The sequence below is a fragment of the Hyaena hyaena genome, unplaced genomic scaffold, assembly GCF_003009895.1.
Source record: "Hyaena hyaena isolate Hyena2069 unplaced genomic scaffold, ASM300989v1 scaffold_40, whole genome shotgun sequence".
Classification (NCBI taxonomy): Eukaryota; Metazoa; Chordata; class Mammalia; order Carnivora; family Hyaenidae; genus Hyaena; species Hyaena hyaena.
The window spans coordinates 4,703,557-4,847,735 of NW_024080672.1; the positions used below are offsets into that span (position 1 = coordinate 4,703,557).

Genomic DNA, 144,179 nt, shown 5'->3' on the forward strand with positions numbered 1-144,179 from the left:
TCAAACTTTTGGCTCTTTCTGCATGAGAAAGATCCTGGCCCATTCTTCCCATCTCGGTGGTTCATAGGATAAACTGCCCAACAGAGCCAGGCTGAGTGAGGTCCTTGACTTTTTTTTTTCCCCTTCATTTTGCACACCAAAGTTTGCAGATTGCTCCAAGCCCTTTCTACCTCCAGAATGTGGCTCTGACAAATCAAATGTTAGCTTTTAGGTTCATCTTTCTTCCTTTGGTACTAAAAAAAAAAAAACTTGACTTGGACATCAGGATTGAGCGATAATGTCTTTGTTTTATGCATACTGTCTCTCCCTACTGTAACAGCAGCTGCCAGTCAGTCACTAAGTTCCCACAAGCAACCAGGAACGCAAGACATGAAAAGTGTGGCAGTCAGTAATTCAGAAATCGCATTCTGCTGCACTGACCGCAGTCACACAAAGCCCCTGTAGGTCACCGTGTGTGAGCATGTGAGTAGCTGTAGTCTGATTTTCATTCTCAGTTATGTTGATAATCTTGCAGCCTTCTCAGACTCGAGAAGAATGTGTGGGCGTCACTTGAACTGGAACGCAGATGAATGAAGTGTTGATTCATTCATTTAGCATGTATTTATTGAATATTTGATAGATGTAAGACACTGCATGAGACCCTGCAGGTACACTGATGGAGAAAAGAGAATTTCTGCCCTTAAGGAGCTTATCTTTTTAGCAAAAGCTGGTGATCGGGCGTGGCCTAGCAAATATATAAATAACACGGGTTTGTGAAACCTGGTTCTTGAATAAGCATTTGTTGCTCTGTCTTTCCAGGAGTACAGTTATTAAAGTCACTGGAAAATGCTCTGACTGTGCATCTGTTGACAGTTTTATGCCCGTGCCAGACCCTGGTACGTGTCCATACTGCTGAAAGAGGTGACAACAGATGAAAGCTCTACACACACTAGGAGTGCAGCGGACACAGCCAGACAGATGAGTTAGTGCCGTCCTGTTTTTCAGAGGCCTGTTCTCGCAGTAAGAGTGGTGATACATTTATTCTTCATCAGATTTTTTTTTCACAGCTTTTTGAAGTATAACTTACATACAACAAAAACATTCACTGTAAGTGTACAGTCTGATGAGCTTGGATACAGATGTACCCCTGTGCTGTCACCACAGCCAAGATAGAGAACATTCCCATCACCCCGCAGAAGGTACCATAACCCCCTTTACACCCGTCCATCTTCATTGATCTGTTTGTATCACTGTAGATTAGATGCAAACCTTCGGTATGTACTTGATTTGTGTAAGGCTTGTTTTCCTCAGCATATCTGTGAGCAGCATCAGCATTACTGCTTGAGTCGGTTCTTTTTTATTGCTGAGTACTCTTCCATTGTATGAATATACTACAGCTTGTTATCCACCAACCCATTGGTGGACTCTTGGGCTATTTCTAGTTTGGGCTGTTATGAATAAAGTGACTGTGAACACTGATCTGTAAATCTTGATGTAAACATATGATTTCATTGATCTTGAATAAATGTCTAGGAGTGGAATAATGGACTCACATGGTAAATACTGTTTCCGTTTCTAAGATACTGCCAAACTGTTTTCCAAAGTGGCTGGACCATCTTACGCTCCCGCAAACACTGTGTGGTGTTTTCCCCTACCTTATTGTCGACACTTGATATTGTCAGTATATTGAATTTTGGCCATTCTGGTGGGTATATAGTGGTATCTCCTGATTTAATTTGAATGTACCTAACCACTAATAATATTAACATGTTAACATCTTTTATACACACACACACACACATATGGTGAAAGGTCTAATCAAATCTTTATCCCATTACTTTTAACAGCTTGAATTGAGGTATAATTTACATACCACAGAATCTGATCATTTAATGTGTTCTGTCTGAGGTTCATCCATGTTTAGCATGTGTTAGTAATTCTTTTTTTTTTTTTAAGTTTTTATTTAAATTCCAGTTAGCTAACATGCGGTGTAACAGTAGTTTTGGGTGTACAATGTAGTGATTCAACACTTCCCTACATCCCCTGCTGCACAATCACCACAAATGTTCTCCTTAATCCCCATCACCTATTTCACCCATCCACCCACCCACCTCCCTCCTGGTAACCATCAGTTTGTTCTCAATAGTTAAGAGTTGTTTCTTGGTTTGCCCCCGCCTCTCTCTTTTTTCCCCTTTGCTCTTTTTGTTGTTGCTGCTGTTTCTTAAATTCCACATATGAGTGAAATCATTTGGTATTTGTCTTTTTCTGACCAACTTATTTCATTTGGCATTACACTCTCTAGCTCTGTCCATGTCATTGCATATGGTGTGTTAGTGATTCTTATTTTTGCGAACAGTATTCTGTTGTATGGATATACCAAATTTGTTCATTCACCAGTTGATGGAAATTTGGATTGTTTTCACTCTTGGCTACTATGAATGATGCTACTGTGAACATTGACCTTCAGGTCTTTGTGCGGACATATGTTTTTCATTTGTCTTGGGTAAGTAGCTACAAGTAGGATTGTTAGGTTCTATGCATGCATCCGTACATACCTTCCCATCCTTCCCTCCCCAGATCACTGTGTTAAATTTCCCCAGTTCTGCTCATCTGTCCCTTGCTGGAACCAGTATCTTAACCTCTGGCTAGCTACCATGTTGGCCTTCCCCAGCTGCCACTGGCATTGATGTTTCCAGCAATACCCCTGAACGTGAGTTTTTCCCACATTTTGCTCCAGATCCGTTGAGCCCCCTCCAGCAAGGAGGCTGCAGGTCCTCACAGCCTGCTCCGCTCCAGTGGAACAAAAACGCCCCAGAACTTGGGAGGCTGTGGGGGAGATTCTGTGTGGGACAGAAGGGCGGGGAAACTGCTGTGGGCTAAAATGCCAGCTTCCCACTGTTTTTACTAAGGATCGCTAGGTCTTCATTCCTGGAATAAACATTTCTCAGTTTGTTGCATGCCTTTGGTCATTTTTCAAAGTTCTAAAATCATTGTTTCAACAGTTTTGTCAATTTCTTTCATTGCTTTTTGAGGAGAAAATGTACCATACTCCTTACCCAATTATTCCTGAAGTCTCATGGGCTCCACATTTTTAAATTGGATCGTGTGTCATCTTACTACTGAGTTGTATGCTCTGCATACAAATACCTTCAGTCTGTGGCTTGCCTTTTCATTTTCTTAACAGTGTCTTTAGAAAGAGCAAAAGTTTTAAATTTTGCTGAAGTCTAGTGTATTTTTTGTTTTCCTGTTCATGCTTTTAGTCCTGTTTAAGAGGTTTTCTCTGTCGCTCTTACATTTAGATCTGTGATACAACTCGGGTTAATTTTTGTATATATCATGTGAAGTTACATATTGATGTTGGTGTTTATCCATATGACTCTCTAGTTTGTTCCCAGTTGTTTTAATGACCATTGAATTAACTTGGTATCTTTGTTGAAAATCAGAAAGTTTTGTATGTGAAAATCAAATAGTTTTGTATCTATTTCTGGGCTCATTTTTGTTCCATTGACATATATTACACTATCTTGATTACTATATATTTATAAAAGTTTTGAAAGCGTTTTCAGTTTTGAAAGAAATTTTTTCTGGGCTTAGAATTCTAGATCATCAATTTTTTTGTTTTTATTTTCATTTAGTACTTTAAAAACACTGTCCCATTGTCTTCTATCATACAATAGCTTCAGGCAAGAAGTTTGCCATCATTCTTTGTAAAAAAATTTTTATTTAAAAAGGAAAAAAAAAAATTTTTTTGAGAGCATGAGCAGGGGAGGGGCAGAAGAAGAGGGAGAGCAAGAATCTTAAGAAAGCTTTGCACTTGGTATGGAGTTTAATGTGGGGCTCAGTCTCATGACCTGAGCCAAAATTAATAGCTGGTAGCTTAACCGACTGAGCCACCCAGGCGCCCCTATAAAAAATTTTTCTTTCTTATTTTTTATTTTTTGGAAGTTTATTTTGAGAGCGGGACTGAGAGAGTAGGGGAAGGCAGGGTGAGAGGGAGAGAGAAAACCTCAAACAGGCTCCACACTGTCAGCATAGAGCCCACTGTGGGACTCAGACCCACAAACCATGAGATCATGACCTGAGCTGAAATCAAGAGTCACTTAACCAACTGAGCCACCGAGGAGCCCTCCTCGCCCCGTGTAAAAACTTTTTAGTTGAGACCATTTACATACTATAGAATCCACCATTTTCAAGTGGACATATCCATGTTTTTAGAATATTCGCAAGGTTGTACAATCACCACTATCTAATTTTAGAACGTATACAGCAGTCCAAAAAGAAACTCAGGCCCATCAGTAGTCATGCTCCATTCTTCCCTCCTACCTCCCACCTTGTTCTTGATTATCACTAATCTAATCTGTCTCTCTTTGGATCTGCCTATTCTGGACACTTCATTAAATGGAATCATACAACACATGTCCTGTTGTGTCTTGTTTCTTTCATTTCGTGTAATATTCTCAGGGTTCGTCCATGCTGTAATCCGTATCAGCACTTAATTTTTTAGGTAGCTGAATAATAGTGTATGGATGTATCACATTTTCTTGATGGACACTTGGGTTATTTCCACCTCTTGGCTATCCTGGATCATGCTGCTCTGAGCATTTATTTGTGCACATGTCTTTTTGTGAACATGTCTTCAGTTACCTTGGGTTTGTACCCAGCAGAAGAATTGCTGGGTCATATGTATGGCAACTTTGCGTGCAACTTCGTGGAAACTGCCGAACTTTTCTCAAAGTGGCTTCATCGTTTTACATTCCCACCACAAATATGTAAAGGTTTTAATTTCTCCACATCCTCACTGGCACTTGGTATTGTCCATCTTTTTTAACATAGCTAGCCTAGTGGCTCTGAAGTGATAGCTCACGGCTTTGGTTTGCATTTCCATGGTTCATGATGTTCTGTGTCTTTTCATGTGTTTATTGGCCATTGGATCTTCTTTGGAGAAATGTCTGTTCAGATTCTTTCCCCACTTTAAAATCGTCTTTTTATTGTTGAGGTTTCTTTTGTTTAAATTTTTTAATATTTATTTTCTGAGAGAGAGAGACAGCATGAGTAGGGGAGGGTCAGAGAGAGAGAGGGAGACACAGAATCTGAAACAGGCTCCAGGCTCTGAGCTGTCAGCACAGAGCCCGACGCAGGGCTCGAACCCACGAACCACGAGATCACAACCTGAGCTGAAGTCGGACGCTTAACCGACTGAGTCACCCAGGCGCCCCAATATTGTTGAGTTTTAAGAATTTTTTTTAACATGTTCTCGATTCTAGACTTTTGTCAGATAGGATTTGCAAAAATTTTCTTCCATTCTGTGCATTGTCTTTTCACTTTTTTTCATAGTGACCTTTGCAAGCGCGAAAGTTTTTAATTTTGATGGAAGTCAGGTTTCTCTAAGTTTTTGTCTTTGGCTGCTCATGCTTTTAGATGACATCTAAAAAACCATTGCCTAAACCAAAGTTACAAAGATTTACACTGATGTTTTCTTCTAAGAGTTTTATAATTTTAGCCCTTACATTAGGTCTTCAATCCATTTGGAATTAATTTTTGTGTATGATATGAGATGTGACAGTCCAACTTCATTCTTTTACATGTGGATGTCCAGTTGATCCGACACCATTTGTTGAAAAGACTGTTATTCATCACCCCATTGAACTATCTTGCCTCCCTCGTGGAAATTCAGTTGAAGATAAATGTGTGGACTTATTTCACAACCCTTAATTTTATTCCACTGATCTATGTCCATCCTTATGCCAGTACCAAACTATAATCTTGATTAACTGTGTACTTGTAGTATGTTTTAGAATGGCGAAGTGTTTTTGGCTTAGAAGTGGAAGTTTTTCATGTCACTTAAACTAAGGATTAGGTAATACCAGTTTATAAAATATTAGATAGCATTACATTTTTGCAGATAACTAAATGAAGATGTCATACAAATGATAGGAAAGATCTCAACTGGGCATTTCCCCCCTTTTTAGAGTTGACCATAGTCTTGACCTGTTAGATCTTCACAAATACTCACTGCCCTTTCCCTTGTGTGGCAGGGTGAAAGAAACCTCAAAGCATATTGATGATTGCTGGTAAGTATGTGAATTGTTAGCTGACTGCCCAGTTAGTATAGCTTTCTAAAATCCTCTGGGACAGTTCCAAAAGCAAATATGTAAGTACTTACACAAAGGAAAAGTAATATTACTTCAAATCCCATCATATATAGATAATCACCATTAGTTTTTGGTGACTATACTTCCACTTATCAATCTGTGTAAACCTAATTTAGCACATGTTATGTCACACCAAACAGGCCATCTTTTGGGCGCATTCAACAGTATATCACAAAAAACTTTGTCATTAAGTATAAATATTCATAGTTTTGATGATAGCATCATAGTACCATTGAATTATTGATTTCATTTACATTTTCACTGTTAAAATTTTAAGCTGTTCCTATGTTACACTCTTCACAGGACACAGGAGTTCAAGTTTCTCTGTACTTTGAGCAAAACTGAATTTTATCACTGTTTCTCCATTTTTGCTATTCTGATAAGCACAAAATCAGTTTTCATTATATTTCTTTCATTATGACTGTAGTTGAACATCTTTTCATTTGTGTACTGGCCATTTGTATTTCCTTGCCAGTTATTTGTGACTATTGCTGGTGGTCTTGGGGTTTTTTTTCCTTAGTGGTTTAAGATATTTTTAAGTGTAAGACTATTAGTTTTTAATATACATTACAAATGTGTTTATTAGCTTCTCATTTCACTTTGAATCTAATGGTGGTGTTTTTTCTTACGGTTTTTCATTTTACTTTCTTCTGTTGAACATTTTTACCTTTATAAAAATTAGTCACATTTATCAATTTTTTGCTTTTATGCTTTAAAAAGTTTCTTTCTTTATTTTGAGAAAGAGAGAGAATTGCAAGTAGGCTCCACACTGTCAGTGCAGAGCCCAATGGAGGACTTGAACCCACAAACCATGAGATTGTGACCTGAGCCAAAATCAGACATTTAGCCAAATATAAGAGGGTGCCCCCTTTTATGTTTTTTACTTTAGTGGTCATGTTTAAAAGGGTGTTACCCATCTACCCTCCCCAGCTTGTGCTCTGTCTCTCTCTCAAAAATAAATAAACATTAAAAAATAAGGGGGGGGGGTGTGCGGGCCACCTGGGTGGCTCAGTGGGTTAAGTGTCTGAATTTGGCTCAGGTCATGATCTTGTGGTTCGTGAGTTTGAGCTCCATGTTGGGCTCTGTGCTGACAGTTTGGAGCCTGGGCCTGCTTCAGATGCTGTCTCCCTCTCTCTCTGCCTCTCCCCTACTCATGCTTTGTCTCTCTCTCTCTCCCCCCTCTCAAAAATAAACATTAAAAAAAATTTTTTTAATAAAAGGGTTTTACCCATCTTAAGTTTATATAATTAGTTGTTTTCTCCTCATACTTTTATATATAATTTCCTTTTTAAATATATTTGAATATTTAATACATCTATTAAAATGCAACTTTAAGAAATGATAAAACTTTTTGTTTGGCACAATATATTTGAGTAATAAGTGTCTTATTAGGTGGATTTTTGCGTTATTTTTGGAAAAGCACCTACTTAAGCTTTTAAAGTCCCACTGTGCCAGTCAATGCTGGGATACAAATTAATGGTGAGCTAACAGTTTTTTATTTATAATACTTATGCTCTTCTCAATATTCTGATCTTTGCATAAATATCACTTCCTCAGTTAGGCTGTCTCTGATTACCCTGTCCTCAGAAAGTACAACCCCTGATCACTCCACCTAATGAAGACCACACTCCCCGTGCCAGTTTAATTTTCTTCATAGCCCTTAATACTGTCTGATCTCATCGTGTTTTGTTTGCTTCCTGTCTCTTCCGTTGGAATGTGGATTCCATAAAAGCAGAGATCTTTTCTATTTTGTTCATCGCTATATCCCCAGAACCTAGAACTGATTCTGGTGCACAGTAGCCACCCCATAAATATTTGACAGTGACAGTGATTTAAAGTATTTCCTTGTAATCTTTTGGTGTGTCAACTTTTATTGAAATATTATGTGAAAGAGGAGCGCCTGGGTGGCTCAGTCAGTTAAGTATCTGATTTCAACTCAGGTCAGGATCTCACAGTTTGTGGGTTCAAGCCCCACATCGGGCTCTGTGCTGACAGATCAGAGCATGGAGCCTGCTTCAGATTCTGTGTCTCCTTCTCCCTCTGCCCCTCTCCTGCTTGTGCTCTGTCTCAAAAATAAAGAAATGGGGCGCCTGGGTGGCCTAGTCAGTTAAGCGTCAGATTTTCTCAGGTCATGATCTCACAGTTCCTGGGTTTGAGCCCCACATCGGGCTCTGTGCTGACAGCTCAGAGCCTGGAGCCTGCTTCAGATTCTGTGTCTCCCTCTTTCTCTGCCCCTCCCCTGCTCTTGCTCTGTCTCAAAAATAAACATTAAAAAATTCTTAAAAATGTTAAAAAATGTGTGAAAGCTATTCACCAGCATCTCTAAAATTAGAAATCACAAGGCGATAGAGGAATGTAATTCATATAAAATTAAACTGCAGTCATCTAATGCTGGGGCCATAGCATGACCACACCTAATGATGATACAAATAAAATGAGTAAGCGATTCACTTCAGACTTTTGACTGTTCTTTTTTCAGGGTTTCGTGTTATGACGTTATGCTAGTAAAAGTGAGAACTGGTATTTTGGAGCATTCACTGAGTGCCAGCCATTGTGCTGAGCACAATTACCTCATTTAACCCTTATAACAACCCTGTCAGGAAGGTATTTTCATCCTTACCTTCATAGATGAGGACACTTGAGGAGGTTAAGTGATTTGCCCACGAGCAAACCAGCGGGAGGTGACTGAACTTGAAATTGTGAGTATGAATATCAGGATTCCTGACTCCAGAAATTTGAGAGTGGACCCGCAGAAGTTGGTAGAGAAGTCGGAAAGACCAAGCTCACCGATCTGCCCTTGCCCCCATATTCCCTATTTTCCTTACCCTGCTTTTTCTTTTTTTAGAACACCTGTGTGACAAATTTTATGTTTGTTTATTGTCGCTCTTTCTCCTCCAAAAATATAAGTGCTGCGAAGTCAGATTAGTCCGTTAGTTTTGTTCACTGTTGCGTCCATGGGTCTACAATGCTACCTGGCATATAGTGGACTCTCAATAGGCTAAATAATAAAACTAATCTACTGGAAGTGTGACAAGGAAGCAAACCTGGTGTAAGGGCTAGTAGCTTCTTACACTGGAGTTTATGAACCAAGAAGCAGAGAGATGAGGATGTTCATTGGAGAGACAGAGGTCATGACTATCAGAAGACTGTTGAGTTTTAGGACTTCTTCTAAGGAGTAGGTTTGGGAGGGAGTAGAGTCAGGTGCATGGGGCAGTGGAGAGGCTTTTTTTTCTTGTAAAGAGGCTTTGGTAAGAGTTGAACTTTTACTATATACAGCAGTTACTTAAATAATAAAAGCATTTTTTGGACTTCAGTTTCTGGTGATGACTGACTAAAAATTATAATAAAATGTTGGATTTAAGAAAGAATGAAGAAATGAAAAAATAGGAACTGCCAGGTCGGCTTTTGGATGAAACCAAGGAGGAAGACAAAACCCTGCAACCACAAAGCTACAACAGTCTTGAGTTGTAAAAACGGCTGTCTTACTGCTCTGGGAGCAGGTAGGAAGAGAAATAGAAAAAGCAATTGCCCCGGGAGGTTTGTGCAAATGTGCTTTCCTGAAGTTTAGCTCCTCAAGTACTGGATGGACCCCAAGATTCTCTGAATCTGAACTTGACCGAAGCACAAGATCTCTGGAAGAAGGCTCATCCCAAGCCGTTGCTTTTCCAAGGTTAATATCCAGCAAGCAATAAAGATTATTGCAAGTTAGGCAAACAACCTGACTATGCACGAGAATCAGCGGAAAGCAGATTGCATAGACCAGTTATTGTAGTTGTCATTTTTTAAAAGTTTAATGAGATACAATTTACATAAAGTTCACACTTGTTAAGTGTGCAGTTGTATGAGTTTTGGTAAAGGTGTGTTCTCACATACCCATCAGCACGAGGTATAAAACTTTATCACTGCCCCCAAAAAGTTCCCTGTGCTCTCCAGGCCCCTGGCAACTACTGGTCTGTTTTCTTTGCTAGAGTTTTGTGTTTTAAACAATGGCCTGTAACTGAAATCACATGTGATATGTAGATTTTGAGCTCACTTCTCTCACTTAGCATCATCATTCGAGGTTGATTCATGCTGTTGTATGTATCCGTAGTTTGGTCCTTTTAACTGGTGAGTAGTAATCCATTGTATGAATGTACATGTTCATCCATTTACAAGGTGAAGGAGATTTGAGTTTCCAATTTTTACTGATGACAAATAAAGCTGCTGTTCCCTTTCACCAAAAGGTTTTCGTGTGTGAACAGACTTCATTTCTCTTGGGTGTATTTCTAGGAGCGGAATTGCTGGGTTGTATGATAATCATAGGTTCACTTTGTAAGAAACTACCAATTAGTTTTTCAAAGCGGCAATACCATTTTGCATTCCCACCACAATGTGTAGGAATTCCAGGTGGTTCACAGCCTCACCAGAACTCTCTATTGTTAGGGGGGTTGATTGTTGTTATGTTTTTGCTTTGCCTTTTTTTGTTTTGTTTTTGTTGTTACTGGATGTATGGTTTATCTCATTGGTTTTTTTTAAATTTCCATTTCCCTGATGGCAAATGATGTTGAGTATTTTCATATTATTTGTTATATATATGTCATGTTTAAAAGCGAAGTGGTAAACTCTTACAGTTTTTTTAAACTTTTTTTAAATTACTGAATCTTGAGAATTGTTTTTTCAGTGCTTTATTTTTTGAGAGAGAGGGACACACACACACAGTGGGAGTGGGGGAGGCTCAGAGAGAGAGGAAGACATGGAATCCAAAACTGGCTCTAGACTCTGAGCTGTCAACATAGAGCGCGATGTGAGGCTTGAACCCATGAACCATGAGATCATGACCTGGGCCAAAGTTGGACACTCAACCGCCTGAGCCACCCAGGTGCCCCTCTGTATAAATTTTAGAATCAGCCTGTCAATTACTACCAAAACTCTTACTGGGATTGTCACTGGGATTCCACTGAATCTGTAGGTCAGTTGTTACAGTCTTAATAGTATTGACTCTTCTAGTAACTGAACACAGTATCTCTCTCCATTTAGTTCAGTTTTTCAAGATGCTCTTCAGTAATTTATAGTTTTCCACATATAGATCTTGCATATAATTTGATAGATTTGTACCTGCATGTTTCACAGTTTTTAGTGTTACTAAAAATGTTACTGTTCTCCACTTGTTTACTGCTATTATACAAAAATATTTTTTGTACATTGACTTTCTTTGCATCCTGTGATCTTAAACTCGCTCTAGTGGCTTTTTAATAGATTCTTTATTGTTTTATGTATACACGATCCTACTGTCCACAAAGAGAAATCATTTCTTCCTTTCTAAATTGTGTGTCTTTTATTTACTTCCTGTTTCTTTATTGTTTGCCCCTCTCTCCCTCCCTCCCCCTTTCTCTCCTTTTCTCATAATTACTGTGTTGCCTGGGGTCTCCAGTATGATTTGAATGGAAGCCCTAAAAGCTGAGAACCTTGCTTGTTCTTGAACAAGGGAAAGCATTCAGCCTCTCACTTTCAGGTTTGTTGTAAATGCCCTTTATAATATTGAGGAAGTTGCCTTCTGTTCCTGTTTGCCAAAAAGATTTATCACAAATGGATACTGAATCTTATCAGATGCTTTTTATCTACTGAAATGGTCATGGAGGTTTTTCTAATCTACTGATATAATGAATTTCATTGACTTCTTTTTTTAAACATTGTGTAAATGTTTTATTTTTGAGAGAGCGAAAGAGAACATGAGCAGGGGAGGGGCGGGGGGGGGGGAACGGGACAGAGGATCCAAAGTGGGCTCTGTGCTGAGAGCAGACCCCAACATGGGGCTTGAACTCATGAACCATGAGGTCATGACCTGAGCTGAAGTTGGATGCTTAACCAACTGAGCCATCCAGGTGCCCCAAATTTCATTGACTTTTAATGTTGGGCCCCACTTTTATATGTTTCAGGGTTCAACTTGCTAATATTTAGTTACGGATTCATTTCCTCTATGTCCATGAGAGAGACTCATCTGTAGTTTTATTGCAGGATCTTTGGTTTTGTTACCAGAGTAATGGAGGGCTCATTAAAAGAGTTGGGAAGTATTTCTTCCTCTTTTATTTTCTGAGAAGGAGTTTGTGTAAAAGGCTATAAATATTCCTCTATGCCCTCCTTTAGCTGTATCCAACAAATACACATTGGTTGAAAAGAATGGTGAAAACGAGATTGGCTTAAAACAAAGATGAGGGGAAACTTAACTGGGAGTGTAAAGAAACTTGATCACATTAGATAAATAAGATTTATCACATTAGGGGCAACTGCTTGTCCCTTGAGGCAGGCAGGCAGATTCTTCCAAATCAAGCTGGAGAGTCTGAGGAGAACAACCAAGCATCGCCCCAAGGACAGCCCCAGAGTTTGTTCCCACTTCTAATGAGCTTGTAAGGCCTGGACTATAATGGTTTCTGCAGAAATATTTTGTTGAGGGCCGCCTGGGTGGCTCAGTTGGTTAAGCATCCGACTTTGGCTCCGGTCATGATCTCACGGTTTGTGGGTTCGAGCCCCGCATCGTGCTCTGTGCTGATAGCTAGCTGAGAGCCTGGAGCTTGTCTTCAGATTTTGTATCTCCCACTTTCTCTGACCCTCCCCTGTTCATGCTGTCTCTCTCTCTCAGAAATAAATAAAACATTAAAAAAAAAATTTTTTTTAAGTATCTTGTTGACTTGAAGTTGGGTTCCCATTTTTAAAAGACTGGAAGCTGCGGTTAATAAATAGGAAGTATCAGAAGGGACCTGAGGTGTATACAAAGCAAGAATTGTTCAAATTTTTTTTTTTTTTTTTTTTTTTCCTGTGTTTTCATGTCAGGGCTGAGAATAATCGGGAAGTCCGTTAGGTTTAAAGTAGTGGCTATGGACAGAAATCCACAAGAGTTTTGGCTTTTCTTATCAAAAGCAAGAATTGTTCAAATTTTTTTTTTTTTTTTTTTTTGTCCCCTGAGTTCAGGTCAGGGCTGAGAATAATCGGGAAGTCCGTTAGGTTTAAAGTAGTGGCTATGGACAGAAATCCACAAGAGTTTTGGCTTTTCTTATGTCACAAGGAAGATGGGAGAATGAAAGTACAGCAGTGAGATCGCGTAAAAGCATCTGTGAAACCATTAGGTGATTGCTAGAGGGCACCAAAGTACAGTAGTAGGATTTGCAGTAAAGCAAAAAAAAAAAAAAAAAAAGGCTGAGCTCTCAGAATATTCATCTTGTTTTGCCACGCTGGGTGGAAGTTGTCTGCTTTGGGTCATCATCTCTTGGACCTGAAGGTCTTGAGTTAGCAGACCTCATCTGAAGATCATCTGCTCCTAGAGGATTTTTAGGATTCAAGAGCTCCAGATCTTCTGGAACGGCCTATTTCATCAAAATTTGAAGGTACTTTTTCTCTGATAGTACATCACTTTTAAAAATTTCTCTTAGGATACTTCAGTTTTTGTTCTAGCCTGTGTTTGGAAAACTAAAAAGAACTCTCATAGTAGTTTCAAGTGAGTTAAAATCTGAAGTACCAAACAAATCCAGTTCATTCTAGTTTTCTTCCTTTTATAAGATGAAGAGGCAAATCACTGGTTACCTTGTGGCAATCCCAGGATAGCCAAAGAACATTTGGTTTTAAAAGACATATTGGAAGTTTTATTCTCAAATTGGGGAAGGCAAAATAAAGAAGAGTTGACCAGGAAACAAAATATAAACCTAATTAAGAAGTATCTAAATGCAGGAAAAAATTTTTTCTTTCAAGTTTTAATTTAAATTCCAGCTAGTTAACGTACAGTGTAATAATGGTTTCAGGTGTAGAATTTAATGAGTCACCACTTAGTTACAACACCCAGTGCTCATCATAAGTGCACTCCTTAATCCCCTTTGCCTATTTCACCCACCCCCCTGCCCACCTCCCTCCAGTAACCATCAGTCTGTTGTCTATAGTTAAAAGTCTGTTTCTTGGTTTGCTTTTCTCCCACTGTGTTCATTTGTTTCTTAAATTCCACATGAGTGAAATCATATGGCATTTGTCTTTCTTTGACTTATTTTGCTTAGAATAATACTTTCTAGTTCCATCTACGTCATTGCAAATGGCAAGATTTCATTCTTTTTGATGGCTGAGTAATACTCCATTATATATATTGTGTGTGTGTGTGTGTATACACACATGCACACTCCTTTATATACATGTTTTATATATATATAGTATATATATTAGAATAATACTCCATTATATACATATATATGTATATATGTGTATATATATGTATACTTAATACACATACATACACCACATCTCCATTCATCAGTTGATGGACACTTGGGCCCTTTCCACAGTTGGGCTGTTGTTGATAATGTTGCCATAAACGTCGGGGTGCATGTATCCCATTGAATACTTTTTTTGTAACATTTGGGTACATCCCTAAATAGTGCAATTGCTGGATTGTAGGATAGTTCTGTTTTTAACTTTTTGAGGAACCTCCATACTGTTTCCATAGTGGCTACAGCAGTTTAAATGCAGGACATTTTTATAAGATGATAATGTAAAAGCAGCAGTAAGTGATGATAATTACAGGAATTTTCATCTTTTTCAACAATAAGGAACTTTGTGTTATAATTTATGAGTATTCCACAAGTATAGTATCTCAGTGTGTTTAATTTTTTTTTTAATGTTTATATTTTGGGAGAGAGAGAGAGAGCACAAACGGGTTGGGGGGAGGGCAGAGGGAAAGGAAGACACAGAACCCAAAGCAGGCTCCAGGCTCCGAGCTTCAGCACAGAGCCTGACACGGGGCTCGAACCCACAAGTGGTGAGATCGTGACCTGAACCAAAGTCAGACACTTAACCAACTGAGGCACCCAGGCACCCCTCTCACCAGTGTATTTAAAAAGAAACTCTAGGGTGTGGGCCTTGTTAGGCTAAGGGAACCTTTGGGATTTGAAGGCTACAGTTCAAATCCCTTTATAATCTCCTTTATCATCACTCAAAGGATTCTAGTTCTTTTTGGCTAGAATGGGATAGTTTTCCAGAGAACTTTTCTTTTTACGTTATCAAGTTTCTGCATCTCCTGGACCCACCAAAAGAAGCACTGCTGGATAGTGGTCAAGAAGGTTTGGAGTATATGGGCCAAGACAGGATTTGGGAAGTGCTTAACAATGGCACAAGGACCTGAATGTGACTCAGATCAGAAGTCCACCTAGCAGGAAATACCAGAGATCTCTTCGTATGGAGGTTGCAATTTTAAGGGACTTCAAACATGGATAGTTCTGAAGATGGAAGAGGAGGGAAGAGAAAAAGGAAATAAACAGGTGAGTGTGGAACAGGATTTTGGATGAAGACACAAGTGAAGCAGATTTAATATTTTTCTCATCTTATTGGTTTAGGTAAAGAGTTTTAGGGAACATATGAATCTGGATTATAGCTCTATCAATTTCTTAACCATATTTTAAAATAATTTTATCCTCACACGGAATGACAAAAAATAATACCAAGCACTCCTGAGTACCTTTACACAACATTCCCCAGGTGCCTCCATGGAGGTATCTTGTATAAGCATATTTTGTTATCAAAACCAAGAAATTGGCATTAGTACAATACTTTTAACAATAGACCTTATTTGAATATTTGTATAGTTTTATGAAATTTTATCACATATGCACTTTTTTAAAGTTTTTTTTAACATTTTTATTTTTTTGAGAGAGACAGAGTGTATGCAGGGGTGGGGCAAAGAGGAGGAGACACAGAATCTGAAACAGACTTCAGACACTGAGCTGTCAGCAGAGTCTGATGTGGGGCTCAAACCCACAAATGCAGTATCATGACCTGAGCTGAAGCCAGACGCTCAACTGACTGAGCCCGTGAAGATTTTTTTTTTAACGTTTATTTGGAAAGAGAGTGCAAGCATGCACAAGTTTGGGAGGGGCAGAGAAAGAGGGAAAGAGATAATCCCAAGCAGGCTCTGTGCTGTCAGGGTAGAGGCCGACATGGGACTCAATTCAACAAACTCTGAGATCATGACCTAAGCTGAAATCAAGAGTCAGACACTTAACTGACTAGACCACCCAGGCATCCTGTAATTTTTTCATTTTTAAGTAATTTCTATACCCAGTGTGGGGCTCTCACACAACCCTGAGATCAAGAGTCCCACATTTCACTGACTAAGCCAGCCAGGTGCCCCCATTCACATATAGAGATTCTGGTAACTACAACAATCAGGTACAGAACTTTTCTATCACCACAAAGAAACTCTCTCATGCTAACCTTTTATAATCTCCATATTTCTAACCACTGGCAACCACTGTGGCATCCACTGATCTATTCTTCATCTGAAGAGTTTTGTCATTTCAAGAATGTTACAGAAATGGAGTTATAAAGTATATAACATTTTGAAATTGGCTTTTTTTACTCAGCATGATGGCCATGAGATCCCTTCATGTATCAATAGTTTGTTGCATGTATCATGTTCCTTTTCATTGCTGAGTAGTATTCCATTGCATGGGTGTACCATAGTATATCCATTCAATTTTTATAGGACATTGTGATTGTTTCCACTTTTCAGCTATACAAATAGAGCTACCACTATAAATAGTAATATATAGATTTTTTATGTGGCTGTGTGTTTTCAGTTTTCTAGGATAAATAACCCAGGAGTATCATTGCTAAGTCTTATGGTAAGTCTATGTTTAACTTAATAAGGAACTGCCAAATTCCTCTTCAGAATAGCTGTACCATTTTATATTCCTACCAACAATGTATGAGAGATCTAATTGCTCTATATCCTCACCAGCAGTTCATTTTGTGGAATTTTGTTTAATGCTGTTCTAGTAGGTGTATAGTGGTATATTATCATGGCTTCGATTTGCATTTTTCCAGTGGGTAATGATGTTGAATATCTTTTCATATGCTTATATATACCATTAAATGTTATTTATCATTTAAATATCATCTTTAGTGAAATGTCTAAGTCTTTTGCACATTTTCTAATTGAATTTTTTGGGTCTTTTTACTGTTGCATTTAGAGAGTTCTTTATATATCCTAAATATAGATCCCTTATCAGAATTTTGCATTTCAGATATTTCTCCCAGTCTGTCTTTCTCTTAACAGGGTCTTTCTCTGAGCAAAAGGATTTCATTTTGATAAAGTCCAATTTAATGGTATTTTCTTTTATGGATCATGATTTTGGAGTCATGTCTAAGAATTCTACATAACTCCTAAGATTCTCTCCTATGTTGTCTTCTGACAGATTTATGGTTTCATTTTACATGTAGATTAATGATCTTTTGGGGGTTAATTTTTATATCAGGTATGAGATCTAAGTCAAAGTTCATGATTATGCCTAGAAATGTACAGTTATTCTAACACTATTTGTTGAAAAAACCATCCTTTCTCCTTTGAATTGCTTTTGCCTTTTTTGTCCATGAGTTGGCTGTGTTGTGTGAGTTATTTCTGGCATGATTTTCCATTGGTTTGTGTAGGCTACACACACGGCCACGTTGTCGTGATTACTGTAGCGATATAGTAACTGTTTGAAAATTAGGTAGTGTGATTCTACCAACTTTTCTTTTTCTTCCTTTTTGCTTTATTTTCTGTTTATTTCCCTAAAAATTGAGAAACTGTTTCTCTAGATCTACAAAAAATAAAAAATTAAAAAAAAAAATAAAAATGCTGAGATTTCATAAAAACTGCAACAAACCTATATAATTCAGTTTGGGGAAAACTGGTAACGTTAGTATGTTGAATCAGTTTTTCAGTACATAAACACAGTAAGTTTCTCTAGGTCTTTTAAAAATGTTTGTATCAAAAATAAAGTTTTTATCACAGTTTTGTAGTTTTCTCCACACAGATCCTGCACATGTTTTGTTACATTTAGACTGCAGTATTTGTCTTTTGGGGGGGGCAATTATAAGTGGTTTTGTGTTTTTATTTTCAGTTTTGACATGTTCATTGCTGATATAAGAAATACAATCGATTTTTGTATGTGAATCTTGTACTTGCAACCCTGCAAAACTCAATTATAAGTGTTTCCTTTTCTTCCGTTTCCTAAAAGAAATGGTGTAAAATTGCTGTTATTTATTCTTTTAATATTTGGTACAATTCAGCAGCAAAACCATCTGGCCTAGAAGTATCTTTATCAAAAAGTTTTTTTTTTCATATTTTTTATTTATTTCTAGGAGAGAGAGAGAGCGTGAGCAGGGGAGGGTCAGAGAGAGAGGGAGTCACAGACTGAACAGGCTCCAGGCTCTGAGCTGGCAGCCAGCACAGAGCCCGACGCGGGGCTCAAACCCATGAACCGCGAGATCATGACCTAGGCGAAAGTCGGACACTTAACCGACTAAGCCACCCAGGCGCCCCTCAAAAAGTTTTAAATTGTTGATTCAATTTCTTAAGTGGTTTTGAGACTATTCAGTGTATCTATTTTTGGGGGGTAAGTTTGTTTTTGTTTTTTCCTTGGAAGGGAGGAGGTTTATTTTACACCGAGAGCTCAGAGGAGATCATTCTTCAGAGGTCTGAGCCTCTGAAGTTTTGATAGTTTGTTGCTTTTGAGGAATTGGTCAGTTTCATCTAAGTTGTTGAATGTATATGTATACAGTTGTTTGTAGCAAGTATTCCCTTATTACCCTTTTACTGTCTACTGGGTCTGTAATGTCTGCTGATACCTCCTTTTTCATTCTTGGTGTTGGTAATTTGTCTGGTCTCTTGTAGACAAAACTGCTTTTTTATCCATTGTGCCCATCTCTTTTATTTCATGTGTATAAACTGTTTACGTTTAATGTAATTATTGGAATGTTAGGATTTAAGTCTATTTTATTTCTCTGTTTCTTCCTTCTGTTCTTCATTGGTCTTTCCCTGAAGACTTTTTAGTATTCCATTTAGATTGATGTATAGTGTTGATAAGTCTATTTCTTTGTATAATTTTGTTAGCGGTTACTGTATGTTTGCATCTGTAACTTATCACAGTCCAGCAGTATCAATTCTATGCCACTTCGGATAGAATGTAGAAGCATACCATTGGATAGTTGGGATTTTGTTTCCTTTTTGTGCTGAGGTACCTGTCAAATGAACAATTTGCCCATGTCAGATTTCCCCAAAGTGACCACTGCAATATCTAATTGTTCTTGTTGCAGTTGTGCAACTTAGAAAGTTATATGCAGGATTTAGCAACATAACAGTATATCACGAAGGAAAAATTGTTTGGTCCAAAGCTGAATGCAGACTTAGACTAAAAATACCTCGTGAGGATCATTGCACTAATGTTTGTGCAGCTACATGCTTCCAACAATCTGGCCAAGAACCAGCCAACTGAGAACTCATTTAAAAACAAAACAAACACAGCTCTAGGAAGATAAAACTAAAAAGAGTAATTCTTTTTTTATTTTTTTTAATTTAAATTTTATTTAACATACAGCCGATAGTGGTTTGGTTTCAGGAGTACAACTGAGTACATTTACATACAACACCCAGTGCTCATCACAAGTGCCCTACTTAATACCCACTACCCATGTAGCCCATCCCCCACCCACCTCCCTCCATCAGCCCTCAGTTTGTTCTCTCTGTTTAAGAGTCTCTTGTGGTTTGTTTCTCCTCCCTCCTCACCCCATATGTTCCTCTGTTTTTCTTCCTTAAATTCCACATATGAATGAAATCATATGGTATTTTGTCGTTTTCTGATTGACTTATTTCACTTAGCATAACATTCTAGCTCCATCCATGTCATTGCAAATCGCAAGATTTCTTATTTATTTATTTATTCATTCATTCATTCATTGTCAAGTTAGCTAACATACAGTATATGGTATGCTTTTGGCTTCAGGAGTAGATTCCCATGATTAATTCTTCTTGATGGCTTTGTCATATCCCATTGTGTATATATACACCACATCTTTAGTATCCATCAGTCAGTGGACATCTGGGCTCTCTCTGTAGTTTGGCTCTTGTTGGTAATGCTGCTTTAAACATTGGGGTGCATGTGCCCTTCTGAATCTGTATTTTTGTATCCTTTGGTTAAATACCTAATAGTGCAATTGCTAGATCATAGGGTAGTTCTATTCTTAGTTTTTTGAGAAACCAACATCCTGTTTTCCAGAGTGGCTGCACCAATTTGCATTCCCACCAACAGTGCAAGATGGTTCCCCATTTTCCACGTCCTTGCCAATACCTGTTGTTTCTTGTGTTATTAATTTTAGCCATTCTGACAAATGTGAGGTGGTATCTCATCATGGTTTTGATTTGCATTTCCCTGATGATTAGTGATGTTGAGGATATTTTCACATATCTGTTAGCCATCTGGATGTCTTCTTTGGAAAAGTGTCTATTCATGTCTTCTGCCCATTTCTTAACTGGGTAATTTGTATTTTAGGTGTTGACTTTGAAGAACTCTGCATAGATTTTGGATACTAATCCTTTATGAGATATGTCATTTGCAGATGTCTTCTCCCATTAGGTAGGCTACTTTTTAGTTTGGTTGATTGTTTCCTTTGCTGTACAGAAGCTTTTTATCTTGATGAAATCCCAGTAGTTCATGTTTGCTTTTGTTTTCCTTGCCTTCGGAGACGTGTTTAGTAAGAAATTGATCCAGCAGAGGTGAAAGAGGTTGCTGCCTTTGTTCTCCTCTAGGATTTTGATGGTTTCCTGTCTCACATTTAAGTCTTTCCCAACACCATTTGTTGAAGAGAATTTTTTCTATTGGCTATTCTTTCCTGCTTTGTTGACAATTAGTTGACTATATAGTTGTGGATCCATTTCTGGGTTTTCTATTCTCTTACATTGATCTGTGTCTGTTTTTGTGCCAGTACCATACTGTCTAGATGACTACAGCTTTATAATATAGCTTGAAATCTGGAATCGTGATGCCTCCAGTTTTGCTTCTCTTTCAAGATTGTTTTGGCTATTCAGGGTCTTTTGTAGCTCTTTACAAATTTTAGGATTGTTTGTTCTAGCTCTGTGAAAAATGCCGGTGGTATTTTGATTGGAATTACATTAAGTGTGCAGATTGCTTTGGATAGTATAGACATTTTAGCAATGTTTGTTCTTCCAACCCACGGACATGGAATACTTTTCATTTCTTTGTGTCATCTTCAGTTTCTTTTATGAGTGTTATATAGTTTTCAGAGTATTAGATCTTTTACCTCTTAGGTTAATTCCTGGGTATCTTACTGCTTTTGGTGCAATTGCAAATGGAATCGATTCCTTGATTTCTTTTTCTCCTGCTTCATCATTGGTGTATAGAAATGCAACAGATTTCTGCATGTTGATTTTATATGCTGCAAATTTATTGAATTCATGGATCAGTTCTAGCAATTTTTTGGTAGAGTCTTTTGGGTTTTCTACATAGAGTATCATGTTGTCTGCAAATAGTGACAGTTTGACATCTTCCTTGACGATTGGATGCCTTTTATTTCACTTTGTTGTCTGATTGCTGAGGCTAAGACTTACAGCACTGTGTTAAATAGTAATGGGGAGAGTGTACATCCTTGGTTTGTTCCTGACTGTAGTGGAAAGGCTCTCAGTGTTTCTCCATTGAGGATGAAATTAGCTGTGGGTCTTTTGTATATGGCCTTTATGATGTTGAGGTATGTTCCATCCATACCTACTTCGTTGAGGGTTTTTATCAAGAATGGACACATCTATTGAGAGGATCGTATGGTTCTTATCCCTTCTTTTATTAATGTGGTGTATCACATTGATTGATTTGTGAATATTGAACCAGCCCTACAGCCCAGGAATAAATCCCATTTGATCATGGTGAATAATTCTTTTAATGTAATAAAGAATAATTCTTAAAATATCGCAAAAGGTGATTGTTGTGGGTTGAAATGTTTCTCCAAAATGTTATGTTGAAGTCCAAACCCCAGGTACCTGAGAATGTGACATTATTTGGAAATAGGATCAAGTTAAGATGAGGTCATATTGGATCATGGTGGGCCCTAAATCCAAAGATTGGTATCTTAGGAGAGGGACGTCTAGAGAAGCAGAGACCACAACGAGGGAAGTAGGCCATGTAATGACAGCAGCAGAGATTCAGCACTGCTGGGACAAGCCAAGGAGCACCAAGGACCAAAGCAACCACCAGAAGCTAGGAAGGATTTTCCCCTACAGACTTCAAAGTGGGCATGGCCTGCTCCCACCTTAATTTAAGACTTGACTTCAGAATTGTGAGAGAATCAGAATCTATTGTTTTAAGCGACCTAGTTTGTGGTAATTTGTTATGGCAGCTCTAGCAAACTAATAGTGACACAAGGCAAAGTCTATTCCAAAGACACAGGGCTGATGAGATGAGATGTTCTGAATGCATTAGCCATCAGGACCAGCCTTACTGACAGTTTATCTGGTGTGTGTCCCTCACTATAAGCGTTTCTCTTATAGACGAGTGACAGTTACAACAGACAACCAGACAGATAATAGGAATGCTGAGTTAAATGCTGAGCAGCAAAATTTCACCAACGAACAGTACAAACTGATCAGAATTCAAAAGCCCTAGGAACGAAATATAGACCAACCAGTGAGGGGCTCAACGGATTATTTGGAGTTCATACTCAGCTGCTGTTTTCTTGGAAAGAGTAGCCTTGAGAATATGGAGATTCAAGGAGTTCGAGGTATGACTACCATTTCCAGGTCAAGGGTCACAGTTTGGGTTGGAGACGGTCAAAGCCAGATCTCTGGAGCCTCCACTTCTGTCAAAGCTCCCCAGCCAGAGACCACCCTGTACACAAGGGAGGTCCAACAAGGTGGGGTTTCTTGGGCTAGCCGAGGAACCAAGGGGTGTCCCTGCAGGAAAACTGGACAGGCTTGTAGGTTTGGCCTTGTCCTAGGAGATTCAAAGAAGGGCTGACGGAAGTGGAGGCTGGTAGTGATTTGGGTACAGCTGGGACTGTTTGATTGTGCACCTTGGTAATTTTATCTAAGAGGCAATATATTTATTTTTTTTTTTAAATATTTTTTATTTATTTCTAGGAGAGAGAGAGAGAGAGACAGCATGAGCAGGGGAGGGTCAGAGAGAGAGGGAGACACAGACTCTGAAACAGCCTCCAGGCCCTGAGCTGGCAGTCAGCACAGAGCCCGACGCGGAGCTCGAACCCACGAACTGCGAGATCATGACCTAAGCGAAAGTCGGACGCTTAACTGACTAAGCCACCCAGGTGCCCCGAGGCAATATATTTAAAGCCCAGCTACAGTCCTCGCTGCCAAAACCCAGTGTGAGGGGTATACTTGTACTTGCAGGGGCAGTGTTTCCGTAGCTCCTTCGGTTCAGATGTGCTCACACAAGTGGTTGCGTTCTGTCTTGGTTCATTATGGTCACAGAGCCGCTGTCCCTGATCATTGTTTATATGTGGGTGGGAATGGTACAGTCTTTCTATTAGCTGCCAAGGCCATTTTTCACTTTCGAAGGGCCTAGCCTGGAGAGAGCAGATAGCACTTCCTCCTACATTCCCTTAGTTAAAATGCAATCATGTGGCCACATGAAATGCACAAGAGGCTGGAATGTAGACCTGAGCTGTGTGCTCAGAAAGAAATGTGAATTAAGTTTGCTAATTACCTAGCAGTACTCTTTGCTGTGGGTTTTTCATTGGTGTCCCTTTTACGTCATTCTTTGCCTTTGTCCCCATTCCCACTCCCACAGACCTACACTCTCGTATATTTAACATGTGCCCTTCTGATTTACCCACTATAGATTAATTTTATGAATCTCTGAAAAATCTATATGATTGCTTTGAATATGTTTTTAAATGTATATAAATGTTTGTTGTCTATATATCATTCTGATTATTCATTTTTTCAGTATGTTTTTGAAATATATTTATGCTGACACCTGTAAATCTAATTCATCCCTCCTGATTGCTTCAAAATACTCCACTTATTCATATTCATTCAACATTTTATTCCATTTTAATAATTTTTTTTTTTTTTTTGAGAGTGAGACAGAGAGAGAGAGAGCATGAGCAGGGGAGAGGCAGACGCAGAATCTGAAGCAGGCTCCAGGCTCTGAGCTGTCAGCACGGAGCCCCATGTGGGGTTTGAACTCACGAACTGTGAGATCATGACCTGAGCTGAAGTCGGATACTTAACCAACAGAGCCACCCAGGTGCCCCCATTTTATTCTGTCATGTACAAAAGACAAAAACATTTTACTAATTTAATAATGTCATATCTACTCTTTTTTTAATATTTAAAATAATTTTTAATGCTTTTTATTTTTTTGAGAGAGAGACAGAGTGCAAGCAGGGGAGGACAGAGAGAGAGAGAGGGAGACACAGAATCCAAAGCAGCCTCCAGGCTCTGAGCTGTCAGCACGGAGCCCAACACGGGGCTCAAACTGACAAACTTTGAGATCATGACCTGAGCCGAAGTCGGATGCTGACTGAGCTACCCAGGTGCCCCTAATAATGTCATACTTATTCTTTGTTTTATTCTCAAGTTTGCAATTTGAGCTGGGATTGCAGGGACAGCTCATCTCTGTTCCATGCGTTATCAGCTGGAGCTGGCAATGACTCAATGGGTTGGGGTCTAAATTAGCTGAAGGCTCCATCTCTCACACGTAGTGCTCAATGTTGGCTGTTGGTTGGGGCCTCAGCTGGGGTTGTTTGCCGTGTAGCTGCATGACTTCCTCATAGTGCAGTGGCTCCATTCCGAGAACAGTTGTCCCAAGAGGACAACGCAGAAGTGCATGACTTTCTTATCACCTTGTCTTGAAGTCACATGGAGTCACTTCCATTGTACCCTGTTGGTTGAGGGGGACACGGGGCCTTCCCAGGTTCACATGGAGAAGACATAGACCCCACCACCCAATGAAAGGAACATCAGTGTTACATGGTTGAAAAGAAACCAAACAAACATGTGGGAATGTGAGATGGAGTATGTTGTGGTATCTATCTTTGGAAAGGACAGTCTGCCACATTTGTGAAAATACAAAATCTGATTTGGATACAGCAACATGACTTGAATATCAAGACCCATTAGCAAAGAGTTTTAGTTATGAGTTATATTCCAGTATGCTCTTTCTTTTTGGACAGAGTATTAGATTGTAGTCAATAACTGCTTGCTTCCTATATTTTTAGACTTTTGTTCTAAGATCATCAGTATCTTTCCCCTCAGTCCTTATTTTTTATGTGATCAATATAATGAGATCAACCAATTCATAGGACATGATTATGAAGAATGTAATACAGAGAAATTGATTTATTTTTCTTTAAAAAAAATACATCCTGTAGTGAAATGATGGCAATCATCTCTTTTTTTTAAATGTTTATTTCAGAGAGAGAGAGACAGGATGAGCAGGGGAGGGTCAGAGAGAGAGGGAGACACAGAATCTGAAACAGGCTCCAGGCTCTGAGCTGTCAGCACAGAGCCCGATGTGGGGCTCGAACTCACGAACTGTGAGATCATGACCTGAGCCGAAGTCGGATGCCTAACTGACTGAGCCACCCAGGTGCCCCGATGGCAATCATCTCTTGGGACTGATGTGCAAAGAAGAGAATACTCATTGCCTATCACATGGTTATTTGGGGGGAAAAATTTTTATTACACTTGATCTTAGCCAAAAGGCCGAGAAGCAATGGGGGGAAATTTTTTTAGAAAAGTAGTAGTTAGTTCTCATACTCTTTCTCTCTCTCTTTCTCCCCTCCTTCCTTCCTTCCTTCCTTCCTTCCTTCCTTCCTTCCTTCCTTCCTTCCTTCCTTCCTTCCTTCCTTCCTTCCTCCCCTTCTCCTTCCCCTTCCTCTTCCCCTTCCCTTCCTTTTTCCTTCCTTTCTCTCTTTTTCTCTTTCTTTTCTGTGGCTGCCCAGAGAATCTCTTATGTACTGGATATTCTGATTAGCCTGATTAGATACCCTTAATGCACATGTGATTATCCTGAGTTTATGGTCTCCATCACTAGAAAATAGGTCTGTAATTTTGTAGCTCTTATGCTTTTTTCCTCTGATCTGTTCTCTCCTGAGACTCTATGAAATATGATGGTGCTTAAGGAAAACACTGCCAAAATCACTCTACCTTTCTTAAGGAGATACAGTGTGAGGGTAGTGGTGAAATGTTCTAGCAATCAGCAAGGCCAAGAAAAGGTTGTAGTTGAATTCATCCAACCCTGTGCTGATTTCTGTATATCTCTTGAGCCATTTCTCTCAATCCAGAAAAACCACAGGCAAACAGATGACAGTGGTGATCATAGCAGCATTTCCCTTTGGGCTCATAGAGTTCTCACCAATGCAGAAAATCACTGCTTAAGAAATGGGATGTATGGTGGGCCAGTCAAGTCCATCCCTCCTCCTCCTTGATTCTCTAGGTCAAGATGAGATCAGTCTTGGGCTTTTGTTTTACTTTGTTTGTTTGATGGAAATGTCTAAATGTATACAAAAGTAGAACAGTATAGTGCACTCCCATGTACCCATCCCCTAACTTTAGCAATTACCAACTCATGGCCTGTAGGACACTCTTTAAAAATATAACCACAATAATATTATCCTACATTTGAAAATTAGCATTTCTGGAGGCTGTTGAAACATGCAAAGGTTTGCCATTGGAGAGGATGAAGCAAAGATACATGTAAGTGGCATATAGCATGACAAAGGAAAAGAGCTCCAATCACTGAGGTCTTGGGGGAGGCTCCAGTTTGGCAGGTCTCCCTTTGATGTGAAGAGCTACACCCTGTCGTTCTATCCTATAAATCCCCTTCTTCTCCTCCTCTGCCTCCTCCCCCTCCCTCCTCCTCTTCTTCTTCTTCTTTCTTTTGATAACATTGGTTTGAGTTAAACTTCCGTGACTACACTTGGACATGTCATGACTAACATTACTGCTCTCTAGATAGCTTGGTGTCACTCCTCTCCATGTTCTTTGATTTCTCGCACCACTCAACTTTAGCAATAATAATGCTAACTGCTACCATTTATTGAATGCCTACCATGTGCCAGACCCTCTTACCAAGTACTTAAACTTTAATCCTTATAACAACCCAGCGAAAACAATTATTTCCCTGTGTTGTTGATGAAGAAAAGAAGATTTACATTAATTAGGATATCTGTGCTCACGCTACAACAGTTAGTAAGCACGGAACCAAAATCCTGCTCAGATCTCTAACCCTCAGCCTATGTTCTCACTGTGCCGTGCTGGACCTGACAGACATGCTTTTTATTTTCAAAAAAGCTAATCTAAGTCTCTAGTATTAAACCATGAGATCATCAAACTGTCACCTCGCCTTCCTAGGCACCTAACTAGACTCCTTTATTGCATTTAGGGTTGGCCATGTGATTGTGTTCTACCTTTGAAATGTGAATAGAAGAGACGTGGCCTGTTTCATGACTGGGCCCATAAAACTTCCCGTTGGCTGCCCTTGTGCTGTCTCTGCTTCTGCCATCTGGTTACACTGCTGAGGGTAACCTTGGCAACCACATGATGGCAAAAACTGACAGCCTAGGTCCCTGAGTGACTGTATGCAACAGAGCCTTATACCACCAATCTGAAATGTTTATATGAATGATAAATTCCTACTGTATTTAAGCCATTGTATATTTAGGGGTCATTTCTTTTTTTTTTATTATTTTTTTAATGTTTGTTTATTTTTGAGAAGAGAGAGAGACAGAGTGTGAGTGGAAGAGGGAGAGAGAGAAAGGGAGACACAGAATCTGAAGCAGGCTCCAGTCTCTGAGCTGTCAGCACAGAGCCTGATGCAGGGCTTGAACTCCTCAACCACAAGATCGTGACCTGAGCTGAGGTCGAATGCTCAACCAACTGAGCCACCCAGGCACCCCTAGGGGTCATTTCTTAACAACAACTAGACTTCCTTAATTTTTATGTACTGTTTCAGTTATTCAGTATTTATCTGTGAGAGAGAGGGAGGGAGAGATGGACGGATGGACGGATGGATGGATGGATGGATGGGTGGGTGGATGGATGGATGGATGGATGGGATTTCTCAGCTCTGCTTGAGACACTGCAGAGATCAAGCCCTTTCAAAAGAGCCAAATGTGTTCTGGAATTACTCTGGGCTCGTGAAGGAGATGAATGAGCTGGATGCTGATGGGAGAGGTAGGCACCCTGGGGTGAGCAGAGGCTTGATTCTGTTTCCAAAGGGGAACCCTGGACATGTGCGGGTCCAGGAGAGATTGTGAAGGGAGGGGAGGGGCTGTGAGGGTTGGGGAATTAGGAAGTGAGAAAGGGAAGTGGGACAACAGCAAAGGCAGAGCCTCAGGCTCTGTCCAAAGGCCTGGTGGCAGTCATGGAAATTCAGTTCTGAAGCTGCTGGTGCCAGAATGCTTCAGATAGGAATGGCCCCTGTTAGGACAGACTGTTCCCCTTTTACCAATAGCATTTTTTTTTTTTAAACAAACGCAAGCAATGTTTTTGCACAATGATTAACATTGTTCTAGGACAGATAAAAAGGCAATAAGAAAGAATGAGAATGTTGTAACTACTAACATTTCTTGAATTGAATTGGCAGATAAATAATGTGTATAAAGGCAATTGGTATTTAGGGTGGTGGTGGGGTTCTTGGAGAGGGCAAGGGTAACAAGAATCATCTAGGGTTTGACGGGACCCAGCGTTCTCACCCAGGAGGATGTCACCCCTAAGAGGGTGAAAATTGGTTCATGGAACAAGAAGAACTTGGCTATTCAGTGGCTTGTGGCCCTCCAGAGGGCCATAAAGAAAAACAGATCTGTGGTGTTAGAATTTCATGGTGGGAAGGGGGATTAGGAAAAAACTGTCTAGAGGTGCCTGGATGGCTCAGTCAGTTAAGCGTCCAACTTCGGCTCAGGTCATGATCTCATGGTTCGTGGGTTCAAGCCCCGCATCAGGCTCTGTGCTGATAGCTCAGAGCCTGGAGACTGTCTTCAAATTCTGTATCTCCCTCTCTCTTTGACCCTCCCCTGCTCACACTATCTCTCTCTGACTCTCAAAAATAAATAAAAAACATTTTAAAAATTAAAAAAAAAAAAAGGAAAAAACTGACTAAAAAGTCTCCTTAAAGGGTGATGATGAAAAAAAGGTTGAGGAACAGTGATGATTCAAATGGAAGAATTTTGTTGACCATCCCTGGGTCCTCCTGGGAAAATGAATTAGAAATAACTGCATTATCTTGACGGAAGGAAAAAGACCTTACACATTGCCTGGGACTATGGGAAATATAAAATAAAATCCACTGGGAGATATAGAGGCAGCAATGAGCAGTTGGGCCACCCCCACAGCTGCTCAGTGCCCAGGATGCTGGGCTGAGGGCGTGAGACACACCGGGTCAATTCCCAGACAAGCTGTGATAGAGGACAAGGCAGTGTGCATGTCAGGATTCGGGAGTTAACCCGCCCGCCTCCACCCTCCTGATTTGTTTTATTCCCTGTCCTCTACCCCTTTCCCTGTTTTCACAAGATTCCCAACCTTCGTTTCTCCTACAGGCTGGGGAGTCAGTAGCAATGTTAATGAGTGAAAGAAAAGAATGCTAGAAACAGAGCCACACCCTGACATCAAAGAAATGAACTTCAGCCATATGATTGTCATGTGGAAGGCTTGGAAATACACTCTAACATCTGCGAAATCAAATCAAAATGCAGACAGGCTTTTGGCCTCCCTAATCCATGTTTCCGGATATGACATGGGTATGCAGTTTCTTAACAAAATAAAAATGAAAGGCCATGTCAAGTCTAGGGAATGGCTCTTACCCCACAGGCATTCGGCCTTGGAAATGGCTTCTGGCTCTAGGCTGCTTAAAAGTCTAGAGTTTGCTATCCATCTGAAAATGGCGATGTTGTTTTAGGGGGCGCTCTGAAGGAGAGGAAGGAGGGCCCAGCACAGGCTACTCTTGTCTTGCCTCATCCCTGGTGCTCTTTAAGGCAGTGCTGGAAGGAAAAGGTTCTGATCAACCAATAAGAGTTACCACTCCCGGAGCCCTTACATGTCAGGTGGTTTTAAGGCTTTACATATATTAATTTACTCCTTTAATCAAACAACCCTGTGAGGGGAGTACTATTATTATTACAATGGGAAACTCAAGCACAGAAAAGTTAAGTTACTTAGCCAAGGCCACACAACTATTATTAGCACTGAGGTTTGAACCGAAATCCTCAGCACCCAGAAACTTGTAGGACTGCTCTTTACTGAGCCCTGGGGCCAACTCTCTACTTACCAATAATGCCTTTGAACCCAAGAGTGAATGAGCTTACGCTGAAATTGCTTCTAACATTATGTACTTGGTGTGGAGTCTTACAGAAAGGACAGTGTATCAGTCAGCAGGCCCGTGGCACAGTGGAACCCTTGGCGGCACTGGCATAATGGATTACTTGCTTACTGGACACATCTGCCCTCTTGTGATGAAAATTATTCTACTAGGATCTTCCCCAGGTCTCTGGAATGCACCTGCTTACGTCCTCTGGTCTAGTTCCATGGTGGAAGAATGGAGGATGGGGAGCCAGTGAGAAGCTGTTGGCTCAGTAGAGTCAGACTCCTGTATCACCCAGTCTTCTCCAAAATGTTCCTAGCTTATGACTCTCAGACAGTGAGGCTTATAAACGTGACTCCAGAGTCCTGTAACTTTTAGCATCAGGGATAAGGGGGAAAGGCTAGGCTTCCTGGAGAATCCCAGGGACACTAGTGAGACCCCATCTGTGTCCTTAGGGAGAGAGTGTATTTTGTTTAAGTTGCCCTAGTGGATTAGAACCAGATTTACAAGACTTGGAGAAAGATGGTTAATTGCAGAATGAAATGAACTGAAGGTCACAAACTATCAGAACAGAGAGAAAACAAAAGCAGACAGGCCTGTGTTCTAGTCTGGGCTCTACCTGTAGTACACTGTGTGACCTTGGGCAAGTTGCTTTGTTCCGACACCAGTTTCCTCAGTGGTAGAGTGAGGGGATGGAACTACATGAGCTCAAAATCTCAGGTGTTGCCAGATGTGGCTTTCTACATTCGCCAAAATCCCCTTTCCTGATGGGCTCCCCATCACACACACATTTTTATGCACATTGTGATTAGGAAGACAAAGATCTACACCCATAGTCACGGTTCTCAATTTTCCTCATTCATGGAGTAACTCCTACTTCGTTGGGTTGTTGGGAAGAAGTTCTTTTCCATTTGATGCAGTGTTAGTGGGTCCCATCAGACTAGGTTTGCTTGGGCAAGGCAAGGACACGTATACACATCTGCATATTGTTTTAAGTAAGGAAAACTGGTTTTGAAGATACTGATTCCTACACTGATGAATTATTATCTTGCACAGTACCCATTTCAAACAGATGCTGATTTAGGGATTATTCATTCTCCCTGAAGTTGTGGCAATTACCAGTGCCAGCCTGTAGCTCTAATCTGTAGGGCAGAGCAGTGCCCAGACTGTCTAGGGTGAGGGTCCAGGACGGGGTCAGAGGAGACCTTTACTGGCTTCACATTACATTACAGATTATGTTCAGCAACTTGCACCTGCTTCCAAACCATTTAGTATACTCCTAGACTTTATGGACTAACACAGGTTAAAAAAGAAAATTTCATAGCAAAGATCTTTTGACTTGATAATCCTACTCCAAAGGAATAACCCTAAAGAATTTTCTACGTCCACAGAAACATCCTATGAAATAATCACCACCACAGCCCATCTGGAAGACTGGGTCTCTAACATTTGGAACATAATTAAGCAAATTCTCTAGCCAACAGAATTCAAATGATAATGATGAAGCCTATGTAACAATGTGGGAAAATGTTTGCTTGAAAGAAGCCACAAACGTCGAGTGTGGTCATAACCATGTAATTTTCCAAAAGGAAATTCCGACACATGCTACAGCATGGGTGAACCTGAGGACATCATGCTAAGTGAAATGAGCCAGTTACACAAAAAGAAATGCTGTGTGACTACTCATGTGAGGTATTTATGTATATTTGACTGCCATACAAACAATGGGGGGAAAATGTCACGACGTAGGTAAAACAGGAAGATGGCATGCAAAAATGAACTGGTACTACTGTGTTATGCATAAGCATGATCTTTAAAATTTCCTTTAATGTAGCAATGCTACTGCTTTTATAACAAAAAGTACAGAAAAAAAATTAGGGAAAAAATTTTTGAGAGCTTTGGATAGTTGTTATTTGACCCCCAAATAACCCAAGTAGTCATGGGAAAATTTTGTTTAACATCCTCGCACTTACTTTACAATTTACTATTGTTTTAAAAAATTTTTACTACAGATCACTGGGGACCCATAACCTTTCCAGTGCTTAATGCCTCTAAAAGTTTTAGGCCAGTCTGGGGTGCAATTCAGTTTTAAGGCTGAGAGACTTGTGCTGGGATGGCCCCTGGGACCCCGCAGCTCTGTTGGAAGCACATCTGTGTGGTCACAGGAGCCCCGACCTCCTCACCAGCTAATTCCATTTTCACTAAAATTCTTCTCTGTGGACTTGGGATAATGATCATAGTTTTGCCTTTCAACTCCAGGGTAAGAGGTATTTTCCTCCTGTACGTGCGCAACTAGATACTAGAAATAGCCATGTGGTGCACCTGGACGTGGACCAAAATATCCGTGAGCCAAATGCTTCCAGTTCGGGAACAGAAGGGGACACCTGGCCAAGACTCGTGGGCCCGGCTTTGTGTGGCAGTGTGGGCTCCTGCTCCGGTCTCCACTGTGTGAGGAAGGCCTGGATGTTCCTCCCGCTGTTCGGTGAGTGACACTTAAATGGTAGAGCTGTTTGGTGATAATGATGAAAACTAACGGCCATGCTTTTCATGGACAGAGCTAGACTTTTCCAAGAAGCTTGAGGTGGACTATTTTTGGACCTGACTTTGAGAACGTCCAGGCCCATATTTGACCTTGTTGGAAAGTTCCCTAAGCCAAAGGGTCCAGAAGAGAACCACATAGGTGTTCCATCAGTAGCTGAAATGAGCAACGTTGGTTTTATGGTAACTGGCGTTTACTGAGTGGGGGACCCTGCACCAGACGTTACTGTGCTTCTTACCACACATCAGCACGTCTGGTCCTCACAACCACCCTGGGAGCGAGTACTCTAGGATTCCCATTTTCCAAAAAGCAAACAGATTCTGATAAGTGCTGGCCCAAAGCCCTCAAATGGCTTTTTTTTTTTTTTTTTTTTTTTAGAAGTTCCAAATCAGCACACACATGCTATAAATGCAGGTCTGAAACGGGAACAGTCGTTTCTGTCCCTAAACCAATCAAAATGTCCTGTGGGAAGAAATGGTCCAATCCGAAGTTTATGGATTTTTTTTTCAATTTTCAATGGTCTGCTTCTTGATTAGGAAAATTCTCTACTTCTCGTACAGAAACTCACCAGTGAGTAATAGAGAACCTTTCCAGCAAATTAGGAGACTGAAAAATAGAAAATCCTTCATTCACCATCTAGAAGACCAGAAGAATTTCCAAATAGAATTGAAGCCAACACTACATAAATTCTAATTTCCTTGGAGGCAGCAGTTTTAATTTTGATAATCCCTAAAAGTAGTACTATTGGGTACTTTGTGAGTAAACTTTAGACTCTCTAAAGTTTAGTTTTAGTAGTTTAATGAAACCTGAATCTGTATATTTCTTTTACTCAGAAAGTCTGAAGTCTCTGCACCCTCGGCCATCAGCTCACCACGCTCGTTCCATATCTGTTGCCCAAATTTCTGGTAGAGAGAGTTGCTGCTTCACGGGGTGACTATTAGGTGAGTACTCAGATCTGGGGTGAGAGCAGAGGTGGGTAGGAGCCACCAAAGCAGTGCCTTAGGGGGACAGCCACCATGTGGCTGAATGGCTGTATAGGATTTTCAGAGCCAACTTCTTAAATTGTACAGGGGCTGCTGTACAAAGCCAGAGTGGGCCACTGAGAACTCAAAGGTGCTGTTGGAAGGCCCTCTCATCCCTTCCCCTCTCCTGTTTGATCCTTATCAGCTTGGTGCCCCTTGCCACAGTGGATGACAGGTCCACCTGGGTCTCCCACTCAGCAGTGAACAGCCACAGAAGGGAGTGGATGTGGAACTTGGCCCGCCAGGGCCTACTGTGGCACAGGAGTGAGGGCCCAGGGGCCAAATCCTGGCCTCAGCCACTCCTGACCAGGTCTGTTCCTCCAAGAAACCAGCTGTGTGGATTCAGAGGTCAGATAGAGGGAAAGGCCTTGGTTGTGTCCTTGGCTTTTTTTGGTCCCTGGGTAGGTGGAGAGGCCTGTGAAGGACCATACTGATGACTGCTCTGGCCTCCCTCCCTCCCCGCCTCCCCAGGCTCTTCCCAGCACCACACCCCAGGGCCCCACCCCCAGTAGTGTCTCTGAAGGGAGTCAGGCAGGCCTCCAGGCTGAATCCGTTCTAAAAACCCCAGACTCGGCAATTAGAAATAGCGTTTTCAGTATTTTATTAACAAATAAGTTGGCAAAAGAACAAGTTATCTGGTAATATCAACTCCTCCCCCCCCCCCCCCCCCCCCCCCCCCCCCCCCCCCATTTAACATGCAGCTGCCATCATGGTGTCTAATCGGCACATGGCCGCCATGATGGTCGGTGTCTGACCTGTTCTGCTAGCTGGGTTCTCAGCAGCCCCCTCAGCCTTCATCCAGTTCAGTTATCCCCCAACGACTCCCGGGCTGGGAGAGAACTCCCCTCCTCAAGACAGGGAGAGAGAGACAGAAGCTTCTGTGTGAGTGCCAGGGCCACAAAGGCAAGCCAGGCCTTATTCCTTTTGGAGGAGGGGCACGGGTTCTTCTTCCTGGGGTAGAACACGTCCCGAGGAGGTGAGCCGAGGGTGAGAAAGCCCTGCACGAAAACTCAACATTATGAAGACACCACTCTTTTCCCTTAGATCTGCTAAGAGGGCACCCAGCCATCTCTGTCAGCAGACAGTGAGACTCGAGGACTAAAACAAAAGCCTACGAGGAGCCTCGGCAAAACCTTGGATGCATCAAATCCCAACACTGCACAGACCTCAGTATCTACAGCTGTGAAGTGAGCAGACCGTCAACCTGTGGGGCAGTACTGAGGAAGAGAATATTCCAGGTAAAACACTTGGTCGGTGAGCACCTTTCCTCTGAGAAGCTTGGCACTAACTCTGTACCATGTCCTCAGCCCTTCCATGAAGACACCATGACCAACTCACCTCCCTGGTCCTCAGGGCAGGCATTTGAGCTTAAGTCTCATTCTAATGTCCGATAAAAACAATCCTACATGTGCATCAGGTCTCTTCATAGTGTATTTACAGTAAGTAAAATGGCGGCCCACCAGGCAGCTCATGCCCTACAAAACTGTAAGAGCTGCCCAGGGAAGCTCGTGCCTGTCATCAAGGCAGCAGGGTCCTCTGAGACTCCGAGAGGGACGAATGGCTGTAGCGCACCTCCCAGGGCCTACACCCTGTACACAGAAGCGGCCTCTCAGAAGCAGACAATCCGCTTCTCATCCTCGAAGACTTTGGCCTCCTCTGGGTTTATCAAGTTTCCATTTAGGCTGTCAGGGAGAAACAAAGAACACAAAACATTAGCAATTTGTCTGAGCCTTCCCAGCATGCATTTGCAACACACTGCTGTTCTTCACGTGGCCCTGAAGTTATAGAACGTGCTCTATTCAGACACTTGTCTGGTAATAGGACTCCCTTCCAGCTATCGTCACTCTAGGAAGCGTGTCTCACTAAAGCCACCAGTAGCCACTATGGACCTGAACCTAATGCCATTTCTCAGGCCTTGTCTGTCCCATCCTTCACAGGCATTTGGGTGTCCTGCCCCTGCCTCCTTGACCCACCACATTGGCTTGGCTTGATTTTATCCTCTCTGGTTCTCCCCTGTGTCTGCCGCTCCATCTCCGTCTCCTCTCCCATGTTCTCCTACACGTGGGCTCTGAATACTGGATTTCCTCTAGGCAGGAGGGCGGGAGGGGGCTTGGCCCTTTTCCCCAGCTGACCTCATCCCTGTGTGAGCAGACCTGCAGCCCAGACCCCCTCCATGTGGCTCCACTTACTTCACATCTTCACTTGGATGCCTCCCAGACTCAAGGTGGCCACGCCTGCCCAGGGACCCTAGCTCAGTGCCCGGTACCACTCTTCATCCACCTGTGCAAGTCAGTGACCTGGGGGTCAGCCTGGACCCCTCCTTCCCCCTCATCTTCCTAGTCCATCCATCACGAAGTTCTATCTTATTCCCTAAACATCCCCAGAGTGCCTCCCTGGAACCTTCCATAGCTTCGCCACCACCATGGTGGTCTGAGCGCCGTCATCTCTTCTCTGGATCACTGCAGTGTCCCCCCCGACTGGTCCCTTTACGTGTACTCTTCTGGCCTCTTCAAACCCATTTGCCTGGGGAGCCACGATGGTCTTCACAGTGCAAATCTGGTCATATCCCTCTTTGCTTCAAACCCCTCCATGGCTTTCCATTGCTTTTAGGATACAGACCTGGATATGTAACATGACCCGCAGATCTCTTCTGGTCTAGTCTACCCTCTACCCTCTCTCCGCTGCCCCTTCTTCTACACCGTCTGAACCCCAGGGCACACCGATATCTTGCTGTTCTTCAGGGACACTGTGCTCCTTCCTGCCTCAGAGCCTTTGCATATGCTATTCCCTCTACCTGGAACACCTTTCCTCCCACCTCAGCTAACTCCTGTTCGTTCTTCAGGGCTCAGCTTACATGCACTTCCTTAGGGAGAAGTTCCCTGAAACCTCACATGTGTGAGGTATTCTTCTGAACTTTCCCCTTTATCTCACTCATGATTACTTGAGTGATTGTTTTCTTTACCGGGTGTCTTCCTCATTAGGTGGGGAACCCATGAGGCCAGGTCCATTTTGTTCACTGCTGGATGGTGCTGGCACATGGCCGGCACTCAAGCACTTTGTTAGCCCATGATGATGTGGCGCTGATCCCTGGGGACACAGCAGTGACGACTGTTTACAAACCACAAAAAAACCCCAAGAAACAACAAAAAACCTGACAGGCCCATAGTGGTGTCACTTGGGTCAAGGACTCAAGTCAGTAAACCAGGACTTAGCTCCTAACCTTGATGCGGCCCCGGCTCCTCAGGAATACCAGCTTTAGCCAGTCAGCACGGCCAGGGAATGCACTGGGAGACCCACCCCTCCTGCTCCCCTTAGCAGGGCAGCCTTGCCTAAATGACACGTTCCTGGCTAATAAATTCCCTTTCTGAAATGCCCTCTGTGCCTTTAAAAAAGCTTTTTCAGCTGGACTCCCCTTCACTTGCTAGACAGGATGCTGTTGGATCCATGAACCGTTTTATCAAGGAAATTCACATTTCCTCAGCTGGATTTTGCTGAATAGACTTGGTGGCAGTGTTGGGATCTGAAGTGAACTTCTGCCGGCATTCGGGGCAAGGAGACACAGGGGCCGGGTGCCCTGCCAATGCTTCTGAGTTCAAGGTCAGCCTCGCCGTTTCAGGATATGTCTGGGGTGCCGCCGGTGAGTCCTCTCCATTTGCACTCCCCTCTTTGCACTGGAGCTACTGGCCCAACAGGTCTTCCATTCCAGGGCTGACTGGTCAGCACAGACTGACAGTGGCTGTGTGTGTGGGGAGCGCCACTCCTTAGCCCTTGGGTCAGCCCGCCAGTTCACACTGGAATTCCTCCCCAGCTTCCATATGCAGTCCATCCAGAGGTAGAACATCTACCCCCGTTTACTGGGGTTTGCTGGTTTAGTCCTTTCCCCGTTTCTAGTCTGCAGTCTCCGTAGTGGAGACCACTGGGTGAGCGATTGCTGGGAATGGCTGGTGCAATACACAGCCTTCTCTCCGCCAGCCCCGTCCCCGGTAACACGTTTTGGTTACTGCTGGTATGTGAGGTGCACGTTTGTCATGTTTTGTGTGAACAAAGTCTTAGCCAATGGGATCCTTAAATTGTACAGAGTCAAACATGCTACCTTCCAGTCCACCTGCCCTCTTTCTGTCTGAACACGATAGTGCTGGGAGCTGTGAATATCTCTAGAAATGGCGAAATTTTACTAAAAACCACCTAGAGGTACAATGGCCACCATGGGGACCATTCCCATTAGATGACAGCATTTAGGAAGCGCATCTGAGAGCACAGCGTTCCTGAATTAAACCGCATGGGATACCTGAGTAAACTGGTGAGCAGAAGTCCTGAAAGGTTGCAAAATTCTAAAAGCGATTTCATTAAAAGACTAAATGTTACACCACAAATATTAGTAATAGTAGGGTCTTTGCATCTGCGTGTTTGTATGCATGTTATAAACATGAGATACTGTCCTGCCTCTGGATGGTACTGCTAAAATTTTTTTTTAATGTTTTATTTATTTCTAGGAGAGAGAGAGAGAGACAGTGTGAGCAGGGGAGGGTCAGAGAGAGAGGGAGTCACAGACTGAAACAGGCTCCAGGCTCTGAGCTGGCAGTCAGCACAGAGCCCGATGCGGGGCTCGAACCCACGAACCGCGAGATCGTGACCTAAGCGAAAGTCGGACGCTTAACCGACTAAGCCACCCAGGCGGCCCGGTACTGCTAAAATTTGTACAAGACTCTAGTTAGTTGGTTTTGTAGGGGCCAAGGATAGGCTGCTCCAAAATGTGCCAGTCTGGCATACTGAAAACTTTTTTGTAATGTTTTTATTTTTGAGAGAGAGAGAGAGAGAGAGAGAATGAACAGAATCCGAAGCAGGCTCCAGGCTCTGAGCTGTCAGCACAGAGCCCAGTGAGGGGCTAGAACTCGTTGTGAACGGTGAGATCATGACCTGAGCTGAAGTCAGATGCCTAACGGACTGAGCCACCCAGGTGCCCCACGGCATACTGATTATTTTAAGTAAAACTTATTTAAGAGACAGCCTGTGCAGGAAGGGCACTGAGACCCTCCTCTGCCCCCCGAAAGCAGGAAATAAATCTCCCATCTGAAAGACACCCTCCCTTTACCAGGGAGGTAGAGACATTCTTATCACCAGAGATAGGAAATTTAGAGGCAAGAAAGCTATATAGACACCCCTTATTAATTTTTACTAATATGTATCACACCCCAAATTCTGCTGAAAATTCCTTACTAATTGGAACTCCCAAAGTTAAGCTTTCTCTGTCCTGGAGACATTTTTTAATGTGTATTTATTTTTGAGAGAGAGAGAACAAGCAGGGGAGGGGCAGAGAGAGACAGACACAATCCAAAGCAGGCTACAGGCTCTAAGCTGTTGGCACAGAGCCCCACGTGGGGCATGAACCCGTGAACCATGTGATCATGACCTTAGCCGAAGTGAGTCACTTAACCTACTGAGCCACCCAGGCGCCCCTGCCAATGCTTCATGGATTCATTTATTGGCTCTTTGACTAAAAAGTATAAAACTGCCTTGGCCATTTCTTTAAGTCTCAATTTCATTATTGGCCCACTGGGAACTCGTAATAAAACTGTGTGGTTTTTTCCTCTGGTTAATGTTATATGCAAATGTAACTCTTAGTCCAGCTGGAAGACCTTGAATAGTAGAAGAAGAATTTTTCCTTCCCTGCGGTTGGCATCGTCGGCAGGATACGAACTCACGGGACAGGTGCTCGCCCAGTGTTGCTACAGCCGAGATCCCGGAACATCTGACGCACCGCCGGCGGAAGGTGAGACTTCTGACCGTGTCGGCCTCCTGGCACCTCTGTCTGCGGGGTCTGGTGGAACGAGAGTGCTAAGAATCTTCCTTCTCCAAATTTAGTTAGCAGGGGAAAATGCTGTAGAACCAGTTCCTTGGGTTTAGCAACTTCTGGTAAAAACGTGGTAGGATGCTCTTTGGTTACCCACCGTTTCCTCCCAGAGATGGTCAGTGTTTTCTCTTGTCTATGTCTTTTGTGTCGAGTGTCATGGAAAGGAATGCTCACGGGACAGAATGGAGGCGTAGGCCCCGTAAACCCGCCCCCAGGCCCGGCCTCACAGGCTGGTGAGGACCCGGTTTGCAAAAGACCAGTGTCCGTTTAGACAGACTTTGCTGCGGGGAGCGCGTGCGCACGAGGTGCAGGCTGTTGCTGGGAAACCTCTTAGAAGCCAAAGCTACAAACCTGGTGGTCGCAGGTCAAGCACCTAAGAGCTGTTAGAGGGCCTGGCATCTAACTCAAGGAGCCCCCATCAGGAGAAGCTGGTCATGGGATGTGTTAGATTGACACTATGTCACCCGCCGACCTCGAGAAAAATGTCCACGTGGCGAGGGATGCTGTAAAACAGCACACAGTCCCCCCGCCTCAAGGTACATCCCTCCTGCATATTCGTCTGGCTCCCAGAGACCCAAGGCATAGGCAGCGCTGTTAATGTGCATATAAGAGATTTTTGCTTTTATCTTGTTCTGTGGCCGAAGAGCTGGGCCTTGTGACCAGTGAGAACATGGTCTCTGGTTTCTGTCACGTGGAGGGCGTACTTACCAGGGTGCACTGTGGTAGCCAGTCCCACACACCAGGGATGCAGATACACAGTTACAAGCAGCACGCGCTGTCGAGCCGTGCCGCCTCCCAGGAAAGTTGGTCATAAGAGGTCGGGCCCCTAAGGGCCTCGGCCACGTGCTTGTCAGTGCCAGGAAATCACACTCCACTAGCGGCTGCCTGTCACAGGTGAGCCTGGAGGTGTGTCACATTTGTGTGCTTTCTCAGCCTAGTCCTGGAAGTAAACTTTTGGATAATGGGGGCTGCCTTAGCTCTACCCTGTCCAGGAACACTTCTCTGGAGTTTCCAGTCAGGCCACTAAACGGCTCATGGTTTTGAGTTGCTACTGAAATTAGTAAGATCCTATTTGTGATGGCCAGACACTAGATCCTTTAAATTGGCCATTTGAGAAAAAAAAAAGTCTTTATAAAAAGCTCTCCGTTGTCTTAGAGCAGGTAGCCTTAGGGACTCCCTTGACAACATAAAAGAACAAAAATTAGACCTAAGACAGATAAATGTCTACCTCTGATGAAAGTTCCCCTTCTTAACGTCCAGCCCAACCTCTAGGTTCAAAGCATACAGGCTGCTCTTGTCAATGCTGAAAGCCAGGAAGTGACTTTAACAAAAGCACCAAGCACCCAGGACGACACAGGAAGGCTTAGTTTACTGTAATCAACTTCTGTCAGCCTTAGACATTTTTTTAAAAAATATTTTTATTTATTTCTAGGAGAGAGAGAGACAGCGTGAGCAGGGGAGGGTCAGAGAGAGAGGGAGATACAGACTCCGAAATAGGCTCCAGGCTCTGAGCTGGCAGTCAGCACAGAGCCCGATGCGAGGCTTGAACCCATGAACCGTGAGATCATGACCTAAGCGAAAGTCGGACGGTTAACCAACTAAGCCACCCAGGCGCCCCAGCCTTAGACATTTTTGTATGAGCAGCTTTGTGGGTGTACCCCTCAGCCCTGCCTCAGTTCAGGCCCCCCCCAAACAGTAGCAAATCTTTTGTAAAGCCCTTCTTCCTCTGCTTTCAGAAGATCTTACCAAGTTGAGAGAAACATGAAAAAGATTTGACTATTCACCAATCTCCCCTTCACAGACGAAAGAGATGATGGATAAAATTTCTGCTCGGCCCTCTGACAAATGATCAGAGGAAGGCTCGTGCTCACAGGCTAATAGAAGCCAAGGTTGACACGTTTAATCTTGAAGAAAGCTTTTGGTAAAATGCTTTGTACAGACAGTACCATTCTTTTCATTCCCATGAATCCCCCTGATATAAAGAAGCAAGTTTAGGGGCACCTGGGTGGCTCAGTCGGTGAAGCCTCTGACTCTTGGTTTCCCCTCAGGTCCTGATCTCACAGTTTATGAGTTCAAGCCCCACATTGGACTCTGCTGACAGCATGGAGCCTGCTTGGGATTATGAGAGAGTATATATAAAATATACATAAAATACATAAAATATATTTATCTCTCTTGAAAAATACATAAAAATAATTTTTTAAAAAATGAAGCAAATTTAGTTAAAAAGGTGGGCCTGTCTCGTGATATTCAAGCTAGAATCCAGTTCTTTGGAATCTGTCTTTGTCTTAAAATCTCTACAAAACCAGAAGTGCAACACTGCAAACAAATCAAAACCCACCTGTCTTTTTATTTTTTTTAATGTCTATTTATTTTTGAGAGAGAGAGAATGTGAGAGAGCATGAGTTGGAGGGGCAGAGAGAGAAGGAGACACAGAATCTGAAGCAGACTCCAGCCTCTGAGCTGTGAGCACAGAGCCTGATGTGGGGCTCGAACCCATGAACCATGAGATCATGACCTGAGCTGAAGTCAGAGGCTTACCCGGCTGAGCCACCCAGGCGCCCCAAAACCCACCTGTCTTTACTAATCTCCAAACCTCTCTGGCTCCTCTCAGAAATTTTGTGATCATCATCAAAGGTCAGGATACAGGGATAAAATTGCCATGTACTTAAGGAAAGAAGAGTAAATTTTTTTCCCAAATGAATCAAGCATTTTATTTAATTATAACCAAGTACTCATGTATTCTCTCCTTAAATGCTACATTTAGGCACAAGTAATATTCAGGCCCATATTGAAAATACTGCCCTGACAGTTTCCAGAACATTATTCACCATTTGGGACCCAAGCTGTTGAGACTTTGAATTATTTTTTTAACATTTATTTATTATCAACAGAGAGAAATAGAGCATGAGGAGGGGAGGGGCAGAGAGAAGGGGAGACATAGAATCTGAAGCAGGCTCCAGGCTCTGAGCTGTCAGCACAGAGCCCAACGCAGAGCCCAAACCCACAAAGTGTGAGATCATGACCTGAGCCGAAGTCAGAAGCTTAGACAGAAAACCTTGATTCTGCCTGTGTTTACTGAAAGTCAAATTACTTTCATGATATCTCTGTTGCAGAATCTGTCAGAAAAAAAAACAGAGTAATGGTCGAGTCTGTCTATGAAGTTTTATGGGTAGTCTGCATATAATTGTTAAGCACAAGTAAATTAAATAAATGTAAATAAGATTTAAAAAAGGTTTGTGAGTAAACCTTTAAATAGCTTCCAAAATGTTAAAGTTTTGCTAAGTTACGTAGTAAGTTAAATTCACTCAATACCTAGATCATTTCCAGGTAAGAAAAAAAATAATAAAACATTAAGTATTAACATACATTTATCCATTTTTCTCTTTAGTTTCTCTGTATAAGACAAATTCGGATATGTTAGCAAAACCTGTTTTGTGCTATTGTACTATGAAAAAATACATTTCTAATTATGAAATGTATTCATAAATTTGCCAGTCTAGGGGAAGCCTGAATGGCTCAATCAATGGATGATGCGACTCTTGATCTCAGGGTTGTGAGTTCAAGCCCCATGATGGGCATAGAGGTTACTTTAAAAAATTACAGGGGTGCCTGGGTAGCTCAGTCGGTTAAGTGTTTGGCTTCAGCTCAGGTTATAATCTCACCATCCATGGGTTTGAGCCCGGCATCAGGCTCTGTGCTGACAGCTCGGAGCCTGCTTCAGATTCTGTGTCTCCCTCTCTCTCTGCCCCTACTCACTTGTGCCCTGTCTCTCTCTCAAAAATAAACATTTTTTTTAAAAGGCCATCTGGGATCCCAACTAAAAGTGTCCTGTTGGTCACAGTCTAGAGCCTCGTGGTGATTAGGTATTCTGGAAACATCACCAGAGAACAAAAGCTCGAGCCCCACTGGAAAGGATCTTACAACGTGCGCCTGACCAGGGACACTGCTGCACAACCAGAAGGCACTGAGCCTTGAGTACACGTCACACGGCTCAAGAAGGCTCCTCCTGAGCCCTGGTCCCAGGGTGCTGGAGACCCACAAATCAAACTGACAAGGAAAAGAAATAGCCACCCCCAAGGTAGATGGCTTCTGCTCAAGACACCCCATCAAGACTTCATACATGAACTGAACGTGACACGAGTCCTCCTTTCCTTCTGACACCGGCTAGGAAAGGTAACGCCCTTATCTTTATTTCCCAGGTCATTGCTGGGGGCAGGGGGGGACCCTCTGGACTTTATAGCAACCTTTTATTTCAGGACAGGAGAAAATCTAACTTTTATCATTGGTCACCTCCTGTGAATTTACACCATGAACTGGAAAGGACCGACCAGGAGGCTTTCATGATTCAGGACTCTCCGTTCGGCAGACCCCTACTTCTCTGTTTAGGGATAAATATGGACGAAGCTATGATCAGGGACTTCTTAATTCTTGAAAATCTTGCCCCATCACCACTAAGGCCATAACTGCCCAACAATGATCCTTAGACTCAATGGCCAATGTTGTTTTTGAGAATAGAGTAGAATAGCCCTTGAGTGTGGTTCAGCTGAGCAAGGAGGTGCCCCCTGGATTAACACTCATGGGAAAGCTGCAACTCGATTACATCAAATACCAAAACAAGGCACTTGCCTTAAGATGGCTCCTTCCACTGGGTCTTTCTTTGATTTATCTGATTTTGATGCCTTTGGATCTTAGAGACCATGGCTTCAAAGTACCCTCACACACTGGGGACGACCCTGCTTATCATAATCATACGAATCTCCCTGGTGCGTTATATTTTCTTAAACGCTTTAAATGCATGTCTGAAGCCACCAACCAAATGGTCTCCCTCAGACTGGACTGTCAAAAAAGGTACAAAAAGGACAAGTGACTTAACGGAATGTAAAGTAAAAACATCATGACCTAAGAATGCCACACACAGGATCAACAAAGGCTTTGAGAACTACAGAGCAGTAGCTGAGAGTGGCGCTAACGCCCTCAACTGTGATCACAGCTCTCAGTTAAGCCGAGTCTGGGCAGAAAGGGGGCCATCGTTCCACAGGCCCCAAAATAGCATCACTTAGGTCAAGGCCCCAAGTCAGGAAACCAGTTAAATCAATTAAACCAATTAAATCAGTTAATACCTAACTACAACCGAACTTTAACACCCCAGGAATGAATGGAGCCTTTAATCAGTCAGCATAGAATTTCCTGGTCAATCGTAGGAAATTTCCTGTCAGACCTTCCTGCTTCCCCTAGGGGGGCAACCTTGCTTACAACAGTGCACTCCCTGCTAAGAAATTCTTCCTTTGTTGATGCCCTCTGCCTTTAAGAACCTTTCTCTTGTTTGGCTCAGCAGAGCTCCCCAGTACTTTCCGGATGGGATGCCGCCCAACTCATGAACTGTTTAATAAAGCCCATCAGATCTTCACATTTACTCAGTTGAATTTTGTTTTTGTTTTTTAACACCATGACCCAGGCCCCATCCTCGAAGAGCTCACAGTCTGGAGCAGACAGCCTCCCGGGACGCTATGCCAGCGATATGATAGATGCCGGGCAATGTCAGGCCACTGAACTCTCTGCCTCGGAAGCAGAACTCCCTGTGGGGCATCAGACTGCAAGCTCTCTTGGGACCAAGATGAGGTAGAAATCCGCGTTGGCACAAACAACGAGTCCCTGTGCCACTGGCAACAGAGCTGCTCCCTCACGCCCTCAGCCCTGGGCGGGGCCTACGCGACAGGACTTCACAGAGCCCGGTTCCGTGACGTCACACACATACGACAAGACAGCGACTGACCTGAAGACGCTCCCAGGTCAGCAGTTGAGCCCTCCCTCTTGCCCTCTCTGAACAGACGGGGTAGCACACCTTCGAGCTAAAGACACCTGGGCCTGTCAGGGGCCCTGTGTGGGAAGAGCGGTCGCTTCGCGACAACAAACGCACATTCTCCAGCTTGACGGAGGTAAAGCAGCTGCGTGTTTTCACAACCGTCCTCATCGGCCTCTGAGCCAAGTAGAAGCCGACTTTCGTCTGCAAACTTCTGTAGCCCAGCCTGTCCCTCCCCCCTCTGCCTGCTGCTCTCGAACCACAGAATCAGAAAGAACCCATGTGCTTCTAGGGAAGGGGCCATGGGCAGGAGGGGGGCCGCCGATGAACGCAAACCTAAGTTCCATCTGCCCCCACATGCCTTCCGGACTCGGGAGCGGCCCGGCGTCCTCTGTCAGGCTCTCACCTAGGACAGCGTCTTCCACATTTTTCCAGGCATGACCCAAATGAGAGTTACATTTTACATCGTGAGCTGGCCGTCCACGCAGGCACACATATCCACATCTGACGCAAGATTAGAAAATAATACTTCGGGCCGTGCACAGGGACTGCTGCTCGATTCCATTTTCCAAATAATGCTGGTTGCAACCCGCCAAAAGGATTTTATGATCCACTAACGAGTTTCAAAGCAAAGTTTAAAAAACACTGTTCTGGGAGCCCAGGTCGAGGAGCTGTAGCTGGATGTACTTATTTTGGCTGGGAAATTCTCCCTCCACCCACACACACACCATGAGGAAATAAAGTAGTTAATGAGTAATTAGCCCCTGAGCTGAGGATTTGAGTTCACGGGGAGAGTGTGAACCCCTCCTGTGGTCTGTGGCCCCCACCAGACACACATGACACTCTGGAGCGCCAGGGAGCCTGCTCAGCGCCCCCTGTTCGCCTAACCGTCATATCCCCGGCCACCGCTGCACCTGTCACCGATGGGAACTCCCCCTACCCTGCCCACACAGGCCTGGACCCACGGGGGGGGGGGGGGGGGATACGTGTCCCTCAAGGCCATGACGAAGTGGAATGGGGCTCAGCGTTGTAGAAGCAAACAATGTGGCTCCCTCCCATGAGCATAAGCAACTCCTCCAAGCAGAAATAGGCAGAAAGAGCCCAGGTCAGCACAAATCCAGCACACCAGTGTCTCCTCAAGCCCGGCAAAGCCCCCAGAAAAGAGAAGAAGGGACCCCAGACTCCAGCTAGCACATCCACGTCTCAGCCTCCCAAGTCCCCGCGTGATTCACTTATAGTGCGAGCCCTTTCCTGGGCCATCTGCCCCAGGCATAGCAGGGAGGTGGAGGAGGGCAGGGGGTAGGCAAGGGGAGCCCCAGCCACAGAGCCAAGCCGTGTGGACCAGATTCCGGCTTCTCCTCTTAGGTGGCGCCTCGGGCAAGGTTTCCTTCACTGCCCCGGGGCCTCAGTTTCTACCTCTGTGAAATGGAAATACTACCCAGCTATAATATAGGACTACTGGAAACATGAGGAATAAATGTAGAGCATGCTCTACGCTGTGCCTGGCACCCAGTCCGGGTGCTGAGTAAACGGTCCCTGTTACCATTAGTATGACAAGTGGCAGACGTGTCTTACCAGATCTCCATTATGCCAGTGTTCCTCTGTAAAGCATCTGCCAGCTGAGCAATCCCCTTGGCTGTGATCTGGTTCTGGATAAGCCTGAAAGAAGAACATATCTTGAATCAGATACATAATACTGGATTAAATGTGCACCCTCTGTTGGCGGGGTGTGGGGGGGAGGGAATGAGATGGGGTCCAGGGGAGCCCTGTGTCCCCGCGATGTTTAATCTGGCAGAGGCTGTCCAGATCAGATCTATCAGAATAAAGGACATCTCTTAAGATGTTTAATCTTTTGGCATATTTCTAGAGTGAGCCTAATCTATCTGTGCACTCACACGTAGATCATTTAATACCTGAACACAAGTGTGTGTGTGTGGTTATTTTTCTCAAAGATGTTGGGAGGCTACCAGTCCAAACAATAAATTCGGAGAAACACCCAGGAGATAGCAATCCGGTGGCTCCTTCCAGCTGGCTAGGGAAAGGCAAGGCGGTTTTTAAAGTTAAGTAGCTGCCAACTGGCCGGTCTCTTCTCTGGGGAAACAAAGGCTTCTAAGAACACACTGTGTCCTCTCCAACATCTGCAGGGAGGGAAGAGAACGATTCTCCTGCTTCCACTCATGGGTCTCAGTGGGAAAGTGTCGATAATGAGGCCTCTAAGAGCGCACCCCCATTATGTCAGGTAGCAGCGATCCAAATGAAACCAAGGTTTCCAACAGAGCTGGGGAGCCCGGGCGATCTCTGAAGTGCTCCCCTGAGGAGCTATGCTTTCAACCCAAGAAATTCACCCAAGGCAGTGATGTGCCCACTCCTCACTCCTGGCTGTTGGTAGAATAAAAGCCCACTGCTCAACTTGACCTTAAGAAGTCCTGGCCAGCGCAGGACTTCCAGCCCAGGAAGATAGGGCTGTGCTGTCGTGACTGAGATTATAGAAGTTAGGCAAGAAGGGGCCAACCCCATGAAGAAGCAGTCAGCGCAGTGGTTCAAAGCTCCCTTCCTACACACACACACACACACACACACACCCTACTTCTTAGCCACAATCCTTGAAGAAATAAGCTTACACTATCCATGCGTCAGTTGCCTGATCTGTAAAATAGGAGTAACTGAGGTTTCAGCGGGAGGGTGTGCATGCAGGAAGTAGTCCTCACAGTCTCTGCCACAGGGGGCACCCAATGGCAGGGAGTTCCCGTCACCATTACTGCCCAAGCACACGGGACTGTGGCTGTGCTGTGGAGGGGCTCCAATCTCCCAGCCACATGTCCCAAAGTGGGGCCGCCGGGCTCCGCGGCAGAGGTGATGGCCCCCTGGTAAGCACAACCACAACGTAACTCAGACAGTTTTGCAAAAGGAGTGAAGATAGAAGCTGGAAGTGGGCAGAGAACTGTGCATTCAGCTAAACTCTGCTGCTTCCCAGTCACCTCCTTCATGGTTGCTACTACCGGCCCCACCTACGCTTTGCTGGGTGAGCTGCTTCCAGCCAAGGCCTGGCAAGAGGCCAGGCAGGAAGGGAGCCAACAAGAGTGATAGTGCTCAGGCACACATGTCCCCTGGGGCCACCTTCACAGGGGCCGGTGTGGTCTGGGCACTCACGAAGCAGCCACGACTCGCTCTCCAGCCCTGGTCTAGCTCTGTTCTCCCTGCAGGATCTGGCCGGGCCCCAAGGGAAAGAGATAGAAGGAAGTCTACAGGCCAGAAAAACAACAGCAAAACAGCCATAAAAGTAGCACAGTCTGGCCGTTTTTACAGAAATTGACAAGGTGATCCCAAATTCATACAAAAGCACAAGGGACCCAGAATAGCCCAAACGACCTTGAGAAAGAACAGAGCTGGAAGACTCACTCACACTTCCTGATTTCAAAACTTACCGCACAGTTGCAACAATCAGGACAGTGTGATCCTGGCATAAGGATAAACAAACGGATCAATGAACTAGAATAGAACGTCCAGAAATACACCCATACATTTATGGTCAATTGATTTTTGGCAAAAGTGTCAGGGCCATTTGCAAGGGAAAGATGGTCTCTTCCACAAGGAAATGCTGGAACAGCTCGGCAGCCACGTGCCAAAGAGTGATTTTGGACCCTAAGCCTCCTACCACACACAACAGTTCACTCCAGAAATTAACATTTAGGATCAAAGACCTCAATGCAAGAGCAAAACGGTAACACTTAAAAGGAAAACTAAGGTGTCAGTCTTTGACCTTGGATTACACAACAGTTTCTTAGTAAGATACCTAAAGCACAAACAACTGAAGTAAAAATAAATTGGACTTCCATCAAAATGAAAAATGTTTGTGTTTAAAGGTCACTAATGGGAAAGTGAAAAACGCCACAGAGGAAATACTTGCAAATTATCTATCTAGTAAACGACTAGTACACAGAATATATAAAGAACTCCAACAACTCAGCAATAAAAAGGCAGATAACTCAGGCTGGTTTGGTCAGTTAAGTATCTGACTCTTGATCTTTGGCTCAGGTCATGATCTCACAGTTTGTGGGTTTGAGACCCGTGTCAGGCTCTGCACTGACAGTGCCCCAGCCTGCTTGGGATTCTCTGCCCCTCCTCTGCTAACACACGCATGCCTGCCCTCTTCCCCTCTCTCTCAAAATAAATAAACTTTAAAAAAAAGGCAAGCAAGCAAAATTAAAAACGCGCAAAAGATGTGGAGACATTTCTCCGAGGGAGACACACAAAGGCTAAGAGGCACATGAAAAGATGCCCAATGTTAGTCATCAGGGAAATGCAAATCAAAACCACCATGAGATACCACTTCACACCCACTAGGATGGCAAGATTCAAAAAGATGGACAATACTGAGTGCTGTTGAGGATGTGAAGAAACGGGAACCTTCCTACATAACTGGTGGGAACATAAAGTTAGAGCAGCCACTCTGGAAAACGCTTTGGCAGGTCCTCAAAAAGTTCCACACAGAGTGGCCATATGACCCAGCAATTCTATTCCTAAGCATATACCCAAGAGAAACGAAAACATGTCCACACACGAACACACACATGAATGTAAAAGGCAGTATTATTCATAACAATCAACAAGTAGACACAACCCAACGTCTATCAATTGATGAGCGGACAAAATGTGGAATATACATAGAGCGGAGTTATCAGCCATACAGAGCAATGAAGTTCTGACATGTTCTAGAATGTAGATGGGCCTTGAAAACCCACGTAAACGAAAGGACACAGACAAAAAGTCACACGTTGTAGGATTCCATTTCTAGGAAATGCCCAGAATAGGCAAATCCATAGAGACAAAAAGGAGATCAGAGACTGGGGAAGAAGGATGGTGAGGTTAATGCATACTGGTGTATTCCCAGGGGGGCTGGTGGGAAGGTAAAACTGTCCTACAATTAGATCATGGTGATGGCTACACAACTTAAAAAAATAATTTTTCTTGGGACACACAGCTGGCACAGTTGGTTAAGTATCTGACTTCAGCTCAGGTTATGATCTCATGGTTCGTGAGTTTGAGCCCCACATTAGGCTCTCTGCTGTCAGTGCAGAGTCCACTTCAGATCTTCTGTCCCTGTCTCCTTCTGCCCCTCCCTCACTCTCACTCACGTGCTCTCTCTCAAAAATAAGTAAACTTTAAAATATATGAAAGAGAGAGAAACATATTACTGAGAGAGAGTGTTTACACAAATGCAAGCATGAGCTAGGGAAGGGCAGAGAGAGAGGGAGAGAATCCACACAGGCTCCATGGGATAGCGTAGAGCCCGACATGGGGCTCAATCTCACAAAATTGGGAGATTGTGACCTGAGCTGAAATCAAGAGTTGGGGGCTCAACTGACTGAGCCACCCAGGCACCCCTCAAAAAACATTTTTCTTTTAATTTTATTTTTAATTTAAAAATTATTTATTTTTGAGAGAGAGTGCAAGCAGGGGAGGGACAGAGAGACACACACACACACACAGAATCTTGAAGCATGCTCCAGGCTCCGAGCTGTCAGCATAGAGCCTGACACGGGGCTCAAACCCACGAACCGTGAGATCAGGACCTGAGCCAAAGTCAGATGCTTAACCAACTGAGCCACCCAGGCGCCCCTTAAGATTTTATTTTTAAGTATTCTTTATACCTAACATGGGGCTCAAACTTACAAAGCCAAGATCAAGAGTCACGTGCTCTATTGACTGAGCCAGCCAGGCGCCCCATCTCAAAAAATATTTTTTTAAAGTAGAACAGGAGAATTACAGGCCAAAATGCCTTAGGAAACTAGATGCAAAAATTCTCAACAAGATACTAGCAAATCAAATTCAACAGTACGTTAAAAGAATTATCCACCATGGTCAAGTGGGATTCATTCCTGGGCTGCAGGAATATTCACAAGTTAATCAAGGTGATATAACATATTAATAAAAGAGAGGATAAAAACCGTATGATCCTGTCAATAGATGCAGAAAAGTATTTAACAAAATATAGCATCCTTTCTTGGTAAAAACCCTCAAGAAAGTTGAGACGGAAGGAACATACATTAACATCATAAAAGCCATATACAAAAGGCCCCCAGCTAATATCATCCTAAATGGGGAAGAACTGAGAGCTTTCCCCCTGAGATCAGGAACATGACAGGGATGTCCACTCTCACTGCTGTTGTTCAACATAGTGTTGGAGGTCCTGGGCAAGACACCCAGATGGCCAACAGACACAGGAAAAGATGCTCGACATCACTTATCATCAGGGAAATACAAATCAAAATCACAATGAGATACCACCTCACACCAGTCAGAGTGGCTAAAATTAACAACTCGGGAAACAACAGATGTTGGCGAGGATGCGGAGAAAGGGGAGCCCTCTTGCGCTGTTGAGAGTGCCAACTGGGGCAGCCACTCTGGAAAACAGTGTGGCGGTTCCTCAAAAAATAAAAATAGAACTCCCCCACAACACAGCAATTGCACTACTAGGAATTTATCCAAAGGCTACAAAAATGATGATTCAAAGGGGCACAATCAACAATAGCCAAATTATGGAAAGAACCCAAATGTCCACTGACTGATGAATGGATAAAGAAGGTGTGGTACATATAAAAAATGGAATACTACTCAGCAATGAAAAAGAATAAACTCTTGCCATTTATAACGATGTGGATGCAACTGGAGGGTATTATGCTAAGTGAAATAACCTAGAGAAAGACAGATATATGATTTCAGTCATCTGTGGAATTTAAGAAACACAACAGATGAACATAGAGGAAGGGAAGGAAAAATAAGATAAAAACAGAGAGGAAGGCAAACCATAAGAGACTCTTAACTACAGAGAACAAATGAGGATTGCTGGAAAGGGTAGGGTTGGGAGGTGGGTTAAATGAGTGACAGGCATTAAGGAGGGCACTCGTAATGAGCACTGGGTGTTGTACGTGATGAAGCACGAATTCTACTCCTGAAACCTATATTGCACTGTATGCTAACTAACTAGAATTAAAAAAAACAACAAAAAAACCTTGAAAAGAAAAGTAAGTAATAAATAAAAGTAGCACAGCCTGAAATCCTGAGGTTCTCCGAGTTACCATAAATGCTTCAACGTCTGGTTGACTTTCAACATCTCTGCCAGGCTTTCTGCCACTTCATCGTCGAGTTCATTTTTGGTGAGCCTAGAAAAGAAAGTGAGTGTTTACTCAGGAGACCTCTGCCTGGCACACAGTTTTAAGTGAGTTCTCAGAAGTGGGAGCCCAGCCCAGATCTCTCTAGCTTCTGCTGCTAATCGCTTGCTGAACTGAGTAAACAGCCAGGCCCCAAGCCCAGCCTCTGAGCCTCGCAGACTATAAGTAGGGCTCATTTCTAGGGCAAACCCTGTCCCCAAGCTCCTACTTCTTAGTCCTTCTGCCACAGAGGAGCCCATGCTGCCTCCCCGTCTTTGCTGCACACTCAGATCTCACAGAGGCTAGGGGCCAAGGCCCACCTCCCAGGCTTCCTCCAGCCCTCCAGCTTCAAGGCTGCCTGAACACTGCCAACAGCGTGTTACCGAAGTCTGTCATACGAAGACCTAGAAGAGTCTGCCAACTGCATGTTAAAACATGCTCGACGCTTTGCTCTGAGGCCAGTTGCGAAGGACCCAAGTTCAGTGAGTCAAGGTTCAGGAAGTCTCTCGGTTGTTCCTAAAACCAGCAGTGGTCTGGATAAAGCACAGGGGACTAGAAGCCCCTGACTATAAAAAGGATTGGACCCTGTCATACCAGTGGATGAAAGAATAAGTAAGGAAGAAGAATGACATAGAACATTAAGCAGTCATTCCTCAAAGGGGAATTTGGTAGCGTCTCGCTGAATTTTAAACATGTTATACTTTGAGTCAACGACCACACTTGATGACACTTCTGTATGCAAAGATGTACACACAAGGTGATCGACACATGCAGTACGGTCGCAGGGTAGCGGGTATACTGTGAAGAGTGAACACGTGAGCATCAGCAAAGGCTACTGGGAAATGAAACAGCAAACATCCGTTCAGTGGGTCATTGGGCAGCCCTCAGAGGGAACGAGGAGTAGAGAGAACAAGGCAGAAGAACACATTACTTAGAGTGCTCTGGAGCCCAAAATGCTGGCTGCACGTCGTTTACTAGCATGACAACCTCAGGCAGGTGGCTTATGTTCTCTGGGCCTGAGTTTTCTCACCAAAGAAGTAAGGGTCCATGGTCACAGTACGGACATTATGGGGTGGCTGTAGGGGTGAGTTAACACATAAAAAAGCCTGAGAATAATGCGTGGCGTACAGTCAGCACTCGAGAAATGCTGGGTATTGGCATTATTGTTATCCATGTAGAGTAGGGGCTCTCAGTGGGTGTTTTCCCCTCCAGGGGACATTTGTCAACATCTGGAGGCATTTTTAATCATCACCTATGGGGGGGGGCACTGCTAATGGGAATATGCCCGAGATTCTACTAAACACTCTATACTGAACAGGACAGCCTCTCACAAGAAAAATGATTTGGACCAAAATGCCAACAGGGCTGAGATGGAGAAATCCTGACATAAAAGGCCATGTAAACTACGGACAATACGTGATTAAGATATTTTTTAAAGTCACTTGCTAAGTGCTATTCTATTTTGTAAGAAGAGGGATACATATTCAAGCATGCATTCAAGTGCTAGAAGGCTAGAAGAGAAAGACTGTATCTGGAAAACACAAGGGAGGAAGTACTTTCACTTCCTACTTTTTGACTTCCTTACCTTTTTTTTTTTAGGTATTACTTTTTAAAATATTTTTAAGGATCTTTTTTAAAGGAAAAGAATTGAAAATGCAATTTAATGGCCGGCAGGGCTAGTATCAGAATTCTCAAAATGATGACACTGTCATGATGAACCAACTTAGCCAATAGCTCACGTGCATGGAGCCCAAATACAGCTCCCTCCCTTGTAAGGGATTTATGATACAGGCAAGCAAAGAAAGTGCAAAGAAATAGAGTAAGTGACAAAAAGAAAAACAAAACCAAAAAAAGCACTGTCGGAAGGCAGCATACACCAAAGGAGTACAGAGAGGGGTGAGGAATGTGGGCTTCTGGGGACAGGTGACAGGTGGGCTGGGACATGAAGGCCAAATCGTGATGTGGCAACCTGGGGAAGGAGAAAGGGGCATGAAGAAGAAGGCAGTTTAGGAGGAGGCAGGGAGAAAAGTCTGAGCCAAGTGCATGAGAGTTGGACCCGCAAGGCACATCCGAGGGTGTTCTGAGCATAATCCTGCCAGAATAGCCCGCCTTCAGGGTTTCCTGAGCCTGGGGCTGGCGAGGGACCCTGAGCCTGGGGCCCCCTCCCCCTTCCGTACACCTGTTTGTGCTTTTAGGCATGGCTGCTTTCTATTCTAGGAAGGAATCAAATTGTCAACCCCACACTGAAGAAAGGCCTAGAGCCTCTTCAATGAAAAGGCAGCTTTTCAGTTAGGATTCCAGCCTGTGCAGTCTTTGGAATAGCCCCTGAGACCCAGCCTTTCAAAATGACTTTGGTCATTACCAGAATATTCTCAGAGAGGTGTTCTGCTGCAGGGCCTGGGCGAGGCTCTTCCCTCCTTCGGTAGAGATGCCGTTGAATGCAAGACTAGGAAGGAAAACACATGGGGTCAATTATTAGAGACACGTCTACACTCAGCATTGGCTTCAGCAACCGAAACACCTGGAAGATACTGCTGGGAGGGGCTCCTTCCCAGGCTGACTTGAGGCCCGAAGCAGAAGGGCTTGGCCTTGCCAGCTGCTGCCCAGGCTTTGTGCCCCAAGCGGGAGGACAGGCACAGACTGGCCAAGAAGAGGCCAGACAGGACACGGAACATCAGCGAGACCTGGTCACAGGCAGACCAGGGGCTGGCAAGGCTCTGCTTCGGATGGCTGACATTTTCAAGGGGCCCATCGATGAGACCTGGCGAAGCTTCCTCTGTTCTCCTAAAGAAGACAGTCTGCTACTCCCCCCCCCCCACCCTTCTTGGACTCTTTCTCCATGTTAGGAAGGACCCCAGCAATGGGGACATGCCCAGGGCTCTGCGATTTGGCCCGAGGCCTCCAGGAAGGCCAGGGACGAGTACGTCTTTACAGGCATGAAGGCTCCCCCTCTGTCTCAGCACTGTCCTGTGAATGAGTAAAGGACAGCGCCCCTTGTCTGGACTTCAAAATTCCTCACAACTTCCCCACTTGAAGAGGCCTGGGGAGATGGCTGATAGATCTTTCCCCCCTGTGGCCACGTCCTGGGTCTTCATCTGGGTGGTGGTCACACTGGTGTGTACGTACGTCAAGTCGCCAAGCTGAACGCATAATGCCTGTCTCACGTGTCAGTAAAAACGCTGTTAAAAAATCACACACACGCACACACAAACACCTTCTCTGTGAGGAAAGCCAACCACCCTTGGCTCCTCCCTGGCAAACCATGAGGTACACGGAGTGACCAGGCGGGACCCAGGGGACAGCGGGTCTCAGAAGGCGGCACTCACCTCAGGTTGGTCAGGCTGGGGTGGTTCCTCAGAGCCTCTGCAAAGGCCTTTGCTCCTTCGTCACCGATTCTGTTGCCCCACATCCTGAGGGCAGAGGCAAGACAGTGGACGTTAGCCCGCGCTCACCACTTACTTTTTGCTGGTGGCCACGCCCGGCTGTACGCTCACAGGTGATGTCTCTGCTTTGTCCCTGGAGCCATGGCCTGGAGAAGATTCCCACACCAGCCCCTTAGGGAGCTGCTCTCCGTTTTCAACTCAAAGGGACAGTAAGGGTAAGAGCAGCAGAAGCCTTGGGAACAGAAGCCCATCAGGTAGTTGCACAATTAGAGACTAAGTTCACACTGGGGGGGGTGGGGTGGGGGGTGGGAAGGGGAACCTGAGCACACGGCCATCCCAGATGCCCCCGCAGAGGATACAGGTTTTCAGCAGCCTAAAAGGGAGGCCTGTGGAGGTGCCAACTCCCAGCATCCATTTGACTCTGTGCAGGGTCCGAGACATTGGTGAAGACACAGTCAGTCTTCCAAGAAGCAAAGAAAGATCAGGAAGAATCCTCAGCAACCTCACCAGCCATGCTGCTTTTCTGAGAAAAGGACGCTACTACAGGGTGCTGGTGGGCCCATGCGGTCTGCTGGGGGTGGGGGGGAGGCGGGGGGAGCTGCAAATAACAAAGCCCAATCCCCTCCCTCCCCACGGCGGATAATCTGCAAAGGGTCTGCATGGCAGGATGCTGGGGTCCAGAGCCAGACCGCTGGCCTCCCATTAAAACTGGATTTGGGGCACCTGGGTGGCTCAGTCGGTTAAGCATCCAACTTTAGGTCAGGTCATGATCTCACGGTTCATGAGTTCAAGACCTGCGTCGGGCTCTGTGCTGACAGCTCCGAGCCTGCTTTGGATCCTGTGTCTCCCTGTCTCTCCGTCCCTCCCTCGCTCACGCTCTGTTGCTCTCAAAACTAAATAAACATAAAAAAAAATAAACTGGATTTTCATCTGGATTTAAGGTTCACTTGGGTGAATTATATAAGCTCTTGGATCTTTGTCTTCTCATCTATAAAATGGGGTTAATAAGAACATTCCCCCTAGAGTTGTGAGGATTAAGTTACCATATGCAAAGCCCTCAGAAGAGCACCTGGCCTAAGGAAGGCGACAGCTATTTTTATTAGGCCGAGGGCACTATCTGCCCAGCCCGTGCGCAGCGGACCTGGGGCTGCCTGGGCAACATGCATTGTGACCTGCCACCATCCCTTCTGGAGATGCTAAAGCTCTGGAACAAATTCTCAGTGTTTTGTATAGAAGGGATTAGGAGGAACTTAACTGAGGACCATGGGGGAGAAGAAGGGGGGAAATGGTGGGGGGAAGGGAGAGAGGCAAACCATGAGAGACTCTTGAATGCTGAGAACAAACTGAGGCCTGATGGGTGTGGGGGGGAGGGGGGAGATGGGCATGGAGGAGGGCACTTGTGGGGATGAGCACTGGGTGTTATATGGAAACCAACATGACAATAAACTATTAAAAAATTAAATTAAATTTAAAAAAAGAAGAAAGTATGTGTACAGGAGCATGTTGAGAAAGGGGAATCTCTTACCCTGCTGGTGGGGATGCAAGCTGGTGCGGCCACTGTGGAGAACAGTCTGGAGGTTCCTCAAAAAGGTAAAAATAGAACTACCCTATGACCCAGCAACTGCATTACTAGGTATTTACCCAAAGAATACAAAAATACAGATTCCAGAGGGCACAAGCACCCCAATGTTTACAGCAGTGCTGTCAACACTAGCCAAAGTACGGAAAGAGTCCAAATATCCATCAACGGATAAACAAATAAAGAAGATGTAGTGTATGTATATAATAGAGTATTACTCTGCCATACAAAAGAATGAAATCTTGCCACTTATGACGATCTGAATGGAGCTAGAATGTACTATGCAAACTAAGGGGAAGTCAGAGGTGGCTTAGTTAGGTGAGCGTTCAACCCCTGATTTCAGCTCAGGTCATGAGCTCACAGTTTGTGGGTTCCCATGCTGGGCTCTGCTGCTTACAGTACACAGCCTGCTTGGGATTCTGTCTCTCCCTTTCTCTGCCCCTCCCCCACTGTTCTCTGTCTCTCTCAAAAACAGGTGTTATGCGGAGCAAAAGAAGTCAGGCAGAGAAGGACAAATATCATATGTTTGCACATATAGGAAGATTAGGAGGAACTTAATGGAGGACCATGGGGGAGAAGAAGGGGGGAAATAGTGGGGGAGAGGGAGGGAGACAAACCATGAGAGACTCTTGAATGCTGAGAACAAACTGAGGACTGATGGGTGTGGGGGGGGGAGGGGAGTGATGAGCACGGAGGGGGGCACTTGTGGGGATGAGCACTGGGTGTTATATGGAAACCAACTTGACAATAAACTATTTGAAAAATAAATAAGTTTTAATATATAAAAGAAAAGAAAACAGGCACTGGTTGTAATGAGCACTAGGTGTTCTATGTAAGTGATGAATCACTACATTCTACTCCTGAAACTAATATTTACACTCTATGTTAACTAACTGGAATTTAAGTAAAAACGCGAACTACAAAAAAAAGGTATGCGTACTATACAATTGAACAGTGTCACATTTTTAACGAAGGGGGAAATGACTGACGTTATGAGATTAGGTGAAAAGGAAAAAATTCTGTATGTCTAGTCTGACCTCTGTTTAAAAAAATAGTGGAGAACACACCCTGCATGCGAGAACAAGAAAGCTAAACCGACCTCAAAAGGTGAGAGTATTTCTGAGATGATTTGGATTCTCTTTTTCGTATTCTTCACAGTTTACAGATCAAGTTATTGGTGTTTCTTTTATAATCAGATAAAAAATTATAACAATAAAAAAAAAGCTTTAAAAAGTCTCTGGAGTCAGAGCCATGAGAGGCCACCTCATACCTGCTAGGGTGGTTACCATCAAAAAGAAAATAACAAGTGCTGGGGAGGACACGGAAAGCACTGATGGTGAAGCGTCCCACTTCAGCTCAGGTCATGATCTCATGGTTTGTGGGTCCAAGCCCCGAGTCGGGCTCTGTGCTGACAGCTCAGAGCCTAGAGCCTGCTTTGAATCCTGTGTCTCCCTCTCTCTCTGCCCCTCTCCCAATCATTCTCTGTCTCTCTCTCAAAAATAAGTAAACATTAAAAAATTTTTAAAAATAGAATGGCCAGGGGCGCCTGGGTGGCTTAGTCGGTTGAGCGTCCGACTTTCGCTCGGGTCATGATCTCGCGGTTCGTGGGTTCGAGCCCCGCGTCGGGCTCTGGGCTGACTGCCAGCTCAGAGCCTGGAGCCTGTTTCAGTCTGTGACTCCCTCTCTCTCTGACCCTCCCCTGCTCACGCTGTCTCTCTCTCTCTCCTAGAAATAAATAAAACATTAAAAAAATTAAAAAAAAAAAAATAGAATGGCCAACTGATCCAACAACTCCACTTCTGGAATATAGCCCCCCTACCCAAAATGGAAGAGACATTTCTATGCCTACATTCATAGCAGCGCTACTCATGATAGCTAAATGTGGAAGCCACCCAAGTGACCAGACAAATGGACAAGTTGTGGCACATACATCCAGCGGACTGGTACTCAGCCTTAAAAAGGAAGGACATTCCAACACATGCTACAACATGGATGAAACTTGAGGACACTGGGCTGAGCGAAGGAAGCCGGTGACAAAGAGACACATACTGTATGACTCCACTTAGGTGACGTGTGCTAGGCAGTCAAATTCATAGAGATGGACAGCAGAAGGGTGGTGGCCAGGGGCTGGAGGAAGGGAGAATGGAGAGTTATTGTTTAATGGGCAGAGTTGCTTTTTTGCAAGGTGGAAAGAGCTCTGGCGATGGATGGTGGGGACAGTTGCACAGCTATGAGTGTATGTAACGTCCCTGCACTGTACACCTAAAAATAGTTAAGATGGTAACTCTTACATTATATGTATTTTACCACAATGTAAAAAAAAAAAAACAAACTGAAAACAAAACAAAAGGCCCCAGGGGCGCCTGGGTGGCTCAAGTGGTTAAGCATCAGACTTCAGCTCAGGTCATGATCTCACAGTCAATGTGTCCAAGCCCTACATGGGGCTCACTGCCGTCAGCACAGAGCCTGCCTGGGATCCTCTGTCCCCCCGTCTCTCTGCCCCTCGTGCTCCTCCACCCCCCCCGCCGCCACAGGTTTGCTCTCTCAAAAATAATAAACATTTTTAAAACGCCTCCAGGGAATACAGACTCCCCAGGTGAAGAACACCGGCCTGCAGAGGCTTACCACAGGGCTAGCACAGCCCCCTCCATTCGCCGGCGGGGCTAAGGAGCTTGGGCATGGATGACAGAAAAGTCTGCAGATGAAGTTGCAGGCAATCCTGGGACTTCCCACAATGGCTGCCAGATCCCGGCAGAAGCCAGCAGGGCTCCAGGGAGGATGTGCCCTGCGGCCTCCCCACAGCGGGCCCCAGCCACCCTTTGGGTGTATTTATGTCCAAGAACCCCGGCAGGCGCTCTCGAACCCAGGACAGGTGGTATCGCACGCACAGGTGCCCGTGCCCCTACTCACCCGACTTCAAAGATCGATCTGCTGTTCTTCACAGCCAGGGCGAGGCACTTTCCTCCTTCGCTCGTTATCTTGTTCTCTCCCAGTCTGCAGAGAGAGCCGTGTTCTCATCAGCTCCCAGCTGCGGGGGGTTGGGGGGCTCCACCGTCAGCACCCTCGTCCCCAGCTCAGGGCCCCCCCGAATCCATATTCTGAGACCCTGACCCCTAAGGTGACAGTATGAGGAGGCAAGGCCCTTGGAGGTGACTAGGTCACAAGGGTGGAGCTGTCATGAACGAGATCACTGAGTTATTATAAGAGGCCCCACAGGGCTCCCCTTGCCAAGATTCCCCCCAAGGTAGGGGGCCCTGCGGAAATCCGAGCCTCATCCGCAGGTCACGATTCCTCCCTGCGGCCGGCTCTCCTTCCACACACAGGTCTCTTAATTTGACCCTAGTGGCCCTGGGGCAAGCAGATGGCTTTAGGGGGAGTGCACCTCCTGGTGACTTATATTCTGTGTTTGAATCATGAAGGGGTGACCCATGGAGGCTACCGAATAAGGCGCCACGCCCGCCCCACTCACTTCAGGTGCGTGAGGCCTTTGCACTCGTCTAGGATTCTGGCGATGTACCTGGCTCCGACATCGGTGATCTGGTTGTTATACAGGCTTGGAGAGAAAGCACCGCATGAGACGTCAGGACTCCCAGTGCCAGCTTTTTGTGGTTTTTTTTTTTGGCATAGTTGACACGATGCTGCAGTAGTTTCAGGTGTCCGGCACAGTGACCCCACAAGCTTACAAGTTACTCTGTGTTCACCCTGAGCGTAGCCACCATCTGTCACCATACGATGCTCTCACAATATCACTATGTTCTGTCCCATTTATTCCCGTGTCCCCGTGCCATCTAAACGACCCCCATTTTTTAAGTGGGTGTGTGCTGGCTGCTGATGTCTGAAGCCTGGGCTGAAAGGAGAGAGGAAGGGCCCACAGAGAGCAGTTGGGGGCTCCGGGGTCTCGAGGGCGGGTTCAGAGCCAGCTCCCGCCACTGCCCCAACCTCTGCTTCTGTCTGTGATGAGGAGAAAGAATCACAGCGCCCCCACAGGGTCATTAGGGCGATTACATGCAACCAGAGAAGCGGCAGGTGATGGGTATTTTTCGGTTAAGGTTACAAGGGGCATCTTGAGGGGAAAATGAGTGTTGGAAGCTCCTGTCTCCATTGGTCATTTTACCGCCTGATACCAATTCAACAATAAGGCAGAAAAAAGCCGAACGTGGTAAACAGACAGGGTTCAAGTGCTCTGCAGTCACACAAAACTCCTGAGCCGGAAGTCACCCTGGGATCACTGGCTTCGAGGGCCTTATTCCATAGCCAATAGAGTGAGGCTGGAGCCAGAGGGTAGGGGGTGGGGGTCTCCTGACAACAGGCTCCCGGTCAGCAGTGGCCAGGGGTGCGCCACAGCGCCTACATCTCAAATCCCAAAAGCTCTGAAAACACACAGCTTACCGTTACGGGGACTGATGTGGAGCATTTTGTGGGCTTTATCCCAAACACTTTGAATACTCATACATTTCGCTGCAGAAATATGAAATGACTTGAAACCAGGGTAACGCCCTTGACCTCACTGGCCATCTCACTGCTACACAGCACGTACACTGAATTCTGATTCCTGTTTTGCCCTCAGGGCTCTGGATGAGGGACTGTGGACCCACAGTGGTGAATCTAACATGTAAAAACAGTATCCAGCATTTAGAAATATAGCCCTAGCCACTCCCTCGGCAACCCCCGATCACCACTTGTAAAATACTTGCCTGTACTAGGATCCCGGTAGACAAGTGAAAGACGTTTCCGGGCTTGCTCAAAGAGTGGGCTGCTGGCCAACGCCAAGAGCAGAGCCCGAGACCCCTGGCCCCCAGTCCAGGGCTTTTCCTGGTGCCTCGGCCACCATTCCAGCCCCCCAGGGACCGGCATGAATGGCAGTCCCCCGCTCCCCTGTGTTATTACTACATAACTGACCCGGCACTGTTGAGGAATACGTACCCTAAAAAGGTCAGAATTTTGTATTTGGTCAGCTCTTCATATAGCACCTTTACCCCGCTGTCAGTGATCTGGTTTACGCTGAGTCTGAAACAAAACAGAGAAGGAGGTTAACGAATCATGGCAGCTGCTCCCTGTGGAGAAGCATTCATGCCACGAGGATCCAGAAGCTGGTAGGTCCTGGGGTTTTCCCCGCAATAAACGCCCCCGGAGGCAGTGGCCACGACAGTCGGCCACATGGCTCCTCAAGGGCCTGGGCGTCGTGGGGCCGGCAGACCCACGTGGAACTGGCCTGTTGGTGAGGCTACAGCACAGCCCTGACTTGGCACGAGGGCTAGAGAGATGCGTAAAGGACACGTGAAGCCGGCCACCTCCGACAGCCCGCATTTGCAGGTGGCCTATGCGTCAGCCAGGCCTTCTCTGTGGTTGTCACCGCACAGCGGGGGCCATGGGTTTGGAAACGTGTGGAGCTGTCTTTAGTGATGGCAAGAGGGGGGACAGGGCTCTCAGGTGCCCTGCAGAAGGCTGGACAGTCCCCACAAGAAGTCTCACCCAAAGGGCCACCAGCCTCCCCGTCTGGAGGTCACATTTACAGACGGGGACAGGAGAAAAGAGCCTTTGAGATGATGGATCTCTCCTGCACAAGGGCCAGCCACTCCCGGGAACTGTTCTACACAATCCCCACACAACAAGGTATCTGGATGTGACTAAGATGTGAAATAATTTTTGCTGTTCACTACCAAGTAATCTGTGTAACAAACTACCCTGATTTTCTTAATCCTTCACCCCATCGTTTACGTGAGGCCCAGGGATGGATGAGAGTGAGGGATCGGGATAGGTGAGACAGTAATCCAAGGGTCAGCAAACTTTTTTTGTAAAGGGCCACAGAGCAAGTATGTTAGGCTCTGAGGACCATGTGGTCTCTACTGCAGTTATTCGACTCTATAGTTGTGAAGCAGCTGGGGGCGGGGCACGTGGGGGGCTCAGTTGGTTAAGCGTCCAACTTTGGCTCAGGTCATGATCTCACATAGTATAGGTTCTAGCCCCGTGTCAGGCTCTGTGTTGACAGCTCAGAGCCTGGAGCCTGCTTCGGGTTCTGTGTTTCCTTCTCTCTCTGTCCCTCCCCCGCTTGCACTCTGTCTCTCTCTCTAAACTGAATAAATGGTAAAAAAAAAAAAAAAAAAAAAAAATTTCATAGTGTGAACCAGCTGACATGTAAACATATGGGTGTGGCTGTGTTCCAATAAAACTTTATTTACAAACACAAACCCTGGGACAAACTGGGCCAACAAGCTGACCTCTCTAATAGGCGAAAGACTGAAAAAGTTTGATTTTTAGGCCACATCAAAATTATCAGGTCAGCTAGTCGGGCCCCCTCCTCCCGTGGTGCCCACACACTGCGTGGCCATCCCAGGGTGGCAGAGGCTGCTGGCAGAGGCTGCTGGTCACTTCCAATATCTGTGCTTTCTTAGAAATAGAAACCCCCATTTTCTGAACTCAGCACCTGTGATCAAGTTCACCCCCATGAAATCTAAGCGGAAGTCTCAGTAGCCATAGCTGACAAGTTCTCAAAAGAATGATGTGTGTCCTAATTTGCCCTTCTTCTTCCTGGAGGCTAGAATGTCAACTGAATGGCTGGAACTGAGCAGCCATGTTGGGCCAGGAGGTGGGAATCAGGAAGTGAGGGCAGCAAGGTCACTGTGAGGCTGAAGGGAGCCTGGGCTCCTGAGGGTCATGGAGGCACCATAGCAGCCCTGCCCTGCTCTCTGAAGGCAAGCTTGTAACCTATCCAAGCCACCAATATTTTGAGTTTTCACTAACCCCCAGCCCAAATTACCCCTAAGTCATGGTCTCGGGGAGCTCAAAACGCTTCTCTGAAATTGCCCATTTCCTCCCGCTCTGTCCTTCGCTGCTGTGGAGGAGACCTCCACCCGACAATAGATGGGGCAGAAGCACCACCCTGGTGCACTCTGTCTTAGCAGATGAGCACGGGGAGGCCCCAGTGAGAGTGCCCTAGGCTGAGAGCACAGAAAAAAAGGCTGGCCTGGGCTCCCTACATCCCACCGTCCCCACATAATGTACACTCTACTCAGAGTACCCAGGGTACCAGGATACCCAGAATCAGTTCCAAATCGCCTCTGCTCTTCAGAAATGCATGAGCCAAGTTATGGAGAACCGTAACCATCACAGAGATTCACAAGCTGTACTTCATACAGGAAATGCTAACAGGAGAATGCAGACTGCCTCTTTCCTCTAAACCATCAAACAGGAAACCACTCAGGAGCGAGCATTCTGTACGAAGATTCCCGGCAGCTCAGGGCAGCTGGCTTTGATCGAGTTGAGTAACAGAGGCCAGCGGGCACACCGTCTGCTTTTTATGCAGTCACAGAAGCGCCCACGTGCCAGAAACCTTTCACTGGCTCTCTTTGAGCCTCCCATAAATCTCAAAAGGTTGGTTCTTTAGGATTCCGCCTCTACCGCGGCCCTGCGGTGCGACCTTGAGAACATCTCTGTGCCGCCACACCCTCCTTTGCCAAAATGAAGGGAAGGGTCCCTCCCTACCACCTTAGAGGGTTGCTAAGAGGATTAAATCTGATAATGTTTGTAATGCACCTCCCCTTTCCTCAATAAATACCGGTTGTTATTACTGTCATCGCTAGGATACCAGCCTCTCCTTTCTCCAGATGAGGACTCAGAGTGGCTAAGCATCTCATTCAAGGACACCCAGCTGGGGCTTCTCCCCCTGCCCTCTGCCACCCGGAGGCAGAATAGACTCGGGTGTCCCAGCACCAGGGGTCACGGGTGCCAGGGTAATGCGGGAGCTCCTACCCCACGATGCTCCTCCTGGCGTCTCCCCAGCTCCCCCACCCTGGCCCCGCAGGCTGCTCCCCGTGCCTGGCGGCCTCACCTGATGACGGTGAGGCGGCTGAGGCAGGGCTGCAGCTCCCGCACGCCGTAGTCGTTGAGGTTATTGTTGTCCAGGTCCAGGGCCAGCCGCTTGCGTAAGTGGTGCAGGACGAAGGAGAGGGCGCTGCAGTCGGCCGAGCAGGCGTTGCAGTAGGTCAGCTTGAGGTAGTCGGCGCAGATGCCCTTGGCCGCCAGCCGCCCCACCTTCTCGCTCTGCGTCTCGTAGATGCAGCGCAGCATCCAGATGAAGGTGGGCATGGCCTGCACCTGGCTGAAGCCCCCGGCCTGCAGGCGGGGCAGGCTCTTCAGGTAGCCCCGCGTGCTGGCAAACAGGTGCGCCCACAGGGCCCTGCGCTTTCGCCGCAGGACCGCGGCGGGCACCAGGTGCCGCAGGAGTTTCTGCTTGGCCTTGGACAAGAGCCCGCACAGGAAGAGGTTGGTGAACTGAAAGTGATCCTTGTTCTTGAAGGGGTCTTCCCCCGCCAGGCCGCTGCCCTTCAGGCACCGCACCGGGAGGAAGGAGGGGAAGCCGGGCTCGGGGGCCGCCACGCCAGGGGGCGCGCACTCCTGGAAGAACCGCAGCAGCTGTCGCGTGCCTACTTTGTCGTCCGCCACGAGAAAGAAGGCTGTAAAGAAGGCCTGGAGGGTGACATGGAAAAACTCATAGGCCTGCTGGTCGCCCGCGAGGCCCTGCTCTGGCACGGCCCGCAGGAAGCCCAGCTGCAGCTCTCCATCCTGCACCTCGGCGGCCCGCACGTCCTCCTGGCTGAAGACAAAGAGGCTCCTCTCCATGCCCTGGTGCGCCACGCGCCCCAGCGAGCGCAAGGCGCCCTGGCCCGCGCGGAAGGTCTCCGTCTGGCTGCGCGTGTTCCGCTGGACCAGGCTGGTGGGCTGCGTCCTGTTCAGGTGGACTTCGGTGACCAGCAGGAAGACGTCCGTCAGGGTCACCATGCGGTCGGGCAGCTGCGTGGAGCCGTCCAAGACACTGTGGAAGTGCTGGAAACCGCGGCAGATGATCCAGCAGAAGAGCGGCACGGCGCACAGGCTGCAGAGGTTGGGGTTGGCCTCCAGCTGCGCCAGCAGGCGGTCCCGCACGGCCGGGTCGGGGAACACCCTCTGGGTGTAGTCCCGCAGGTGGCTGGGCGAGAAGCCCCGCAGAAATACCTTCTTGCGCAGGAGCTGGCGCGGGATCTCGATGCCCGTGCGGGCGGTGAGCAGCTTGGTGGCGCCCTTGAGCAGCTTCCCGCTGAGCAGGCTGGCCAGCAGGGCCAGGGGGTGGGCGGGCTCCCAGGGGCAGGAGGTGTCGGGCACACTGCTCAGGTCGAAGTCCGAGTGCAGCTCGTCCAGGCCGTCGAAGGTGAAGAGGGCCGTGTGGGGGAAGCGCAGCAGGAAGGCGAACACCTCATCCGGGTCCTGCTCCGGGTAGCAGTAATGCTTGAAGAGCAGGTCCTGAAGGCACAGCGTGTCGTCCTCCTTGAAGCAGCTGAACACTCGGCAGCGGAAGTGGAAGAAGAACTTGAACTCGGCGTCCAGCAGCCCCGCGGCCCATAGGCCCTGCAGCCGCTGCAGCAGCATGGACTTGCCCACGCCGGCGTCCCCGAAGATGAAGATGGTCTCTCCCTGCTCGCTGAGGACGCCGGTGGAGTGGTCCAGCAGGCAGGCCAGGCTGCCCAGCCGGCCCAGGCTCTCGTTCCGGAAGCCCACCAGCTCCACGATGGTGTCCGTGTACATCTCCTCCAGCAGCAGCTCCTCCTTCTGGGCGTAGCACAGGATGAACTTGGAGTCGAGGCCCAGTTGCTGTCGCAGCTTCTGGGTGTACCTGCTCACTGGGGTGGGGGTGGGGAGGACATAGCCAGTTCCATTGAAACCCTTTTTTTAAGTGTATTTAAGTAATCTCTATACCCAACACGGGACACGAACTCATGACCCCAAGGTCAAGAGCCACATGCTCTTGACTCTGACTGAGCCAGCCGGGCACCCCCTAAAACTCCTATTGTTGGGGAAGAAGTTGCCTTGACCATTCTTCTGCTTATCATACTGCTCTGAAAACAACCGGTAGTCTCACAAAACTAAATGCCAATGCTTTTGGTGAGAAAATAACGACATTCGACATTAATCTGGATTGTAAATGAGCTGTGTGCCAAATCACCCAACAGTAAACTAAGATGAAAACTAGCCTTATTCAAACTGGGGGTCACTGACTTAGCACGTGCTCACAGGGGAGCAGACAGTAACATGCTCTCATGGGCATGGAGTTCAGCAAACCTGAGCTAGAGATGGGCCTTAGCACCAAGAGGGAGGTGGTCCTTCCCCAGACAAAAGGCTGTTCAATAAACTCCTTTCGAATACCGGGGGGGGGGGGGGGTGCTGGGTGGTTCAGTGGGTTAAGCGTCCAACTTGGGCTCTGGTCATGATCTCACGGTTCATGAGTTCAAGCCCTGCATGGGGCTCCACACTGGTGGCAGGGGGCCTGCTTGGGATATTCTCTCTCTCTCTCTCTCTCTCTCTCTCTCCTCCCCTCCCACTCTCTCTCTCTGCCCCTCCCCCACTCATGCATGAGAGCTTTCTCTCCAAATAAATAAACTTAAAAAATACCATTGGGATTTTAATTATAATTCAGTTACAAAAATAAGACATACGTGCCCATTTCCAAATTCATCTATAACTTTTTCCCATCAACTGAGTTCAACTTGGTTGTCTGATTAAAATTTGTGAATTACACTTTTTATAGCTTGAGGCAGGCATAACTTACATACTATAAACTCACATATTTTACAATAGGCATTGTATATTACTCAACGATTTTTTACTCAATTTGCAAAGTTATGCAAACATCAGAACAATCCAGTTCTAAAACATCTCCATCATAAGCCCACTTCTAGCCAATCTCTGCCCCTGGCCCTAGGCACCTGCCAATCTTCCTTCTGTCTCTATTAATTTGCCTTTTCTGGACATTTCATATAAATAGAATCACACAATATGTAGTCTTTCACACCTGGCTTTGTAGAGTGACTTCTACTTTAAGAGCGATACTAAAGTAGCTGGTTAAAGGAACCAGTGGAGACATCTTTTTGAAAGAATCATTCCTCACAGGCAGGAACAGTATTCTTTTCTCCCGTGGAAGAAAACAGAATGAAGCGGGAAGGAGCAGTAAGAATAAGAAACTATCAGTGGCCATGGGTATCTGTCAGAGCTTGGCCCCGACATTGCTGGTTGGTCAGGTTTTCCCTAAGCACACATCTGATTGTCTGGGACACTGTCCTTTTTTTTCTGTGTTCAAGGTCAAACTAGATTCTTTAAACGTCAGCGTCTGGGACCTTGGTGCTGGTATGTTTTCAACAAGCATCTCAAACTAGAGAGAGGCATGGAAAGAAGACTCCTTGGCTCCCAGGCCAGATCATGGCCCTGATTACATGGGCTCCCTGTACCTTGGATTGCTCTTGTCCTTATCACCATGTGCAAATACACATTTATGTGATTACTGTTGGGGCTCCTGCAGTGGCCTCCGAGCTCCCTGAGAACAAGAACCATCTCTGGTCTGCTCTACACGAAAGCCCTGGCACCCAGCACAATGCCTTTGCCCATAGTGGGTACATCAGTAATACCTGTTGGACTAATTGATTAGCTAATGCAGTACCGCTGTGCTTTGGAAATGAGGACTGGCAACATAGGGGTGATGGAACAATCCTTTGCCTAGAATATAATCTCCCAATGAGTAAGAATCCTGGGCCAGATGTCTTTCCAGGGGAATTCTACCAGAACATGTAAGGAAGAGTCAATATCTATTCTCAAACTGTTCCAAAAAAATAGAAATAGAAGGAAAACTTCAAACTCATTCTACAAAGCCAGCATTACCTTGATTCCAAAACTAGACAAAGACTCCATTAAAAAGGAGAAGTGTAGACCAATGGCCCTGGTGGACATGAATGCAAAAATTCTCAACAAGATTAGCAAATCGAATTCAACAGTACATTAAAAGAATTATTCACCATAATCAAGTGGGATTTATTCCTGGGGTTTCAGGTCTAGTTCCAGATTCACAAATCAATCAACATGATAGACCAAGTTAATAAAGGAAAGGATAAGAACCATATGATCCTCTCAAGAGACGCAGAAAAAGTATCCATTCTTGATAAAAATGCTCAACAAAGTAGGGATGGATGGAGTATACATCAACATCATAAACAAAAAAGACCCACAGCTAATATTATCCTCAATGGGGAAAAACTGAGAGCCTTTCCCCTATGGTCAGGAACAAGCCAAGGATGTCCACTTTCAACATTACTATTTAACAGAGTACTGTAAGTTTTAGCCTCAGCAATCAGACAACAAAAAGAAATAAAAGGCATCCAAATCAGCAAGGAAGAAATCAAACGTTCACTATTTGCAGGCGACAGGATACTCTATGTAGAAAATCCAAAAGAGTTACCAAAAAAAAAAAAAAAAAAAAAAGGCTAGAACTAATACATGAATTCAACTAAGTCACAGAACATAAAAACCAGTGTGCCGAAAACTGTTGCATTTCTATACAACAACAAAGCAGCAGAAAAAGAAATCAAGCAATCAATCCCATTTGCAATTGTACCAAAAACAGTAAGATACCCAGGAATACGGGCACCTAGGTGACTCAGTCAGTTGAGTGTCCAACTTCGGCTCAGGTCATGATCTCGCACTCTGTGAGTTTGAGCCCCACATTGGGCTCTGTGCTGACAGCTAGCTCAGAGCCTGGAGCCTGCTTTGGATTCTGTATCTCCCTCTCTATCTGCCCCTCCCTTGTTCACACTCTGTCTCTCAAAAATACATAAACATTAAAAATAAAATAAAAAAAAAGATACCCAGAAATAAACCTAACTAAAGAGGTAATCTTTGAAAAAATTTTAAAGAGGAAAAAAAATTTATCCTTGAGTTTGTGCAACCATTATGTCTATAGATGTCAGAACAGGAAGTAACCAAGAGACCATGAGAGAGGCTATTGCCACACTTGCACACGCCTCTCTATGGATCAGACCAGCTACGTGAGCTCAGTTCAGTCACAGTCCCCGGGCTGCACAGAACAACAGAAAACACAGCACTGGGCCTACTACCGCCTGAGGTGGACGTCAGGGCTGACTATGGTGAACCATGCCTTCGTGCACTACTGAGCCCACACACCACAGCATTCCCAAACCCCAGGGCCTTGCTTGCTTACTGTCTGCAGTCTCCCCCTGACCCGCCGCTCCCAGCCCCCCCTTCACCTCACCCCGGGGCAGTCTCATACCTGGGTCTGTGTTGACAACAGCTTTGCTCTGAATGAGCTCGGAGGGGCAGAAGCCAATCTCTGACAGCCAAGGCCTGAGATCCACGTAAGCATCTGCGAGCTGCTGGAGCACGTAGAGGAAGAACTCGGACACCTCCTCACCCTTGCTCTGTACCAGGTCCAGAATTTTGCGGACCTGACAGCGGCGTAAACACAAGGGGGTGAGCTAGCGCTTGCGAACACCCCTCCCCACCAGAAAGGCCCACATGCAGGGATCTAAGCTCTTACTACAGCCTTGAGCTTGCCTGTCCACCCAGCGGTGTGAGATGCTACCTACTGAAGGCCTAGAATCTGTGAAGGGGACCTATTTTAGTAAGAAATTAAACCACATAGCTCTAAGAAACCAGGGGGCTTCCATGAACCCCAAAATAAAACGGTTAGAATCACACAAGAGCTGTGCCCGCCCCTGAAATTCTTCCTGTGTCTCCACGTCCCTCTTAACCTAACACTACTGCTGGCCAGGAGTGTTGCAGGGAGGAAGTTACCGCTCAGACATAATGAGGTGGGTGCTGGGCCACACAGCAAGGAGCCAACAGACCCCCATGTTATACCCTAAAAGGGCCTTCTTGTATTATTTAAAATGCAAGTGAAAAATCACAAAAGTCAGTTACTGTGCTTCCCCGGCAAAACCCCTCTGGTCTCCCCAGAGCCTGGCAGGATCATGTTACAAACAAGTTCTGTCACTCCTTCACCAAAGAGTTTTTGGTCTTGCAATTCTATTTTTCAGGAGAGGACACAAAACTAACATGAAACTGAGGGTTGTTAAGACCTCCTGCGGGGGAGTGTGGAAAAGCCTTTACTGTGGACCCAGCCTGGGACACGGCTGTTCCCAAGCCAGAGGCAAGGTCATTCTCAGAGCCTTACCCAGCAGCGAGCAGCTCCCTGGGGTTTAAGGGCACTGCATGAGCATCCCTGATAAGGTTTGGCATGGTCATTTTCTTTTCCCCTCCTCCTACTCGAAAGTGGATTGAAAACAACCAGTTTGGGAAGCATTACGGAGCGAGGAGAGCAGAGACGTAAGAGAAGTCTGCTCCCAGTGCGCACACAGAAGCAAAACGTGCAATGTGTGTAATAAGCCGATAACTCGAGCGTTTCTGTTTTATAAATGACCCCAATGGGAATTCCACCAATGTGCTAATGTCCCAGAGGCCCTCACTCAGGTCAGCGGGAGAAGCCCCTTCTGGCTCCCAGCCCCTGTCACCAGCACCTTGTCAGGCTGCGTGGGGCAAGCGCACACGATCTCCGCATCTTCAGACGAGAAGTAGTCATTCTTCAGCAAGTTGTCCACCAGACACTGGGTGTTGCGGATATGAGTGACCAGAAGCTCCCGGTTGATTTTCAACAATTTAACATGGGAGTGAGAGTCTGACGGAATGATTCCCATCTCACCGTGGCCCTGCTTGTCCATGGCTAAAGGAGCAAGCGGCTACTTTGCCCAAATTCATCTTCGGCTACATGTATCTTCCCGGCAGTAGGCCAATCAGGATCCAGGGCGCCCGCCTCTCTCTCAGTGCTGCCCCTGAAGAGACCAACGGAAGCGCCAGTGAAATGAAAGCCATGGGAAGGGTCCCTCCCTGCCCTTTGGTCCTGGAATTTCTCTACTTCAAGCAGGACAAGTCGTGCTTAACATGGCGATCTGAGACGTATTAAAGAAAAAAATCCTAACTGAATTGCTTCTGCTTGGGGGTTACATGCCTAGAGAGGGGGAGCAGACATATATAGCAGATACACAGCAAAACTTGTTTATTTCCTTTTAAATAAAAGCATGCCTCAACCCTAGCCTGGAATAGAGATGGAAAGATATATTCTTTTCCACAAAAAGGTTAACCGGGACTGGAAGTGTCCACATACCCTAAGAGGGGAGCAAGAGAATTGGGAGCAAAGGAACCACGGTGTGGGAGGGGATGTTGTGGGGGGAAGGGTCTGAGCGCAAAATGGCCTGAGGAGGGAGACACCCAGCATGAGGTCTCCTGTGGTAGCCAGAGCTCAGGAACTGGGGCACAGCGGCGTCTCGGTCATGTTACTGCCCATTCTGGGTGTGCCGGAGCCCTCCTGCACCCCTGCTCCAGCTACCCTCACGTCTCCGGCAAAGTCTGCCATATGCAAACACCTCGGGGAATGAAGGAGAAGCATTGGCCACGTGTGGAGTGAAGCAGGGCAGGGGAGGGCAAGAGGGACTTCCAAGTGGCAAATGACCAGGAAAGGCCATCTCTCCGGCAACCCTTGAAAACCCTGTGCACCCGCTGAACTTCCTGTCCGGGTAGAAACTGGGACCCAAGTCATTTTATCTGGGTATTAAAAACTAACTTGGGGGCGCCTGGGTGGCTCAGTTGGTTGAGCATCTGACTTTAGCTCAGGTCATGACCTCACGGTTCGTGGGTTCTGAGCTATCAGCACAGAGCCTGCTTGGGATTCTCTGTCTCTCTCTCTCTCTCTGCCCCTCCCCACTCAGGCACTCTCAAAAATAAATAAATATTAAGAAACTTTAAAAAAAACTACCTTGGGTTCATCTGAGCTACCCTAAATTGCACTGATTTCCTTTCTTGTTCCTTAAGATCCTACAGCCACTTCTCCACTCATCCTTGTGTATATAAAATGAGTCATTATCTTAGAAGTAGAAAGGCCTCTACCTAGCCACTCAGCCCCTCGTCTCGGTAGGAAAACTCACAGATGTCAGAGATACAGGTTTTAAACTTTTTTTGTTGAGCCCCGCCCACCTCCTACCCCCCACAAATGACAGGCCTGTAAACATCCTTCATGTTTCACAAGCCCACATCTGTTAACATTCAAGTTTGGTGGTTCTCGATTTTTTTCCCCCACGTCACACATGAGTCTCCTGGTCTTTGACACATGTCCAATTTTCCTTATTTCACTTATCAATTTGCTAAACATTGGAAGCCTTCCAGCGATTTCTCCATGGGACCCTGCCCAATATCTTTCCTTTTATAACCGGAGTGATTGTGCGAGAGACAGTACACTCGAACATTCTAAGCAGCAGGAGGGCAAGACATTTTACCAAAAAGAACTTTCAGGGATGGAAATGATTGGTTAGTTACTGTTGTCCGAGAAGTATGCTCCCCTCTTAGATGTGAATTCAGCCTTTTCCACTGAGGTCAATTGGATGTCCCATTTTAGAATCCACAGCTTTGGAAAACTGGGCCCCTGAAGGGATGCCCAGGTGATAATATTAAATTTAAATTAGGGGTTAATGATACCTTTTTAAGTTTCTGGCATTATTCTTTGAAGTCAGTCAGAATATTTGAGAACAACATTCTCTCCTTAAATCTTCAACTTCCAGTTTCTCTCTGGAATCTGCAAAATCAAGAAAAATAAAAGCTTTCTTTGAAAACACTGTTGCAATGAATGGTGAACAAATGAAATTGATGACTAGATAGTTTTAAATCCACAACTCAAGGATGCTGGGGTACCATCCATGGAGTCTTCCTTCAGGACAGTGTTTTCTACATGTCATTCAGACAACATATTCACGTTTTTTAGGGGGGGGGGGTTGGCCATAATGGAGTCCTACCTATACTTTATTTGCTTAACTTTGTGCTTTAAATTGACTGCCTAGATTCTAGTTTTTATTTTAGTTCTAGTATAGTTAACACACAGTGTAATATTAGTTTCAGGTGTACAATAGAGTGATTCAACACTTCCAAACGTCACCCATCACCCAGCACTCATCACAGCAAGTACACTCCTTAATCCCCATAAACTATTTTAAAACCCAGATTAATTCAATTTTTTTTTTTTAAAGTAGGCTTCACACCCAGCATAGGGCCCAATGCGGGGCTTGAACTCATGACCCTGAGATCAAGACCTGAGCTGAGATCACTAAGCCACTTAGGAGCCCCAAAACTCAGATTCATCTTAAAGGAAAATTTTAGATCACCATTGGAAATGAAAACTATCATTTTCAATAAATAGAAAGTTAACACAAAAATAAATTCGTTGCAAATAACACCATGTTGTTGGATTCCAGTTCAACTGTGCTGTCTGGGAAGATCCGAGGTCTGAAGCCTGTTTGCTCTTAGGAACATTTGAGGGCAGTAAAGACACAGTAGTACAAAACTGAACCTTCTTTTGGTAATAATCTTAAATCTGAGAGAACTGGAAAGGGAACTGCCTTCCTGCTTCATGATGCAGTATTTTGCCGGCCACAGCTCCTGCAGAACAAGGCTTGTAATGGGTATGACATGTCATCTGTTCAAACCTAATCTGTGTCCATCTGCAACAAGGGTTCCATTTTACTCACGGCTCTTGCCTCTTCTGAGCCTGAGATTCCCACAAAACCAATGACCTCTCTCCTCAGCCTGCCCCATAATAACCCCACAGACATTTCCATAGCTTACCATCAAAGGCAGAAACTTTATTCTCCTGATTTACGGCCACCTAAACAAAGCGATGAATTACATGCCAGCCAGCTGGCGAGGAGGCTGTTGTATTATACTTTCCAAAGCCCTGGTTTGAGGTTTAATCAGATTTGCAGAATGAGCTCAATTCAGCAGGAACTTAGGGTGAAGAAAGCTGAACCTGCCCTGGGAAACAGAATCCAAGGGTAGACCAAATGTATACCATGGGACACTGTAGAGAAATTCAGTTCACGGGCATCTGGAATACCAACAGAGCCAGGGATCTCCTGGCCCCAACAGGGGATCTGTGACTATCTTCGCGGTAAAAGGTGGGTCTGCCTAGTGAGGCCAGTCTAGTTGTCACTTCCAGGCAGACAGAAGACCAAAGTTGGGCCAGGGTCAGGTTTGGTGAGCTAGGCCTGCTCTGATGGGTGGGGCTCTCCCGGGCAGTGGTGCAGAGCCAAGAAGATGGAAGGTGGAGATCCTGGTGAGGCATGTCCAAGAAACGACCAAAGAAAACAGTAAGCCAATGGAGGCGGCTGGAAAACTAGACAGAACCATAGCAGAACAAAAGGTCAGGGAAGGGCCCGTCTACCACCTAAGGCCATCTCTTGTGACAGAGGCAAGTGGGGGTAGAGCCTATTGGTGGGGAGGGGGTCTCTTGGGAGCTGAGGGGGTTAGATGGCACCCCCACCCACTCATCTTCTTCCTGGCTTTCTGATCTGCCCTCAGAGAGCTTTAGTAACAGAATGCCAGGGTCCATCTATCACCCCAGGCTCCTTATGGAAATCTGGGCCCAAGTCCCATCTTGCAATTTGGTCTTCTAAACTAAAGTTTGCAGAGCCTCCAGAAAAGAGTATGTGGAGGGGAAGGCTCAGGGAAGATTCTCTGAGGAAAATAAAGCAAGTACTGGGGAAGGGCAGGCATTCAAAGGAAAAAAGGGTTAGAGACAGGAGAGAGAAATTCTGTATAAGACTATAGAGCACATTGTTGACTAGAAATGAAACGCAAGCCACATGTGTAATCTAAGATTTTCTAGTTGCCCTAGAAATTATTACATTAATAAATGTAAAAGGAAATCAATTTTAATAATATTTTACTTAACTCAATATATTAAATACATTATTGCAATATGTAATCAACATAGAATTAAAGGAATATCTTACATTCATTTTTTTTCACGCTAAGGCCCTGAAATCCAGTGTGCATTTCACACTTAGACCACTTCTCAGTTTGAACCAGTCACACGTCAAGTGTTCACCAACTGCACGTGGCCAGTGGCTACTGTGTTGCATGGTGCAGCTATAGAGAAACTGCTGGAAGCTGGTGTAGGAAGACATCAGAGCTCCTGTCCTGTCCCTGTTCCATTTTAAATACCAATGTCAAGAATGAATGAAATGGCGTTGCAGATTAGTTTCACCGAAAGTCAGTGAGGCAGGTAGTTAAAAAAGTGAGGTCACTGACAGTTCTGCCAACTCAGAAAGGAAATAAATACTGGTTTATAGACTTATTGGTTTAGAGGCAGCATACAATTCCTTTCAACTATTACATACAAATTTACAGCTTTGTATGCTTCCAAAGATTAAAACTAAGAACTATTTTTTGTCAAAGCATTTTTGTGAGGGGCGCTTGGGTAGCTCAATCAGTCAAGCATCTAACTTCAGGTCAGGTCATGATCTCATGATTCATGAGTTTGAGCTCCACTTCAGGCTCTTCAGCTCAGTGCCTGGAGCCTGCTTTGGATTCTGTGACTCCTCTCTCTGCCCTTCCCTGCTCATATGCTCTCTCTCTCTCAAAAATAAATATTTTTTAGAAATTTTAAATGCTATTGATAGTATAATGAGACACTCATAGACCAGATGTAGGAATGTACCCTGGTGGAGACCATCTGGGAACCCATTTAACAGTATGTATCAAGAGCCTGTGAAAAGTTCAGTTCCCATGCTAGAAATCAGTCTTCTGCAAATATTTCCAACTCTAGAAATCTGCCTTCTGAAAACATTCAGGGATTCTGACAATTTTGTGGGTTTTTTTTTTTTTTTAAACAGTTTTCTTCTGCTTCTAGCTGGGATATAGTAGCTTATGACCCCCACAGAGGTCAGCTGCAGGTGAAGTGATCAACAAATTGGGGTACATTCATTCAGTAGAGCAATATTCAATAATAAATATGAAGGAAATATGACATGAATATCACAGATATTATGCTGAGTAAGAGAAAACAGACTCAAAAGAGTACATAATATATGATTCCATTCATACAATTCCAGGAATCTGAACTATAAATCAGAGCAGTGGTCCCCTGGGGTGGTTGGGGTGGGAAGACAGGAGAAATTAACTGCATAGAGAAACAAGAGAAATTTCGGAGGAGACAGAAATGTCCTTTATCTTTTTTTAAAGTTTTTTTAAATGTTTGTTTATTTTTTGAGAGAGAGATAGAGATACAGAGCTTCACAACTCTGTGGAGGGTAGGGAGCCATTTGTGCAAAGAGAGAATAGAGAAAGTGGGAAAGTGTAGTGCATTGGGATTGCACAAGAAAAGCATTCCCTCTCCATCCCCCACCGAAAGTAGCTGGCGAGAAATAGTGAAAACACTCACAGGGGACTTGACAAGAAATCTGTTCCCCAGAACCATTGATGGGTAGAAAGGAGAAGGTTTCAATACCACCAGGATTCTATAAACAGAGGACAGAGTCTGCAGGTTCAGAGCTCAGTCACTGGTGGTGCTCCAATGATGGAGTAGGGCAAAGCCCCAGGAGGGGGCAGCAGTCTGAGGGTTCCCTGTGCCATGTGGGGAGAAGGAGTCCCCCTGCTTGGGGTACATTTGGTAGAGGCCAGATGGCCTCCTCACAGGCAAAGTCTCAGCAGACCCTGGAGAGAAGCCATGTTTGTTGGTATTGGGACAAAGATGCCAGAGTGTGGGGAAACTTGGTGCTGGCTAGGTGTGATTTGCCATAAACTTTTTCTTTCTTTTTCTCTATCCTATCAAGCTTCTTTCAACAAGCAGATTGAAGTATACCTAGGATGAAGCTTCCTTTAATTTGTTGTTTTTAATTTTTACATTTTTATTTTTTATTAATTTTTTTCTTCCTCCAAAATGAAAAGATGAAAGAATTCACTCCAAAATAAAGAATAGGAATGAATGACAGCCAGAGATTTAATCAACACAGATATAAGTAAAATGTCTGAATTAGAACTTAAAACCATGATTATCAGAATACTATCTGGGGTTGAAAAAAGCATAGAAGACACCAGAGAACCCCTTTCAGCAGAGATAAAAGAACTAAAATCTAGTCAGGCCAAAATAAAAAATGCTATAACCGAGATGCAATCTTGAATGAATGTTGTGATGGCAAGGATGGATGAAGCAGAGCAGTGAATCAGTGATAAAGAAGATAAAATGTCAGAAAATAATGAAGCAGAAAAAAAGAGGGAAACAAAGGCAAAGAGCTGATACAAAACTTAGAGAATTCAGTGACTTATTAAAAGTTAATAACATTTGAAACACAGGAGTTCTAGAAGATGAAGAGAGAGAAAAGGGGGCAAAAGGTTTATGTGAGCAAAGTATAGTGGAAAACTTTCCTAATCTGGGGAAGGACACAGACATCCAAATCCAAGAAGCACAGAGAACTCCCATTAGATTCAACAGAACCTGACCATCCTGAAGGCATATCATAGTCAAATTCACAAAATACACTGAGAAGGAAAGAATTATGAAAGCAGAAAGGGAAAAAAAAGTCCTTAACCTACAAGGGAAGACAGATCAGATTCACAGCAGATCTGTTCACAGAAATTCGGCAGAACAGAAGGGAGTGGCAAGATATATTCAACATGCTGACTCGGAAAAATATTCAGCCAAGAATTCTTTATCCAACAAGCCGTCATTCACTATAGAAGGAGAGAGAAAGAGTTTCCTAGACAAACAAAAAGTAAAGGAGTTCATGACTATTAAACCAGCCCTGCAAGAAATTTTAAGGGAGACTCTTTGAGTGGAGAAAAAAACAAAACAAAAAAGACCAAAAGCAACAAAGAGAAGAAAGTACCAGAGAACATGACCAGAAAACGCCAACTCTACAGGCAACACAATGGCACTAAATGACAATGGACTAAATGTATCTTTTGATACAGGATATCAGAATGGAGAAGAAAACAAGACCCATCTATATGCTGCCTGCAAGAGACTCATTTCAGACTTAATGACACCTGCAGATTGAAAGTAAGTGGTTGGAGAACCATCTATAATGCTAATGGACATCAAAAGAAAGCTCGAGTAGCCATACTTATATCAGACAAACTAGATTTTAAAACAAAGACTGTAACAAGAGATGAAGAAAGGCATTATATCATAATTAAGGGGTCTATCCACCAAGAAGATCTAACAATTGTAAATATGCACTTCCCCAACTTGGAGACACCCAAATATATAAGTTGATTAATCACAAACATAAAGAAACTCATTCATAATAATACTATAATAGTTAGGGACTTTACACCTCCACTTACATCTAAGCAGAAAAGCAGCAAGGAAACAATGGCTTTAAATGACACACTGGACAAGATGGACTTAACAGACATTTTCAGAACACTTCATCCTAAAGCAGAATACAGATTCTTCTCAAGTGCACAGGGAAGATTTTCCAGAATAGATCACATACTGGGTCACAAATCAGCCCTCAACAAGTACAAAAAGATTAATATCATACCATGCATATTTTCAGACCACAGTGCTATGAAATTTGAAATCAATCACAGGAAAAAATTTCAAAAGACTCTGAATATTTGAAGATTAAAGAACAACCTACTAAAGAAGGAATGGGTTAACCAAGAAATTAAATAGGAAATTAAAAAGTACATGGAAGCCAATGAAAATGAAAACACAACCATTCAAAACTTCTGGAATGCAGCAAAGGCGGTCATAAGAGGGAAGTATATAGCAATCCAGGCCTTCCTAAAGAAGTAAGAAATGTCTCAATTACACAACCTAACCTTATACCTAAGAGAGCTGGAAAAAGAACAGTAAATAAAGCCCAAAACCAGCAGAAGAAGGGAAGTAACAAAGACTAGAGCAGAAATCAATGATATTAAAATCAAAGAAACAGTAGAAGAGGGCAACAAAACCAGGAGCTGTTTCTTTGAAAGAATTAACAAAATTGATAAACCCCTCACCAGAAAGGAAAAAGAACCCAAGTAAATAAAGTCATGAATGAAAGAGGAACGTTCACAACCAACACCAAAGAAATACAAACAATAATGAGAATATTATGAGCAGTTGTATGTCAATAAGTTGGGCAATTTGGAAGAAATGGACAAATTCCTAGAAACATATAAACTACCAAAAGTGAAACAAGAAGAAATAAAAAACTTGAACACACCCATACTCAGTAAAGAAACTCAATCAGTAATAAAAAATCTCCCAATAAGAGTTAGGGTCGGAAGGCTTTCTATGGGAATTCTTCCAAACATTCAAAGAAGAGTGAACACCATTCCAAAAAATAGAAATAGAAGAAAAACTTCCAAACTCATTCTACAAAGCCAGCACTACTTTGATTCCAAAACCAAAGATCCCACTAAAAAGGAGAACTACAAACCAGTGTCCCTGATGAACATGGATGCAAAAATTCTCAACAAGATACTAGCAAACCAGATCCAACAATACATTAAAAGAATTATTTACCATGATCAAGTGAGATTTATTCCTGGGCTGCACGGCTGGTTCAATATCCACAAATCAATCACCCTGATACATCACATTAATTAAAGAAAGGATAAGGACCACATAATCCTCCCAATAGATGCAGAAAAACCATTTGACAAAATACAGCATCCTTTCTTGATAAAAACCCTCAACGAAGTAGGGATAGATAGAACACACCACAACATCATTAAGGACATATATGAAAGCCCCATAGCTAATATCATCCTCAATGGGGGAAAAACTTAGTGCTTTCACCCTAAGGTCGGAACACAAGAGGGATGTCCACTCTCACCACTGTTGTTCAACATAGTGTTGGAAATCCTAGCCTCAGCAATCAGACAACAAAGAGAAATAAAAAGGCATTCTAATTGGCAAGGAAGAAGTCAAACTTTCACTCTTCGCAAACGACATGATACTCTACATGGTAAACCCAAAAGACTCTGCCAAGAAACTGCTAGAACTGATACATGGATTCAGCAAATCTCAGGATATAAAATCAATGTACAGAAATCTGTGACATTTCTATATACCAATAATGAAGCAGCAGAAAGAGAAATCAAGGAATCGATCCCATTTACGATTGCATTCAAAACCATAAAATACCTAAGAATAAACATAACCAAAGAGGTAAAAAATATATATGCTGAAAACTATAGAAAGCTCATGAAAGAAACTGAAGAAGACACAAAGAAATGGGAAAACATTCCACACTCATGGATTGGAAGAACAAATATTATTAAAATATTGATACTACACAAACCAATCTACACATTCAATGCAATTCCTATCAAAATAATACCAGTATGCCTCATAGAGCTAGAACAAGCAATGCTAAAATTTGTGTGGAATTAGAAAAGATCCCAAATACCCAACTAATAAATTTCCCCAAACAGGAAAAGAAAATTTAGGTATACTTTCACCAAAAGAGGGTTGACATAGCTATATTAAAATTAAATAAGGGGGTGCCTGGGTGGCTAAGTCGGTTAAACATCCAACTTCGGCTGAGGTCATGATCTCACGGTTTGTGGGTTCGAGCCCCACATCGGGCTCTGTGCTGACAGCTAGCTGGGACCTGGAGCCTGTCTTCGGATTCTGTGTCTCCCTCTCTCTCTGACCCTCCCCTGCTCATGCTCGCTTGCTCTCTCTCTCTCTCTGTTAAAAATAAATAAAAAGCCTTTAAAAATTTTTTTAAATGAAAATGTTACTACCAAGATTTTAAAAATAAATAAATACATAAATACATAAATAAAATTAAATAAGGGAAGGAATGTTACTAGAGGTAGAGAAACATTTCATAACAATAAAATGATCAGTTTTAGAGGTTGATACAAAGATGTTAATTTGTATGCACCTAGTAATATATTTTCAAAATAATAAAGCAAAAATTGGGGCACCAGGGTGGCTCTGTCAATTGAGCCTCTGACTTCAGGTCATGATCTCATGGTTTGTGAGTTGGAGCCCCACATGAGGCTCTCTGGTGTCAGTGCAGAGCCTGCTTCAGATCCTCTGTCCCCCACGCCCCCTAAAATAAACATTAAATAATAATAATAATAATAATAATAAAGCAACAATTGACAACCCTAAAATGAAAAATAAACAAATCCACAATCACAATGGAGGTTTATTTATTATTGAGAGGGAGAGAGAGCACAAGCTGGGGAGAGGCAGAGAGAGAGAGGGAGATACAGAATCCAGAAGCAGGCTCCAGGCTCTGAGCTGTGAGCACAGAGCCCAACGAGGGCTTGAATTCATAAAAGGTGAGATCATGACGTGAGCCAAAGTCAGACACTCAACTGACTGAGCCACCCAGGCGCCCCACAATGGAGGACTTTAATACATCCTCAAAGTAACTGAAAGAACAAAAGCACCACAAAAATTAACAACCAGTAAGAATATGGAGAGTCTGAATGGAATAACAAGCCTTCTAACTGACGTCTATAAAACATGCACCCAACAGCAACAGAATGCCTCATTATTAAACTGACATATTATAAAGCAAGTTCTTAAAACAGTTTTTTAAGTTTATTTATTTATTTTTGAGAGAGAGAGAGAGAGAAGAGAGAGAATCCCAAATAGGCTTTGCACTGCTCCAGTGCAGAGCTCGAACTCAGAAACTGTGAGATCATGGTCTGAGACCAAGTTAGGAGTCAGATGCTTAACTGACTGAGCCCCCCAGGTGCCCTGTAACACACTTTAAAGGACTGAAATCATTCAGAGTATATTCTCTGACCATGCTGGAATCAAGCTAGAAATCAAAAATAAAAAGATACCTAGAAAATCCCCAAATCAACGGGTCAAAGAAGAACTAGAAATTAGAAAATATTTTGAACTGCATGATAATGAAAATACAACATACCAAAATACAACACTTATGGGATACAGTTAAAGAACTCATAGAAATGTATAGACTGACATGCATACATTAGAAAAGAAAAACAAATATTCTCTCAACAAAGTGGGTTTAGAGGGAACACACGTCAATATAATAAAGGTCATATATGAAAAACCCACAGTGAACATAATATTCCACAGTGCAAAACTGAGAGCTTTTCTCTTGAAGATCAGGAATTTATTTAGAACACCAAGCAGATGAGGACAAGCTCACGGTCAGTCAATTCAGGTCGCTGTGTTTTCTAAGCTGCCCCCACACCCTCCTTCGCTGGCCAGTTGCCAGGAGAAGCTGGAGGGGGAAGTAGGTCTGGAGTGGTAGAAAGCTGCACTTTCCAGAGAGTGCTACCGTAAGTCAGCCTTATTGCAAACGGCTCAGCAGTGGCACCTTCCCAGCTCTGAAGAGCACAGTGAGAGTGAGCGGGCCTCTTGGAGAATGGAGACCTCCATTCATTCATTTGCTCATTTACACTCATTTTGCACAAAGGCCACTGAACCCCTGCCCTCAAGTGAGCTCACAGACCAGAGAAACAGCAATCAACAGAAATCCAGCAGTTCACCAAATGCAAAGAAGACAACCTAACAGAAGAATGGAGGAAACAAAGCAAAGGTTTCTATCTTGGAACCCTAGAATGGAGTGTGGTCTTAGCCAAAAGTCTGGGGAAGGCCAGGGAGGCCCGAGGGGAATAGAAAAGCCCTGTGGCTGACCCGCTGTCAGAAGGCATGTGATGAGGTCACAGGAACACACTGGAGAAAGGATCAGTTAGAAAGAAGTCCCACTTGGGGGCGCCTGGGTGGCTCAGTTGGTTAAGCATCTGACTTTGGCAAAGGTAATGATCTCCAGGTCTTCTCTGAGTCTGTGAATTTGAGCCCCACCTTGGGCTCTGTGCTGACAGCTCAGAGTCTGTTTAGATTCTGTCTCTCTGCTCCTCCCCTGCTCACACTCTTTCTTTCTCTCTCAAAAATAAATGAATGTTAAAAAAAAAATTGAAAAAAAAAAAAAAAAGAAAAAAAAGGGGTCCTAACTGGGGAAACAGTAACTGGGACACACATGCGGAGGCTGAAAGTGACATCTGTTGCCCTTTTGTCGGGAATCATGGGGAGGCCCTTCCCCCATGGTCAGTTTCACTTTCTAAAGAGGGATTTTGCCCAGTTCTGCGGCTTTCTTCCTTTTCTACCATCCCCAGGGACCCTGACAGTAAATGGGCACTCTTTGTAACTAAGATAAAAAACATTTTATAAGGAGGCTCATCTCTATAGATGTCCCTTTTTATGTTTTAATAACTTTCCCCCTAGTATAAAAGCAGTGTATCTGCTCACTGTGAAAACCTTGGGAAATGCAATCAGTCAATCAATCAAAGAAAAAAAAACCAAATCACCTACACCACTGTCGACATTCTGGAGTATTCCCTTTCTGCTTTTCTCCCTATGCAGTTATGCCTCTCCTAATCTTCTGCATGTTGGCATCACACTGCATATATACCTGCTGTACCTTTACCGTTTTCTTGTGTTTCTACAAGGTCCTCTTTTGAGCTGCAGAAGCTGGTTTCTGACAGATGCTTTATTTCCCTGGTTTTTATTTTTTAAAGAAAAATAAGAGCCACCTGCCACTCTTTGATCTTTTAAGGCCCATGGCTGCGAAATTCATGTGCCAGACAAAGGATCAAAGAGGATGCCTGGTGGTAACACCTTTGCTGGCCTGGCCCTGCTGGCCTGAACCACCCCCCACCCCCCAGCAAATCCAGAAGCTTCCATCCTCAGCCAATGGCAAGACAACACGCTCTCATCAACAGGGCCTGCAGCAGGGCCGCCAGGGAACGGGCGGGGGAGGGGCACTGGGAAGACTCCAGGATGCCGGCCTCCTGTGTCCTTCTCCAGAGGGCAGGTGACAAGTGCCGCACTGCCTGGCGGCCCCCGCAGGGCACAGAAGGACCATCACTGATGCTGAGTAAGCACTTTATGAGGGGCCTACGTCCAGCCAAGGCCTTTGAGCGCCTGCGAGAGATTCAATAACGCAGGGCTAGATGTGGTCTCTGGAGCCAGCCAGGCCGCGGGACTGACTTCAAACCCTGCCCTCCGCCCCAACCAACTCATTAGCACGTTAGCCACGGCTTCTCTGTGCCTCAGTTTCCTCACAGTGACAGCCCCTGCCTCAAAGTGTTGCTGTAAGGACTGAGTTATGATTCAACGTGTCTAGACCAGGCATCAAGTAAATACTCAGTAATTATCATCTAATTTAACCTTCTCTATTACCTCACTCAATTCTTAGGACAACCCTGGGGGCCGAATTACAAATGAGGAAGCTGAGACACACAGGGATTAACTATCTTCCCAAAGTCACGGAGTTTATGACACGGCAGGGCAGACGGACAGAGCACGAGATTTCGAGTGTGGTGAGCACGCCAAATGAGCAATGAACCAAGAGCACCAGCCTAGTGTGTAGTGCTCAACAGGGCTTCCTTGGGCCCCCCCGAAGCCCTCTGCAGGGGGAGGTGACCGGGACACACGCTCAGAGCCCCTGTCTCTCAGGAGTGTGAATGTGAGCCACGCTGAGTCCCAGGAAACCCCCAGCACACGAATACTAGGTCAAGGCTGCCCACTGCCGAGGGACCCGGTCTCCACGGCCACCCAGGGGTGTCACCCCTGTTCCATGTATCTTTATTATAAACCTCCATGAACAGAGAGGACCTCGGGGTTATCTCTGAGTGAGGCCGTGAGTTAGATGCAGCAGCTTTGCCCTGCGCAGAACCATCGAGCAGAGCCCGGGTGCAGAGGTCACCCTGCCCGCAGCGCGACCGAATCTGGCTTCCATGCCGACGGACAGGGCTGGGAGCAAGAACAGAAACCTCAAGAAAACCTTCTCCCGTAATCTACACGGACTCCATGATTTCACTCTTCTTCGACACCCAATTGCTGGGAATTCATCCTGGGCCTGGAATACGTGCATTTCAAAACAAATGACACCACTGTCCACAAATTGGTTTTGCAATATGAGGTAAGATGAACAGATCTGGGGCCTATTCCTTCCAATGTTCTTTAACAACGTAGCAGATGCAAACTTAAGAGTTACAACCTGTGTAGTCAAGGCCATTCTACAGGCATTTCCGCTGCTGTCACTTTTGTAGGGAGGCTGTGTTTCACAGACTAACAGAAGCAAAACCAAAGCCAGCTCTGCCGGCATCCAGCTGCACGGAATCTGGCCAGGGCTATGAGCTTCTGTACCTATGCTCACCCCATGGCCCCCTGCATCCCTCACTGCCCTCCCCACCCTTCCCCCCAGTTCTTTTCATTTCCCTAATGTTTATTTATTTTTGAGAGAGAGACAGAGAGTGTGTGAGAGGAGTAGGGGCAGAAAGTGGGAGACAGAGGATCTGAAGCAGGCTCTGCACAGTTAGCACAAAGCCCGATGCGGGGTTTGAACTCATGACCGTGAGATCGTGACCTGAGTGGAAATCAAGAGTCAGCTATTTAACTGACTGAGCCACCCAGGCACCCCTGTTCATTTCTCTAAATGTGAGTTCCCAAACAGGCTGCTGCTCCTTGCAAAATGACACAGTGATAGAAGCAGGTGGCTTATTAAACAGTTTGGATTCTTGGGGCACTCGGCTGGCTCAGTCGGTAGAGTGTGTGACTTCTGATCTCGGGGTTGTAAGTTCGAACCCCACATTGGGTACAGAGCATTACGTAAAAATAAAATATTTAAAATGCATAAATAAGTAGTTTGGACTCTCTTCTTAGGTACCAGGGAGGGATACACTTCCCTACCCTCTTGAAGTCACTTGCTTTGACTCATGAAATGTGACCAGAAGTGGAAGGAGTTCCTCCAGGCAGGAAGCTTTTGGCCTCGGTGCATCATGCTTCCGTGTGCAGCTCTTTTTCCTCTGGCGCTCTGACCAGCACCTTCACGTTGGCCCACTAACACTGACAACAGGGACTGCTTCCTGCCAAGTTGTGACAGGCATGGTCTGAGCAAGTCACAAACCTCTTGTTTGGGCTGCTGAGATTTTGGAATTGTCTGTAACCCAGCCCAGCTGGAGCGATACCACGCTTTTGGACAAGAAGAGCATTCAGCATGTTGGGAAACTGAGGCCCAGAGGGGAGAAGTGAGTCGTCAAAGTCCAGACAGCGAGGCAGGGCAGGAGGCACGTCACGGCTCCTGCCCTTCCTTCACAAGACAGCAGTTTCTCAAGGACAGAACCCCACGACATTAAAGGACTACCCATAGTAAAGAGAAGCTGCTACAATTTTTTCAGATACCATAACACTGACTGTATTTCTTGAGTTCAGAATTAACTTAAAATAAAACACTATTCTCTGCCTACCTCTGGCTTACAGACATCTATAAAAGAAGATACTAATGTATGAAAAAGGAAAAAAGGCACACAAGGAAGGGAGGATACCCCTGATTTCCACTGAGGTGGCCACATCTGCCTGTTGTGGTCCCACATCCTGTCATTTCACCCAGCGACCTGCCCCTCACCAGAACCGCCGCACCTCAACCCAATCTGCCGTCACCACTACTGTCGGGACTGTTGAGGACAAACCATCCTCAGTGATGAAGCTATACGTACTGACACAGAAAGATCTTCAAGACCAATCGTCACTTGAAAAACACACATTGCTGGGGCGCCTGGGTGGCTCACTCAGTTAAGCATCTGGCTTTGGCTCAGGTCATGATATCACAATTCATGGGTTCAAGCCCTGTGTCGGGCTCTGTGCCGACAGCTCAGAGCCTGGAGCCTGCTTCTGATTCTGTGTCTCCCTCTCTCTCTGCCCCTCCCTGGCTGGCACGTTCTCTCTCTCTCAAAACTAAACATTAAAAAAAATTTGTTTTTAAGAAAAATGCACGTTGCTAAAAGAAATAGAGTATAACATTTATATAACTTGCTCATATCGCCTGCCTTAGAAACCCACAAAACACTATATATTTTCTACAAGCGAACATCTACAGACATAAATGCAAAGAGAAATATCTGGAAGAAGACACACTCTATGAGAATAGAGATTATTTCTAGGCAGGGAAGGAGGCCACCAGAATTGGCATAGTACTTTTATTTATAATGTTTTAATTTTTCAGAAAAAGAATATATACTCCCATCATTTAAAGTTATTTGAGAGTCTTTTTAATCATCAGGGCATCCTAGGCCATTAGAGGCAGGCCCATCAAACATTCTCAGCCATCTGTTTGTCCTAAGGAACTTTAACTTTCAACTTAAGGAGCCCATCCCCCTAGAAAAAAAAAAGGCCCAGTCCCCATTAAATGAAATGACAGGTCACTGAAACCAAACAGACTCAGATGAGATGGGATGACACTTTCTGTGCACCTGTAAATATGCAAAATGCTCTTTCTGGTTTGGTAAAATATCACAGTCAAGTGGACAGATTTGCGGGGAGGAACAATGTTTATTTTGTCTTCAGTTTAGTGTGAGGCCATCCACTCATGGTATTGCCGCTAAATCTGGTTTGAAATAAGGAATTGAAAGTGAAAATATCAATCCTGACCCAAAAAATTACACAGCAAAAGAATCAACAAAACTGACTTGTAAGTAGATTTTTTTCAATCTTTGGACCTTAAGCAATACCTTACTGAAGAAATGGTCCATGATTACCAAATATTTCATTTTCTTTTGTATTTTCCCCTTTCTTTCATGTAACACAAGCCTCTCCACAGTAAAATAATATCAGCTCAATTGCCTTCTGGGGAACAGTTTGCTCCGGAGTGATGTTTTCACTTTGATGGATGACTGCCCCAGGAAGTTCCCACCCAATATCTGCTCCCCACCCAAAAGATATCATTACCAATGAAATCGTTTCAGATTCTTTCCCCTCTCTGCTAAAAGCACTTCCTATTTATGAATGTCAAACCAGCATATACCACCTCAGCAAAGCCACAAGGTGTCCCACACACTATGGGTTTCTAAAACACTCTCACGCCCACAGCCCTGAATCACATAAATCGGTCACTGATATCAGATAATAGATAACTGGTATTTATTCATTGAGTTCAGGTTTAAGAGAAGTTCAATAAAGCCACCATTCCTGGCCTACCTCAGAGATATTACCCAGATTATAAAACATCAATTAGAATGGACTATGTCAGGGGCACCTGGGCGGCTCAGTCAGTTGAGCATCTGACTTCAGCCCAGGGCATGATCTCATGGTCTGTGGGTTCGAGCCCCTCATTGGGCTCTGTGCTGACAGCTCAGAGCCGGAGCCTGCTTCGGATTCTGTGTCTCCCTCTCTCTCTGCTCCTTCCCCTCGCATACTCTGTTTCTCTCCGTCTCTCAAAAATGAATAAACGTTTAAAAATTAAAAAAAAAATGGACTCCACCAACCGAATCATAAACCCCAGCAAAGCCCATACGCCCATGAGTATCGAGGGTCACATCTGGATTCTCCCTCCAAGAAATGTCTCCTCTCTTGAATAAGATTCATTTTGATGAATAGGATCCTCCTCAGACCAGTTTTAAAATGAAGATCATGATGCCGTGTTTGTTGACATGAAATGGCTGAAGTAAGGATTTGAACAGCGCGGCCCCATCATTCTTCAAGGTGCCCAGCAATGGGGTGGTGGACTAACCCGTCCCTACCGCAAGCACACAGAAGGCGAGTGCCTAGCATATGCACAATGGGGCGACTCCAATTGGCTCCACTTTCCCTGCTGCGTCATCCACAAAAACATCAGCCCACTTGTGATCCCAGGTCTGACCGTAGATCAGTGCAAGCTGCCTTGATTCTTTAATGCGTCTACATAGAACTCTCCCTCTCTCATGGGCTTGCTGTTGCTGTTTCTATTAGTTTTTCTTATTTTGTTTTCAATTTCTTATCTTATTCCATTCCTGTATGCCTCTGTCATGCCGGAAAGCTACTGACAGTTTCCTCTGGAGAAAATGTAGCAGATGGATGAGGCTACGATTGTTACTGAAGCTTTTAAACTCCATTAACAGTCATTCACTTTAAGTATGTGAAAGCCCTTAATCCCTCAGAATTTCAAAGCAGATACAGAAGTCAGTCTCCTATCATCTCTCTTCTGTGCCGCTGCGCCGCCCCCTCTCCTTCCGTCCATCTCTATCTCCCTTTTCTTTTCTCTTTTCCTTTCTTGGGAAAGTGCCACAGAACTCCAGATGCGGACACCACCAGCCACGCTGCCAACAAAGGAAAGAATGCTGCCCCAGCTGATGTAAGCACTCAGGATGGGATGGAAGCTGATGGAATGCAGACACTGATGTCACAGCTGACAGGGCCTTCTGGGAAGTCCAGTGCCTGACTCCACGTCACTCAGAGTCAAGCCTTCCGGCTGAGAAACCTGTGTGTAACGTATGCAGAACCAGCCCCTTGCTTCTCTGCTGGAACCCTGGACCTGTTTTTTTTTTTTTTTTTTTCTTTTTCTTTCTTTAACATTTATTTATTTTTGAGAGACAGAGCACAAGTGGGGAAGGGGCAGAGAGAGAGGAAGACACACAATCCAAAGCATGCTCCAGGCTCTGAGCTGTCAGCACAAAGCCCAACGCAGGGCTCAAGCTCACAAACCGTGAGATCATGACCTGAGCCGAAGTCAGACGCTCAATCTTCTGAGTCACCCAGGTGCCCCTGGGGCCCTGGACTTCTTGAGTGGAACAGAATGTTGTTCAAGGGCCCCATTTTATTTATTTTTTTAAAACTCTTTTAATGTTTATGTATTTTGAGAGAGAGAGAGAGGGGGAGAGGGGGAGAGGGAGAGAGAGGATCCCAAGCAGGCTCTGTGCCATCAGCGCAGAGCCTGACACGGGGCTCGAACTCACAAACTATGACATCACGACCTGAGCTGAGATCAAGCGTCAGATGTGAAACTGACTGAGCCACCCAGGCGCCCCCCAAAGCCCCCATTTTAGAGGTGAGGAAACTGAGGCCCTGGACAGTATGGATCAACCAGAACTAGAACCCAGGCCTCCTGGCACTGAGGCTAAAGCTTCTTTTGTTTACTTGTGGTTAGAATGGCTGCCCCGGCAGCAGCTGCACAGGCCCCCTCCCCCCAAGCAGCGATGGACGGACTCCTGTTCTTCCCCTCAGCCCCTCTCTCCCTGCTGCGAACTCTCACTTCTCTCAGAGGATGGGGTACTTCACCTTCTCCTTTCTTAACTTCTCCCTTCACACTGACTGTGAAGCCAAGGGCCAAGCAGGACCCTAACACCAGGTTACCTGATTCCGATCGTAGCTGTGTGATTTGGACAAATGACACCACCCCACCCCTCTGTGCTTCTGTGCTCTTACCTACAAAATGCAGACAATAGCGCCTACCTCATAAGACCACCGTGAGGGTTCAGGGAGTTAATATACGTGCAGTGGTTAGAGCAGCACTGGCCACCCTGTAGGCACATGTCATAATCGAGAAGGCAGATCAGGCCAGGACTTTTGCCTCGTTCATCCTTGAGGCCCAGCATCTGACTGTGACCGAAGATGCCTATCTGATTAGTCACTGTTTTCTAGAACACAGAGGATGCTAGATAAAAAAATTATTGAGGGACACCTGAGTGGCTCAGTCGGTTGAGCGTCTGACTTCGGCTCAGGTCATGATCTCGCTGTTTGTGAGTTCGAGCCCCACATCAGGCTCTGTGCTGACAGTGCAGATCCTGCTTGGGATTTTCTCTTTCCCTCTCTCTCTCTCTCTCTGCTCCTCCCCTGCTCTCTCTCTCTCAAACATAAACACTTAAAGTTGGTGAATGAATGAATCTGGCACAACACAGTGCTTTGAGTAGGTGCTTCCTTACCGTGCACTCAATGAATATGCGAATTTCCAAAGTTCACACACTCACTTAGGGGAAGTCGCTTGCTAAGTGGACAGGTGGGTAAATTCAGATCCACAGGCACCAGTATTTTCTATTGCTCTAAGGCATCTATATTACCTGCTGCGTTAAAAAGTTCAACCAGAGCCCAGCTGTCAACTTCTAGGACATCGTCTCTTCAGGCACTCAGGACAAAATCACCTGTGCTTCGTGACAGTGCCCCCACGGTGCCTTATGGGGGCTGATGTGCAATTGTTGATTGGCATTTTCCTGGTGTCATCCAGGCTTTGAGAAACCAAGTTCCAAAAACACCCTGCTTCGTATTCATCTCTGAGGGGCCGGTGAATAAAAATACCTCAATAAGGAAAGCCAACAGAAGACAAGAGAGCCTTGAATCAGTAACCCAGATCCAGAACTCTGTTAAGTGGTTTAAGCACTTGGGCGGAAGAAAGTGCTCCAGAAGCAACAGGTCTGGGCCATCTGGAGATGGCATTTAGAACCAACACAGAAACGTCTGGGGCCTCTCAAAGGGAACGCACTCCACAAGAACAGAATATGTTAGTCACCTCAGAGGCTTGAGTTGAAACTTGACCCTAAGTAAATAAACACTGCTGACTGCTGGCCAAAACACTTAGCTGGAGACTTGTATTCATCCCACTTGAACACGGAGCCACAGTCAGAACCACCCCGGGTTCAAGTCTTCCCCGGGGGGCTCGGCCGCAGGGTATCTGGGGTGTGGGAAGGGTGACCCTGAGGGGCACTGAGATATTTAGAAGATGCCAAGTTCCCCCCAGAGGCAGCAACACCTGGGCCCGGGGCCCTCCAGCCCTCAGCCAGTGTGGTCCTGTCTAGGAAGCTGGCCTCCCACCAGCCAAAACACACCTGACCTGCCATGGCCTCTCACTCTGTCACCTCGTGACAATGTCACTGAAGTATGGGAAAAAAGGGGCAGTGTGGACCCTCCTGAAGCAAGCTGGCATGTCATGGTGAGGTCTCAGCACCCTTACGGTTTGGAGGCTTTTCCTGTGACATGAAAGCTCCAAATAAAGAATTTCTCCCCCCACCCAACCCTGTGCCTTTTAAGGGTATGCAATCCTTCCGCCCCCCACCCCCACCCCCACCCCGGGTGATGAACAGGGTGGAGAAAACACCTCTTTCCGGGCTTTGGGGCAGAGCCAGAAGAGAGCAGACTAGTATGCAAAACTGTCCGATGCCCCTTCCCTTGGCCAGGGAGGCAGGGTTCCCGGGAATTTTTGCACCTGCAGATCCTGACGGTCTGACACCCACACTCTCAGCCTGCGTCTGCTGATTAGGGCGTTGGTTTCAATTTCCAAGGAGCCAGGAAGGACTGATCCCCCCGGGCCCCTGCTGAGGGACCCTGGAGCCTAGGAGGCCCGCCCGCATTTACACATCTGGCTCAGAGAACCACGGAGCCGGTGCGGTGTCAGGCGGGCCAGGCTCCGATGCCTGGTTCTGCCATCTTTTACTTTATTCTGGGCTTCTGCGGCTTCATCTAGAAACTGAAAACCGAAATTTCCGTCTCCAGAATTGTCTCACATGTTATGACAAGGTTTATAAAGCTTAATAAATAGGGGTTGTTAATTATCTATCTCTTGTACATTGCTAACAGAAAAAGCCTGCGTTGGGACAGAGGGTGGGGTCGGGATCTCCTCAAGGGCCCCCTCTGCCTTTTCAGATAAAATTTCAAATCCTTCCCAGCCCAGGAGGCTGGGCTTGGCCTGAGTTCCGTTCATTCTTCAGCTCTCTCGGCACATTCCCCAACATACCCCGTGCTTTCCCACCCCTGAGCCTTGAAACATGCTGTTCCCTGCGTCTGGCTGCTCTAACTCCTTCTTATCTATCTCCGTCCTGGTTGAAAAGACTCATTCTCGGAAAGCCGTATCCCAGACTGCCTTAATCCTGGTGCGGCTCTGATAGTCTGTCTCATGGCATACTGTTGTTCTCACTGACAGTGCTTACCACAGTCTAGAACGATGTGCGTGCGTGTTACACCCCTTCCTCCTCCAGTAGCCTGCAAATTCCATTTGGCCAGACGCTGAGGTTGCTGTATTCCAATGACACAGACAGATTCCTGGCACTAGCAAGGCCTTATGATAATATTTGCCAAAATAATGTGTTGAAGAAGTGAAGCTCCAAGGAGCCGGGGAGAACCAGGAGCCACAAATAGCTTTCTAACAGCCCTCAACACCAGACCGGGGAGCCAGCAAAGCACTTCCACCTCATTGTCTGGAAGGCTAAGGCAGCCACCATTCACTCAGTGGAGAATCTGCTTATCTGGGGCAGAGTTCCGCTGGCTCAGGCCCCCAAGAGTGCCAGATCTCCCGGGCGCCTGGGTGGCTTAGTTGGTTAAGCGTCCGACTTTCGCTTAGGTCATGATCTCGTGGTTTGCGGTTCGAGCCCCGCGTCGGGCTCTGTGCTGACTGCCGGCTCAGAGCCTGGAGCCTGTTTCAGAGTCTGTGTCTCCCTCTCTCTCTGACCCTCCCCTGCTCACGCTGTCTCTCTCTCTCTCCTAGAAATAAATAAAACATTAAAAAAAAAATTTAAAAAGAGTGCCAGATCTCCAAAAGAGGCAAAAGCTACTGAGGTGTGAGGAAGAGGGAGGAGGAGTAAGAAGTTTTTGAAAAGGCAGTCACCTTGGAACAGGCACTGCACTTCCGATGCTGTTTGAACACCATGGTGCTCACCTGAGCCCCATCTGGAACTTCCAGGCCTGCTCTTCTGTCTCCCCAAGTACCCCGCACAACCCATCGGGTGAAGGCAGGTTTTTTTAAGCCCGGACTAACTATCTCAGTGCACAGAGATGACAGTTCTCTCAAAATAAGCACCATAACCCACTCTAAAAATATTAGTCACTACGAGCATCAGGGCTCCCCCAGCCTTACCACACCCACTGGATATTAGATCAGCCAGTGGAAGCAACGGTTGAGGTTTAAAAGCTGCAAGGCTGGGGTGGTGGGGGGAGGAGTCCCACTTTATAAGCAGGCAATTCTTTGGCAGCTGGGGCCCTGTGTCCAGAAATATGGGTCTCAAAAGAGAGTAGGCACATCTCCTGGCCAATCACAGAAGGCAGGCATGAGGAAGTGGGGGAGGTGGGCAGAGGGAGGGGCACCCTCAGAATGCTGGTTCAGTGGTTGAAAACGGGGTTCCCCTTCAAATCCTTGGTGCAGGCTTTACTATCTGTTCACATTGGACTAGTTCTTTCATCTCACTGAGCCTTGGTTGTCTCATCTGTAAAATGCAATAACTAGCACAAAAGGTTGTTGGGAAGATTAAATGAGCTTAAAAAAAAAAAAAGGCGGCAACAACAACAACAAATCCAAAAACCCTAAAGCTTTTAGACCAGGGTTGCACACAGTTAAATCTATGTGAGTGTTTGTCTTTCAGATCAGATGCATCATCATTTCATTTCATCAAGCCTCCAACCAATCCTTCCACACAAGGAGAGTTATCCCCATTTTGCAGATACAAAAACTGAGACTCATGAGTGTTAAGTACATTAGCCAAAGCCACATAGCTTAAGGGATGGCAAGACCAGCACTCTGACCCAAGGAATCTTCATAGTCATTATCACAATAATCAGCATTTCCTGAAAGCCAGGTGGCTTATATCCATTACCTCATCAAATACTCAAAACCACTCAGTAAAGAAAGAACTCTTATTAACTATTTGACAAAGGAGGGCACAGGGGGAGAAGGTTAAATATCTTGGCCAAGGTCACACAGTAAAGGAGCAAAGTAGGAGCCTGAGTTCAACTCTGACCCCAAAACCACAGTTTCTTTCATTTACATTCTGCCTGTATTTGTTACAGTTCTCACATCTCCACTTGAAATCACTGATGTGCTTGAATTTATATTAAATGTAAAACACCTCTTTGTTAAACGGGGTCCATGAGCGGCTCCATCCCAATGAAGGAGCCCGCTGTCATGAACTGTAAGAAATAAGGATATCCCCAAAGAACAGCCTAGCTGTCCACTAAGTTTCTTCTAGAAGGTTTGGTTTGGGGTCACAGATAGCAACTGAGGAATGTGTTAAAACAGAGCGCGGGAAGTTCTTAGTCATTCAGCTTTCATCTTTTGGAAACTAGAACAACACAAATATTTTCTCAAGTCTATCATCATCCGCACAGCTCTTCTGACAAGCAAGGCTATTCCCTAGCAGTGCATGACTGCTCTACCCAGTTGCATGTGCCTCTGCAAAGATCTATACCCTCCCAACTCTTTCACCTGCCTGGTGGTGAAGACACATAAAGAGGGCAACTCCAACATCCTGAAACAAACAGAACAGTGGCGACTTTTCACGTTTTATTACAATACCGACCTACTATAACCTGGTGCTAATCTGGTGCTCACTTTGCAATTCTCTGGGCCCTTATGTTAACCTATTTATTAATCGTTTAAACTATAGGTTTGTAAAAACAAATTCCAAAGCGGCAGTTTTCTAGGCTACCCTTCTGTAGCTCATGAAGCTCCAGTACTGGACTGCCCTGCTGGCTCTAGAGCAGCACACCCCTTGTTAGGGCACTGTGCCCCAGCAGAGGGCCAGGATGCCCTCAGAGTGACCGCACCCCAGACCCACCTGACACAATGGCTCCAGAGGCTGGGGGAGCGGGGGGGATGATGAAGGCGGGGGTGGTGGGGAGCTTGGCTTGGCCAATTCTGCAAAGTGATCTCTGCCCACAGTTTGGTCTGTGGCACATCTCGATAAAACACGGGGATAAAAATTCAAGCCAGGAAGTCTGGCTTTGACACACCTTGTGGTCGAAACCATAAATTAACTGAAACGGCAGTGACTACTCATTTCTTACTACAACAGGCAAGTTTGGAAAAAACACTTGCCCTCAATGAGCATTATCTGACACATCAAAGACTCTTCGTTGAAACAACTTCAGACTTTGTGGACGGATAGAAGGAGGCCCTTTGGGTGGGACACAATGGACATTGCCCAGATGATAAAACAGGGCTTCTAGAAACGTGCAAAACATCTACAGCTTCTGCATGACAAAAATTCAGCACAAGTACAAATTTTAGCTTTTCTAATTTCGTCTCGTCTAAAACCCTCCCAAAAAAGAGAATCCCAAAGTAAACTGATAACTTACAACCTCAAATCCTAGGCTTACATCATAGAGTTTGCGGAAATATAGAACTCTTTGGCTAAAAAGAGACAAGCACTCGATATTCTCATTTTAGCAAAAGTCAGCGATTGCACATACACCGTAAAAACACGTGATCCTCGTTTTCACTTGACATCACTGTTTGTAATGCAATTGTCCAGTCTAAACAGTGCCGCCGTTACTACAAGCGATCATCAGAGACACACACAGTGGGCCACAGGGTGAGAGGTTCATCTGGGATGCGGCATTGACGACTGTAGGATCCGGGTCCCCCTTCCCCAAATTCCTGACAGCTCTTGGTCACTGAAGAACGGTTCATTGTCCTGAGGCCAAGAGTCAGAGGCAAAATGGGAGCAGCCTGGGTACAGCCTCAGGATGCAGCAAGTATGACAGCCCCGTGTGTGTGCCCACGTCGATTCTGAGACCCCTAGACAGCCCGGCTTTCTTACGAGCCCATTTTGTATAGATGTGGCAGCGGGGTGGAGAAGCCTTAAGATTAAGGACTGCTTTCTTTCATCAAGAAATTGATTCCCATCACATGGAGCAAAGCTGTATTCCAGAGCCATCAGTAAGCCCCAGGGAAAGGGGGTGGAGGGAACCAGTGGCTTCAGAGTCCAGACCTCAAAGTACCGAGAGGCCCAAGGGGGAAGGAGCCTTCCCCTTAGCAGGGCCGGACAAGAGCAGGGGAATGGAGTGTTGAGGGAGACAGTTTCTAGACAAACACTCCTCTCCCCGCCCTGCCATCAAGGCTGTGCTAAGTAAACAGTGGCAACAGCTGTCAGACACCAAAGCCCCACCGCCGTGCCTCATAACCAGCACTCACAGAGCACCAGCTATGCGTCACCCGGCCTGCTGGACATTTCCTACACATTATCTCACTTAACTATATCATTAGTCCTGATGCAGAGTTACTATGCTTACCCCCCAGTTTTCAGGTACCTTACCTATGGTCACATATCACAGAAGTGACAGAATCTGCATGGAGGCCCACGTTTGATGGACTCCGAAGCTCTGAACTTACTTCTCCATTCCACAAAAATTAAATGTCATCTTCTTAACACCTTTGAGAGTCCCTTCTTCTGCTTCTAGGTTGCTGTTTGATTTAAATCCACCCCTTAAACTTGCCCTGCACATGCGGTAGAGACGTGTGTCTTGCCCGATGGCCCTGCTGCTGGGACTTTAGCTACTTGCCACCAGCATCTCCCCCAGGGTGAGGAAGGGTCCGTCCTGTGAAATCCACTGGTCTCAGAAATCTACAGTAGAGCTGCCCCTCCCCGGACACGGGAGAACTCCGAGGGGGTCTTTTAGGAGAACAGACAAACTCAACCATGTGGCAACACCTGGCTTCATCCTTAAAGCACACCACCCAGAAGTTGTGGAGGCCACGGGCTGGCCAGTTTCCCCCAACTTCCTTTCAAAGGCAACAATAGAGTAATTTCCCAGATGCAGAGCCAAGCGGGGGTCATAACCGGACACGCCTTCTGCTTTTCACAATGTGCCAAAAGACTGATGACTATATGAGGGTCTCTTGAACACGCTAATCGCCCTGCCAAGCATAGTCTCATTCCCCTTTGTGCGGTTCACAAAGCCTGAGGGAAGCCCGCTGCCGGGCCCCGGGACCACACAGGATACTGGGTGCAGCCAGATGCGTCTGCGGCTGGACTCCATCAAGGCCCCCGTGTGCCGTTCCACCTTCCTCGGGAGGCAGCCAGGCTTTCTTCGGTAATTGGCTCCCAACCCCGGCTGCACAATGGAATCGCCTGGGGAGTTAAACGCTATTGAGGCGTGGGTCCCAGCCCCAGGGATTCTGAGGTCATTGGTCTAGGATGGGACCGGGGCAACTGGATTTTAAAGGCGCCCAGGAGATTCTAAGGTGCAGGCAGGATTGAGAAAAACCCTAAGGATCAGTGATTCTGCAGACGCTAAAGTTCGTCTTTCTGAACTTTCTCTGCATTCCTCAAACTGCCTGCATTTCCCCCCCCCCCCAATTTCACCTGTAGCTCTTCCAGAGGAGCTCTGCATACCGCCCGCAATCAGGACCCCTCCTCTCGGAGCCTCCTCGCTCAGAGCGCCCAAGACCCCAGGAAACTTCCCTGCGCGAAGCGCCCCAGTCGCGGGAACTTACTTGAGCTCCACGTGTGAAGACTTCACAACAGCTGGGAACCTGAGCGAGAGCCAGGTGTGCGGGGGAGCGCGGAGACCCGGGAGCGGCGAGCCGGGGGGAGCGCGGAGACCCGGAGGGGCGAGGCCGGGGGAGCGGGGGGCGCGGAGACCCGGGAGCGGCGAGGGCGGGGGGGGGGGGGGCGCGGAGACCCAGGAGCGGCGAGGCCGGGGGGGCGCGGAGACCCGGGAGCGGCGAGGGCGGGGGAGGGGGGGCGCGGAGACCCGGGAGCGGCGAGGCCGGAGGGGCGCGGAGACCCGGGAGCCGCGAGGTGGGGTGGGCGGGGGACGCGCGGAGACCCGGGGGCGCCTGGGAGCTCACGACACCAGCCGCTGCGGGAAACGCTGGGCGGTTGCAGCCGCGCCCCGGCCCGGAACGGGAACTGGCCGGGAGGGCACTTGCGGCCGCGCCCGCCCGCCTGGGCTGGCAGCGCGGAGGGGCGGAGGCGGTGCCGGCCGGACGAGGCGGGGTCGGCGCCGGGGCCGCTCGCTCGCGGGAAGTCTGGAGACGCGGAGCACAGACAGTGGCTGCGGGCACCCCCACGGGGCGCCCCGCGCGGGACGGGAGCTGCCAACTGCCGCGCAGGGCCGAGTGGACGGGCGAGAGAGTTGGCCCGGGGTGACACGCTCGGGAACTCCTTGCGCCAGCTTGGCCACGGTGGCCGCGAGCCCAGCCCCGGCCCCTTAATAGTAGCAACCCAGATCCTGCAACCAGAGGCCGACCCTGGGCAAGACAGGGAAACTCTCGTTCAAATGGGACACGTGAGCCTGGATGAAAACTAGCTCAGAGGAATCAGACTTTTTACACCAGAGCATATACTTAGATTTATGCTTTTTAAAAAATTTATTTTTTTTTTTTTACTTATTTATTTAGTGTTTATTTTTGAGCGAGACAGAGCATGAGCTGGGTAGAGGCCCCATGCGGGTTGGAAGATCATGACCTTAGCGAGGTCTGGTGCTCAAACGACTGAGCCACGCAGACGTCTCTAGATTTATACTTTTTAAAATCTAAGTCTTTCTTTCTGTTCTTAAATCTTTTCTTGGGGAGCCTGGGTGGCTCAGTCGGTTAAGTGTCCGACTTCAACTCAGGTCATGATCTCACGGTCGTGGGTTCGAGCCCCGAGTGGTGTTCGGTGCTGACAGCTTGGAGCCTGGAGCCTGCTTGGGATTCTGTGTCTCCCTCTCCTCTGTCCCTCCCCCACTTGTGCTCTGCCTCTCTCTCAAAAATAAATAAACGTAAAAAATTAAAAAAAAAATCTCTTCTTGGCGGTGTACATTTTATACTGTATGCATTAATCAGTGATGACTTATAAAGGAGTTTTTGAACACACTAATAAGTTTCCCCAATAAAATATTTTTAAACATTTTAAATGGAGAAGGTCTACATAAAGCATACTAATTCTATAAAAAGTGGCCATTCACACAAAAATACATTTGGTCATGTGACCACAAATGTGCATGAATATTTAAGTTCCTCGCAAAAGGCTGCCTTCTGAGAAAATGATGTTCATAACTCAAAAGTAAAACTTTGCAGGGGCACCTGGGTGGCTCAGTCGGTTGAGTCTTCAACTTGGGCTAAGATCATGATTTTCCAGTTGGTAAGCTGGGCCCCCAGATGGGCTCCGTGCTAACAGTTCAGAGCCTGGAGTCTGCTTGGGATTCTGTATCTCCCTCTCTCTGCCCCTCCCCCACTCACACTCTGTCTCTCAAAAATGAATAAATGTTAAAAAAAAAAAAAAAGAAACGTTACAAATGGAAAATCGGTGGGATACAAAGTGCAACTTGTAAGGACCAACATGAAGACAACAAAGATCCTAATTCTTTCAGTTTACCCTTATATTAACCTCTGGTAGAAATTTTTAAAAATTCTCTTTTCTTGGATTGTGATATTTATCTTTAATGGCTTTTCAACTCTCATATTTCCCATATACTGCTTCTCTGGCTGCATTCTGAGTAACTTCTTCATTTCTGTCTTTCCATTCACCAGTTATTTTGCAGATATGTCGCAGAGGTGTGCGGACCTCACAGCAGCTGGGAACCCATCGGCTCTTTAACCCACCTGTGGTAGGCAGACTACTGCAGGTCCCCCACCCCCATAATGTCCATGTCCTACACCTGGAAACTGAATATGAAAAAGCAGAATTAAGGTAGCAGATGGAATTTAGGGTGCTAATCCGCTAACCCTGAGCTGGGAAAATTATGGTGGATTATCCAGGTGAGTCCAACGTAGCCATAGGGGTCCATAAAAATGGAAGAGGGAGGCAGAAAAAGGAGACTCAGAGAGATGGTAACCAGCGAAGGATTTGGCCTGTGGCTGGCTTTGAAAATGGAGGAAAAGGGTCCTGAGTCAAGGACTATGGTGGTTTCTAGAAGCTCTGAAGACAACAAAATGGATTCTTCCATCGAGCCTCTAAAGGAACAGTCTTTCTGACATTTTGATTTTGGCACAATGAGACCCATTTCAAGTTCTGACCTTCAGAACTGTAAAAAAAATAAATTTGTGTTGTTTTAAGCCACTAAATCTGTGGTGACTTGTTACAGCAGCAATAGAAAACCAATACACCATCCACTTAAGTTCTTAATTTTAACAGCATACTTACTTTCTAAACATTATGGTTCTATTTCTAGTATTCTTGGTCATTTTTTTAAACGTTTATTCATTTTTGAGAGACAGAGACAGAGCCTGAGCAGGGGAGGGGCAGAGAGAGAGGGAGACACAGAATCTGAAGCAGGCTCCAGGCTCTGAGCTGTCAGCACAGAGCCCAATTACCAGGCTTGAATCCACCAACTGCAAGATCATGACCTGAGCCAAAGTCAGACGTTCAAAAGGCTGGGCCACCCAGGCGCCCCTCTAGTTTTCCAGTAGTTTCCTGTTCTTTGCTAATTCCATCACTTTTTCTTTCTTTCTTTTTCTCTTTTCTTTTTTTAAAAGAGAGTGGTGGGTTGGACAGAGGGAGAGAAAGAATCCCAAGCAGTCTCCGTGCCCAGCACAGAGCCTGATGTGGCTCTCTATCACACAACTGTGAGATCATGACCTGGGCAGAAATCAGAAGTTGGGTGCTTAACTGACTGAACCACCAAGGCGTCCCAAATGCCATACTTTAAAAAATACATAGTTGTTGGGCACCTGGGTGGCTCAGTCGGCTGAGTGTCCGACTTTGGCTCAGGTCATGATCTTGCAGTTGATGAGTTGAGCCCCATGTTGCGCTCTGTGCCCACAGCTCAGAGCCTGGAGCCTGCTTCAGATTCTGTATCTACCTCTCCCTCTGTCCCTCCCCCACTCATGCTCTGTCTCTCTCTGTCTCAAAAATAAATATAAACATTAAAAAAATAAAAAATACATTGTTTGTTTTTCATTAAACTCTTTATTTTGAGATAATTACAAGTTCACATGCAGCTGGAAGAAATAATGCAGACAGATCCATTTATCCTTAATCTATCTCCTTAATTGGAGGGCTCCAATTTCTCCAGTGGTAGTATATTCCAGAATTACGGTGCAAGATCACAACCAGGGTATTGACACTGATACTGTCAAGATACAGAACATTTCCTTCATTACAAAGATGTCTCATGTTATCCTTTTATACCATACCACTTCCTCTTTAGCCACTGGCAACCACTAATCTGTTCTCCACTTCTATAATTTGTCATTTCAAGCATGTTGTATAAATAAAAGCATACAGTATGTAACATTTGGGTTTGTTTACTCAGCATAAGTGTCTGGAGTTTCAACGTCATTGCATGTATCAATAGTTCTTTCCCTTCTATTGTTGAGTAGTATTCCATTGTATCACCACAGAGGTTACCACACTTCGTTTAACCATCACAGGCTGAACAACACCTGGGTTATTTCCAGTTTGGGGCTCTTCAGAAGAAAGCTGCTACAGACATTGACACATAGGTTTATATGTGAACATAATGACCAGGAGTGCAACTGCTGGGTTGTAAAGTAGCTACACATTTATTTTATTTTTTTTAAGTTTTTTAAATGTTTTTTTAAATGTTTTTTAAAATTTCTGAGAGAGAGAGAGAGAGAGACAGCATGAAGAGGGGAGGGTCAGAGAGACGGAGACACAGAATCTGAAACAGGCTCCAGGCTCTGAGCTGTCAGCACAGAGCCCGACATGGGGCTTGAGCCCACAAACCGTGAGATCATGACCTGAGCCAAAGTCGGATGCTTAACCGACTGAGCCACCGGGGTGCCCCTAGTTTCTTAAGAAACTGCCAAATTAGGGGCGCCTGGGTAGATTCTTCCCATTTTATTCTTCTTTTTCAAAATTGCTTTACCTATGCTAATTCCTTTGACTTTAACATAATTTTTTGTTTTATTTTTAATTTTTTTATTTTAGAGAGGGGGAGGGGCAGGAGGAGAATCTCAAGCAGGCTCCATGCCCATCACAGAACCCAACACAGGGCTCGACCCCACGACCATGAGATCATGACCTGAGCTGAATCCAGAGTTGGGCACTTAGCTGACTGAGCCACCCAGGCACTTCATAATAAATTTTGGAAAAATAATCTAGCTGGGACTTTTACAGGAATTGTTTTAAATCTGTACCAGAGAGAATTGACATCTTTAACATGCTGAGCCTTCCAATCCACGAATATGGTATGTCACTCCATTTATTTAGATCTTTGATTTCTTTCATCAGTGTTTTATAGTCTTCAGCATACAAGGCTTACATATGCTTTGTAAGATTTACACTTAAGTCTTTCATTTTTTTAAAAAAGCAACTGTATATGTCGCAGGTAGGAATGTAAAATGGTTCAGCCAATGTGGGAAATAGTTTGGTGGTTCCTAAAAAGGTTAAACATAGAATTACCATATGATCCAGCAATTCCACTCCCAGGAATAAATCCCAAAAAAACTGAAAAGAGATACTCAAGTTCTTGGAAAATAGTGGACTAAGTGAGATCCTAAGCTCACCTTGTCCCATGGGCACACCTAGATAACAGCCACATCAGTGTATCCAATCCAGAAAATGACCTGAAGACTGGGAGAGCAGACATTCCACAGTTAATTGTAGAGATGACACATCAAAAAGGATAGGAGGGGCAGAACCAAAGTCCTAGGGAAACTAACCACAAATAGGCACACCACAAGCATGGACAAGGGAAAACCCTATGTCAGGTACTCTAGAGATGGGGGACCTGCCCTTAGAAGATGAGTCCCTGTAACATTTGGCTTTGAAAACTGGTGGTGCTTAACTTCATAAGTTTTTATAACCAGAGGGGATTAACTCCTAGTGCTTTAAAAATCAACAGGCTGGAGGGGGATAGGAAACATGAGTACTCACTCTTAAAGAGACAGCATAGGAAGAGCCCCAATGAGACACAACATAGAGACATTTGGAATGTGCCTGAAGGAGGTTGATTTACTAATCCCAGAATGTGTGCTGGAGGAGCAGGGATCTTCAGGAGACTTCTCTAAGAACCAAAGAGCTGGCAGGAATCACTTCTCTCCCCCTTACCTTCAGTGTAGATAGCCAGACACCAGCAGGAAACAGCGCCAACGCTCTCCATCTAATTTGCTCATACTACGTGACCCACCCCCACATTCTTCTGCAGCTCTGCCCCATCCAACCTGCCCCATTAGGTAGGAGTCTCTCCAAAGCAGCTCCTGCTACACCTCATCCTGAAAGCAGCCCCTGCAAGACCATCGTCACTCCAAAGTGACTCCTGCCCAGGGAGAAGGGAAGATAACAACACACACCAGAACACTCACGATCCCAGCAGCCCAACTTTATAACTGGCAGTATAGAGAGAGTGCCCTGCGGATCAGTGCATCTGCAACCCTAGCAGGCATCTGGCCTCATGCCAGGCCCACCCCCCAACAAAAGTCACTGATGGGATGAGGCAAGAAGAGCACCTACTGCAGCTCCAGAAAATGGGCTGAGGACAGGCATCTGGTCTGATTGCTGCCACCATCCCACTACAAGCCCATGCCAGTCTCAGACTGACTCCTTAACAGCATAGTGATCAAATTTGGCCCACAACAGACAAAGTGAGCCATTGCAACCAACTGGACTGAAGGTAAACAAGGCTCAGTCACAAGGGCAGAGCACACAAAATCCACGCTGGAGACACCCTGAAGCGCTTGGTTCTGGTGAAGAGGCGACGTTGTGCTATAGGGCACTACGGGAACTCTTCTTCTTAAGGTCACTACTTTCAAGATCAGGAGATGTAACTGACTTTCCTAACACATGAAAACAAACACGAGAGTTAGACAAAATGAAGAGACAGAGGAATATGTCCCAAAGAAAAGAAAAGGACAAAACCACAGCAAAAGTGCTAAATGAAAAGGAGATAAGCAATATATATGCTTGATTAAGGATTCAAAATAATGGTGATAAAGATACTTACTGGACTTGAGGCACCTGGGTGGTTCACTTGGTTAAATGTCAACTTCAGCTCAGGTCATGATCTCATGGTTTGTGGGTTTGAGCCCTGCATTGGGTTCTGTGCTGACAACTCAGAGCCGGGGGTCTGCTTCAGATTCTGTCTCCCTCTCTCTGCCCCTCCCTCCCTCACACTCTGTCTCACTCTGCCTCTCAAAAATAAATTAAAAATATTTTTAAAAAAAGATATTTACTGGACTTGAGAAAAGAGTGGAGGACCTCAGTGAGACCCTCAACAAAGTGATAAAAAATACAAAAACCAATTGGAAATAAAGAACTCAATAACTGAAATTAAAAATATACAAGATGGAATCAATAGTAGAGCATAGGAAGCAGAAAAATGGATCAGCAAATTGGAGGAAAGAGTAATGTAAAATAAGCTAAACAGCAAAAACAAAAATGAATAATAAAAAGTGACAATAGGTTAAGGGAATTCAGAGACATCATCAAGTGTAATAATATTCACATTATAGGGGTCCCATAAGGAGAAGGGAGAAAAGGGGGAAGAAAATTTATGTGAATAAATAATAGCTAAAAATGTCTCAACAAAATTAATCCAATGAGGTCCACACCAACATGTAATAATGAAAATGGCAAAAAGTAGTGATAAAGAGAAAATTTTAAAAGCAGGAAGAAAGAAGAAAACAGTTACATACAAGAAGAACCCCCATAAGGCTATCAGCCAATTTTTCAGCAGAAATTGTGCAGACCATAAGGAAGTGACATGACATATTCAAAGTGCCTAGCACTGATAGCAATGCTATCATTCAGGATAGAAGGAGAGATAAAGAGTTTCCCAGACAAATAAAAGTTAAAGGAATTCATCACCACTAAATCAGAAACATCAAACAGAATTCTTTTTTTAAAAAGTTTATTTTGAGAGAGAGAGAGTGAGAGCAGAAGAGGGGCAGAGAGAGAGAGAGGGAGAGAGAGAGAATCCCAAGCAAGCTCCATGCTATTAGTGTAGAGCATGACGTGGGGCTCAAACTCACAAACCGTGACATCATGGTCTAAGCCAAAACCAAGAGTTGGTGCTTAACCGACTGAGCCACCCAAGCACCCTTAAATGGAATTCTTTAAAAAAATTTTTTAAAGTAATCTCTAGACTCAACCTGGGGTTCGAACTCACTACCCTGAGATCAAGAGTTGCATGCTCTACTGACTGAACCACCAAGCACCCCAAATGAATTTTTTGCGAAAAGTCCATAATGAGGAGTAAGAAAATCATGAAAGGAAAGCATACATACATAATAGGAAACTACATGAATAATAAAAGTAGTAGATCAATCACATATAAAACCACTACAGAGGTAAAAGGACAAACGCAGTAAAATCAATTATATCTTTAAAAATTAGTCAAGGGATTCACAAAATAAAAGGCTGTAAAGTGTGGTATCACATACGTAAAATGGTTGAGGGGAGTAAAAATTCAGTGCTTTTAGAATTTGTTCAAATTTAAGTGACCATCAACTTAAAATAGACTGCTATATACATAAGATGTTATATATGAACCTAATGGTAACCACAAATCAAAGAAATAAAGAGAAAGAAATCCAAGCACACCATTAAAGAACGCCATCAAACCACAAGTGAAGAGAGCAAGAGAAGAAAGGAACAGAGAAGAACTGCAAAAATGACCATAAGACAAGTAACAAAATGGCAACCAGTACATTTAAATAACTACTTCGAATATAAATGGACTAAATGCACCAATCAAAAGACATAGGGTGATGGATGGATAAAAAAAACAAGGCCCATCTATATCCTGCCCATCTATTTCATGCAGATTAAAAGTGAAGGGATGGAGAGGCACCTGAGTGGCTCAGTTGGTTAAGTATCTGACTTCGGTTCAGGCCATGATCTCACAGTTTGTGGGTTTGAGCCCCATGTCAGCCTCTGCACTTTTCAACTTGGGATTCTCTCTCCCTCTCTCTCTGCCTCTCCCTGCTCTCTCTTAATCTCCCTCCCTCTCCCTCTCTCAAAAGTAAGTAAATAAGCATTTAGAAAAAAAATAGAAAGTGAAAGGATGGCAAAACATTTAACATGCAGATGGAAGTCAAATGAAAGCTGGGTTAGCAATACTTACATCGGACAAAACAAAGACTGTAACAAAAGACAAAGAAAGAGTGAAAGGGAATAATCCAATAAGAGGATATAACAATTGTAAATATTTATGCACTCAATATGGAAGCACCTAAATACATAAAGCAACTATTAGAAGACATAAAGGAAGAAATTGATAGTAATACAATAACAGTAGGGGACTTTAACACCCCAGTTACACCAACAGATAGGTCAGCCAGATAGAAAATCAACAAGGAAACAGTGGCTTTGAATGACATTTTGGACCACATGGACCTAACAGATACATTCAGAACATTTCATCCCCAAACAGCAGAATACACATTCTTTTCAAGTACACATGGAACATTCTTCAGAATAGAGCACTTTTTTAGGCCACAAATCTCAATAAATTTAAAAAGACTGATATCGTATCATGCATCTTTTCTGACCACAATGAGATTTAACTAGAAATCAATCACAAGAGGGGCACCTGAGTGGCTCAGTTGGTTAAGCATCTGACTCTTGGATCTTAGCTCAGGTCTTGATCTCAGGATCAGGAGTGAACTCTGTGTTAGGCTCCACAGTGGGCATGGAGCCTACTTAAAATAAAATCAATCACAATAAAATTCTGGAAAGAACACAAATACATGAAGACTAAATAACATGCTACTAAACAATGAATGGGTCAATCAAGAAATCAAAGAGGAAATCAAAAAGTCATGGAGACAAATGAAAGTAAGAATATAATGGTCCAAAATCTTTGAGATGTAGCAAAAGCTAAGAGAGATGACTATAGCAATACAGACCTACCTCAAGAAGCAAGAAAAATCTCAAATAAACAACCGAACCTTATAGGTAAAGGAGCTAGAAAATAAGAACAAACAAAGCCCAAAGCCATTAGAATGAAGGAAATAATAAAGATTAGAGCAGAAATAAAGGAAGTAAAGATTTAAAAAATAGACCAATGAAACCAAGAACTGGTTCTTTGTGTTGTTTGTTTGTTTTTAAGTAAGCTCTAGGCCCAATGTGGGGTTTGAACACATGACCCTGAGATCAAGAGTTGCATGCTCTATTGGCTGAGCCAGCCAGGCATCCCAGGAACGGGTTCTTTAAAAGATCAACAAAAGTGATAAACTTTTAGCCAGACTCATCAAAAAGAAGAGAGAGGACTCAAATAAATAAAATCAGAAATAAAGGAGGAGAAATAACAACCAACACCACAGATTTATATTTATTTATTATTTATAATACTCTTACAAAAGATTATAAGAGAATTTTATAAAAAAATTATATGCCAATAAGACAACCTAGAAGAAATGGATAAATTCCTAGAAACATATAACCTTCCAAAACTGATTCAGGAGGAAGTAGAAAATTTGAACAGACCAATTATTAGTAATTAAATTGAATCAGTAATTGAAAAACTCCCAAAACATAAAAGTCCAGGACCAGCTGGCTTCTCAGGTGAATTCTACCAAATATTTAAAGAAGAGTTAATACCAATTATTCTCAAACTGTTCCAAAACATAGAGGAGGAAGGAAAGCTCCCATATTCATTCTATAAGGTCAGCATTACCCTGATACCAAAACCACATAAAGATATTACAAAAAAAGAAAACTACAGGCCAATATCCCTAATGAACATAGGTGCAAAAATCCTTATCAAGATATTAGCAAATGGAATCCAACAATACAATGAAAAAATAATTCGCCATGACCAAGTGGGATTTCTTCCAGGGATGTAGGGCTAGCTCTATACTCACAAATTAATAGATGTGATACATCACATTAACAAGAGAAAGGATAAAAAACACATGATCATCTCAGTAGATGCAGAAAAAGCATTTGACACAGTATAACATCCATTTATGATAAAAACTCTCAACAAAGTAGGGTTAGAGGGAATGTACCTCAACCTAATAAAAGCCATAAATGAAAATCCCACAGCTAACATCACACTCAATGTGAAAAACTGAGAGGTTTTCTCTAAGATCAGGAACCAGACAAGGATGTCCAGTCTCACCACTTTTATTCAACTTAGAAATGGAAGTCCAAGCCACAACAATCAGATAAGAAAAAGAAATAAAAGTTACCCCAATTCATGAGGAAGAAGTGAAACTTTCACTAATTATAAAAGACATGATACTATATATACAGAAAACCCCAAAGACTTCACTAAAATAAAACTACTCAAACTGATAAATGGATTCAGTAAAGTTACGGGATACAAAATAAATATGCAGAAATCAGTTGCATTTCTACACCCTGATAATGAAGCAGCAGAAAGTGAAATTAAGAAAGTAATCCAATTATAACCGTACCAAAATGACAAGAAGAATAAACCTAACCAAAGAGGTGAAAGAACTATACTCTGAAAACTATAAAACATTGATAAAAGAAAGTGAAGATGAGACAAATAAATGGAAAGACACTCCATGCTCGTGGATTAGAGGAGCACATATTGTTAAGATGTCCACACTACCCAGAGCAATATACACATTTAATGCAATCCCTATCAAAATAACAACAGCCTCTTTCACAAAACTAAAATAAACAATCCTAAAATTTGTATGAAACCACAAAAGACCCCAAATAGCCAAAGCAATCTAGCAAAAGAAAAGCAAAGCTGGGAGCATCACAATTCCAGACTTCAAGTTATATTACAAAGTGGTAGTAATCAAAACAGTATGGTACTGGCATAAAAACTCTTGATTTCAGCTCAGGGTCATGGGATAGAGCCCTGCATTGAGCCTGCTTAAGATTCTCTCTCCATCTGCCCTTCTCCACTGCTGATGCTAAATAAATAAATAAATAAATAAATAATCAATCAATCAATCAATGGAGTAGAGCAAAAAAACCTAGAAATAAACCCATACTTAGATGGTCAGTTAATCTTTGACAAAGAAGGAATGAATATACAATGAGAAAAAGACAGTCCCTTCAACAAATGGTATTGGGAAAACTGGACAGCTACATGCAAAAGAATGAAACTGGGCAGTTCTTTCATCATATACAAAAATAAAGTCAAATGGATTAAAGATCTGAATGTGAGAACTGAAACCACAAAAGTCCTAGAAGAGAGCACTAGCAGTAATCTCTCTGACATCAGTCATAACATTTTTCTAGATATGTTTCCTGACGTATCTAGAAATAAAAGCAAAAATAAATTATTGGGACTACATCAAAATAAAAAGTTTCTGCAGAGTGAAGGAAACAATCAACAAAACTAAAAGGCAACCTATTGAATGGGAGAAGATATTTGCAAATGATATATCCAATAATGGGTTAGTATCCAAAATATATAAAGAACTGATATAACTCAATACCCAAAAGAACCAAATAATCAAATTTTAAAAATGAACAGAAGATATGAACAGACATTTCTCCGAAGAAGACATACGGACACATGAAAAGTTGCTCAACATCAACATCACTCATCATCAGGGAAATGCAAATCAAAACCGCAATGAGATATCACCTCACACCTGTCAGAATGGCTAAAATCAACAACACAGAAACAATATGTGTTGGCGAGGATGTGGAGAAAAAGGAACCCTACTACACTGTTGGTAGGAATGCAAACTGGTGCAGCCACTGTGGAAAACAGCATGAAGATTCCTCAAAAAGTTAAAAATAGACCTACTCTATGATCCAGCGATCACACTACTGGGTATGTACCCAAAGAATACAAAAACACTAATTCAAAGGGTTACATGCAAACCCTGTGTTTATTGCAGCATTATTTATAAGAGCCAAGATATGGAAGCAGCCCAAGTGTCCACTGAAGGATGAATGGATAAAGAAAATATGGTACATATGTACAATGAAATATTATTCAGCCATAAAAAGAATGAAACCTTGCCATTTGCAACAACATGGATGTTGTTAAGCAAAATAAATCAGAAAGACAAATACCATATGGTTTCACTCGTATGTGAAATTTAAGAAACAAAACAAATGAGCAACAGGAAAAAAGAGAGAGAGTGTACTAAACCTAGAAACAGATCCTTAACTACAGAGAACAAACAATGATTACTAGAGGTGAGGTTTGGGGGTGGGTGGATTAAATAGGTGATGGAGATTAAGACTGAGCAAGTGATGAGCACCAGGTGAGTTATGATATTTTTGAATCACTATATTATACACCTGAAACTAATATAACCCTGTATTTTAACTAACTGAAATTAAAATAAAAGCTTAGGGGCACCTAAGTGGCTCAGTCGGTTAAGTGTCTGACTTTGGCTCAGGTCATGATCTCATGGTTCATGAGTTCAAGTCCTGTGGTGCAGCACGGAGCCTGATTGGGATTCTCTGTCTCCTCTCTCTGCCCCTCCCCTGCTCACACATTTTTCTCTCAAAAATTAATAAATGCACATTAAAAAAAATAAAAGCTTAAAAAAGAAATCAATCAGGGGCACCTGGGTGGTTCAGTCAGTTAAGCATCTGACTCTTGATTTTGGCTCTGGTCATGATCTCATGGTTTGTGAGATCAAGCTCCACATCAGGCTCTGTGCTGATAGCATGAAGCCTGCCTGAGATTGTCTCTCTCCCTCTCTGCCCCTCCCCTGCTCTCTCTTTCTCTCTCAAAATATATAAACATTAAAAAAATCCCATTTACAATTGCACCAAAAGGAATGAAATACCATAGGAAAAGCATAACCAAGGAGGTGAAAGATTGTACTCCAAAAACTATAAAACACTGATGAAAGAAATTGAAGATGACCCAAACAAACGGAAATACATTCCATGCTCATGGACTGGAAAGATAAATATTATTAAAACGTCCATCCTACCCAAAACAATCTACAGACTTAATATATTACCTACAAAAGTACCAACAGCATTTTTCAGATAAGTAGAATAAATAATTCTTAAATTTGTATGGAACCACAGAAGATCATGAATAGCCAAAGCAATCTTGAAAAGGAGGAACAAAGCTGGAGGTATCACAATCCCAGATTTCAAGATGTACTACAAAGTTGTAGTAGTCAAAACAGTATGGTAGTTGCACAAAAATAGACATGTGGGTCCATGGAACAGAATAGAAAACCCAGAAATAAACCCACATCTCTATCATCAATTATTCTATACAGTGGGAATACAATAGGAAAGACATTATCTTCAACAAATGGCATTGCAGAAACTAGCTAATGCAAAAGAATGAAACTGGACAACTTTCTTATACCATGTGCAAAAATAAACTAAAATGGGTTAAAGACCTAGATGTGAGACCCAACACCATAAACTTCCTAGAAGATAACATAGGCAGTCATTTCTTTGTCACCGGCTATTGAAACATTTTTCTAAATATTTCTCCTCAGGCAAAGGAAATGAAAGCAAAATTAAACTACTGGGACTACACCAAAATAAAAAGCTTTTGCACAGTGAAACAACAAAACAAAAAGCAACCTACTGAATAGTAGAAGATATTTGCAAATGATCTAATAAAGAGTTAATTTTCAAAATCTATAAAGAACCAATACAACTCGGGGCACCTGGGTGGCTCAGTCAGTTAAGCCTCCAATTTAGGCTCAGGTCATAATCTCACGGTTCATGAGTTAGAGCCCTGTGTTGGCTCAGAGCCTGGAGCCTGCTTCAGATTCTGTGTCTCCCTCTCTCTCTCTGTACCTCCCTCTACTTGCACTTTGTCTATGTCTCTCAAAAATAAATAAATGTTAAAAAAATGTTTTAAATAAATACAATCATCTATACATTAAAAAAAAAGAACTGATACAACTCAACACCAAAGAAATAAGTAATCTGATTAAAAAATAGGCAAAGGACCTCAAGAGACATTTTTCCAAAGAAGACAATGGCCAAGAAACACATCAAAAGATGCTCAACATCACTAGACATTAGGGAAATATAAATCAAAACCACAACGAGATATAACTTTACCACTGTCAGAATGGCTAGAATCACAAAGATAAGAAATAATACATGTTGGTGAGGATGTGAAGAAAAGGGAACTTTTGGGCACTGTTGGTGAGAACACAAATTAGTGCAGCCACTGTGGAAAACAGTATGGAGTTTCCTCAAAAAATTAAAAACAATTACCATATGATCTAGTAATTCCACTACTTGGTATTTATGCAAAGGAAACAAAAACACTAATTCAAGGGGCGCCTGGGTGGCTCAGTCGGTTGAGCGTCCGACTTAGGCTCAGGTCATGGTCTCATGGTTCATAGGTTCGAGCCCCGCATCGGGCTCTGTGCTGACAGCTCAGAGCCTGGAGCCTGTTTCAGATTCTGTGCCTCCCTCTCTATCTGATCCTCCCCTGCTCATGCTGTCTCTATCTCTCTCTCAAAAATAAATATTTAAAAAAAACCCACTAATTCAAAAAGGTATATTCACTCCTATGTTTATTTCAGCATTACCTACGATAGCCAAGATAGATGATAAATAGTTAAGCATTACTTATGATAGCCAAGATAGATGATAGGTACCAATATAATATATATTCTATATATAAATAATACAATGGAATATTACTTTGTCTGGTTTTGGTACCAGGGTAATACTAGCTTCAGAGAATGAATTGGTAAGGGTTACCATAATGCCCCCTGACTCTGATAATTTTCTTTGCTTCAAAATCTACTTTTTAAAATTAAAAATATTAATATTTATATATGGATATATTTATATATTGATATTAATATAGCCACACATTCTTTTCTTTGATTAATGTTTATAGCATATATATCTTTCAACCCTTTACTTTCAAACTGCTTATATTGTTACACTTGAAGTGAGTTTCTTGTAGACAGCATAAGGTTGGGTCATATTTTTAATCCGCTCTGCCAATTTCTGTGTTTTAACTGGTATATTGAGATTTATTGAATTTAATTATTGGTATGTTGGGGTTTAAGTGTGCCATTTTTTTTGTTTTATATTTGGTTTTCATTTCTCTTTTCTATGACTTTATGTAGGTTGCTGGAACATTTTTTTGAATTCTATATAAAATTTTTTTTAATATTTAATTTTGAGAGAGAGAGACACACACACACAGAGTATATGCACACAAGCAGGGAAGGGGCAGAGAGGAGAGACAGAATCCCAACCAGGCTCCACGCCATCAGCCCAGAGCTTGATGTGGGGGTTGAACTCCTGAACCATGAGATCATGACCTGAGCCAAGATCAAGTCAGACACTTAACGGACTGTGTCACCCAAGCACCCCAATGAATTCCATTTTTATTTATTTATAGTGTTTTTGGTATATTAGTTTGCATAACTTGTTTTAGCTGTTTCTCTAGCTATTACTATATATATGTGTAGATAAATGTATATATGTGTATATATATATTTTTATATTTATATATGTGTATATATAATACATATCATATATGTATTATATATTATATATAATATATATAATTTTTCAGTCTACTGGTGTCATTTTACCAGTAGAAACCTTACTTTACTTTCCTCTTTTTTTAAATATTACTTCTACTTATTATTATATTATTACTTCTATATATATTTAGAACCACAACATTAAAATTTTCGCTTCAACCATTATTTCAGAAACTCAAGAGAAGTCTATTGTATTTACTCATATTTTTGCTTACCATGTTTTTTATCCTTTCTCATGTTCCAGTTCCTTTTTAAAATTTCTTCCTTTCTCCTTAGAAAACCTCCTTCAGCTATTCTTGTAGGGTCGGTCTGCTAGCAACAATATTTCTAGTTTTCCTTCATCTGAGAGTGTCTTAATTTTCTCCTTTACTCACACAAGCTATTTTCACCGGATTCTGATTTGACACTTTTCTTTTAGCACTTGAAAAATGTGCTACTTCCTTTTGGCTTTCATGGTTTCTGATGAGAAATCTGGTGTCATTTGAATTGTTTCTTCTGTAGGTGAGGCATCATCTCTCATTCGCTGCCCTCCAGAATTTTTGTAGTTAGTTTTTACAAGTTTGACTATCAAGTGTCTGGTGTGGATTTCTTTGGGCTTGTTGGGGTTCATTCAGCTCCTCCTCCACCTCCTTCTAATGTTAACTACTGCTTAATAAGCAACGGCTGTATATCAGACATTGTGCTGGGCATTTTATGTACACTATTGCTAATTCTACCCACAAATTTGAGAGTTAGGGAAGTTAGATTAAACTACATGAAACTGTCATGGCTTCACTCAGCTTCTTAAATGTATAGGTTTATGTCTTTTGCCAAATTTGGTACATGTAAGACATTATTTCTGTGGGTACTTTTTCAGTCTGCCCGTTCTCCTATCCTTTTTTTACCTCTTTTTTACTCCTCTCCTTCTGAGTCTCTCATGACACAAATGCTAGATCATCTGTTATAGCTCCATGAGTACTTGAGGCTGTTAGTCTGTTTTTTTCTCTGCTAGATAGTGCAATTTCTATTGTCCTATCTTACAGTTCTTTCCTCTAACATAATTGTTTTGGCATCTACTGATGATCTTTTCTCATTTAGTTTAAGAGCTTCTGGGTTCTTAGGAGTGATTTTCACTGAAAACCTTGACATTCTGGAAATTATAAGCCTGTGGATCTTACTGAGATCTACTTTAGCTAATTTAATCTGAAACCACTCCAGCAGAAGGCAAGGGTCATTGGCTTGATATTGCTAAATGGAGGCAGAAGTTCAGGTTGCCACTTAGCTATTGTTGTTACCCAAGGGTGTACCTTGTTACTGCTGCCTGGAAGTGGGAGTTCCAACTCCCCAGTAAGCCTCCACTGGTACCTTCCCAGCTCCTAGGAGTAGGAATGCCTATTCACTGCCCACTATATGGCCTTCATTAACATAACAGGGAAGGGTGGCATTTTTACTACTGGGTGGTGATGATGAAAGTCCTGACCTACCACTTGGCGTCTGACACCATCCCAGGAGAGAGGGAGGCAGCTTGTTACTGCCAGATGGGCAGTTGAAGTCCATGCTCCCTGCATGGTCTCCACTGACACTATGGAGGGTAGGGGAAGAGGGAGGGCCTATTATTGCTGGATGGCTTCCCACTCAGCCCTTTCTGACACTACCCTGGTGGTGTGGTAGGGGACAATGTTAGGGTGACCTAGAGGGAGTGGGGGTAGAAGTCTCCCCTCTTGACTTTTCCTGGCATGGGTAGACATGGGAGGATACATAATTTTTCTTTGTAGTGTTTGGCTGGAGAACATGTATTCTCTGAAAGTTTTGTTTTGCTAGATTGTCCATTTCCTAGTCCTTTGACTACAGAGTAGGTTTTTCTTGTTTTGCTTGTCTGAATTCGTAGGTCCTTTCAGATTGCTGGCTTCTTCATCTATAAGCCTGAGAAAGTCCAGTGCTATGTTGTCTCGGGTCCTGAGGTCCCTGGCTAGTCTTTCTCTCCCTCTTTTAGAGTCTTGTTTTATTAGTTGTGCTTAACTAACAGAATAAGGAAGAGTAGGTCTACTCCACTTTTTCAGAAGTCAGTCTCTATATATACTTACACTGTTTTTGATCAGTATCTCAAAACCTTGGGGATCAAGATGTTTTTTCTGTTCTCATTTATATCATTTTCCTTATCTTAAATTTTTTTAGGTGGCCATTCTGAGGACCTAAATTAGAATTGGTTTCTTCAGAGACGATTTGCATTTGCCTCTGCTGGGAGTCACAAATCTTACAAATTAGGGATCATTTTAGTTCTCTGCAAGTGTCCTAGTTGCATACAGAATTCTCAGGTGGTTTTTCTGTCCTGCAGCAGGATTGCTCAAGGGTTAATAGTCAAATTCCAGGGCTATTATTGGCATTTGTACCCAACGATGTCAGCTAGAAAACAGTTTTTCTTTCCTTTTGTGGGAAAGGGATTAGTATACCTTGAAGATTTTCCTTATTTTCTTGCAAGCCCAGAAATGCTTTTCAAACACTGTTACAGTTTATCCAGGAGTTGTTTGTATTGTAGTTGGAGGGTCACAAATCACTGGTAGAAATGCAAATACCTTGTTTATGACAATTGGTATTACTACCTTGAAAAGGACTGGAAAAGCAGTACTCCTCATGATTACCAGATTTTTGTCAAAAGGCCAGACATGAAGCTTTTATTGTTCATGTTTTAAATTCCGTAATGAAAGTTGTCATTTTAAGTGGGTGAGATAGATTACTCAAGTAATATTCTATTTTTACATCAAAACTAAGCCTTGCTCACTATATTACTATAGCTGAGTTCTGGGTACTGAGAAACTTGGTCTTCTTGGGAGGAATTAAGAACTGGAGAAAACTAGAATATTGAAAACAGTGAGTGTAAGAGCTATAAAACATGATCTAACCTGAAGTCTATGGTTCAGTTCCACTACAGCAACTGTAGCTGACAAGTTCTTTGGTTATTTTATCCAAGAGAACAAACCAAATCTTTATTTTACATTCCTGCAGCTAGCTCACTTCATTCCAAGAACCTGTTTCAAAAGTCCAGCTCACTACATTCCAGAGATCTGATTTTGTGATAACCAGTGCTGTTTTATTCATGACTCTTCTTTCCTCCAACTGCTCAGTAAATAAATTTAAGAAGGCTAGAGTCAAATTGGAGCTTCCATAAAACGTTTTCCCTCATAATCTTGACTCTTCTACTTTAAAATACTGTTCCAAGGATGGCTCTGTATAAACTTAATTCTTTAATAAGAACATTAGTGATTTCTAATACTTATTATATATCAGGCTCTGTTCTAAGCTCATTACATATATTTACTTTTCAAAACAATCCTAAGACACATGTGTTCCACCTGCCCTTACTCTATAGATGAGGAAACTGAGGCACAACGTAAAAAAAAACCCAGTCTCCCAGCTAGAACATGGTGGAACTGTTAATTGATCCTAGGCTGTCTGGTTCTAGAGTCTGTGCAATAATCCTCTAGTATAGACTGTGTAGAGCCCACACCAGACCCAGTATGTGTGATGATATCAGTTTCTAACAACAAAGTGAAATACAGTACTTTAGTAGGGAATACAGGTGAAAGCACAAATATATTTATTTCTCTAAGAACAGTATGCCATTTTTAAATTTAAAAAAATTATTATCAGCTGTCTCTGCAGTTTGTTTGCTCCTATTAAGCTGATAAAAAAATCCCAGAGCAGAGCAATTCACCAGCACGATCATTAAGTTGCAAATCTCTCCTTTGTCACAGAGCAAGGATACACTCAAATCCAGAAAATAACTTTAAGTGTTCACAGAAGGAGTACCTACATCCATTTATCATGCATTCCAGTGCCTGATGGCCCCCTTTCCTATCATCTAATCCCTAACCTAGTTTCTTTTTATAGTCTAAAAACAAGGAATCACCTTAGTAAGATATCCCTTCAGAGCACTGTTGAAAATATATTAAACACAGAGATACCTCAGATCCCTGTTCTATACGTTAAAAATATATTAGCACATACAGAAAATATCCGTAGATATATTCTATTATGTTCTAGTGAGTTTTTTTTCTCCCTTTTTGATAATGTCTTCAATTTCTTCTGAGACTTCTCCTTTGTAGTCATTTGGTTCTATTGCATTTAACTTCTTTTGATACTCCAGCGGTAAACCATTTTCTTTTGCACCTAGGCAAATGACCTAAAAAAACAAACAGCCTTTTAGTTAGGAACATAATTTAATATACCATAGCTTCATGTGTAGTATCAAGTATGAAATATTAGCTTTCAGGTAACTCTAGAATAATTATAGGACAAAAGACAGAGACAGAGTCATTCCTCTCAAAGTGAGTGTGAATGTGCTGGAAGTTTTCAGAGCCACGTGACACATCTTCATGGAGTATTAATTTTACTCAATAACAGGATTTAAAATATTTTTACAAACTAAAGTATAATTAACATACAGTGCTATATGAGTTTCAGATACACAATATAATGATTCAACAGTTCTTTACATTACTCAGTGCTCATCATGATAAGTGTGTTCTTAATTCCCTTCACCTATTTCACCCATCACCTCCCCCACCTCCATCTGGCAAGCACCAGTTTGTTCTCTGTGTTTAAGAGTCTGGGTATTTTCTGTTTGTTCATTTGTTTTGTTTCATAAATTCCACATATGAATGAAATCCTATGATATTTCTCTTTCTCTCTGATTTATTTCACTTACCATTAAACCCTAGGTCAATCCATGTTGTTCCAAAATCTCATTCTTTTTTATGGCTGAGTAATATATATATATATATATAGTGATGTAGTATATATACTATATATATATAGTGAACACACACACACACACACACACCCACACCCCTCGTCTTAATTATCCATAATTATTGACTACTCATGGACACTTGGATAGCATCCATAATTTGGCTACTGTAAATGATGCTGTGATAAACATAGGGGTGCATATATCTTTTCAAATGAATGTTTTAGTTTTTTTTGGGTAAATACCCAGTAGTGAAATTACTGGATCATATGATAGTTCTATTTTTAATTTTTTGAGGAACCTCCATACTGGTTTCCACAGTCACTGCACAAGTTTGCAATCCCACCAGCAGTGCATCAAGGTTCCTTTTTCTCCACATCCTCACTAACATTGGTTATTTCTTGTGTTTTTGATTCTAGTTATTCCAACTAATTTAAAATATTTTTTATGTTAAGGCAAAAAATTATTGTATAAAATTGGCATGGTCTGTTAAGAAAAAACACCATTCTTCAAAAAAATTTATAGTTTGGGGCGTCTGGGTGGTTCAGTCGGTTAAGTATCCAACTTTGGCTCAGGTCATGATCTCACGGTTAGTGAGTTCAAGCCCCACATCAGGCTCTGTGCTGACAGCTCAGAGCCTGGAGCCTGTTTCAGATTCTGTGTCTCCCTCTCTCTCTGCCCCTCCCCTGCTCCTGCTATCTCTCTCTCAAAAAGAAATAAACAATAAAAAAAAAAAAATTTTTTTTTTAAATTTATGTTTATAGGGAGCAGTTTTAGTTTAATCCTAGAGTCTACGCTACCTCTGAATTACACAAGGGAATAAATGGCAACTATGTTCAGTGTTACTTCCCAGATCCATACGAAGCTAACTTACCTAGGCTCCATACTAGACAATTTCAGATTAGGCCCAGGAACTGAGTCATTCATTCCAGGTGCTATGTCCTGATTGGGCCTTCCAATAGCACCTAAGTCTCGGTTTCTAAAAAGGGATGGTGGGGGTTTCTATCGCACATTCTTTTTCTATGCTGTGGGAGTGGTTTCTCTGATTTTGAAACACGGTGTGACTTATTTCCCTCCATCCACGGGTGGAAACATTTCAGCAGTAGGAAATGTATTTTTTTCTCCATAAAAACAAATCTCAGTGCTATGAAATACTGTTTTGTAGAAGAAAAAACTGATTACAAAAGTCTATGTATAGAATAAATCTAAAAATACACATATATGTGTTATTTTCTACTTTCGGAAAGAAAATACATGTCTAGAATTATGGCTCATGTATGTTTCTAAAAGCTTTTTTTTTTTTAAATAAATATGTTTTAAGAACATGGTTGTAACATTACAAATAAATCTGAACAGTTTTCAATTTGCATGTTAGGTAAATGCCATATTTGCATTAAAAACATTTCGATTAAAATGAAGTGTTCATGGGGTGCCTGGGTGGCTCAGTTGATTGGGTGTCTGACATCAGCTCAGGTCATGATTTCACATCTTGTGAGTTTAAGTCCTGCATCAGGCTCTATGCTGATAGCTCAGAGCCTGAGGCCTGCTTTGGATTCTGCGTCTCCCTTTCTCCTAGTCCCTCCCCGACTCACACTCTGTCTCTCTCTCTTCTTCAGAAATAAATAAACATTAAAAAAAAAAAAAAAAGAAGTGTTCATGTAGAATTTAACACACACAAAGTCTTTTTAAAACAAGATATTTTTTTGGGGCGCCTGGGTGGCTTAGTCGGTTGAACGTCCGACTTTTGCTTGGGTCATGATCTCGCGGTTCGTGGGTTCGAGCCCCGAACCCACTGACTCTGCCAGCTCAGAGCCTGGAGCCTGTTTCAGTCTGTGACTCCCTCTCTCTCTGACCCTCCCCTGCTCACGCTGTCTCTCTCTCTCCTAGAAATAAATAAAAATATTTAAAAAAAAAAAACCATATTTTTTAGATTAGCTCAGTGAAAATTAAAACGGAATTGCTGAAAGTCTTTGTTAGTAGCTTACCTTTTTATACTGGGGAGACGGGGGTGCACTCTCATAATTTCTCATCTGATAACTTCGGCAAATTATTCCTTTTCCTTCTTGAGTATAAACATTAACTTCTATTGGGACATATGTTCCACTTTTAACTCCTTCTTGCCTGAAAACCCGAACAGCCAAATTTTAACTATATGTAAATTAGCCAAGTTAGTTTACTGAATTAAAAATTTAACTGTCTATGAATATATGTCCTCCCTATGTATTTGAGGATAGAGTAGAATGTATTATAAATATTACCACATCAAAAGTAAACTTAGCATTTCAATTAGAAAGCCTCAGACTTACTATTAATTGGTATACTTCTAACAGATCTCTATATTTATTCTATCTGAAAACATGCTTGAATGTAGTTACTTCAATCTTTATACCCCCCCAAACATTGTTCTCTAGGCTACAAAAAAACATCTGTGTTCTCGCAGCAAGAGAATATCTGCCCAGAGAGAAGTTAAGTAGAGAGAATGGTTCACTCTTACTCACCAGTGACATAAAGTATGAAGCATGTCAGATAACCTGTTCTTATCAAGTCCTACTCTATTCTGCCAGCTTTCTTTGTATAAATGCTCTACAATACAACTCTTGAGGGTTCTAGGTATAAAAATGTATCAAAGCATTTCTAATATGTTGTCAGAGTTTTTAATTATTATTGTTTACTGATACAACTGCCACCTTAAAGAACTGTTTTTTAAAAACTGACTCTAAAACAAAACAAAACACACAAAAAACAAAAGAAAAACTGACTCTAATAAAAATGGAACTACTTTGAAACCAATAAAAAGATAGAATAATTACAAATATCTTTGTGCCTTTTCACAACATGAAACTACAAAAGACAAAAAGAACAATAATAAGGACTTCCATTTTTTACAGAAGAGATTATAAACATCCTCCCCAAATCTCAATCAGGATGGCTTAGTTGGTTAAGTGTCCAATTCATGATTTAAGCTCAGGTCTTGATCTCAGCATCGTTAGTTCAAGCCCCACATTGGGCTCTATATTGGGCATGAAGCCTACTTAAAAAGAAAAAGTGTGACCCTTCTAGGATTTTTTTTTTTAAATGCAAACTCTGTGCCCAACTTGGTGCTTGAACTCACAACCCTAAGATCAAGAATTGCACGCCTAGGCTTTTCTTTTTAGGAAATGTATACCTTTTATGTTAACTTTAAAGTGTAAAGAATGTAGTACATGGTTTGAAAAACCAACACACATTTATATATCTTTGCATATGATCCACTTTCTGAATTAGTTATTATTTAACTTATAATTAGAAGCCACCTACTCATCCAGAGAACTTAAATTGCTTTTGTTCATTTTCCATACTACTCCCCATACTTCATCGCCAGGACTTTGAAAAATGGTGGCTATACCTCCATGCCAAGTTTCACTTGTTTTGCCTTGGGAATTGCCAAAGTCAAGCTTAAAATCCTACAAAGGAAATAAAAAAGATATGATCAATATCCACTTGAACCAAAATATCCCTTCTCAAAATAAAAAAAAATTTACCTTGAACTCCATGCAATTAAAACATAAAATTTGAGTTCCTTCTCTGCATAAGAAACTGTAAAAAATACAAAGATAAACAAGGACCCAGATCTCAAGGACTATTTTTTCATACTCTTCTTTAAAAATAAAACATATGCTGAACATATTATGTATACATATCTTACCATAAACAGGTTTAAAGGTTTAAAAAACCCCGTATTCCCAATGCCTTAATACAACTACTTTCATTTTTGGAAAGTACTTCCCAGTCTGCCTACATACACATAGATTTTAACTTAGAGGCAACCATAGTACACATAATTATTGAAGATGGGTAGCTATGCAGGGGTTATAACCTTTTCTCCTCTTTTATGTATGTAGAGAGTACCCTAACAGCATATATCAGTACTTTTACCCTCAAGAAGTAGGCATTTGAGGGTGTTTTATATACTTATTAATCGAACATACATGAATTATATTATTATATCTATAATAATCATTAACAGCAGCTAACACTAGAACATTACTAGATTATATACTATATACACTGTGCTATGAGCTTTACACGGGCTCTCATTTTTATCCTGCCAACAACTTTATCGTACTCACTTAACAGCAAGAAAAAGTATAGTTTATCAAACAACTTGTCCAAGGTCTCACAACTAATAAATAATGGAGCCAGGTTTCTAGTTTTGCTTCCTCCCTCTTAGGGATGCATAATCAGAGGAGATAATCCTGGGGAAAATAAAAAACCCTTCCTTGGCTGTTTGTGGTGTAGGAAAATTTCTTCCCATCTTTCCAGAGCTTAGTTTCCTTAATATTAAAAAAAGTTGCACTAGATACTAAATCTAAGGTTAATAATTTATCTCTGTCACCTTTATTTTCTTAAACATGTCAGCCCCTCAGGAAGAAGGCTGGTTTGAGCACCTTCAGCTGGTGTACTGGATATTCTAGGAGCAGGCAGCCCTGGCAGGACTTTAGGAGAGCTGATGACAAGTTACAACCACACTAGGTCCTGGCTGTCTATTACTAGATCCAATAGACAATCTTCATTTCTCCTACTGCTCCACTTTTCTGCGGCTTCTGACATATTAACCACCCCATCTTGATCTGCCTCTTCCTGACTTCGGACTGTTCCCTGATCTCAATTCCCTTTGCTAAGTCCTCCTCCTGGTCTTTAGATGATAGAGTTTCTGAGGCTCAGTTTAGGCCCCTTTCTCTGTTTATTAACAATTTGCTCAAGATGGTCCATCACCTCTAATGACTTCAAATACCATCCAGCATTCCAATTCTTTTAATCCAGCCCAGATCTCTCTTCTAAACTTCAAAAGTACTTAGAACAGGGCCGACCAGGCAGTGAATACTTAATAAATGCTCACTAATATTTTTCTGCTCATTTGGCTGTATAAGAAGCATCTCAAACTCAGTATGTTCAAACCGAGCTTAACTTTCCTTCCCAAACTGATGTGCCTCTTCTCTTAACAAACATCACCATCATCCATCCTATTGCACCAAAAATCTCGGTCACCCCTGTTACCTCCTCCTCCCTTCACAATCAGTCACCAAAGCTTAACACTGTTATTTCCTAAATATCTCCCAAAGCCATCTACCCTCTACTGCTACTGCTCCAGTTCAAGGTGCCATCACCTTTTTCTTTTTCTTTTTAAAATTTTTTTTAATGTTTTATTTATTCCTGAGTGAGAGACAGCATGAGTAGGGAAGGGTCAGAGAGAGAGAGGGAGATACAGTATCTGAAACAGGCTCCAGGCTCTGAGCTGGCAGTCAGCACAGAGCCCGACGCGGGGCTCGAACCCACGAACCGTGAGATCATGACCTAAGCGAAAGTCGGACGCTTAACCGACTAAGCCACCCAGGCGCCCCGACATCACCTTTTTCATAAATTGCTTCAAAATCTTTCTAAGTGGGCTTCCCGCATTCACTGTTGTCCTCCCTTCCAGTCCATTTTCCGTAGTAACCAGAATGAGCTTTCAAAGTTGTGAATCTGATCTCTCATTTGCTGAAATTCTGCAATAGGGCTTTTCATAGCTCTCAAGATAAAAACCAAAGTCTTCTGTGGTGCTGTAACATGTGACCCTTCCTCTCTAGCCATCATTCTCTATCTTCCTCGCACACTAAACTCCAACCATAGCGGCTGGGAAGATCTACCTTCTTCTTTCCTGAGGACATTTGTACATGCTGTTCCTTCTATTTTCTTTGCCTCTCCCTGCCCAAACATCCAGGTCTCAGCTTCAAAGTCATATTTTCAGGAAGAGCTTTACTGAGCTCTAGGGTCAGGACCCCAAGTCATACACTCCCATAGCACCTAACATCTCCCTTTTTCTTTTTTTTTAAAGGCTTCATTTTTCAAAAAGATCAGTTTTAGGTTCACAGCTAACTGAGAGGGAGGTACAACATGTCTCCTTTTTAAACTCACCATATCTGTAACTGAATAATCATTTGCCTGATAGCTCTTCCATTTGTCCCAACTATAAGTATCTGAACTTCTTTTCCACATTTGGGCAATTTCCTACCTTATGAGTCTGGGGGTGAGGGAGGTGGGTAGAAAGTTCTAGAGCCCACCTCCCATTTTTGAAGCTTCAAGGCCAAAAGTTGGTTCTCCCAGCTTTGCCTGTAGTCAGGGCATGGGCACATGGCCAAGAGTAAGCCAGTGGGACACCCATCCGGGGCTTTGAATCAGAAGCTGGAGCTAGTGCCCAAGGACTGTGGACACGACACCTTGGAAGTGATGGCCACATCTAGGTTTCAGGAACTGCAGGGGTGTGGTGACGGCAGCCCAGGCAAGGCCAAGAGCAGATAGTGTGGGTGATGCACGTTGCAGCGTCCATGTTTACCACACTCAGCAGTGGTGCACGGGCGGCCTCAGAACCGGGGGGTTCTGTCTGTGATACTGTGTTGTGGTCGCTATGCCTTCCTAAATTTACGCCTTTGTGTGTGCGTGTGCGCGGGCTTCTAAGTAGGCTCCGCAACCCAAAACGGGGCTCGGACTCATCAGCCTAGGATCAAGAGTTGCATGCTCCACCTACTGAGTCAGCCAGGCGCCCCTATACCTGCCTGTGCGATCAGCTCTGTAGTCCTACCTTCCTGGTCATTCCGCGAGCCCTCCGACAGCTTTTCAACGCATTCTTCTTCTGCTTAAATCAGCCACTTTCTGTTGCTTGCAACTAAGAGCCCTGACAACACCAGAGACCATGCTTGTCTAACTCAACAGTGTCAAAAGGTTTCGCACAGGGCTTTGGTTTTTTTGCTTGTGTTTACTCAATCACCTTTGTATCTACAGGGAAGACTATCCCAAATGAACCAACGGACTGTAGCGCAGAGCAGTGATTTTTACCCAGGTGGGTTATGGTGCATCCAGACACTGGACTCGGCTGGGCTCAGCGCTCACTACGGATGAGACACGGTGCCAGCTTTCAGGACCTCTCGGATCAGGAGCGAAAGGCCGGTGACTGGAGTTTTACAAACAGCAGGTGACAAGTCCTGCAGCAAAGGTGCGGGGTGAACGGAAAGCAACTGATTTCCGGCCTTGGGGTCGGGGAAGGCGCCTCAGAGACACCAAGCAAGCGAATGGATCCTGTGAGCGTGGCCCTTCGGCGGGGGCGGGGGGCACGAGAGGGGCGGCCGGACCTGGGCAGAACGGGCAGCCTATGGGGAAAGTCAGGAGGGGACTCTAGGGGACCCAGGCGCGCAGAACCCAGGACGGCGAAGAGAGCTCGGACGTACTCTCATCAGCAAGAGGTGTCTTCCCGGCCCTGAGAAAGCGACCTCTCGAAATCCTGCCCCCTCGTCCGCAGGGGCCGCGGGGAGCACTGACCTGCAGGCGAGCCACGCAGCAGAACGCGGCCGACGGGTTTCGGAGGTGGATCCGCTCGGTCAGCAGATTGCTACCGTAGGCGAAGTACAGAAAACTCTCCCCCTCCTGGTCCCGCAGGTCCTCACAGCCCGAGTTCGCCATGTTCCACCCGGACACCTGCACAGCAGCGGTGTCGGCGGTAAGACTGTGAGGAGAGGTCTGGGAGCGCCCCAACTTTAGTGGCCAGCGAGCCGGCGACTCTTGAGTTAGGGGAAAGGCGGGAAGCGTGGGCCCGGAGAGTCAGATGCCACCGCTCTTCTGATTGGCTATCGGTCACAAATGTTGAGTCACTCCCTCTGATTGGCCAAGCCCACCGCCTCCTCTCCATTCTCCAGTTAGGATTCTGAAGTACTCAGTCCTGAGGCGACAGGGAACCGATTCCTCATTGGACATGATCCTCTGTTGTCCCGCCCCTGTGCTCTGGGGATCCGATCAGAATCCCTCTGATTGGTGAGTGGGCGGGCGCTACGCGGAGGTGGGTCAGGTCCGGTGCGTTGGGTGCGGGGGTCGCGTCGCCAGCGTCCTGGGCTTGTGTTTTCAGCTTCAGGTGGCATAAGTGTGGTTTCTTGGCTGTGGGTGCTTTTGAGAGAGCACTGGGCACCCCTGAAGCGAAACAGCTGCCGTGGCCGCACCCCCAAACGGTTCCTTCCCCTGGCAGCTCTCTCCCGTCCCGCCCTGCGGGTTTGGAGCAGTCGGTCACCACGGGTCTGTCCCCTCCATAGGCTGGGTCCGACTGCCCCAGCCCTGATCATCTGCGTGGAGAAGCCCCTCGGCAAGTCTGGGACTCCTTTCCCCGACGGCAGTAGCGAGTCGGGTTCAAATCCCGATGCTGCCGTTTACTGGCCACATGAGCTTGGGCATCTCTCATCTGTTTGCTCCTTTTAAAATAGGGATTTTAATATAAATTAGGATCATGGTTACATAACTTATGTTCCCCAATCTCACAGAGTTGGTTTAAGTACTTTAAGAATAGTTTTGGGGGCGCCTGGGTGGCTTAGTCGGTTAAGCGTCCGACTTTCGCTCAGGTCATGATCTCGGGGTTCGTGGGTTCGAGCCCCGCGTCGGGCTCTGTGCTGACTGCCAACTCAGAGCCTGGAGCCTAGTTCAGAGTCTGTGTCTCCCTTTCTCTCTGACCCTCCCCTGCTCATGCTGTCTCTCTCTCTCCTAGAAATTAANAAAAAAAAAAAAAAAAAAAAAAAGTTTTGTTAACGCTATTAGGTGCAAAAACTAGGTGTAAAATAAGATATAAAAGTATAAGAACGAAATAAAACGTTACAGCCTTAAACTTTGAAATGAAAATATTAGTTTGAACTCAGGGCAATGGCTATCCTTGGTACCCAGATTTTGATTTCTAAATACCACTCTTCACTAAAACGTACCAGGGATCGTTGGAGAAATGGTTTCTGCCAGGTCAAAAGCTGGGAATGAATCGGAGCGCTTGGAACATCTTGTGACAGAAAGTCTGGAATTATCCCAGAAAAATGAGGTCCTTTTAGAAGGATATTGGAGCCAGCTTGAAGGAGTGCCCACTGGCCAAAAGTAGAACAATCTGAGTCCCAAAAATAATGACTGCAATGGACTGAAAATGTCAGATGTAAAAAAGAGTAAACCAAATATAAAAAACAGTTTTTAAAAACCTCATTTGCCATTGTGACTATTACAGCAACTCTTTACTCTGAAAAGTGGTAACTTAAGAAAACCAATTAAACATTTATTCTACCCTTCTGCTTGCAGCTATATTTCAGGGGTAACCAAATAGTTCCAGTTAATGAGGAAACAGTTCTCTTTACAAAAGTATGCCAGCTAAATAATGTAAAATGAATGACAGAATGAGAAAATCACCATTTTGTAGCCCCTAATGAAATAACTGATTTATGCCAGGATCATCAATGAAACCATTTGGTGAAAGGGTAATAGCGAACAGAATATTCACATAGGACCAAGTTATCGCCCCAGGATTACTCGCTGTAGTCAGAAGAAAAACATAATGACAATGAAGAAATCTGGTCCCTCCCACCGTAACCTAGATCAATCTTATAATCACTAATAGTGTACGAACCTGACATATCTCCTGATATGAATAAATATGAAGCACCAGTATGGTCTGTGAAGTATTGTTTCCCAAACTCTTTCACTTCTGTATAATCAAGCATAAGCAGGAACTACAAGGATAGAAGAACAGAAATGACACCAAGAGGAAACAATCAGAAAAATCCTGAGCAAATGGTGGGATATCCTGCAGAGCAAATGAACAAATGGCTGTCTCTTAAATTAAGCTGGTGTAATTAAAAAAAGAAAAAAGAAAAAGAAAGAAAGAAAAAAAGCAGCCGGATGGCGGTTGAAGAAACTAAGAGACATGATAACTACATGCAATGGCTTGTCCTTGATTCTGGTTCAGTAAACCAGATATAAAAGATATTTTGGAGACAATTAAGAAATCTGAATACAAAGTAGGGGATGAGATGGTATAAACGATTGCTTTTTTTGTTAGGTATGATAATAGCCTTGTGTTATATGGAAAGATAGCTCTATTTTTAGATATACATACTAATGTACTTAGGTGTAAAATATTTGCTATCTATTTTTAAATAATTTAGAAAAGTTGGAATATGGAAAGTGTTAAGTGTTCAATTATGGATGTTCATTTTCTTATTGTCTTTTCTATATATTTGAACATTTTCATGTCAAAAAGTAAACAAAGAAAAATGGTGATATCTGTGTTTTTTATTAATTTTTAATTTATTTTTGAGAAACAGAGCACGAGCAGGTGTGAGGGAGGGACAGATAGAGAGGAGAACAGAAGGTCCGAAGCAGGCTCTGTGCTGACAGTAGGGAACCCTATGCGGGGCTCGAACTCACAAACCATGAGATTATGACCTGAGCCAAAGTCAGTCGCTCAATCGACTAAGTCACCCAGGTGCCCTCAAAAATGGTGATATTTGTAAAGCACTGGGCAGATAGTGAGCACTCAATAAGCAGTAACATTGTTGTTATATAATGGGAAAATCACAAGGTTGATCCCCTCTCCCATCCCCCAAACATCAAGGTAGAACTTGAAATGCATACTTGGTAACTTCAGTGAGCAAGTTGCTCTTGCTGGCAAGATGGTGCATTATTCATCAGAATTCTCAAGGCCTCTACTTTGGAGCATTCCCACTTACGATGTCCTTCTGTGTTTTAAATTGCTTTTAGACAGTCTAAATATATGTATTATTTAATTATCTTTAAGGTCTTTGACTTTTTTCTCACCCTCTATTTCTCACTAGTTGCTTAATTTTGTGGTTGCCAATTTTTCTTAATACCCTTTTACAAAAATTTTCAGAAGCATCGATGTTTCCTCAAGCACTGAAAAATCTTTTCTTACACCCATTAAGCATTTTATTTAGCTTCCCCATGTAGATTGCTGTGTACTGACCCCTGTTGGCTAAGGCGGTAGATAGCAAGGGTTTTTTGTTTTTCCAAACTTAATCAAAGCTTGGTTAACACTATTCATTAACATTCATTGAGCACTTATTAAATGCCAGGCACCAACCTAAACTCATATATATTAACTGATTTAATCCTAAAAATAATCCTATGCAAAAAGTGCTAATATTATTCTGATTCTATAGTTGAGGAAGCTGAGGTAGGTTAACTAACTTCCCCCAGGCTGTAACTAGCAATGACTAGCACATCGTTTAACAGCCAAGCACTCTGATTCTAGAGTCATTACTGGGTACTTCTTCCCAAATTTCTCAAACTGAAAAGCCCCGATGGTCTAGAAAAAACTGGCGATTAATAACTTACTTTCAAGCACAATCTCTACCTTATCTATAAAGATATTATGAAATAATAATTCTAGCTTTCAGTCATTTGATAATGAGTGAATGAGGTCAACTTTCTTCCAAGTGCCATTATTCAGTCTAGTGGTCTTTAAAGTTTTTTATTGTATTATTAAGATTTTATTGTATTAAGATTTTTTAATTGTATTATAAACACCCACAGACAATGTATATAGTGTACTACCCACAAAATGACACTTTAAAAATAGCTATTTACAGCACTCTCAACAATAGCTAAAACATGGAAAGAGCCTAAGTGTCCATCAACAGATGAATGGATCAAGAAGATGTGGTTTATCTATACCATGGAATACTACATGGCAATGAGAAACAATGAAATCTGGCCATGTGTAGCAACATGGATGGACCTTGAGGGTGTTATGCTGAGCGAAATAAGTCAGGCAGAGAAGGACAAATACCATATGTTTGCACGTATAGGAGGATTAGGAGGAACTTGATGGAGTAACAAGGGGGAGAAGAAGGGGGGAAATGGTGGGGGAAAGGGAGAGAAGCAAACCATGAGAGACTCTTGAATGATGACAAAAACTGAGGACTGATGGATGTGGGGGGAGGGGGGATGGGCATGGAGGAGGGCACTTGTGGGGATGAGCACTGAGTGTTCTGTGGAAACTAATTTGACAATAAACTATTAGAAAAAAATAGCTATTTAACTGTCATGTTAATGCAAAACATACATTTAGGGTCAAATTAATTATAAATCATAGTGGATAGAAATCCGTATTTCAAAGAGTCGTCTTGCAAATTTCCATTTTTTGGCTGACGTCAGATCTTATTAGATCATTATTTTTACACTATAATGTAGGTGATAAAGAGCTTATACCAGAAATCAGAAACGTGACCTTGGTACCTTTCTATTTTACTTGCGCTTGCAATTTTAGTAAGGGCTTTAATCCAGTTTTTTACAGATATCGTTTTTTGTGAGAATTAGTTCTCAGTGAATCCACTTAAGCAAACACCAGTGAGATGCAGTAAGTCACATGACACAGAAAGTGAAAGAATGAACGAGGGTCAGTGCCACCATCACCCCTTCCTTGGGAAGACACCTCCACCCCTCCTCCAGGATACCGCACCTCTTATGAGACATGATGACTGTCTGAGTCTGGGGTCTAGTGTTAGAGTAAAGGTAGCTTCTTATATTAGGATATAAGCACATATACTAAATAGAGTAAAATACAGTGAATCAAAATTATAATATTTTAGCTCACAAAATAGAATTTTGTTTTCATACCTTGGTAGATGAACTTGCTCACCTGCTTTGAATAACTGATTTTAGCATTATCATTTTATTTATTTATTTTTGAAAGAGAAATCGTGAGTGTGAGCAGGGGAGGGACAGAGAGAGAAGAAGAAAGAGAGAATCTCAAGCAGGCTCCACACAATGCGGGGCTCGATCTCATGACCGCAAGGTCATGACCTGAGCCTAAATCAAGAGTTGGACGCCCAACTGACTCTGCCACCCAGGTGCCCCTATCATTTTATTTATTTACTTACGTACTTATTTATTTTAGAGAGAGAACATGAGTAGGAGAGAGGGGCAGAGGGAAAGAGAAAGAGAATTTTAAGCAGGCTCCACTCTCAGTATAGAGTCTGACCTGGAGCTAGATCCCATGATCCTGGGATCATGACCTCAAGTCAGACACTCAACTGACTGAGTCACCCAGGCACTCTTACCATTATCATTTTAAAAAGAACACTTCAAGGTAAAACATTTGCACATTATGGTACATTTGAAGAGTTGTATAGTAAGAAGGCTATGTGTCCCTCGAGCAAGGCCAAGCTAGCTACTTAGGCAAAGCCATTCAGGGCAGTAGTACCATAGTGGGACAGAGAGAATTAATTCTCATGAATCTGTTTCTTAGCTCTGTGGATTGGAAAATTCAGTCTTGGCTCTGCGAGCAGATACACTAACTAGACTTATAAGAGATAGATGTATACATCATAATGCCAATTACTTGATATACAATGAGAAGCTGTAACAAATAAACCAGATTCATGTGTTCACTGATCAATGCATTTTCTTCAAAATAAATACACATGAGAAGGCTCCAGACACGAGTTTATCATGTTTTAGGAACTACAGGTCAGGTGGTTAAAGAGGAAGGAATAAGAGGAGGAATGACAGGAGATGAGGCTGAGAGACAGGCATGGGCCAGCTCATGCAACACCTCGAAGGCCATGTTAAGGAATCTGGATTTTATTCTAAGAAATGAAAAGCTACTAGGGTGTTTGGGCAGAGATATGATCTGACTTACTTTTCAATAGGATAATTCCCAGATGCTGAGTGGAGAATTGATTCTAAGGGGATAAAGACACATAAAGAAGCTGTTGTAGAAGTTTTGACAAGAGTGGATGGTGGCCTTGGACTAGGGTAGTGGGAGTGGAGCGAGACAGAATAGGACTGATTTAGGGTCCTATTTATGGTAGAGAAGACTGGACCTGCTGAAGATGGGAAGGGTGATTCCATGCCTACCAAACAACTTTCTAATTCTAGTCTGTCTCCTTAGTAGAGTTTCCTTCTAGAAGGAAGCACTGATCAGAGATCACAGGGATGTGATTTTCCTGCTAATTCTAGTTTTCCTTCCTGAGAATTTGAACTTGAGTCTGGGAAAGTTAGGTTACTCGCTGGGCACTGAGACTGTAATTTGTGATGCTCTGAGCTGGTGTTAGCCACGTTTGCACAGATGGAATGGGAAGAGGAGGAAAGTGACCTGAGTGACAGAAAAGAAAGCAGACCACACCTAAGGAGAAGATGGAGCTAGAGAAATTCAAGTCCTGAGTTCACTGAAATGTCAAGCTCCAGCTATTATCAGACCCAGCTAAATTTCTCACTTTGTTTTTTCCAAGATAGTCTCATAAGCCTTATTCTCCACAATGGTAATCAAATGGTAAATTAAATAGGTTATGGGGAATACAGCATATTTAATCCCACCACAATTTATTTTATTTTATTTATTTTATTTTATGGAGAGAGAGCACGAGATCGGGAGAGAGGGGCAGAGGGAAAGAGAGAATCCCACGCAGGCTCCGTGCTCAGTGTGGAGCCTGACATGGGGCTCCATCCCATGACCCTGGAATCATGACCTGAGCTGAAATCAAGAGTCGGATGCTTAATCAACTGAGCCACCCCGGCGCGCCCCCCACAACAATTTTTTAGAGTGTATCTTGAAGATTTCTAGCTCCCAAAGTATTTTGCTACACCTGTATTATTTTAAATATATATTAGTGACCTAAAGTATAGAGAAACCATTAATCATATGTGGTCCCTGGCTATGCAGGCAGTATTAGATAAATATGAACCTCCAACCGCAAGGAGGCGGAATAGCAGTTATGGAGAGAGAAATTGTATTTGCTGCCTAAAACCTGAAATGAGTTACCTTTGACTCATCGCTTTCTTTCAAATCCTATATCCTATCAGTCAGTAAGATCTGCTGCCATCAGCCGTCCTCTGCATTCTCACACTTGCCACCCTCTCCCTGGTGGCATCATCTCACACCTGGATTATGGCCACAGCTGCCTAGCTGTTTCCCTGACTCTGCTTTTCTCTGGAGATGGGGTAAGGGTGGGGATCTCATGAGGGCAGCACGGAAAGGGTTTGGAGAATGAGAAGTTGTTCAATTTCAGTAGAGCAACAATAGGTTCACATTAGGGAGTGGGAGATAAGTCTGGAAGGAGACTAGCATAATTTATGGGAGGGTCTTGAATTTTGCACTAAAGCTCAGACTATTTGGTGGTCAAAGCGGAGACATTTTTGGCTTTTGAGTACAGAGGGGCCCTTCTGTGCCTTTGGGAACTCGTTTTTGTGGCTGTGTGGAGGATGGCCTGGGAGGCAGTAGGATAGGGAGATGGCTGAGTGCCGGACACAAGTTCATGGCAATAGGATAGGTCATAAAAGTCAGAGTTAGGGCAGTGATTACAGAATGGAAATGAAAGGGTGGAAAGGAGTGATCACCTATTCTTTTAATTTGCTTTTTATCATATCACTCCTTTGTGTAGAAACCTTGTGAGGTTGTCTGTTGTCTATTACTTTATCAAGTCCAAGCTCTTGTGCAAGCTTTTTGTTATCTGATTCCATTCTGCATTACCAGTCTGATTTCTCAGCTTATGATAAACCCTTTGGAGGCAGGGACCACACCTTATATTTCTGTACACCTACAGTGCTTACTACCACAGCATAGATGAATAATAAATATATGCTGATTAATTAGGGCAAAGTCAAAATCTCCCTTAGCCTTCCTTCACACAGGCTCCCAAAGCCTTTTTTCTCTATGATTTTTTTTCCAGCTTTTCTTGACTTACTGGATGGCATTTGTCCTTTATCTCTGATTTAAGATTTAAAAATTTATACTGATGCTTTAGCATACAAGATTCTGCATACATTTTATTAGCCATAGTGGTATTTATATCTCCTCCCAGCTTATGGCCACATGACTGGGAAGCATGCCAGAATATATTAAACCAGAAATGTTCTGGAGGATAAAAAGAGTAAAATTCTGGAAGGCAGTAATTTCTCAAGATGTTTGACAGAAATCTGTATTCTCATTTTGAGATTAGCCCTGAAAACTAGTTCCAATACAGTTTTTTGTTAGTGCTTAGTAAATGGTCTCCTTTGTTATCTCTATATTTATATGTATTTATAGCTATGACCATACACTTTGGAAACACACACACACCAAACTGCTAACAGTGCTTACCTGTGGGAAGGGAAATGGAGTTGAAAGGGTGAGAAATGGAAGAGAAGGCTGGACAAAAAGCTTTCACTGTTGTCATTCTGTATTCTTCAGTATTTTTTGCATGTCTGAGCATGTATTCTTGTATTACTTTTATTATTTAAAGATACATTATTAAATTCACATCCTATGGAATTTTAAGTCCGTATCTAGGGATTTAGTGTCAGGAGGGTAGGAAGAAGTGTGATGACTAAATTAATTGTTCAAAATAAAAACAGATGCAGCAAACAAATTCCCAAGTAGGTCTGCCTTTCAACACATCAGATAATCAGGCCAGAGTAGGACAGTCTTGGTCTGTGGAAGATTACAACCCCATTGTGAGAGGCCCGCAGATGCAGAATCTCAATGGGTCTATTGGGATGTACCCTCTTTGCTCTGCGAGGTGCCAGTAGACACAACACCCTGAATGTTTCCCCAGTCTGTTTTAGGAGAAGGCCACACATATAATCTAGGACAATGACCTACTACATCCTACTGCCAACCTTAAGGCACTTCCAGAAGCTTCTGGAAATACAGCAATTCAGCTATCTCCATGTCATTTACCATAGCTACATTAGATCGAGACGTACCAATTCCAAGATTTACTACCATTCATGTTAAAGTCTGACAAACTGCATCATAATATATTCATCTCTTCATTTTATACGTCTCTGTTATTTCTAACAGCTTAAGTTCAACTGAAATTAAAATGTAAAGGAAGACTATCGCTGCATGTTTCTACTGCCAAAAATAGCAGTAATAAAAGCAATAACACCTTAGAATGTAGATTTACTTAAGTGAGAATCCCAATGTTTCCCTGGTGATAGACCTCATTCTTTTCTCCTAGAAATTTAAACTCAGTAAATTCTAACTATCGTGTATAATAATTAGAAGAGCTAAGGTTTTCTCAATGTCCCCATAGGAAGCATGGCTTTGGAATGAGGCCTAGTTTAATCATTTGGAAACATTTATGGAAAGTGAGAACTGTGCTTAAATTCTCTGCTTAATTAATGTGCTTGGATTTCATGTTTTCAGTCTATTCAACAATATTTAATCAACAATTAACCCTTCTCAGAGGCATACACTCCAATGAAGCATTTTACTTGACTATAAAACAACTCTGGGTGTTTGGAAATCTTTCCAGAATAGCTGATCTAGTGCTGGTGTCAACCTTTTTTCTTCTTCATTATTTTCTGCTTTCACACGAATACAACACATCCCAATAATAGAGCTCCCAAAAGGCATCTCTACTTATTGTCTTTGTTAAATGCTTATTGGCTGAGAAGACAACAGAAACCCTAGATAGCTGAGTAACAAAAACTCAGATGGCTTGCTGGAAATGACAGTCATTCATGGGAGAAATAGGTATGTTTTGTGTGTGGAGAAGAAACTTGCTTCAGTAAGTCATTCTCTAAGCTTCCTGAGGGTAGTGCATTTTATACGCATCTTTTTTAGGTGCCTTAAAAACTATCTCAAGCTAGGCAGATCATCTGACTTTTATTAGCATTCATATACTTTAGAATTTTATTTCCATGAGCCAACAATTATACTCTTACATACCCAAACAAACTGAAAACAGGTACTCAAACAAATACTTATGTGTGAATATTCAAAGCAGAACTATTCACACAGCTAAAAGTAGAAATAACCCAAGTCCATCAGCTGATGAATGGATAAATAAAAGGTAGGCTATCCATACAATGGAATATTATTCAGCCATAAAAAGGAATAAAGTACTGATACACGCTACAACATGGATAAACCTAAAAAAAAAAAAAAAAAAAAACAAAAACCATTATGGTAACTGAAAGAAGTCAGACATAAAAGGTCACAGATAGTATGACTCCATCTATAGGAAATATCCAGAACTGATAAACCTATAGAAACAGAAAATTGACTGGTGGCTACCAGGGGCTGGGGGAGGTGGAGTAACTACTTAATGGGTACAGGGTTTTATTTTGGGGGGGTGATGAAAACCTCTTGGAACTCGAAAAAGGAGGTAGTTGCACAACATTGTGAATGTACTACATGACACTTGGTTGTTCGCTTTGAGGTGGTTAATTTCAGGTTATGTGAATTTCACCTTAATAATAAAAAAAGCCAAAAACCCTTTATTTCCTAGGGTTTCTCATTAGTAGTGTGAGAAATAACAGCAGGATGTTGGTGGTTAACTTGGGTATCAAGTTCTCCTCATTTGAAGTGAGGGTGAGGAGTTTTACCGATTGGACATATCTTCCCGACTGGTCACTCCCATTCTCATATACACTATGCTGGAGGAATATGATGCCCTTACTCTTCGTCAAGGGATGATGGCAGAACCTATGGTTCTGGTAGGTGTTTGGTGGATGTTGTGGGAAGAGAAAATTGATCATTACTAATGTGCTGCTCCTTCCCTGGCTGTGTCCTTACAGTGTTCGGTGCTCCATTAACAATAGGGGGATGTGCGGGGCGCCTGGGTGGCTTAGTCGGTTAAGCATCTGACTTTCGCTTAGGTCATGATCTCACTGTTTGTGGGTTCGAGCCCCGCATTGGGCTCTGTGCTGACTGCCAGCTCAGAGCCTGGAGACTGTTTCAGTCTGTGACTCCCTCTCTCTCTGACCCTCCCCTGCTCATGCTGTCTCTCTGTCCTAGAAATAAATAAAACATTAAAAAAAAAAAACAATAGGGGGATGTGCAAGAATAACAATTCTACTTGAACAGCAGTATTTCTCAAGGTATGGTTCTTGGGAGACATCTGCCCCACTAGATGGTCTTCCATCCAACAACAGCTCTGTAGTCAAATGAGCTGGAAAACAGTATGTTCTGTATTTCCTCGTAGAGATTCGCCATATCTATTACCACCTGAAGGAACTAGAGAATGCCTGTAGTGAAGAGAACTGGTGAGCTGTTTGTCATGACTTTCCCAAGCCTTTATGTTCATATACCCCTTTGATGTGGAAAGCATATTACTCAGTGTGGAAAATGCTGCTCTGTATTGATAGGCTAATGCGGATTTGTTTAGAATGAATGTTCAGTTCTTGAAGAATCATATTAAATGATACCTTAAATTATCTAGGAAATGGCAGACAAGCAATGGTGGCTTAGCTAGAAAGGGAGGATTCTAAATCCTTGTACCATTATGGTTTCCCACTGCCTGGCTTGGGTGATAACCTTTTATCACAGATTGACCTCTTGAAATGTTGCATGGCTTTGTTGGCTAGGTACCTGATAACCAGAAACTGCAGGGTTATGTGTAAAAATAGCCATCAGCCATCAACTTCTATTAAATTCAATAATGGTTGTGAGCTGGTGCAAATAAGAATTTGACTGCAAGGCTGGGAGTGAAAGTGATAGAGTCCAAAATTATCGAACTGGAAAAGGATTTGGTTCCTTGGCTCTATTTCCTACCCATCTTACTTTGTTCCTTCTTAGTTCCTTTAAGATTGTCAAGGAAGTTTACAGGCTTAATAAAACAGGTTAGGGGCGCCTGGGTGGCTTAGTCGGTTGAGCGTCCAACTTTCGCTTAGGTCATGATCTCGCGGTTCGTGGGTTCGAGCCCCGCGTCGGGCTCTGTGCTGACTGCCAGCTCGGAGCCTGGAGCCTGTTTCAGAGTCTGTGACTCCCTCTCTCTCTGACCCTCCCCTGCTCACGCTCTCTCTCTCTCTCCTAGAAGTAAATAAAACATTTTAAAAAAATTTAAAAAAATAAATAAATAAAACAGGTTAGACAACTTCATGGAAATATACCTAATGACTATTGGTAACAGTGGCAGATCTTGTTAGGCCAGTAGCTTCTTGAAACAAAAATGCTTGAGCTTACTCATTAAAACATTTTAGTAAGTGTCAGTATTGATTCATGTTTCCTGCTGCAAATTAGAGTTCTTCCTAAATTCCCATTTGGAGGAATCTGTTGGCTTAGCAAATTCTACTCCCTGGTGTAATACGATTTTCCAACCTGTCATGCAATTAAGAGTTTTTCAATATATATAATCACTAATGAATTGATAATGACAAGTTAGATTTGCTTCATTTGGCTGTTGCAAGTTCTGCCAATCTGGTTTAGTGTGTTCGATATCTGATGTTCTCCAAAGTGAGCAAGTTACAGTGGTGTGGCACGGAACAGGGGTGTTTCCTGGGTTTTCAGCCAGGTGTCAGTAAGGTTTGGAAGTGACAGGGAGACCATTTTAAAGAAGAATATCCTCCATCTGGCTCAGAAATTAAGATATTTCTCTGGAAGAAACTTAGGATACATCCTTTTTTCCCCTTGAATTAATTTCATCCACTCTGTCAAAATTAATCCTTTTTGTAGAACTGTTTTGAATGTTACTTGCCAAGCTATCACTACCTAGGGAACAAAAGCAAAAATAAACTCTAATGACTGAAACCCAGCAAAATATTGGTTAATATTTACATAAGCAAAGTAGGATTGGACTGGAATGAAAGAATGCTGCTAAAAATAAGACCTGGGGCACCTGGGTGGCACAGTGGGTTAAGCATCCAACTCTTGGCTTCAACTGAGGTCACGATCTCACAGTTCGCGGTTCTGGGCTCTCCAATGGGCTCTGTGCTGGGCTCTCTCTCTCTCTCTTTCTCACCCCCCCCCCCAAAATAAATAAACTTAAAAAAAAAGCTTTGCACATAGTTTCATGCTGCTTGAAAAAACTTTTTCTACTTTCCTGGAAGACTCTTATTGTTCTTTAGGTCAAACTAATGTTGCCTCCTATACCAACCATCCCTAACTTCTAATGAGATACAGTCTTCAATACTTATAATTCTTGATGGATTACTTTTGCACTAAAACCATTTTGATTATTTGTGGACATGCTTCCTTCCCCTTCTAGACTAGATGCCCACAGAGGGCAAGAATCATTACTCATCCAGCATATATTTATAGAGAGCTTAGTTTGGGCCAGCAGGCCATTTTGCTACTTCTTAACACCACAACATTCATCTTTATTGCCAACACTTAGTACATGCTCATTATTGAGTAGGCACTCAGCAAGGAGTTGCTAAATAATTAAATAACTGAGTGAGTGAAAGAATGAATAAACGAATGAATGGACCCAATTGCATAAGGTAGAAAAGGCACCATTTTTTTGCAGGGAAGTTTTAGGTTCCCAATTTGCAAACAGAATCAGTGCAGAGAGAGATCAAGCTCCAGGAACTATCATTCTGCAAGGAGACCAGTGACTCAATTCCTAGCGGACCTTAGAGGCTTAAAGACACCAGGGATATCAAGTGATATGACTTTAGGAGGAAGCAGTCCTAGCCAGGTGTCTTCTATGTGCTATATCTGTTCTGAGATAAGATGGAAGGCTAGTTAGGGGCCCCGGGGTGGCTCAGTCGATTGAGCAGCCGACTTCGACTCAGGTCATGATCTCCGTGTCTGAGAGTTCAAGTCCTGCATCGGGCTCTGTGCTGACAGCCCAGAGTCTGGAGCCTGTTTTGGATTCTCTCTGCCCCCCCACTCCACCCCCAGCTTCTGCTCTGTTTCTCACTCTCTCAAAAATACATAAATGTTAAAAAGATGGAAGGCTGGTTAAATCAGGAGAAATCCCTAGGCAAATAGCCAGAGTGAGAGAAAGAGAGAGGTAGAGGCACTGGCTTAAGGAGGACAGAAAAAGGCACACAAGACATTTAGAGGACTCTGGGTCTCCCCCCCTTACTGCAATATGCTTGTTGCAGAATATGTAACGCTTGTGGATTTTCCCTTACAATACTTCCCTCTGATATTCTCTCTCTCTTCATAAATAATATTCTCTCTCTCATATAGCTGCTGCAAATCATTTTTGACAGCAGGGAGTACTTTTCCAAGATGAGCCTGAGCCATTCGGAGCCTCGAACTTGCTCATCAGCAGTTTGCCCACAGAGCAGTCTCTGGGGCTGGCCCAGACAGGCTACAATGCCTCTGAATTTCACACTTGAAATGAAAGGTCATTATGTAGAGTCTGATCTAGTTCCAGTAGCAAGTGCGATTTCTGTGGTTGGGTTTGGCATAAAGGAAGACAAGCACAAAAGAAAACCATCAATCTTACATGTGTTCCTAGTTAATTTCCTTTCTGGTTTTCTGCATGGCTTTCAGCCTCCTGCCAGTCTTGTCAAGCCACCGTATGCTCAGGAAGTAGCACCCCTCATATTTTAATTTACAGAGAAAAAATAGACCATCAGGCATCTAGTTTCTCTCCTTTTGTGTATCAGGCGTGTCTTCACCTGTCATCCCCAATTTCCTTCTGAGTCAGAAAAAGAGGTGGTAACAAACTGCCGTGTAACAATGGTTATGTAGAGCTTAAAAGAACAAACATTATCTCATAGTTTCCATGAGTCAGGAATTTAGAAGCAGCTTAGTGGGGAGGGTCTGGCTTGGGTCTTCCATGAGGTTGCAGTCACACTATCAGCTCTGGCTGCATTCATCTGAAAGCTTGACTGGGGCCAGAAGACCAACTTCCCAGATGAATCATTCATGTGGTTATTAGCAGGAGACGTCAGTCCCTGGCCACATGGGCCACATGCTTGCTTGGATGTTTTCATGACATTTTAGCTAGATTCCCTCAGACTGAATGATCCAAGATAATGAGCATGAGAAATGCAGCAAAGCCTTTTATAACTTTCTCTCAAAAGTTGCACATCACCACTTCTACCTCATTTTATTAGAGTCATTAAGTACCACCTACATTCAAGAGGAGGAGGAATTAGCCTCCATGTTTTGAAGGAAGGGGTATCAAAGACTTTGTAGCCATCTTTTAGAACCACCTCTTTTAAGAATGATCCCTCTTCTTTTCAGGACTAATTCATCTACCTGTGAACTTGATTCTATCATTTTCCATCTAGACTTGGCTAATCAGTTATGCTCTCTCTCAATCTCTTAGTAGTAGATCCCATTTATGGAGCGTTTGGTATATCCTGACTACTGTGCCAAGCAGTTTATGTGGATAATCTCACTTAATAAATACAACCAGGGGCACCTGGGTGGCGTTCAATTTCGGCTTGGGTCATGATCTTGCAGTTTGTGAGTTTGGGCCCCGCTTCGGGCTCTGTGCTGGTAGCAGCCTGGAGCCTGCTTTGGATTCTGTGTGTCCCTCTCTTCCTGTCACTCCTCTGCAAGCACACTCTCTCTCAAAAATAAATAAGTAAACATTTAAAAAATGTTTTTAAAAAATGTTTATAAAATTCAATCACACGAGGCTGGGGGCTGATTACTCCACTCCATATATATAAAAGATTTATCTATTTATTTATTTTTAGAGAGAGAGAAAAAGCATGCACAAGTTGGGGATAGGCCAAGAGAGAAGGAGAGAGAAAGAATCTCAAGCAGGTTCCACACTGTCGTGTAGAGCCCGATGTGGGGCTCAAACTCATAAACCGTGAGATCATGACTTGAGCCAAAGTTGGACACTTAACCAACTGAGCTACTCAGGTGCCCCTGATTACCCCTCTTTTACAAATGAGGAGATCCAAGCTCAGAAAGATGAAGTGAGATGTCCAATGTCAGATGGCTAGTAAGTAGAAAAGTTACCATTTAAACCCAGTCCGAACAGTCTCTATAGCTGTGCTTCCCTCCACTAATCTATTCTACACTGCCTTGCATGGACTTCATTTTTATTATTTGTTTGTTTGTTTTTAGAGAGAGAGAGAGAGAGAGAGAGAGTGAGCAGGGGAGGGACAGAGAGAGACAGACAGAATCTCAAGTAGGCTCATGCTCAGCACGGAACCTGACACGGGGCTCAATCCCATGACTGTGGGATCATGACCTGAGCCAAAATCAAGAGTTGGACACTCAACCAACTGAGCCTCCCCGGCGCCCCTGCATGGACCTTTAACCTCTACCCCCCATCAGCTTCTCCTTACCTTTCAAAGAGTCTCCATCCTTCCTCATACAAACATTACCTTCCTTTAAACCCTGCCACATCTCCAGCTGTATCACATCTTCCCATCACCACAAATTTCTCAAAATAGTGGTCGGCATGCTGTCCTTACTTCAACACCTCCCATTTGCCCCAGCTAACTGCCATCAGTTCTGTGCTTACCAATTTCGTAAGGAGTTTCTCTAAGTAAGGCCAATGCTTTCCTAATTTCCAAATCCAGTGCTCGCTTCTTAGCTCACATTCTGCTGTATTTCATCAATTCTATCACACACAATTTTCACATTTCTGAAATCGGGATGTCTTAAAATCAATGGTATTTTGTATTTGGTAAATTCAATTTCTTTACCCTTCTTTACATTTCAATTTCTGTTCCCTTCTGGAAGCCCTCTGTTCCTGTGCCATAGACATCCCTGTGAACAGGCTTCCCTCTGTTCCCTCGAATAGCTCTATGCAGTTTTCCTTATTGATTCCTCTTCCTCGGATAAACCCTTAGATGATGGAATAGATAATCTGTTGGTGATTCACCCTTGTTCCTTCTGCACTGTGGGTAATCTACTCTAAAATATCTTCCATACCACTTTTGTGTTACTAACTCCTAATTTCTGCTCCAACCGCCATCTTTCCTTTTAATTATTTCCTGCATGTCTTAATGAGCACCACAAATCTGCGTGTCCTAATTCCTCACCCCTTTCGAGACTATCTGCCCTGCTCT

At 43.7% G+C, this 144,179-nt stretch overlaps 2 protein-coding genes and 1 non-coding gene across 5 annotated transcripts; 1 reads left to right on the forward strand and 2 right to left on the reverse strand.

Moving 5' to 3' along the window:
• The first annotated feature begins 25,514 nt into the window (after nucleotides 1-25,514).
• On the forward strand, nucleotides 25,515-25,583 carry LOC120230354. The gene has a single exon (XR_005527984.1). It is a non-coding gene; the product is annotated as a small nucleolar RNA SNORD2 (small nucleolar RNA).
• An 8,788-nt stretch (nucleotides 25,584-34,371) lies between these two features.
• Nucleotides 34,372-99,565, reverse strand: NOD1 (nucleotide binding oligomerization domain containing 1). 3 transcript variants are annotated; one of them, XM_039229857.1, is made up of 13 exons: nucleotides 99,131-99,564; nucleotides 73,893-73,989; nucleotides 71,885-72,196; nucleotides 70,639-70,813; nucleotides 65,383-67,207; nucleotides 62,478-62,561; nucleotides 61,024-61,107; nucleotides 60,465-60,548; nucleotides 55,919-56,002; nucleotides 54,955-55,038; nucleotides 52,521-52,604; nucleotides 47,017-47,100; nucleotides 34,372-35,469 (listed from the first exon to the last, which is right to left on the reverse strand). In XM_039229857.1, the coding sequence occupies exons 3-13, from the start codon at nucleotides 72,083-72,085 to the stop codon at nucleotides 35,397-35,399; spliced, it is 2,862 nt and encodes a 953-aa protein (XP_039085788.1). In that variant the 5' UTR covers nucleotides 72,086-72,196; nucleotides 73,893-73,989; nucleotides 99,131-99,564; the 3' UTR covers nucleotides 34,372-35,396. The 3 variants fall into 3 exon arrangements, with proteins under 3 accessions (XP_039085788.1, XP_039085790.1, XP_039085789.1); XM_039229858.1 differs by lacking the exon at nucleotides 34,372-35,469 and adding an exon at nucleotides 39,201-39,605 and having other exon boundaries at nucleotides 99,131-99,565; XM_039229859.1 differs by lacking the exon at nucleotides 61,024-61,107.
• An 18,968-nt stretch (nucleotides 99,566-118,533) lies between these two features.
• On the reverse strand, nucleotides 118,534-128,029 carry GGCT (gamma-glutamylcyclotransferase). Its single transcript, XM_039229914.1, has 4 exons — nucleotides 127,041-128,029; nucleotides 123,006-123,151; nucleotides 121,694-121,829; nucleotides 118,534-119,141 (listed from the first exon to the last, which is right to left on the reverse strand). Exons 1-4 carry the CDS (start codon nucleotides 127,179-127,181, stop codon nucleotides 118,992-118,994), a joined length of 573 nt encoding a protein of 190 aa, XP_039085845.1. The 5' UTR covers nucleotides 127,182-128,029; the 3' UTR covers nucleotides 118,534-118,991.
• Between the last annotated feature and the right edge of the window lie 16,150 nt (nucleotides 128,030-144,179).

Bases quoted from the DNA above. Each gene is read 5' to 3' on its own strand.
- NOD1 (XM_039229857.1), bottom strand. From the start codon at position 72,085: ATGGACAAGCAGGGCCACGGTGAGATGGGAATCATTCCGTCAGACTCT. The intron at 55,039-55,918 runs GTGAGTGCCGCC...TTTCCTTCCTAG, and splicing joins CCCAGCCTGACCAACCTGAG to TCTTGCATTCAACGGCATCT. The intron at 35,470-47,016 runs GTAAGACACGTC...TCTCCCTGACAG, and splicing joins ACTGGCATAATGGAGATCTG to CCTAAATGGAAACTTGATAA.
- GGCT (XM_039229914.1), bottom strand. From the start codon at position 127,181: ATGGCGAACTCGGGCTGTGAGGACCTGCGGGACCAGGAGGGGGAGAGT. The intron at 123,152-127,040 runs GTCAGTGCTCCC...TTTCCTTTGTAG, and splicing joins GCTGCGTGGCTCGCCTGCAG to GATTTTAAGCTTGACTTTGG. The intron at 119,142-121,693 runs GTAAGCTACTAA...TTGTTTTTTTAG, and splicing joins CGTCTCCCCAGTATAAAAAG to GTCATTTGCCTAGGTGCAAA.